Here is a 140,558-nt window from a genome sequence, read left to right as displayed (position 1 = left end):
CCTTCCTTCTTCCCTCCCTCCCTCCTTCCGTACTTCCTTCCTTCCTTCCTTCCTTTCTCTGTCCCTCCCTCCTTCCTTCCTTTTTCCTTCCCTCCCTCCTTCCTTCCTTCCTTCTTCCCTCCCTCCTTCCCTACTTCCTTCCTTCCTTTCTTTCTCTGTCCCTCCCTCCTTCCTTCCTTCCCTCCCTCCTTCCTTTCTCTGTCCCTTCCTTCTTCCCTCTTCCCTCCTTCCTTCCTTTCTCTCTCCCTTCCTTCTTTCCTTTCTAATCACTATTTATTTGAGTCTTTGGTTTCTTCTGTTTTATTTTAAAACAGGGTTTCTCTGTGTAGCTGGAACTTGCTCTGTAGACCAGGCTGGCCTTGAACTCACAGAGATCCTCCTGCCTTTGTCTTCGCTGCCTTCTTTTGATAAACATGTCAAACCACTGACTTTCTTGAAACTCAGTCATTCCCGTCTCAAGGATTGTCTCATCTCCTGGGTGCCTCAATGTCTCACACTTTTTCTTCCCCCTTAAATATTCATCTATTTAAAAAAATTCAAGTGTGTGTGTGTGTGTGTGTGTGTGTGTGTGTGTGAGTGGTGTGTGTATGTGAGTGGTGTGTGTGTGAGTGGTGTGTGTGAGTGGTGTGTGTGTGTGTGGTGTGTGTGTATGTGAGTGGTGTGCGTGTGTGTGTGTGAGTGGTGTGTGTGTGTATGTGAGTGGTGTGTGTGTGAGTGGGGTGTGTGTGAGTGGTGTGTGTGTGTGGTGTGTGAGTGTGGTGTGTGTGTATGTGAGTGTGTGTGAGTGTGAGTGGTGTGTGTGTGTGTGTGAGTGGTGTGTGTGTGTGAGTGTGTGAGTGTGAGTGGTGTGTGTGTGTGAGTGGTGTGTGTGAGTGGTGTGTGTGAGTGGTGTGTGTGTGAGTGGTGTGTGTGTGAGTGTGAGTGTGTATGAGTGTGTGTGAGTGGTGTGTGTGGTGTGTGTGTGTGAGTGGTGTGTGTGTGGTGTGTGTGTGTGAGAGTGGGGTGTGAGTGGTATGTGTGTGTGTGTGTGTGTGAGTGGTGTGTGTGTGTGAGTGGTGTGTGTGTGTATGTGAGTGTGTGTGTGTGAGTGGTGTGTGTGTGTGTGTGTGTGTGTGTGTGTGTGTGTGTGTGTGTATGTGTTGAAGTGGGTATTTGTTCTCCTGGAGCTGGAGTTAAGACAGTAGTCTGCTGCTCAGTGTGGATGCTGGGAACTGAACTCTGGTCCCTCCAAGTCCTCTTACCACCATCTCTCCAGTCTCCCTTCCTGCAAATGGATGCCAGCTTGTACTATGCTTGGAATCATCTTCATTGTTTGTTTTGAGACAGGGTCTCACGTAGCTGAGGTTGACCTTGAACTGCAGGCCTAAAGCATTGGCTGTGGTTAATGTCTCGACAGAGTTAAGGGCTTGCTCCCCAGAACAGCTCTATTGGAAGTAGCAGAAGCTCGAAGGGGCGGAGAGTTGTCGGGTCATCGGGGTGTACCTTTAAAGGGGACAATGTGACCAGACCACCTCGTTCTCTCTTTTGCTCCAGCATGTGGTCCTGTCATGGTGTGCTGTCTTACCAAAGCAATGTCATCTCTAATTCTAATTCTTTCTCTCTTTAAGTTGATTGCCTTGGGGTGTTCATTACAGAAAGGAAATCTGATTATTTTACCATGTCAGGCGACGCCTGTGGTCCGTTTATCCCTCTTCCAATGATGCTACAGTAGACTGTGACTCGAAGGGTGTCAGCCTGATTCCTCCATGGTGACAGTCCTTGCTTAGTGTTCGATCTCCAGTATTGACCTCCCAGTATTGATTCCTACCATCCTGGGTTTCAGAATTACAAGGGAAACAAATCTCTGCGCATGTCTGTTAGGGATTCTCTGATTGGGCTGATTGAGGCTTGGGGCTTGGACTGAAGGGAGCACAGCACCAGCATTCACTGCTCTACATAGATGCACTGTGACCGGACACATCCTCCTCCTGTTGCCCTGGCTTCCCACCTGAAGGACCTGGAACTGCAAGCCAAAACAAACTCACCGTTCCTTCAGCTGTTTCTGTCAGGGTTTTGCTCCAGCAGTGACACAGATGCCCTGCCCTGACTGTTATTTGGAGGACTGGAATGTGATGGAAGGACCCTGTGACCTTGGTTGTTAGAAGCTTGTGGCTCCCCCTCAGGCTTTCAGAACTTTTATAGCGACTACCACCAGCAACACGGTGACTATTCTGAGATTGCCATGTTGTGAGGAAGCCCAGACCAGCCGTTCAGAGGGGGCGTGGTGTGTGTTGGGGGCTGCCCGGGACACAGTTGGACTCAATGGGAAAAGTGTTGGCCACACAAGCAGGAGAACCTGAGTTTACTAACAAGACACTGGAGGCAGAAATAGGAGGAAACAGGAGAATCCCTAGAAGCTTTTGGACCAGCTAGTCTGGTGTGCCCAGCAGTGAGCAAGAGAGTAAGGCAAATTTGAGAACTGGTGCCTGAGTGTGTGTGCTTCCTAGGCAAGTGCTCTACCACTGAGCTAAATCCCCAACCCCACATGCACACAATTTTTAAAAATTTCGGAAGTGGAGAGGTGGGGGTGGGGGCTTGCCAGTCTCTGCTGATGTCTTGAAGGAGGTGAAGGCTTGAGGATGACATCATCAGGACTGACCAGCACATGAGGCTCTAGATGGAACAGATCTGCCTGGCTGAGGCCAGGGGCCTTTAATCTGGCCCCAAATACAAGTGTTTAGTCGACACATGTAGGGGTAGCTTGATTAATTCAGAGTTTCCTCTGATGTTTCAACCTTGCCAGCACAATTGTTTTCTCAGAGGCCAAAAATGAGTTTCTCTCTCCCTCTCTCCCTCTCTCTCTCTCACCCCCGCTTCCCATGCATGTGGGCTCTCTCTCTCTCTCTCTCTCTCTCTCTTTCTGTAGGTGTTTTAGTCAAGGTCTCATGTAGCAGCAACTGTCTAGAAGTCAGTATGTAGCAGAGGTTGACCTTGAATGTCTGACTCCTGTGTCTCTATGGTACTGGGGTTGCTGGCACACACCGCTACTCCTAGCTCATGCGGTAGTGGAATGGCACCCAAGGCTTCAGACTCCTAGCACACGCACCCTGCCGACTGACCTACACCCCAACCCTGGTTCTGTTTTGTTTCTCAATTATGTTTTGGATTTGTTTTATCTTATGTGTATTTGAGCTCTGTGTGTGTGCAGGTGTACCCCCTACATGCTTGGTACTTAGGGAGGTCAGTAGAGGGTGTCAGACCTCCTGGAACTGGAATTATGATTGGCTGTAAGCCACCATGTAGGTACTGAGAACTGAATTATGGCCTAACTGCCAAGCTGTGTCTCTAGCCTCCTGTTTGCCGTTGTTGTTTTTTTTAATTTAAGGTTAATTTATTATTATTATTATTATTATTATTATTATTATGACGATGATGATGATGGAGGTGACAATGGTGTGTGTGTGTGTGTGTGTGTGTGTGTGTGTGTGTGTGTGTTTGCTTATGAAGACACAATGTCTCAAGTGTCACAGACAAGTTGCAGAAGTCTGTTCTTGCTTTGCATTGTAGGACCCAGGAATTGAACTGGGATTGTCAGGCTTGGGTGACAAATGCCTTTACCTGCTAAGCCATCCCACCAGCCCTGCCTTTAACTGTTATATTCTCTCTTTCATTGTTCTGCAGAAATTTCCCTCACCTAGGGCTTCGTAAAAGACAGGGCAACTGCGGGATTCTTTCTTTCCAGTGGTGCCCCACCCCATCCTCTGCCTTACAGGGATGTGCTGCCCTTCTCCGATTCTTGGCTTGGATCAAGGCTGGAGAAAAAGACTGAGACAGGTGGGCAGAAAGATGCCTAGAGAAGCTGAACAGGGAATTTGGTTTCCAAGGCAACCGAGAGCTAGTCTTCAACTCCTCTGAGGATCATTCTTTGTCCTGCTAATAGCCAGGTGCAGTTACCTCCGTCACCTCAGCCTCTGGGGCGGGGCCAGGATCGGTTCCTCTGGGAAGGTGCAGCCATTCCTTTCATCTGCAGACCCCCAGTCTTCCTCAAAAAAACCACACCCTTGCCCCAAATCTCTCCCACCCCCATGTTATGGTGTGAGGGCTACACCCAGAGCTGTGTCCCCTTGTGGTCTGTGTCCCTGTGCTCCATGTGTAGAGTCCCCTGCTGCAGTTCCCGCCAAAACTCAGGTTCAGCGAGAACTGCAATTCTATCAATGTGAGGAGGTGCGGCTGCCAAGGGCCTGCCATCCCAGCACTCGGGAGGGTGAAGCAAGAGGGAAGATCTCGAGCTTGAGGCCAGCCTGGGCTACACAGTGAGACGTCCATCTCAGAAGTCAGATAAAGGGCCCTGGGTGAAGCCCCAGCTGCTCAGGGCACCCGGATGGCCTCATAGACACCCTGAAACTCCAGTTCTAGGGACCCTATACCCTTCTCTGTCTTCTGTGGCTCCAGGCACAGCTGCAGTGCACTAACATACATACATGCACTAACATACATACATGCACTAACATACATACATGCACTAACATACATGCATGCACTAACATACATGCATGCACTAACATACACACATGCACTAACATACATGCATGCACTAACATACATGCATGCACTAACATACATGCAGGCAAAACACGTGGAAAGTGAGAAGATAAGGGTGCGGGACTTTTAACAGGCGACCGACCCGGCAGGCAAAGGGCTCTGCCTTCCAGGCGGGATTAAGGACTCGACTGAAGATTGATTATTGATTGATGGGGTGATTTGTTGTTACAGGAGTGGGCTTCCCAGGAAAATGATTCCGTCTGATTTCCTTTCTTCTGCCCAGTGCTTGCCTCTCAGCCATGATGACTTGGCCAGTCTGCCTCAGAAGATAAGGTCCCTTGTTCTTGGACTTCCAGCATCCTGAACTACAAAGCAAACAACTTCTGTTCTTTAAAACTTACCCGCTGTGGCTTTGTGTTACAGCTACAAGAAGACAGTATCTTTTTTTGCTTTTTAAGAGTTCTTTTTGCTTATACATATGTATGTGGGTGTCTGGGGCTAGAAGAGGCTATTGGATCTCTTGGAATTGGGGCTAGCAATGTGCGTGCTGGGTAGGAACCAAACTTGGATCCTCTGGAAGGGCAGCAAGCACTCTTACCCTCTGAGTCGCCACTCCTCAGAGCACCTCCAGGCCTGCCTGTGAAATTACAGAGCCTGGGGTTCTGATGTGCCTGTGCCACAGGGACAAAGCCTGAGTCTGACCCCCAGGAAGAAAGTGCACATTCATGGTATGCATGTCTTGGAGCCCGTAGGCGACTCTCCTGTGTCCCAGGATGCTGTGTGAGGTCTGTCGGGGGCAAAGGAGAACCAGCAGGCACTGGACCCACACTATGTGGCAGGGTGATGTTGTGGGTGCCCAGCACTGCAGAACCCCTGACTGCAGCTTGATGGGCACTTGCATCTCATAGAGGAGGGCATGAGGCCTGGAAAGGTAGGTCTTCTCCACAGCAACCCAAAATGCTTCCTTGTGCTGACTTGTAGATGGGATTTAGACTCGAGTCTGTACCGGAGCCGGAGGAGGCCAGAGAGTGATGTCAGGTGTCTTGCTCCATTATGCTCCTCCCCTTTATTTAATTCATTGCTTATTTTTTACACGTGTATATGTGTGAGGTGTATGTATTCATAAGAGTGTGTATGTGTAGGGGGCTGGAGAGATGGCTCAGTGGTTAAGAGCACTGACTGCTCTTCCAAAGGTCCTGAGTTCAATCCCAGCAACCACATGGTGGCTCACAACCATCTGTAATGGGATCCGATGCCTTCTCCCTGAACAGTTTAGTCATATAACTAAAATGAATAAATCTTTCTCTAAAAAAAAGAAGAGTGTGTAAGTGTGTGTGGTGTGTGTGTTCATATGCGTGAGTCTGTGTGTGGTGTGTTCATATGAGTGTGCATGTGTGGTGTATGTGTGTGTTCACATGAGCATGTATATGTATTCACATGAATGTGCATATGTGTGGTGTGTTTCTGTGTTCATATGTGTGTGTGTTTGAAGCTGAGATAAAGGGTCTCCCTTGATCACTTTCAGCCTTGCTCATTGGAACAAGGCCTCTCACATGAACTCAGAGCTTGCTGACTGGGCTAGTGTAGCTAGCTCTGGGCATCCCCAGCCTCTCTGCCCTCTGAGTTCTGCAGTTACAGATGGACTCCCATGCTCACCTGGTATTTTCATGAATGCTGGGGATCTGAACTTGGATCCTGTGCTTGTGGTAGGCCCTTCAGTCACTCTCTATCCCATGTACCTATAATTTACTGTTAGGCCCTTCAGCTGCTTTCTAGTCCCAGGTTCCTATAATTTACTGTTATTTTGCTTTGTTTTGACAGGCTCTCAATGTAGTCCTGGCTAGCCTGTAACTCGTTATATAGACCAGGTTAGTCTCGAACTCAGAGAGATCCAAGTGCCTCGGCCTCCCCAGTGCTGGACTGAAGACATTAATCACCATGTCTGCCTTCTGCTTTCTGTATCTGACAATCTCACTGAACTCAGAGTTCGACAGTTTGTCTAGGGCGATCATTTAGGAAGCACCCTGGATCCCTGGGATCCTCTCTCACCCCAATGCTTGGGTCGCCGTTGTGTTTGCTGTGCCTGGCTTTTGCATGGACTCAGGGGATCCAAACTCAGGTTCTCACACTGTGGTTCGGGAAACATTTTTCCTGCTAAGCTGCCTTCCCAGGACCTTTGTGTTTGAGCTGCTGTTGCTCAGATTTACCTTTAACTGGGTGTGGCTTTTCCAGCTGACCCGCCGTGAATATAAGGGATTGATTTGAGTCTCGCTCTGACTGGTGCCTGAGTTCCTGTGTGACTCAGACAGACAACAGTTGGCAGACTATGCTCTTTCAAAGGACCAGGGTCCAAGTCCCAGCACCCACATCATAGCTCACAGCCTTCTGTAACTCCAGTCTTAGGAGATTTGATGCTCTCTTCTGGCCTCTGCAGGCTGCAGCCACAAACATGGTGTGCAAAAACAAAACAAAACAAAACAAACAAGAAGAAGAGGAGGAGGAAGAGAAGGAGAAAAAACAACCAACCAACCGAAGAAACAAACAAAACAAAACCATGCAGACAAAACACTTATACACACAAAAACAAGCAAACAAGAGCCAAAGGAATGACTCGGGAGGTAAAGGTATTTGCCCCCGATGACCCAAGATGGATCCTGGGAGCTCATCTAGTGTAAGGAGAACAAAGCAAACAACAACAACAACAACAACAACAAAACAACAACAAAACAACAACAACTCTCACAAGTTCTCTGCTGACTTCTACATGTCTTACAGCAAGCGGGCACACGGACGCACATGCACACACACATACACACACGCACACACACACATGCACGCACACATGCACACACACATGCACACACACACATACACACACACACACGCTCACACACAGACACACGTACGCACACACTGGCACTATTGGGCCTTATGCATTTTCCTCTAGTGCAGGATGGAGCTCACTTGTTCCCTGTAGTATTTGATAGCATTGGTTCAATGGTTCAATGGAAGGAACATGCTAAACACATAGCATGCCCCACCACAATGAAGGGCCCCACAAGCCAGCCCTGCCAACCTTGGGGACAAGCGTCATGACCCACTGAAGGATCTCACAAGTCACTTCTCCAAATCCACGAGTCATGGTTGCCTATGAAGTCCTAGACTATGTGTCATTTGTTTGGGTCACAGTAGGGAGGACAAGAGGACCCTGAATCTGCCGAGCACCATCTTCCTTTAACCTGGCTACCTCGGCTTTCCAGTTGGTTCTGAGACTTCCCAATACTTTCTCCCCAAATCACTGGCTAAGCAAATGTCCCAAACTGTACAACCCCTCTTCAGTCCTTTGGGGGAGGCACTTTGGAGCCCTCTGCACTTTCTTGGGGTCTCTTCTATGTGAATCTTTTCTGGTCCAGGCTTGGCACATGGGAACTGGGGTATGAAGTATTGCCTCAGGTGGAGCTGCCTTCAGCCTGGAGGCTACCTAGCCTCGAGAGTGGGCAAGGGCAAGGTCCCTGCCAGGCCAGCCCTCAGGGTTCAGAGATGCCCTCTCCCATGTCCCTTATACTATTGTCTGTTGGGGCCACAATGAGAATTCAGAGTACCACTGGAGTATACCCTTTAATAGGATGGGCCAACCGAAAAAACCACACACAATTAAAAGTAAATAATGAAATAAGGCAGGAATCCCACCTCACTGACAGCGAGTTCCCTTCTCACTTCTAAAAGGGTGACAGTAATTCCTATCTCACAGGGTGGGATCCATGTGCCAACAGGGACAGCTTCCTTTCCAAAATTTAAATTGCGTTTAGCTCTGCCAGCCTTTCCTATCCAACTCAGTCTGACTCCAGGCAGGAGGCAATCAGTCTCAGCCATCAATGGGTGATCCTCCCCAAAGCCCGCCTTCCCAAAGCCTTGCATAGCTCACAGCTTTGAAGACTGGATTACTTTTGTGTCACTGTGACCAAGATAGCGGATAGAAACTGCTTAAGTCCATCACGGTAGGGAAAGTATGGCAGTGGGAGGGGGAAGAGCTGGCTGGGGTTTGCGGGGATAAAAGGTAGGAAAAGAAGAACCCACAAAGTAGCAAAGATCAGCTACAATGTTACACCATGAATTGAGTATTTTTGTATTTTTCCACATTTTAGTAATGTGTGTGTGTGTGTGTGTGTGTGTGTGTGTGTGTGTGTGTGTGTGTGCCTGCTTGCTATAAGGTATGTAGAAGTCAGAGGACAACTTGTGAGAGTTGCTGCTGTTTTTGCTGTTTTTTTCGTTTTTCTTACACCAGGTGAGGTCTCAGGATCCATCTTGAATCATCAGGCTTGGAGGCAAGTACCTTTACCTCCTGGGTCATCTCTTTGGTTCTTGTTTGTTTGTTTGTTTATATGTGTATGAGGAATGAGTGTTTTTTCTGTGTCGAGTGTACACACACACACACACACACACACACACACACACACACACACACACCTGGTCCTTACAGGGGCCAGAAGAGGGCATCAGATCTCCTAGAACTAAAGTTACAGAAGGCTGTGAGCTACTATGTGGGTGCTGGGACTTGAACCCTGGTCCTTTGAAAGAGCAGTGCTCTTAACCACTAAGGCATCTCTCCAGACCCTTCTTTTTTTATTTTTATTTTTTTGAGACAGGTTGACAGGTACTTGAGGCTGGCCTTGGACTCCTGTCCCTCTTGCCTCCATCTCCTTTGAACTGGGATTCCAGGCATGTGATAACACACCCAGCTATGAATACAGTTTCATGGCTGCTCTTTTTCACCTGGTGTCACACTGCTAGTCATCGAAACAATGAGCTCTGTTGGCAGCAGGGAGAAGCAGATTTTCTGCACAGACTGTGTGGGAAGTGACGCTTGGAGTGTGACTCTAGTCCAGGCACAATCCTCTGCACAATCCTCTGGAGGAGCAGACTCCAGAGCAGGTGAGGCAAGGGCTGCAGTGCCCTGAGTCTTGCTTAGATGAGCCCCTACCCACCATGGAGAGGTGATGGGGATGCAAATTGCTCCCTGGACCCTGCACTTCCTTCTTCCGGTCACTGACTCCGGGTTCAATCATGAGACCCAGAGCTAGTACAGAGTGAAGAGGGAGTGGCCCGGAGAGGGGGACAAGCTTGTCCAGGACTTTTATCACCAGCGCTCTGTCAACTAGCGTCCTTCTTTGCAGCTGTAGCAAAGCTGCTTCCCTCATGCTTTTGGGAGACATTGGCTTCTGCTGCCCCCATTTCCTCTGATGTGCTTCTGTCTTCCTCATGGCTTGTCACCTGAGCCAGCAATCAGCCATTGTTACCAACATCCCTGAGTGGAATCTATTCTTGGGCCTGCTGAAGTTGGGATTGCTTCTGGAAGTTGCAAGGATTCCAGGAAGGCCTCAACAGCGGTCCCCCCACAATTCAGGAAGGCCCCCACAGCGGTCCCCCCACAATTCAGGAAGGCCTCCACAGCGGTCCCCCCAAGAAGGCCTCCACATCAGTCTTCTTCACCTCCCCCACTTCCCAGGAAGGACTCCACAGCAGTTCCCTTCAGCATCCACCTCTCTATCCTTCCTTCTTGGCCGCTCAGTCACCAAAGGGTTTGGATGGGAGTCCCTGGCTCCAGAGAGGCCCAGGTTGGCCTAGACCACTGGTTCTCAACTTGTACGTTGCTACCCCAAGAGGCTTCGTTGAAGGAGCCTTTTACAAGGGTTGTCTAAGACCATGGGAAAACACAGATATTTATGTCAGAATTCATAACAGTAGCAAACTCACAGTTATGGAGTAGTAACAAGAAAAATTTTATGGTTAGGGGGCCACCACAGCACAGGGAGCTATTGTATTAAAGTGTCACAGCCTTAGGAAGGTTGAGAGCCACTGGCCTCGCCTGAGTGTGCTTTCTGATCTCTATCTTTCAGGATGCTGTTTAGCAGACAAGTAAGCGTCTCTACTGCTGTGTGCTGTAGCAGGTTAAATCACCCCTGGGATGGTGGCACACAGCTTTCTTGAATGGTGTCCTGCTGGGAGCCAGAAACCAGCCATTTGGGAGCATTCAAACCACTTGTGCCTGTGCTGCACCATGGGCTTCCTCCCCTCCTAGAACAGCACAAAGCACAGCCCTGGCCCCTCCCACTGACCGAGAAGCCACCCCATGATGAACACAGGGGACAGAGGAGCAAATGAAGCTGGTGCCTGGGAGACAGAATGGACAAGGGAAAGAATGTGGCACTGGTGTGGTGGCTCACACCTGCAATCCCAGAGCTCTGGAGCTGGAGGCAGGAGGAGTGGAGTTTTAATGTCATCCTCAATTACATAGCAAAACTGGGCTAGTTTGGTTATGTGAAAGAGTGTGTGTGTGTGTGTGTGTGTGTGTGTGTGCATGTGTGTGTGTATGTATGTGTGTGTGCATGTGTGAGTGCATGTGTGTGTATGTATGTGTTTGTATGTATTTGTGTATGCGCATGTGTGCATATGTGTGTATGTATGTGCGTGTGTGCATGTGTGTGCATGTGTGTTTGTATGTATGTGTGTATGCGTATGTGTGCATATGTGTGTGTATGTATGTGCGTGTGTGTGCGTGCGTGTGTGTGTGTTCATTTTTTTGCAGGCTTGGTTTTGAGGTTAGTTTAGGCTTGTGACAATTCTCCAGCTTTAGCCTCCTGATGTTGGCGTTAGTGGCTAAGAGCTAAAAATGCAGCCTTGGTCAGCAACTGCTTAGGCCTAACCTCCCTGCTTTTGGTTATATCTTCCCATTTTCTGGGGAGCATCCTAAAGGGTACAGCTCAGCAGAAGGCGGAGTATCAGAAGCATTCACAGTTCAAGTGAGGACTGTCCATCCCCTGCTGCTGCGGACTGTGAGGACTTGCCATCTGTCACGGAGCAAAGCTCTCTAGTTGGTGAGTGTTACTGGTAAGTCCTTCCTCCCCTTCCTTCCTTCCATGGAACCAGCTTGCAAGAGAGCTGCTATTTCTGGCTCAGTCAGGAAGCTGAGGGCTCAGCCACCACCACCCCAGATGCTGGCCCCGGACTAACCCTGCTACACGCAGGTGTGATGGCAGCCGTTTTCTCACATGCTCTACATCGACACCACGTCCACCATGATGCACTCCTGCAGATTCTTAGCACTGCACCATAACCTTGTTTAAACTTCCAATTCCTTCTTGTCAGGATGAATATATGAAAACATATTAGCATATTTAGGAGGAATATGCTAAGACAGACTCGTATTTAGCTTGTGTGTGTGCACCATGGGGTTGGAAGACCACTTTGGGAGTCAGTTCTCTCCTTCCAACATGGAGGTCTTGGGGTTCGAACTCAGGTTGTGAAGCTTGGTTGCAAGTCCCTTAACCCACTAAGCCATAATGCTGCTCCCAGGATAAACATTATCCACACTCTCAGATGTATTTCTCAGCAACTCTGTCTACACTACCCTTGGAGAAAAAACTCGGGGATCCGTTCATCTCCCCTTTCTCATCTCCTTGCCCCTTGACATCATTGTCATCTACTGCACCCTCCGTCCCCAGGGCTGAAGGGCCTCTGGGTTTTGAGCATCTCCTGTACCACCTCAGGGACGTTACTCTCCCTGCAAGGTAACTGTGCCCCTGCTTTGTCACCACACTGTGGCTGGCTCTTGCTCCCCCACCTTAACCTCTTTTCAGTCTTCCACTTGGGTCTGATCTTGAACTTGTAAATGTTTTCTGCTCTGTTTCCCTTCTGGATCTGCTGCTCTCTCTCCCTCCCTACTCCCTTCCAAGGTAGCAAATAAACAAAGGAGAGGCATCTCCAGGGCCAGGGCTTCCGCCCCCAGCTCTGCAGACTGGTCTCACCGGTCTCCACTGCCCAGCCAGCCCGTATGCTTTCTTTCTATCCTTCCATCCTTGCCTGAGGCCTTTTAAGATCCCCAGACTCCCGCTGTTCTTCTGAGCTAGTATTTCTTTTGTGTGCATACTCCTGGGTTTACACTGAGCATGTCCACTCCCTACTTTTCTATGTGAGTTCTAGGGATTTGAACTCACGCTTGTGAGACAAGCAAGCACTTACCCACTGATCCATGTTCTAAACCCTTACTCTAGGGTTTCTTAAGTTACTGTATCTCTCCTCACTCCCTCATCCCTCCTTTTAGAAACTGGCCCACTCCCAAGGTTGGTCCTGGCAGAGCTAGCCTTGAGTCTCTGTTCGCCCTTCTCTCTAGTCTTGTTCTCCACCCCATTTCCTCTTTCCAAATGCAGATTTCAGAGTAGCCACCATCTCTTCACTTCCCCTATTGAGTTTGAAATTCTGGAGTGTGTGCTTTGAGTTCCCCAAAGCCTTTCTGTGGGCTGTGTGTGTCCTCCATCAGAGGCCTCTGTCCGTACCCTGGTCCCCTGGATTGTTGCTTTTCCTTCCCTGAGCAGTGGCAAGAATCTTATGGTTAGTTCACTCTATAGCTATCAGAAGGGCTGGTGGCATCCTGTCTGGCTAGACTGGGGACCCTTCACAGAGATGCCCTGGGAGGGCAGTTCATACTCTTAGGTTTGACAGTGGGAGCAGCCGGCTTCTGGCCAAAGCTATACAAACTCCAGAAAGAGGCTGACCCGCCAGTACCCATGCCATCTGTGGAGACATTGGTACAAAAGAACACACTGGGGACAGCAATGAAAATCCTTACTCTCAGAGAGTGAGAGTTGGGTGAGTCCTCTGTATGAAAGGAGGGACTGATGGGGCCTTGTGGCTAGGCAGTGCTCAGTACTTGCTTTAATTACACTCGTTTCCTTCCCTATGGCATGGCTGAAAGACATTTCCTAGCTTCCTTTGCAGCTGAGAGGGTCATGTGACCACAGGACCTGATCTGACCAATCAGATATGAGCAGAGACACAGGGGCCACTCCCACTGCTTTTCTGGTTGTAGTAATTCAGGCCTCATTTGAATGTGGCAAAGCTCCGGGATGGAAGGAGCTGGGCCTGCTGGAATACCTCAGGCTGTACACCAACCAGAATGTCTGTGTTGGATTTGCTTAAGCAAAGGATAACCTTGTGCTAGGCTGTAGAGATCTGGGGTGTGTTTGTTACAGCAGCTGACTCATGCTGACTAGCACAGACATGTTTCCTGGAACTGCCTTCTCCCACCCTCACCTTTCCCTTCTCTTCCCATTCCCCCTTCCCCCAATTGGCTGGATTGCAGTCTGTGCCAAGTGTGTTCAAGTGGAATTAATATCTAAACAGTGTCAAGATTCCGTTAGCAACTAAGAAGGTGGGCATTGATTTGGGGAGGCATCCACCAACAGCTGCTTGTGTTAGTGAGGTTCACAGTTTTTTTGTTGTTGTGGTTTTGTCGTGTGTGTGTGTGTGTGGTTTTTTTAAGTGTTCATTGCCACCTTTACACACTTTGACCTGCTGACCCATCTTGCTGGCCCTGATCTTAGACTCTTACAATGAATGGAGCACCATTTCATTGATTGGTCTTTTCAGATATGTTTAGAGCGTCTATGTACACAGTTATGAAAACAATCACAGGCGGGCAAGATGGCTGCTTTACAGGCAGCTGTGAGCTGCTCGGCATGGGTGTCAGGAACTGAACTCAGGTCTCCTGAAAGAGCAGTGCGTGCTCTTAACTGCTGAGCCATCTCTCCAGTCCCAGGTTGGTCTGGTATTCAATATGGAGGCCGGGCTGACCTTGATATCCTGGCCATCCTGTCTCAGTCTTCCATGAGTGTTAGGACTGCAGGTGTGTGCTGCCGTGTTCACCCTTCATGTACCTTAAAAACTTTAAAGCTATTGTTTGATTTAAATATTCTCTCTCTCTCTCTCTCTCTCTCTCTCTCTCTCTCTGAAACAGGACCCATGGCTTAACCCTGGCCTGGAACTTGATGTGTAGACCAGGCTGATCTTGAACTCACAGACATCTGCTTGCCTCAGCCTGGAGGCTGGGATTAAGGGAGTGCTCAGCACACCTTCTCCTTGAGTACTTTTAACACACAAAGCTGTCCTTCAGTATCTGCAGAGGAGTGCCCTCCCCACAACCGAGACCAGAGTCTGCAGATGCTTATTTGCATAAAATGGCATGATATTTGCATATAACCTAGGTGCATCCTCTCTTATAGTTTAAAATGGCTCTAGATTTCTGCAAAGACCCAATACAATGCAAATGCTATGTAAATAGGAAATAACTGCACAAAGAAGTCTGTTCATATTTAGTACAAATGCTGTTTTGTTTTTTTTTTAAATAGTTTAGATCAAACGTTCGTCAAATCCATGGATTCGGAGCTCGCGGATACTAACTAAGGGTTGCCCGAGTCACTGCTGGTGACACCTACAACTCCAGCATCTTAGACGGGGAGGTAGGAGGCTGAAGAACTTGGGGCCAGCCTTGGTTACAGGAAGGCTTGACTGGAAAACAAACAAACCCCCAAACAAACAATTTAAACATGACTCCCATGATTAAAATGAAAATAAATCAGAGTTCTGCTCATGTCTCAGGCTGCAGCTTTGCTTTTGTTTTTTAAAAAATTCATTGATTTATTATATATAAGTACACTGTAGCTGTCTTCACACACCAGAAGAGAACATCAGATCTCTTTACAGGTGGTTGTGAGCCACCATGTGGTTGCTGGGACTTCAACTCAGGACCTCTGGAAGAGCAGTCAGTGCTCTTAACCACTAAGCCATCTCTCTAGCCCCAGTTGTGTGCGTGTGTGTGTGTGTACGTGTGTGTGTGTGTGTACACATGTACACGCATGTGCACATGTGGAGGTCAGAGGAAAGATTGGAGGAGCTGATTCTCTTTTTAACGTGTCAGTCCTGAGAACCAAACCGCAGTCGTTAGGCTCCAGGCCTTTACCCCTGAGGCCCCCCACTATGTTTCCAGCTTTTTTTGTCTTTCTAGCTTTTATTTGTGAAGGCTGTGGTGCCTGTTCTGGTGCTGTGCCATGTTCAGTTTCAGCTGGGCCTCCACTCCTGCTACCCTGGGGAAGGAGGCTTGGTCTCCACCACCCGCGAGGCTGTTGGTCCGCTTGGCACCTGCAGGTACCTCCGCCTCCTCCTAGGGTTGTCGTTGCAGTGTTTCATTGAGGGAACAGCGGCCTTCTCTCCTTCTCCGGAGCCTGGGTGCCCCTGGCTGGGACCCTCATGTCACAGACCTCAAGTCACTGTTTCTCACGTTTCGTGTAACTTTGGACTTGTAACTTTTAAGGTGTCACCAGCCTTTTCCTTCCCCCTTTCACCCTTTATTTATTTTGTTTGTGTTCGTGTTTGTGTCGCACGTTCCGCAGCGCGTGTGCAGTGTTCAGAGGTTCTCCCTCCCTACCAGGTGGGGCCCTGGAACCAAACTCAGGTCATCAGGCTTCCAGCCATCCTATTGGCCCAGTGACCGACTTTTTCTCTGGAGGGCCAGACAGACAGAACCTACTTTAGGATTTGTCAGTTATGACTGTCTCTGTGGCATTTCCTCAGCTGAGCTGTGGAAGTGAGAAAGGCACGGATGACAAAACACTTGGGGATCAGTGGAGCCCACGTGACACTGTGCAGACCCGAGTGCAGGCTTGATCAATCTTGCTCTCCACAGGGGATGACACCATCTTCTGTTCCAAGGCACGCAATGCCTGGCATTCCCGACTGCATTTTAACTTGAAAAATACAAAAAATCCGAGATCAACCCCCCAAACCCTGCTAGCTCTAGATACCACCATGCTTTTGGAGAAGTATATAAATTGAGAAGTGAAAGTCTTGGTGGTCACTTTGTATGCCTTTAACAGGCGCCCCCGAGCAGATTGGAGTGGCTTCCTCCCACCTTCTCAGAACCGGAGGGCAAGAGTCCAGGGCTTGTGTCATCTCCAGCCATGTAGGTGTGTCTGCACAGGGAAAGGTCGAGGCTCTGACTTCCATCCTCTAGTCGGCTCAGCAGACTCTGGGATCCCTAAAGAATTGAGAGATTATGACACCCTGGAAACTGGTATCGTCCAAATAGGAAAGATGCTCACGATGACCTCCTTACCTGTTTCCTTGTCAATAGCAGACAGAATTAAAAAGAAATAAGCATTTATCTGGTGTGAGTGTGTGTATCTGTACATGGGCCTGCTCATGCCACAGTGCCTATGTATGGTGGTGGTCAGAGGACAGCTTGCAGTGGCCCCAGGATTGAATTCATTGGTTGTCATTCTCTGTGGCCCTTTGAGTCATCTTATGGGCCCCCAAGTGGATTTTTACGTGACCCTCTAGCCATGCATGATGGCACGTGCTTGTGATCCCAGAACTTGGGGGGTAGGGGTGGGTCAGGAGGACCAGGAGTTCAAGGCCAGCCATGGCTAAGTAAGACCTTGCCTCAGAACAAGTCAACCAATCAACCAACCAGTCAACCAAAACCGGATTTAAATGATCCAGAAGAGAGAGAAGGGGCAGAAACTGACATTGTGTCTTGAGTGATCTAGCAGTCCCTCTAGTGACAGGTAGAGGCATCTGGAGCAGGCCTCCAGGCATCCCCAGGGAAGCACCTTGGTCCTTTCCCCATCTTTTTTCTTTAATTCTGTTGCAGTCCAGCACCTTACCTAGCCTGTGATATGCCATAGGGGCGGATGGATCACAGTCCTGGTCTGGCTCTTCTAGTAACACCCACTAGATGGCGCTCTCGGCCACTTGGTTCCTGGCTCCGGCTCCCAGTGTAGCACCACTGTTTGGGGGTGGGGGCAGGAGCAGTACTTGGAGGATAAATGTGGGCGGGAGGGAGAGACGCAGCTCAGGGCTCAAATGCAGCTCATGCTGGGGTCGCAAGGGAACCTCGTATTTGAGTCTTTTTAGTGGAGGCTTTAAGGAAACACTGGCTTCGAACCCAATTGGCCATCGGGAGGGGGGCTCCTAGATGACCCCCTCACTCCATCAGGGTGGCATCCCAGAGGTAGACTGGGATGGAGAAGGTTTTTGTTTCTTTGTTTTTCCCCCAGGAAGCCGGGAGGGTGTCAGCACAGTGAGGCATCTCTCAGAACTTGATTTGTGTCCCTTGTTACTTGGGGACATGTTGGACGGGTGACTGACACGCACCAGAGACAGTGGAATGGTGATTGATCAGTGGGTAAGCCTGAGGCAGTAGAGGAGACGGCTGAGCTCTGGGACGTACGTGCTCTGTCTGGTAGTTTCTCCTGGCATCCCAACCAGATCTCTCTTGTGTGGTGAGGGCCCCTCCATGGAGGGAGCCACCAGGTCTGGCAGGCTCTGGATACAGCCTACAGTCAATGGCTAACTAATGCAATGGCCAGGAAGCTGTACTGTCCGTCAGATCTTGATAAATGTAGTGTACAGCTGATGTCCCCAAGCCTCTGTGAATATGTCCAGGGCTGGACTTAACTCTAAGACCAAATCCCTTGTCTTTGTCTTTTTCTGCTGCAGATAACGCAATCCCACAGGCTGGGGAAGCAATCAAGAAAGGAGGTTAATTTTGGTTCATGATTCTGGTCCAAGGTCAAGGGGCTGCATCTATGATATTCTTGTTGGCAGAATCCCGAGGCAGCACAGGGCATCACATGGCAAGAGGCAGGGTTCTCATGAGATCTAGCCAGCTGGCTTCTGTAACAGAGCCACTTCAGAGATAACCCATTAACTCATCAATCCATTTATCACGGGAGTGGATTAATCCACTTGGGAGGGCAGAGCCCTGTATCTTCTTAATCTCTCATAATGGGGATTAAACTTCAACACTCATTCTGAGAGAGATAATCCATAGTGTTTATTGAGCCCCTCCCTTCCCTGTCCTTTGCCCTTACCCTCTGGGGACTTGTCCCAACCGGTATCCTCTAGATCTCAGGCTCCTCTCCCAAGCATTGGGAGGTAGGGATCCATTCTGTGTAGCGCTTGGTGTGTAGCCGATTGTGCTGTGCATTCCTGCATAGAGGGGCATCTGTGCTCATGGGACCCTTCTCAGGTGATGGGCCTTGGGAAGTGAACTAGATTGAGGTGGTCTGCAGATGGACACCTCTCCAGTGATGGGTGATGAGGAGTTCATTGGTGGTGGTCCGTGCCGCAGGATGGCAGAATAGCTGCTCACACTACTACTTGTAATGGCCAGGGACAAAATCCAGGATAAAATGTAAGTCAATTTCCTGGTATTTGAGAGCTACAGGAGGTGGTGCTGGGAATGGGGGTTTGCAGAGGATGCATAGAAGGGAGGAAGGGCTGATTAACACTGACAGGACCTAAGAAAACCTTCCCTTTCCACAACAGAGGACAGGTAGAGTACTTGGTGCAGGACCTCAGGACCGAGAACAGGGTTGAGTTCCCAGCCTGCTGCAGTCTCCTGTATCAGTCCACTTGCTGTTATGGTAATGGAACACCCAAGGCAGGCTAACATTTATTTATTGGGAGGAGTCTCAAAGGCTGAAAGTCCAAAGATCATAGCACAGTCTTGGGTGAGTGCTCCTCCTGGCCGTGTACCACCTCGAGGTGGAAGGCAGCAGAGGAAACACAGTGTTGAGTGATCACATCTCCCATAGGACCAAGGTCAAGCTTTTACTGTTCTCTTAAGAGTTACCAATGGACTTCAGGCAGTTATCTTAATCATTGGTAAGAACAGCTTCTCAGGGGTCTAAGGTGTGTGTGTGTGTGTGTGTGTGTGTGTGTGTGTGTGTGTGTGTGTGTGTGACATCTGTGAATGGTTAAGGGAGGAGGGTGCAGGAGTGGCTGTGGACACTTTCAGGCACAAGAGGGCGAGAGGAAGGTGGGAGGAGAGCGGGGTTGGGTGGGAACGCCTTGCTTTGTTGTTCTGAAATAGGTCTCAGATGCTCACACAGGGTGGGAGAACAAAGATTCTGTGTGACTTGATGACTTTTTTATGACTGTGAAGAGACACCACAACCAAGACAACTTATAGAAGAAAGCATTTACTATGAGGGCTCAGGGTTCCAGAGGGTTAGCGTTCACAACCATCATGGCAGGGAGCATGACAGCAGGCAGGCAGGAATGGCGCTGGAGCAGTAACTGAGTTTACATTCTGGTCCATAAACACAAGGCAGAGAGAGAAAGCTCTAACTGGGAATGGTATGGGCCTTTTAAATCTCGAAGCCCAGTGACACACCTCCTCCAACAGGGCCACACCTCCTAATCCTTCCCAAATAGTTTCACCACCTGGGGAATCATGCATGCAAATACAGGAGCCTACAAGGGTCATTTTCATTCAAACCACCACACTGTTTCCAAAGTCCCACCATAGAAGAGAATGTCAGTCACCCTGGCTACACTGTGTGCTATCTTCCCCTGTGGAGGGCATGGCCTCGGACCAGGTGCTGTGATTTCACCGCAGAGACTGTCAACTGGCTCTCCTGGACCAGAGGACTTGTGGAGCTTCAGGGTTCCCACAGTGGGTTATCCAGATCTTCTGGGAACTGTTTGGATGTAGAGTCCACATTGAACCTGATCCCCAGTTGTTGGGACATGGTCTTCCAGGTGGTCCTAACAGCCCATGGGCAGAGTGCCAGGAGGAACCTGCTGATCTACGTCACCGTTGCTGCTAGTGAAGACAGAGGCAGGTGAGGGTGCTTGGGGGCTTAGGGGCTTATCAGGATAGACATGTGTCTAGAGAGCACACTATAAGAAGTTTGGAGAAAATGAAGACTGGATACGGGGTCGGCCAGTGGAGGGGCCTGAAGCAAGAAGATGAGTACACAGTGTGGCAGAGGTTATTAATGTTTTGGGGTTGGACTGAGCAGTCAGCCTTATCTCCAGCCACTGTAGCGATGATGGCTTCCTACAGGCTCAGGAGTGTCTACTGTCACCTCTGCACGTCTGACCTGTCAGTCATTTGGGACCAACCCCAAGGCACTGAACTGGGCATACAGCCACTTGTGTAGAGCCCGTTCCATTTCACCCCTTCCACCTTGGAGAGGGCGGTGAACTGTCTCACCTAGCCCAGTTGCTACCAGGGCTGGGACTTTCTTCTGGCCTTTAGGATCTCAAGTCAAACCTCTCTCTAGGTTCGAGTCAAGTAGACAAAAACCTAAGCAGTATCCACGTAAGAAACGTTTGTACAGATCTCGATTGGGTTCTCCTGCTTTCTGCCTGTCTTTAGAAGTTGGCTTTTCATCTCTAAAACTTCAGTACATTGTGTGTGTGTGTGTGTGTGTGTGTGTGTGTGTGTGCGTGTGTGTGTGTGCACATGCACGTCTGAGTGTGTGTATATGTTCTCATGCACACCTGAGTGTGTGTGTGTGTACGTACATGCACGCCTGAGTGTGTGTGTGTATACATGCACGCCTGAGTGTGTGTGTGTGTGCATGTGTGTGTGCATGTATGTGTGTGTATGCACATGCACATCTGAGTGTGTGTGTATATGTGCTCATGCACGCCTGAGTGTGTGTGTGCATGTGTGTGTGAGTGTGTGTGTGTGTGCTGTTATCTTGGCATGGCTCATCAGGAGCAGTTCCTGAGAGTAGATTTAGTTGTTAAGTAGTAATAGAGGAAGTCATGGGAAGGGCAGGCCGATGGACCGGTACGTAGGTGGGTAACTGGGCCTCAGCCACAAGAATGGTATGGGATACATATGTCCTTCCTCCAGAGGGGTCATGCTCATCCTGCCCATTACTTCTGGGATACTAGCTCCCGGGTTCTGGGAGCTGCTGTTTTACTGAGATGAGTGGAACCCTCAGGCCTCAGGGTGCTCAGGCAAACACAGCAGATAGATTACATGTGCTAGGTGCAGGACATAAACAGGGGTGGTCTAGGCACCCCGTGTCCACACCACAGAAAGCTGAAACCTGAGATGGGAGCAGCCTAGACATCTACCAGGGCATGAATGGATAATGAAAATGTGGTACACAGACACAAAGTACATCATTCGGTTGCAAGAGAAATCAAAACCAGAAATTCACAGGAAAATAGATGTATCCGGAATGGACAATATTAAATGAGATGGCCCAAATTTAGAAAAGTGAAAACCACATGTTTTTCCTCAAGTTAGGATCCTGGGTTGTAATGTATGTATGTATGTGTGTATGTATGTATGTATGTATGTATGTATGTATGTATGTATGTATTTTAACAGGTATCAGGATGGGTAAACCCTGCTGAACCTCAAAACTCCAGAAAGGAGAACAAGAAAAGCCAATATTAGGTGATCAGGAAGGATGAGGGTGGGCAAAAGAATACATTGGAAGTGAGAGACGAAAAGAACCTGAAGTGGGGGAGGAGAGAAGAGGGAAGATGGCAGGAGAGCCACAAAACACACGGCATCTCACACATTACACACTTATTTTAAAAAAGAAAAAAAAAGCTCATTGGGTGTGGGGCTACATGCTTTTAATCCCAGCCCTCAGGAGGCAGAAGCAGGTGGAGCTCTGTGAGTTTGAGGCTAGCCTCATCTACATAGTGATTTTCAGGCCAGCCAAGACTATGTAGTGAGACCCTGTCTACAAAACAGGGAAAAGGGAACATTTTGTCTGTCTGTCTGTCTGTCTGTCTGTCTGTCTGTCTGTCTGTCTATCATGTATGCATGTTTGTATGTATCATGTATACACCATGTATGTGTGTATGTGTGTATGTATGCATGTATGTGTCATGAATGTAGTATTTATGTATGTGCATACGTACCTACCTGCCTATTTCCTTCCTTCCTGCATTCCTTTCTTTCTTTCCAAATGGGCACCCTTGTGACCTAGCACAATTTATTTCCTGTGCCCATTTCAACTTTGATTTTTATTAAATCAAGTAATTGGATTCTGTATTCTGGGTCTGTTCGTCTGTCTTTGTAACACTGCCTGTTTTTCTGTCAGCAAGAGGCTGGCAGGATTCCTGGTAGGAAAGCCCTGCCTCCCCTTGTGACTCTTGGAGATGGCCTTGGCTTCTCTTAGCTTTGCTTTCCCATTTGTGTTTTAGGATTCTTTTCTCCAGGCTTCAGTTGGAATTCGACTGCAATTGCATTAACTTTATGGGTTAATTTAGACAGGATTGATGTGTTTACGGCACTGAGCCTTTCCAGCCTGGAGCTGCTGTATATCTCTGTTTATTTAGGCATCTGCATTCTGCAGTTGCATTCTTAAATGTTCTTCATAAAGGTCTTGCACAGCTAGTTTTACTGCCACTGTGAAACTTTCTTTGTTTGTGTTTCCTAATTGGCTGTTGCCAGGCAGAGAACGCTGTGGACTGTTTCCTATGTGTGTTTGTCTTGGATCCAGGAGCCCGGCTGAACTTTTATATTAATTTTTAAGGTTTCTAGAAACTCTTGGACTTTCTATACCAGTGACCATACCATCGGCAAGGGATCAGGATGTGCTGGTTCCCTGCACCCATGAGGAAATGGAGCTTTTTTTTTTCTTGTCTTATTGAATTGGCAATAACCTCAAGCCAAACACTGGATAAAGGGATGATTTCTGACTTTTTCCCATTAGCTGTAATGGCAATACTTTACATATTTTAATACTGGATATAATATCTGGAGGCTGGAGATGTGGGGAAGTGGTTGAGAGCATATGTTGCTCTTGCGGGGAACCCAGGTTTGATTCCCAGCAGCCATGTGGCAGCTCACAAGTGTCTGTGACTCCAGTGTCAGGGGATCCGATGCCCTGTTCTGGCCTCTGAGGACACCTGCGTTCACACATGAACCTAATTATACCTAATTAAAGATAAATATTTAAAAATTACTTTATCTCCTATGATGTTTCTGTTTTATGTTTTTATTTGTTCTTAGGCAATAGGTACTGGGCTCACAACCTTGCATAAGTGCTTTACCACTAAGCCGCGCTCCCAGTCCTGTGATGGGTTTTTAATAGAGATCTTTACTAAATTCAAGGAATTGTGTTCTATTTTCAGTTCAGAAACAAACATTACATTTAAAACTTTTAAATACTTTTATTTTATGTGTGAGTATATCACGTGTACACCTGGTACCCTCAGAGGCCAGAAGAGGGCATCAGATTTCCAGGACCTGGAGTTACAGTTGGTTGTGAGCCGCCATGACGGTGCTGGGAACCTAACCCAGGTCCCCGGGAAGAGCAGCCAGTGTTTTTGGCTGCCGGGTATCTCTTCCGTCCCACAAACGTTACACCTTACTGCATATTTTCTTCACCTACTGCGATATTTCTATGTCCCCCTCTCTCTCCCACTCCCACTGTGTATCTCAGGCTGGCCTCACACTCAAGATCCTCCTGCCTCAGTCCCCCAAGTGCATCTCTAACTCTGCTTAAATACGTTTCTAAATCAGTGCTTGCAGGCCTGGGCTAATCTCAGCCTAGTTCTGATGTATGTATTTTGAAAGTGCAGCACACTGAATTTATTCCGTTCATATTTTACTTAAGATCCTGAATCTATGTTTAAAAGTAGAATTGTTTGTAATTTTATTTTCATGTGCAGGCCCCATCCAGCTGGCAAGCCAGTGATGCCTCCCTCCTAAAATAAGCGAGTCTGCCTTTTGTGTTATTTTAAAACCTGTGCAGTTCTAAGGTTTAACCTTCACCACCAGAAGCTTCTACACCATCTTGTCTGATGGATTTTGTAAGACTGTGGGCCTGCTCTCCCGTTCCCACTGTTTATGCCTTTGCAACCAACAGCCACTGGTATCGTTTGGAGACAGTGCCATTATACTCAGTTTACTTTGTACTGGAGAACAACAAAGGGCACCCTCTTGAGTGGGACCAGAAAAAAACAGCCAGGGAGGGGATGGGCAGTCAGTGGGACTGTAACCTTGGCTCCTCTGTCAACCTGGGGAACCAGTCCTGTCCCTGAAGGTCATCGGATGCTCCCATGTGGAAGAGAACCTCAGGGAGAGCAGTCCACGTCATACCAGATACCCCCTTACTTAAAAATTTTTTATTAACACTTCTTTTTAAAGTATTCATTTTTTTTATGTGTGTGTATGTGTGTGTCTGCAACATGTGTCTGTGACTGCGGAGGCCAGAGGAGGGCAGTGGATCCACTGGACCCCTGGGTTACAGCTGGTTGTGAGCCACCCAACACGGGTGCCCTGAAATCTAATTCAGGCCCTGAAAGTGCAGCCAGCGTGTGTGACCATTGAGCCATCTCTCCAGTTGCTAATTGTTCTTGTTAGAAGGATTTCCTTTAATATTATTTCTTTGTCTTTAATATTTTCCCAGGTTCTCAGGTTGAACACTACAGCCTGTTTCCAGCCTCCTTTGGTTTCTTTCTTTCTTTTTCTTAATATAATAGAGTTAAGGGTGTAAATTTAGAACTACATCCCCATGCACTTGAACTGCATCCCACCGGTTTTGGAAAGTGATGCTTAGGTAGACGGTAGACGTGTGGCTCTAAATATTTTGTCACTTATTTGCAGGTTCCTTTATGATGGCAAGCTATTTAAGGTAGACTTCTTGTCTCCAAATGAGTAGGGTTAAAATGAAAATAAAAACCAATGTGACATGCTAGTCTCACTGCCATGCCACACCCACACAGCTCCAAGGCAGGGTCCTTCTCTGTTTCTAGGCCATTCTCTGATCACCCAAACTGTCCGTTCATATATTCCCATAGGCTTGAAAATAGCACGTCTTGTCTACACTGGCCAACAGTTCCACATGGCATAAATCGAGCTTGTGAACTGTGTCAACTGTTGGAGATTTTCTAAGAGCTCTGACCTTGCTCCTCAGACCAGGTGTGTGGGACACTCTGGTCATCCCAGTACTGGGGAAACTGAGGCAGGAGGAGAATCAAGAGTCTGAAGTCATCTTGGGCTATGTAGGGAAAGCTTTTCTCTACCTCCAGTCTAGGCTGAGTGCAAAAACATTTGCCTAGCCTTCCTGAGGCTTCATGTTCAATCCTTAGTGGGAAATTCATAGATAAATCTCTCTCTCTCTCCATATATATATATATACATATGTGTACATATGTATATATATTGCTATATACTCATATACATATTCACACACATGCACACATTTACACATATGATGTTCATACACATCACATATATGCATATGCAAAACATACGCACAAAGTATTTATATCTGCCCATCTGTGAATGTGCACACACATGCTGTGTTTTAGACACAAGCAGACGCACGCCATGAGGGTAGTATATGCTCTTATCTTGCCTGTATTCATGTCTAATGCTTTCTGCCAAAGGTTCTCATTTCTCTATCGCCAGCCCAGTCGTGGACTGGTGTCTAGCGGATGTGTCACGTATGGGGCTGTATCCACGACTCAGTTTCTCCTTTCTTAGTAACAGGCCCTAAGTGTCTTCCCACTGAGAACACACCTTACACAGCTGCCCTGGAACACAGTTGAGTCCCAGGACTAGTGTTAGCCTCTGGTAAGTGAAGAAGGTGTTGGGTTGCAGAATGGTGCACTGTTCTCTTTTTCCCTTTGTTACCTAGAATGCAGACTGGGATGCTGGGATACCAGCAGTCATTTTTGGGCGTGAACTGCTTTGTGTGTGATACAGAATCCTGGGATAAAACTGTCTCTTCTGGATGCCAGTTGCCCACCATGGCTGTCACCCATGTGTTTTTATGTAGGATAGCTTTGAACTCTTGACCCTCCTGCCTCTGCCTCCCTAGTGCTGGGGTTGAAGGTGTGCAACACAACGGCAGGAGACTGGCTTCTATGGATCGGGAACCTGATCCTCTGGCTCTCAATGCGCAGCCAGCCAGGGCTCCCTGGCCCCTATCGTGTAAGCCAGTCTAATACATTCCCTTTTACTGCGCACACACACTCTCTCTGTTCTATTCCCTCTACAGAATCCTGCCTACCACAGTGTCTGTTTCCTTGCAAAGGCTTGTCTACCTGCACTCCTTTTCATGTTTTTTTTATTGGATATTTTCTTTACTTACATTTCAAATGTTATCCCTTTTCTCGGTTTCCCCTCTGGAAATCCCCTATCCTATCCTTCCTGACCCTCCTTCTATGAGGGTGTTCCCCCACCCACCCACCGACTCCCACCTCCCTGCCCTGGCATTCCCCTACACTGGGGCATCAAGCCTTCCCAGGACCAAGGGCCTTTCATCCCATTGATGTCTGACAAGGTCATCCTCTGCTACATATGAGGCTGGAGCCATGGGTAATTCCATGGGTACTCTTGGGTTGGTGGTTTAATCCCTGGGAGCTCTGGGGGATCTGGTTGGTTGCCATTGTTGTTCTTCCTATGGGTTGCAAACCCCTTCAGCTCCTTCAGTCGTTTCTCTAACTCCTCCATTGGGGACCCCATGCTCAGTCCAATGGTTGGCTGCCTCTGTATTTGTCAGACTCTGGCAGAGCCTCTCAGGAGACGACTATAGCAGGTTCCTGTCAGCAAGCACTTCTTGGCATCGCAATAGTATCTGAGTTTGTTGACTGTATGTGCGATGGATCCCTAAGTGGGGCAGTCTTTGGATGGCCTTTCCTTCAGTCTCTGCTCTATACTTTGTCTTTGTATTTCCTCCTGTGAGTATTTTGTTCCCCCTTCTAAGAAGGACTGAAGCATCCACATTTTGGTTGTCTTTCTTCTTGAGCTTCATGTGGTCTGTGGATTGTATTTTGGGTAATCTGAGCTTTTGGGTTAATATCCACTTATCAGTGAGGGCATATCATGTGTGTTTTTCTGTGATTGGGTTATCTCACTCGATCCATTTGCCTACGAATTTCATGAAGTTATTGTTTTGATAGCTGAGTAGTACTCCATTGTGTAGATATACCATATTTCTGTAGCCATTCCTCCGTTGAAGAACATTTAGGTTCTTTCCAGCTTCTGGCTATTATAAATAAGGCTGCTATGAACATAGAACATGTGTCCTTGTTATATGTTGGAGCATCTTTTGGGTATATGCCCTGGAGTGGTATAGTTGGGTCCTCAGGTAGTACTATGTTTAATTTTCTGAGGAACCTCCAGATTGATTTCCACAGTGGTTGTACCAGCTTGCAATCCCACCAACAATGGAAGAGTGTTCAACCATCTGTTGTCACCTGAGATTTTGATCTTAGCCATTCTGACTGGTGTGAGGTGGAATTTCAGAGTTGTTTTGGTTTGCATTTTCCTGATGACTAAGGATGTTGAACATTTCTTTAGGTGCTTCTCAGCTATTCCATATCCCTCAGTTGAGAATTCTTTTTTAGCTCTGTACCCCATTTTTTAACAGGGTTATTTGGCTCTCTGGAGCCTAACTTCTTGAATTCTTTGTATATACTAGATATTAGCCTTCTCTTGGATGTGGGATTGGTAAAGATCTTTTCCCAATCTGTTGGTTGCTGTTTTGTCCTATTGACAGTCCTTTGCCTTACAGAAGCTTTGCAATTTTATGAGGTACCGTTTGTGGATTATTGTTCTTAGAGCATAAGCCACTGGTGTTCTGTTCAAGAAAATTTCCCCTGTGCCATGTGTTTAAGGCTCTTCCCCACTTTCCCTTCTGTTAGTTTCAGTGTATCTGGTTTTATGTAGAGGTCCTTGATCCACTTGGACTTGAGCTTTGTACAAGGAGATAAGAATGGACTGATTTCTACATGCTGACCACTAGTTGAACCAGTACCACTTGTTAAAAAAACTGTCTTTTCCCACTGGATAGTTTTAGCCTCTTTGTCAAAGATCAAGGGACTATAGGTGTATGGGTTCATTTCTGGGTCTTTGATTCTATTCCATTGACCTACCTGCCTGTCTCTGTACCAATACCAGGCAGTTTTGTTTTTTTTTAAAATCACTATTGCTCTGTAATACAGCTTGAGGTCAGGGGTGGTGTTTGCACTAGAATTTCTTTTATCATTGAGAATAGTTTTCACTATCTTGGGTTTTTTGTTATTCCAAATGAATTTGCAAATTGCTCTTTCTAATTTTATGAAGAATTGAGTTGGAATTTTGATGGGGATTGCATTGAATCTGTAGATTGCTTTTGGCAAGATGGCCATTTTACTATATTAATCCTGCCAATCCATGAGCATGGGAGATCTTTCCATTTTCTGAGATCTTCTTCAGTTTCTTTCTTCAGAGGCTTGAAGTTCTTGTCATACAGATCTTTCACTTGCTTGGTTAAGTCACACTAAGGTACTTTATATTGTTTGTGACTATCGTGAAGGGTGTCATTTCCCTAACTTCTTTCTCAGTCTGTTTATCCTTTGAGTAGAGGAAGGCTTCTGATTTGTTTGAGTTAATTTTATATCCAGCCACTTTGTGAAGTTGTTTATCAGGTTTAGTTCTGTGGTGGAATTTTTGGGGTCACTTCATATATCTGTATATGTCGGGAGCCATAACGGGACAAGGTAATAACTAGCAGGTGATCATCCTGAGATGGCCATCCTTGGATTATTATATAATCTGCGACCGATTCGCCTTTATTAAGCAAGGCTGTAAGGGATTCATTTTAGGAAAGATTCCTGCTATTAAAATGCTTTTTCTGTTGTTATTTTTAAACATATATAACAATCATTAAGTAATAGCACACCATTTTGGAGCAGATCTTTGCAGATCTACAAAGGTGCACTGTCTCACAGTGATGCTATATAGACAAAGATGACTTCTTAAGTCTTAATGATGATCCTATAAGAACTCCTAAAATTATATCACTGATTATTAAGCTCTTTTATAGTGGGACTGCTATTAAGTCTTTTTCCGATAGTCAAAACTGCAGTGAGAACTCTGCCAGTCTCCCAGGTGTCACCAGTTAACTGCTCTTAGATACTAACCAGACTCTCTCCTACTCAGAGCACATTCCAAGAGGCTATAAAACAGTTAACCAAAGGTCATAAAAAGGGAACTAATGATTTATTATAGGTGCTAGGACAGAGGATAAAATATTGATTGGGTTTACCTATACAAAATTTCACTAATAACTTAGTTATGGTTTTAAACCTTCAGTGAACCTGTGGAGCTGTGACAGGTGATGGACGTTTAGCCAGATAATTACTCCTGATGGATATTCATGTAAACATTCTCTGTTGTAAACTTCTATTCAGTTTATGCATTGATTTTTCAAATGAACTTGTGATGAACTTTGTAACATGTGATCATGTATTCTGAAAGATGTTTAGGTGCTGAGGACAAAGAGAAGAGTCAGAACTGAGCTGGAAGAGACTGAGCTGAAGAGTCTGTACTGAGTGAAGGAGAACTGAGCTGAATTGAGCTAAGGAGAACTGAGCTAAAAAGATCTGGGCTGAGAAGAAATGCAGAGTGGAATAAGTTAGAGACTATAAGTAACTAAGAGAGCAATGTGCAGCATGCAGAGGAAAAGAGGAAAAAAGAAGAAGCTGGAGAGAGCAGAAGGAGCAGGTAGGCTTCTCCTTACCATGGGACAGAACAGGTCCCATCTTAATAGCAAGGCAGGCTTAGTCTTATTAAAAGGAACAAGGCTTTTTCTTACAAACTTGAGTTTAATTCATTTAGCATTAAAAGGTAGAAGCTTTTTCTTTCTCTATGCAATAAAGATTGGAGCCCATTTTTCTTCCAGAATGAGTGAGTTCTTTCTGCACTGGTGCTTGGTCTTTTGCTCCATATGCATATGTAAGTATGGATGTGTGTGTAAGTATGTAATTGTGAGAATGTATGCATATGTGTGTGTAAGAATGTAATTGTGAGAATGCATGTAAGTTGGACCCAACTAGGTTGAGTGGAAATGTAGAAATGTGCATATATGAATCTAAATATGAAATAATATAAGTTTATGCATATTTGCCAATGTAAAAGTTTTCCTTCTGCAAGCGCTATTCACTTCTCTTGGCTCAATAGAAGTTTATTGCTCCAAACTTCCCCCTAGCCTGACAAGCAAGAGGCATAGGGACAAAAGGGAAAAGACTCCAGCAAGTACTTTATCTCCTGCTGTTTTAGAATGAGGTGCCAAGTGCCAGAGATGCAGTTTCTGGCCTCAGAGGAACACAGAAGGTGGGTCAATTACAGTAGCAGAGCATAGTGACTTAGACATAGATAAGTAAATCAGCTACAGTAACATAGTAACAGACTTAGATAAGTAAACTTATTATTATACAGCAACCCTAAATATCTCTTAAGACAAAGTCTTACCCTCCACTGACACTCTTCCCCCTCTGCTACCTCAAGAAGAACACGAGAAGGAAGACTAATGCTGGGGCTGGCCCCCAGCATGCATGCTATCATATCATCTGAAAATAGTGATATTTTGACTTCTTTCTTCCCAAATCATATCCCTTTGAACTCTTTTTGTTGTCTAATTACTCTGGCTAGGACTTCAAGAACTATATTGTATAGGTAGGGAGAGAGTGGGCAGCCTTGTCTAGTCCCTGATTTTAGTAGGACTGCTTCAAGTTACTCTCCATTTCATTTGATGTTGGCTACTGGTTTGCTGTACATTGCTTTTACTATGGTTAGGTATGGGCCTTGAATTCCCGATCTTTCTAAGACTTTTATCATGAAGGGGTGTTGAATTTTGTCAAATGCTTTCTCAGCATTGAATGTGATGATCATGTGGTTTTTATCTTTGAGTTTGTTTATATAGTGGATTACATTGATGGATTTCTGTATATTGAACCATTCCTACATCCGTGGGATGAAGCCTACTTGATCATGATGGATGATCATTTTGATGTGTTCTTGGATTCGGTTTGCAAGAATTTTATTGAGTAATTTTGTATCGATATTCAAATTGGTCTGAAGTTCTCTTTCTTTATTGGGTCTTTGTGTGGTTTAGGAATGAGCATAATTGTGACTTCATAAAACGAATTGGGTAGTGTTCCTTCTCTTTCTATTTTGTAGAATAGTTTGAAGAGTATTGGTATTAGGTCTTCTTTGAAGGTCTGATAGAATTCTGCACTAAACCCCTCTGTTCCTGGGTGTTTTTGGTTGGAAAACTTTTAAAGACTGCTTCTGTTTCTTTAGGGGTTAAGGGATTGTTTAGATGGTTTATTTTATCCTGATTTAATTTGGGCACCTAGTATCTGTCTAGATAATTGTCATTTCATCCAGATTTTCCAGTTTTGTTGAGTATAGTTTTTTGTAGTAGGATCTGATGTTTTTTGTTTTTTTTGTTTTGTTTTGTTTTGCATCTCCTCAGTTTATGTTATGTCTCCCTTTTCATTTCTGATTTTGTTAATTTGGATACTGTCTCTGTGCCCTCTGGGTAGTCTGGCTAAGGGTATATTTATCTTGTTGATTTTTTTTCTAAGAACGAGCTCCTAGTTTTGTTGATTCTTTGTATAGCTTTTTTCCCCCTTCTTGGTTGATTTCAACCCTGCGTTTGATTATTTCCTGCCATCTACTCCTCTTGGGTGTATTTGCTTCCTTTTGTTGTAGAACTTTCAGATGTGCTATCAAGTTGATAGTGTATGTATGCTCTCTCCAGTTTCTTTTTGGAGGCACTCAGAGCTATGAGTTTTCCTCTTAGCACTGCTTTCACTCTGTCCCATATGTTTGGGTATATTGTGCCTTCATTTTCATTAAATTCTAAAAAGTCCTTAATTTTTTCTTTATTTCTTCCTTGATCAAGTTATCATCGAGTAGAGCATTGTTCAGCTTCCATGTGTATGTGGCCTTTCTGTTGTTTTTGTTGTTATTGAAGACCAGCCTTAGTCCATGGTGATCTGATAGGATGCATGGGATTATTTTGATCTTCTTGTATCTGTTGAGGCCTGTTTTGTGACCGATTATATGGTCAGTTTTGGAGAAGGTACCATGAGGTGCTGAGAAGAAGGCACATTTTTTGCTTTTAGGATGAAATGTTCTCTAGGTATCTGTTAAATCCATTTGGTTCATAACTTCTGTTAATTTTACTGTGTCTCTGTTTAGTTTCTATTTCCATGATCAGAACATTGATGAGAGTGGGGTGTTGAAGTCTCCCACTATTATTGTGTGAGGTGCAATGTGTGCTTTGGCTGTAGTAAGGTTTCTTTTATGAATATGGGTGCCCTTGCATGTGGAGAATAGATGTTCAGAATTGAGAGTTCATCTTGGTAGATTTTTCTTTTGATGAGTAGGAAGTGTCCTTCCTTATCTTTTTTTTTAAAATAACTTTTGGCTGGAAGTTGATTTTATTTGCTATTAGAATGGCTACTCCAGCTTGTTTCTTGAGACCATTTGCTTGGAAAATTTTTTCCAGCCTTTTATTCTGAGGTAGTATCTGTCTTTGTCACTGAAGTGCATTTCCTGTATGCAACAAAAAACTGGGTTTATGTAGCCAGTTTGTTAATCTATGTCTTTTTATTGGGGAATTGAATCCATTGATGTTGAGATATTAAGGAAAAGTGATTGTTGCTTCCTGTTATTTTTGTTGTTAGAGGTAGAATTATGTTTGTGTGGCTCTCTTCATTTGGGTTTGTTGCAAGAAGATTACTTTCTTGCTTTTTCTAGGGAGTGTCCCATCTATTATCCTTTGTAGGGCTGGATTTGTGTAAAGATAGTGTGTAAATTTGTTTTTTTCTTGGAATATTTTGGTTTCTCTCTCTATGTTAATTGAGAGTTTTGCTGGATATGGTAGCATGGGCTGGCATTTGTGTTCTCTTAGGGTCTCTTAGGATCTTCTGGCTTTCATAGTCTCTGATGAGAAGTCTGGTGTAATTCTGATAGGTCTGCCTTTATATGTTACTTGACCTTTTTCCTTTACTGCTTTTAATATTCTTTCTTTAATATTCTTTTGTTTTGTGCATTTGGTGTTTTGATTATTATGTGATAGGAGTTTCTTTTCTGGTCCAATATATTTGGAGTTCTTTAGGCTTCTTGAATGTTCCTGGGAATCTCTTTCTTTAGGTTAGGGAAGTTTTCTTCTATAATTTTGTTAAATCTTTGCTCTCTTCTATACCCATTATCCTTAGGTTTGATTGTCTCATTGTGTCCTGGATTTCCTGGATGTTTTGGGTTAGGAGCTTTTTGCATTTTTCATTTTCTTTGATGGTCGTGTCAATATTTTCTATGGTATCTTCTGCCCCTGAGATTTTCTCTTCTATCTCTTGTATTCTGTTGGTGATGCTTGTGTCTATGACTTCTGATCTCTTCTCTAGGTTTTCTAACACCAGGGTTGTCTCCCTTTGTGATTTATTGTTTCTATTTCCATGTTTACATCCTGGATGGTTTTGTTCAATTCTTTCACCTGTTTGGTTGTGTTTTCCTGTATTTCTTTAAGAGATTTTTGTGTTTCCTCTTTAAGGGCTTCTACCTGTTTACCTGTGTTGTCCTGTATTTCTTTAAGGAATTATTTATGTCCTTCTTAAAGTCTTATATCATCATCATGAGATGTGACTTTCAATCAGAATCTTGATTTTCTGGTGTGATGGGGTATCTGGGACTTGCTGTGGTGGAAGAACTGGATTCTGAGGATGCCAAGTGGCCTTGGTTTCTGTAGCTGATGCTCTTTCAGTTGCCTCTTGCCATCTGCTTATCTCTAGTGTGACCTGCCCTTGCTGTCTCTGACTGGAGCCTGTCCCTCTTGTGAGCCTGTGAGCCTGTGATATTAGGTGTGTCAGCACTCCTTGGAGACCAGCTCTCTCTGGGTGGGATTTGGGTCCAGAGAACTGTGCCACACAGTTAACTCCGGGGCAAAGACCTATGTTGTGTTTTATTACGTTTATTTATTCTCTCAGTGTATGCATGCACATTGTTAGAAATAAGATAATAACAAATTTAAGAGGCTTGAGAAAACAAAATAGATTTAAGATTTTATTTTACTATTTTACTTTGTATGTATGGGTATTTTGCCCACATGTATCTGTGTACCACATTCATGCAGTACCCCCAGAGGCCAGAAGAGGGCATCAGATCCCTCTGGAGTTACTGAGGGTTGTGAGGAAGCCATGTGGGTGCTTGCAATAGAACCTGGGTCTTCTACAAGAGCAGCAAGTGCTCTTAACTCCTGAGCCATCTCGCCAGCCTTTTTAATATACACTTCTGCAGAAAGAGATGCTAGCACAGAAAAGAGGCAGAACTGGTTGGCTGTTGTGGTTTTACAAGTCCCCAGCAGTGAGACATCCCTGTCACAAAGTCTGGCACTTACCCCTTTCCCAAGTCTCCATCTCATTGGTTTAGAGCACAGAGCCTTTTCTAGTAAATAATCTGGGGCTTAGGCTTTTCCTTTTTTTCTTGATTGTGAGCTCAGTCATGGAGCCAAAGGCCTGTAACTTTTTACCTTTCAGGGTTCTAAGACAAGCTGGAGCTGGGGGAGGGGGGAGGCCCAGCACCTCCTGTTCTTCTGTAACTCTGATGAATCCTTACTGCGCTTATACTGAAAATGGCCATGACAATCTATTTCTTACCACATGTGGGGTCAGAGGACAACTTGTGATGGCCAGTTCCCTCCTTCTACCATGTGGGGCCTGGGGAATCAAACTCAGGTTGGCAGGTTTGGTGGCAAGCACTTTTACCTGCTGAGCCATCTCACTGGCCCACACCGACCTTCTTACTGAATCTTGCCGGCACCAAGTGGAAGTGAGAAACTGTCTGTCCTTAGCTCTTGCTTCACTCCATCAGCTTTCTGGGGCCTTGCAACTGACTTTACCATGGTGACTGTTTGTGAGCGTCATTGCTGGGTCAGAAGCCTGTGCTACCTTCCTCCCCACCTCGCTGTCCCCAACCCCATGCTTCCTGCTAATGTCTGCCAGGAATAGCCTCTGTCCTGGGTCAAACTCCCTCCACTGTAGCCATCCTTTGAATGATTGGCTCAATGGGTACCAGAAGATGAGGATGCTCAACTTTCTTATGGAAAATGGAATAATAATTGCTTCGGGGAAGTCTTTGGTTGATAGACTCTGGTGAGTTTTCCAAGGTGATCTTAGGGAGGGACTCTAGATCTGTCCCTGTAGCAACTGATTCATGAGCTTCCATGAGGACCACAGAGGGCACAAAGTGGTTATCTAGAACTGCCTGGAAGTCAGGACTCTCCCTCAGTGCATGCATGAGTCCATCTGTGAAATCAGGCTGGCTGAGTTGTCTGGGCTGGGGTGCAGCTTAGTGGGAAGAAAGTCTTCCCAGCATGCATGGGGTCCTGGGTTAGATCTCTGTTAACACACACACACACACACACACACACACACACGCACGCACGCACATGCACACATACATCCCACATACACACACATCCTACACATCATACATACACATACCACACACTACACACACAAAACACACATACTACATATACACATACTATACACCAAACACATATACTCCCCCACACATATCCTACACATCATACACATACCACATACTACAAACACCAAACATACATACCACATATACTCATATCCTACACACCATACACACACACAGCATATATATCATACATCACATACATACATACAAACACACACATACCACAAACACACATATCCTACATACCACGAACTACACACATACATATCCTGCCTACCACATACACATATATCACATAAACACACACATCATACACACCACACACATCACATACATCTCTCTCTCTCTCTCTCTCTCTCACACACACACACACACTATGCACACCACACACATCACACACATCACATACATCACACACACACACACACACACGCACACACACACACGGTCACTATCAGCTTTCAGAATGAAAACAAAACAAGAAAGAAGTAGACATTGATTCTGAGTCACAGATATCACTAAAGGAAACAGTCAATACAGATTTAAAAAGGAAAATCGGAGCCTCTAATTTGACTGGGAAATTTGGATTTGTTTCTGTTTTCTCTGGGCACTAATAATTTGATTGAAAGACAGACTTCAGACCTGGAGTTTGGGCCTAACCCAGAGCCCAGCTGCTGCCAGGGCTCTAATGAGCAGGCTGCCTGTGATGTCTGCTTGCTGCAGGGCTGGCTTCAGTGGTTCAGGGGGAGACCTTGGCACAGAGCTGTAGTTGCAAGCGGCTCCCAACCGGCTGATCGGATAGCCTCAGGTGGAGGAGACCTGGAGCTCACATGACTACACAGCACCCCTGAAGGGGAAGAAGCTGAGCCTCATTGACCATTGTGCCTGGGGAGGAGGGCTCAGGCTTAGAAATGCTGAGGGGGACATCTCCCAGGAGGACACTAGCTTTGTGGCTGGCGAGATTTTAATTAGATTCCAAGGGCTCTCGTTTAAGCCTGGAGATCTTAGGTTTGAACAATCAATGAACTCAATCCGAGCATGAAGAGGACTGTGGGAGAGGAGAGAGCCTGGCAGCCCTGGGTCACCATCCAGCACACACGGGGCTGACTGCAGCCTGGGGATGCTAGGCTGTGTAGAGAAGCCTTGCTGAGGGCTGGTTCTACGCTTGCGACATCATGCGGGGCTTAAGCTAAGCAGACACAGAAGAACCAGGGTCTCTGTGGGGTCTCTGCAGGGTCTCTGCAGGGTCTCTGCGGGGGTCTCTGTGGGGTGGGGACAGTGGCACTTGGGTGGTTGAAAAGGAGAGCTCAGCAAGCCAACTGGAGGCAGACAAAAGTGTCCTTTGGCACCTCCCATATGTTTATTTATTTTTGGTATTATCAATGTCTTTTGTTTTTTAACTTTAAAGAATTTTTGGGAATATAATACAATTACATTTCTTCTTTTCCTCCCCTGCATCCTCTTTGCTGTTTTCGGATTCACAGCCTCTTTTTTCTTCATCAATTGTTAACTGCATGCATGGATACACACACACATACGCACCCACACGCATGCACACACACACACGGGTGCGGGCGCGTGCACACACTTCTAACTATGGTGTTACTTATATGTACATTTTCGGGGCTGATGGTTTGGTATCAAGTAACCAATGCGCTCATCTTTGGAGCCCTCATTTGCCTATAGTACGTTAATGAGGGTGTGGCCTCACGGTCTTTCCTCCGTCTACTTCCGGCATGTCTGTTGGTATCGTCCTTGTTCAGTTCATGGTTGGGCAGACATGTTGGTGAGACTTTATGGATAAGGTCAGTACCTTCTGAGGATTACACCAAACCTAAGCCCATCTTTGGTAGCATAGTTAGGGAGTCTGTGCATGAGCCTGGTATATTGCTGTTTAAGCTTCCTTTCTTTTTTTTTTATTTTTTTTTAAATTTATTTTTTAAGATTTTATTTTATTGTATGAGTACACTGTGCCTTCAGACACACCAGAAGAGGGCATCAGATCTCATTACAGATGGTTGTGAGCCACCATGTGGTTGCTGGGATTTGAACTCAGGACCTCAGGAAGAGCAGTCGGTGCTCTTAACCACTGAGCCATCTCTCCAGTCCCCAAGCTTCCTTTCTTTTAGGGGTCACAGTGGTCATCTTGATGCATTTCATTAGCTTTATCCTAAGTACTTCACATTCTTTTTTTCTTTTGCTAGGCATGGTGGCACATACATGCCTTTAGACTCAGTGCTCCGGAGGCAGAGGCAGGTGGATCTCTGTGAGTTAGAGGGCAGCCTGGTCTAGAAGGATTTTCCAGGACAGCTAGACCTACACAGAGAAATCCTGTCTCAAAAAACAAAGAAAAAATTTTAAATTTTATTTTTATGTCATGTGTATGTGTGTGTATCTGGGTGTAGGCAGTGCCAACAAAGGCCAGAAGAGGATGTCAGAGCCCCTGGAGCTGGAGTTAGGATTTGCTATGTGTGTGTATGAAAGAACAATGTATAAAATCATCTTTGGATTCTCAGTCTTAGGAAACAGTGAACCCAGACTGGGACCCTGGGACCTCCTCTGTGGGTCTCCCTGGTGCTGCATCACAGGATAGGAGACTGTGAGTTCACAGAGGTGAGGCTGTGTCCTCAGGGCCTTATGAGAATTGTGGCTCCTCTATCTGCCAGTCAGGAGTTTCAGGGTGAACTCAACTCCCTGTAGCTCTATGCTCTCACCTGGGAAATGCAGAAAGAACTGGAGCAGTAGCTCCACATCAGCACAAGAAACCAGTTACCACCTGTTACACTGCTACAACCTTAAGGGGTTTTTGTTTGGTTGGTTTTTGTGTGTTTTTGCCTTTAGCTCTGATCCCCTCTCCAATGAGTGAATGTGTTTGTGTATTAAGAGGCCCATGTATGTGTGCACATGTGTGTGGACGCCAAAAGCCCGCACTGGGTGCTTTTCCTTAAGAGCTATCTACTTTGGTTTTTGAGACAGGGTCTGTCACTGGCCTGCAGGTCACCAAGTAGGCTAAACCAGCCAACCAGCTCTTCAGGACCCTGGCATTGGCATTACAGCTGTCTCCATCACACCCAGTTGTTTTATATGTTTTTTGGGATTCAAATCCGGGTCCTTGACATTGCAAGGCAAGCACTCTACTGACTGACTCATCTCAGCCACCATAACGCTGATTATTTCCATAATCATGTATTCCTCAGAGGAAATACAGAGAACAGAGAGGAGCAAAAAGATGAGGAAATTCACTCAAAATCACCTCATCCAAAAGATCATGGTCACATATCAGCTGTGGGAGCCCTTTTGTTCTCCCTGGATGGGAACTGTGGGGAAGGTAGACACATATTTGAGTGTTAAAGAACAGATCCTCATGCAAATGAAGGACTACATTTACACCAATCACAATTCAGTTCCTCATGCAAATGAAGGACTACATTTACACCAATCACAATTCAGCTCCTCATGCAAATGAAGGACTACATTTACACCAATCACAATTCAGTTCCTCATGCAAATGAAGGATTGTGTCCTGCACCAATCACAAGCCTTCATCAGACTCTTGCCAGATGAAAATGGCAGCAAGGTCAATCAGAGTTCACTTGTCTGGGGAGGCGGGGGTAGGGCAGACCAGCTGGAGAGTGTCTTCAGCTGCCAATGTGGTGATTCTATATAGTTGCTGAAGTGGCCTCAGAGTCCAAAACAGCCGGCAGCACAGCCGTATCTACCAGGTGCCAATATAAGTGTGTCTAGGCTCACAGTTCCTACATGAGGACTGCCAGGCATCAGTGAGGGCCTGTCACATAGACCACTCTCTAGAGTTTAGTCCTTCAAAATGGGTGCTTAGAGTAAGGATGTTACTGAAACCCCATATAGAGTTAACAGTTCCTGGGTTGGAGAGATGGCTCAGACAGGTTAACTGGCTGCACCCAGGTTCAATTCCCAGCATTTATATAAAGGCTCACAACCACCAGTTTCAGGGATTCGATGCCCTCTTCTGGGCTGGACAGGAACTGTATATTCATGGTGCACAGATATACCTGCAGGCACACCATCAATACATATACAATAAAATTAAAACAAAACAAAAGAATTAACAGCACTTGATAATCTTTTTATGACACTTGGCAGTGTTTTACCTCTATCCCCCAGGGGAGGAGAGTTTCCCCTCTGTCTTAGCAGTACCTGATGCTGGCTTGATGTTGTCGTTCTATTTCAGCTAAAAGTGACTTTTAAATTACGTTTAAAATGTTTTTATTCCATGTGCACGTGTGTGTGTGTGTGTGTGTGTGTGTGTGTGCACATGGTTCACACCAGGCCTGTGGAGGTCAGAGGTCATTTTCAGGAGTAGGTTTTTCTCCTTCCTCTTTGCTGAGGAAGCTGTCTTTGACAAGCTGCTACGACTGGCTACTGTGTACTCCAGGACAGCACCTGCCCCCACCTCCCATCTCCCCTCAGAGCTCTGGGATTACAGATGAGAGGGGCTGGGCTCTGCTTTGTGTGGGTTCTGGGGGTTGAATTCTTGTCAGGTTTATGTGGTAATAATTTTGCATGTGGATTTCTCTCACTGGCTTCTTTGAAATGATTTAAATTTAACTTGGTTTTTGTGTAGTCCACCAGGTTTAATCACAGGAGCAAGGGTGGGAGGTTACTTACTGAACCATGGACAACCCACGGGCGGCTAAAACACTAGAGAAAATGACCCCTCTCCCAACCACTAACCACCAATGGGTCCTCAGGGAGGGGAGGGGCCTCATGAGTCCTTTGTGCTATTTGGTTTTGGATTCGGCCTGGCTGTAACAGAGAAGATTCTAGTTACCAAAATTCTCCACAGTAGTTCTTCATGAAAAAGCTACTACGAAGGGTTAAGGGCCTCGTGGACAAACAGCTGTGGCAGTGAGGTTCTCTTTAGGCTAGGCTCACAAAAAGACACTTTGGAGAAGGGGTTCTGTGCCTCCATTTTGCAATGACTTTGTATTTAGTCTGACTTTGAGGAATTGGCAAAGAAGGAGGAAGGGACTGGGAGCCGTGTAGACAAAGCTCTGTATTCATCCACCCTCCCCCTTCGAAGGCAGTGAAGGTTGGGTGAAGGCCCAGGTGGCGGGCCCTCCCTGCCCTGCACTAGGGTGTGGTGACCCCTGAGCGCCTGGGGGCTGGCACCCATGCCTTTGCTCTTGAACGTGGATGAGCACAGGTGCCGGGGTGAACTTTGGTCTACTTCTTATTGCTTTTCTCATTAGAGGGAAAATCGAAGCGTGAGACCTGGGATCGAAGGTCACCTGTCTGAAGGAAAGCTTTGCCCAGAGAAAAGAATTGAGCCAGTACTGTCTCAGCCCAGCTTTGCCCAAGATGAGGTGAGCCTGCTCCTGAGTGAGCATAGGCCTGGATATGCACACACGCACAGCAGCTCGCTCTCTCTTTCTGTCTCTCTGTGTATTTGTGATATGTGCATACGTGAATATGTGAAGACAAGAAGTCACAGTCAGGAGTCATTACAGGGTCTTTCAGTGAACTCTGAGATCACTAATTCTAGCTCACCAGCTTGCTTCAGTGATTCCCTGTCTCTGCCTGGGGATTCAATTTCCAGTGTTTATGAATTCAAAGCAAGAACCTTACCCACTGAGCCGTCTCCTGAATCCCCTCGTGTGTGTGTGTGTGTGTGTGTGTGTACACGTGCATGTGTGCATGAGTGTGTGAGTATGTGTGAGAGTGTGTGACTGTGCGTATGTGTGAGTATGTGTGTATGAATGTGTGTGTGAGTATGTATATGTGTGAGTATGTGAATGTGAGTGTGTGTACAAGTGTGTATATGTATGTGTGTGAGTATGTGTATGTGTGTGTGTATGTGTGCATGAATATATGTACGTGAGTGTGTATGTATGTGCATTAGTATGTGAGCATGTGTGTATGGGTATGTAAGTGAGTGTGTGAGCCTGTGTGTGAGTGTGTATGTGAGTGTGTGAGCCTCTGTGTGTGTGTGTGTGTGTGTGTGTGTGTCTGTGTCTGTGTCTGTGTCTGTGTCTGTGTCTTGGTGACTTTACTGTTTAATGTGATCCCCACTGAACTCAGCTCCAGCCTGCTGTGTAGTCAGTCCCCCAGGAATCCAATGCCCTGCCTCTGGCTTCACCCAGACATGAATAACATGGCTGTTGTCTGAAGTTCGGTGTCAATGAGTCAATATAAATTTCAAATGTGGAGCTTTAAAACAGAAGCTACATAAAAGATGTCTGTTGACGGGCTGATCTTAGGTCCCCAACTGTGGCTCAGTGTTGGGGGTAACCTTATAGTATGTCACCTCTGCAAGTTGTAACAACAATTTAAAAAATCTGTGTTTTCTTTTCCCAGGCTCAGAATGATGACTCTGAGACTAATTATTTATTATTACATGCATTGGCCACAAGCGTTGGCTCATTCCCCGACAAGCTCGTAACTTATTTAACCCAATCGGACTATTTTATGCCTACCACTTGGTTAGTTACCTCTCCTCAGCCCTGGTCTTCTGCTTTCTTTGTCTCCTCAGTTTCTTCCTCAGCGTCTCCCTGAGTTCACATACCTGCTGGTTTTACATCCGTCTTCCTGAGACTCCTCTTCTTGGTCCTCTCTCCCAGTTCTCTCTCTCTTATCTCTCACTATTTCTCAGAATCCTTTCTCTTCTTGCCAATGTCCCATCTCCTATTTCCTGCCTCAGCTCATTGGCTAGCGGCCTTTTATTGACAGGCAATGCTTATAAGAGATTCTTTCTGCAGCAAGTGGTGTAAAATGGTGTTGACTTAAGTCCTGAGACTTCTCTCCTATTCAAGTAGTTTGGGAATGCCTGCCAGGTTTCTTTGCTTTGTACACACAAAGTCTCCATGCCACAGAAAGAAATTGTGCAGTATCTGTTTCCCTCTTAATTTATGTGTCAAAGCCCTTGGGGAGCCCTGGGTCCCAATGAGAGCCCTTATCTCCCAAAATAAGGTGAACAACCCCTGAGGAAGGACACATGAGGTTAACCTCTGATCTTCACACACATGTACTTGCATACAAACGTGCACCCATAAGTGTGCTCACATATTCTCTGTGTGTGTCTCTCTGTCTCTGTCTCTGTCTCTCTCTCTTTCACACACACACACACACACACACACACACACACACACACACACACACACACAGCAGGAATGGCAGCACAACCTGTAATCCATTTACAAGGGAAGCTAAGACAGGAGGATCGCCACAAGTCTGAGTTCAGATAGGTAGTCACTGGTTTGCTTTATGGTCAAATATGAAACCATATTCTGTGAATACTCAAAGACTTCTTCTACTCTAGTTCTGGCCAGGGAGCTGGGTCAGTGGGTAAATCGCTCGTCATTCAGGGGTGAAGTAGTGCTTAGACCCCACCTCCTGACCCAGCTAAATGCTGAGCAGTTGAGTGGCCTTGACTGCTCCCAACACTCAGGAGGAAACGGAGTCCCAGAGCAAAGGATCTAGACGACTTGAATCAGTAGCTCTCAGTTCAATAGATCTTGTCTCAATGTGAAGTAGAGTTTGATGAAGGAAGACATCAGACATGAACTTGGGCTCCCACAGGCAATCATACACATATGCATGTGTACACACACATTTGCTCCCTCGGACATGAGCGTGCATACACACAACACATGTATCTCAGGGTTACTATTGCTGTGATAAAACACATGACCAAAGCAACTTGAGAGGAATGGGTTTATTCAGCTTACACTTTCATATCACTGCTCATCATTGAAGGAAGCCAGGACAGGAACTCGAACAAGGAAGGAGCCTGGAGGCAGGAACTGATGAGAGACCATGGAGGGTGCTGCTTACTGGCTTGCTCTCATGACTCGCTCAGCCTGCTTTCTTGTGGAATCCAGGGCCACCTACCTAGGAATAGGACCACCCACCAAGGGTTGAGTCTTCCCCATCAATAGTAATCAAGTATTTAATAGTAATTAAGTATAAGAAATTGCCTTATAGTTGGATTTTATGGAGGCGTTTTCTCAGTTTAGGTTCCCTCCTTTCACATAACTCTAGTTGGTGTCAAGTTGACATAAGACTGGCTAGAACAGCATGTGTACATGCAGAAAAATGAAATCTTGATTTATAGTACTGACTATAAAGATTTTAATTGCATTTTGTTGTACACATAGGTACAACAGAATCAGAAATGCCTGGACAAGAAGTGGCTTGGATTTTGCACTTATGGCATGTTTGTATATAACAATGGGGTATTTTGGGAATGAACAGAACCCAAGTCTAAATGGGGGAATTTACGTGTGTGTCAGCGTGAGTCATAGACACACAAGCCGAAGGTGATTTTCTAGAATATTTCATACAGTTTTGGGGTCTTTTAGTTTTGGGGTCTTTTATTTATTCTTTGACAATTTTGTACATGTATATAATGTATCTTGATCTTACCCATCCCCCAAACCTTTCCACCCTGGAGATCCCCCTCCACCATTCCACCCTGGAGATCCCCCTCAACGCGCTCCCTTCCCACCCTTATGTCCTCTTCCTTCCCCCACTAAGTCACGCGACATCTGGTTGGTGCTGCCTGCCAGTGTGCAGGCCGAGCGTCGAGGTTTGATCACGTGTGCAGGTAAGCACGGCCTCGGCGAGTTCCTGAGTGGACGGCCGAGTCTGTCCAGAGGAAAGCCCTTCACAGCAGCACTCCACCCACCGGCTTTTACTTTCCCCCCACTCCCTGCAGTGTTCTTTGGAGGGGAGACGGCTACTGCTATTTTTTTTTTTTTTATGCTGTCTTACTCTCTGCAGTCACTTACTCTCCGCTCTCTGACTAGTTACGTCTCTGCAGTAACTGCTGCCCACTGCCGAGAGAAGCTCTCCCTGAGCAATGCTAAACATAAATATTGAAAAGACAGTTTGGCACATGCACTTAGCAGAAGTGGAGCAGACTCTTCCCCAGTGCCCGTGGCCTCCCGAGCCATGGGCTTTTAACCAGACCCATAGTATCCGACACAAATTGCCCCGTGTGGAGAAGGCAGAAAGCACTGGTTGCTCCTGTAACTTTCATGCCAGCGTTGCACTGGTGGGCACTTCTTTCCTGGCATTGTAGCATGCAGGTCCAGTGTCCGATGATACCAGTAGTGGGTTTTCTTTGCTAAGTCATTTTCTTTTGCATGGAACAGTTTTATGTGTAAGTTTCCACTTATGGCCATCCTATATGTGCTGAAAAATTCGGATTTTAGAGTATTTTGGGTTTCAGATTAGGAATGGTCAAGGTGTGTTGTTTTAGGTACAGCTGTGTGGTAGAGCACAAGTATGGTACCCCATACCTGTTTAGATATGTATATGAATATGTGTATATATTGATTTATGTATATAAGTACACACTTTTTTTTGAGACGGACTTTCTCTGTGTTATAGCCCTTGGCTATCCAAGAACTCACTTTGTAGACCAGGCTGATCTTGAAATCACAGAGAACCACCTGCCTCTGCTTCCCGAGAGCGGGGATTAAAAGTGTGCACCACTATGCCTGGCATAAATACACGCTTTTATATGAACACATCTATCTGTCTATCTATCTATCTATCTATCTATCTATCTATCTATCTATCATCTATCTATCTATCTATCTATCTATCTATCTATCTATCTATGTATCTATCATCCATTATCTATCTATCTGAGCTATGTATGGTCTAAAAGTTATCCCAGTTGGCCTGAACTCATTAGTGGACCAGGTTGACCTTAAACTCACAGACATCCACCTGCCTCTACTCTTGCATGCTGGGCTATAAAGGCAGGCACCCCCCATCTTCCTCTTTATTCTGCAGCTAAGGAGGCTCCACTCTGTAACCATGGGGTCCTTGGATGCTCATTCTGTTCATGAGCTATCTAGCTGTGCACTGTTGTCTGGCCCTTTAACCTTTGCTTTCCACACCCAGTACTGGGTATGGGCTCAGACCATGCTAGGCCCGTGCTTTACCACTCAGCTGTACCCCAAATCTCTATTGTATTTGACCTTTAAAATTAAACACTAATAGGGGCTGGGAAAGGGTGAAATGCTTGCTGTTAAGGACACGTGTGAGGACCTGAGTTTGGATCCGTAGCGCCCAGGTAAAATGTCTGAGATAATAGCATGTGCCTGTAAAGGCAGCGCTGGGGGTGGGGTGGAGATAGTAAGACCTAGAGTCTTCCCTGATCATCCTGCTGGTTGAAATGATGGTGAGGGTCAGCTGCAAATAAAGGTGGAGAATAACCAAAGATATCCAGGTATCTACTGCTGCTGGACTCCGCTCACTCTCACATAGATGAGTGCACTAGTGCTCACACCTCACACCACACACACCACACACACACACATACATATCATACACTACACACCACACATAACACACATACCATACACACCACCTCACATACATACCACACACACATCACACATACACACCACACATACCATACACTACATACCACACACACCACACATATCATACATTACATACCACACATAACATACATATACACACCACATACCATACACCACTCACACCACACATATTATACACTACACACCACATACACTATATATGCCACACACACACCACACTACACAGCACATACACATATCATACACTACACACCACATACACTACATACACCACATACACACCACACCACACACCACACATACCATACACCACACACCACACACTACACACACAACACAACACAACACATACCATACACACTACATACTACACATAGCATATATACATCACACACATACCACACACACACACAATACACATACCATATACCAAAACCACACACACTACACATGCCACACACACTACATAACCACACACAACACACATACCACACAAACCTCATACACATCATACACACACCACACACACATACACACCACACCCACCACATACACCACACACATCACACTACACATCATACACATGCACATCACACACACACCACATACAGCACACAATACACACACCACACATACACATATGCACAAGCACACTGCACACACATACCACACACCATGCACACAGATACATCACATACATAAACACATCACACACACACACACACACACACACACACGTGTGCGCATGAGCCCCGACATTACTACTATCCAAGTGTAATAGTTACATGTCTCACTATTGTGATAAAATATCTGACAGAAGAAGCTTAAGGAAGGAAGGGTTTGCTTTGACTCAGGTCTCAGAAAACGAGGTCCATTCAATGGGAAGGTGTGGAGGCAGGAGCAAGGGGCAGCTGGTCATGTGGAATTCACTGTCAGGAAGCAGAAGTGAACACAGAAGTGCTCAGCTCTCTTTCCTTAATATTCAGCCCTGCAGTCTGGGGAGCGCTGCTTCCTCATCTGGAGTGGGTCTCCCTCCCCTTAGACCTAATCAGAAAGCTCACTGACAGCCTGCGTTGGTTTCTATGGTGATTCAAATCCTATCAAGTCGACAGTCAAGAGTAACATCACCTGGGCATGGGGACACACTCCTGTCATCCTGGCCTGCAGGAGCGAGAGCTGGGAGGATCAGGAGTTCAGGTCTACCCTCTGCTACACACCAAGTTAAAGGCCAGCCTGGGCTGAAGTCCCTGTCTCAAAACCAAACCAAACCAAACCAAACCAAACCAAACCAAACCAAACCAAACCCAACCAAACCAAACCAAACCAAGAGACAATTACAGATTAGACAGTTACTGTTTCATAGTCAATCTTTAGACTTGCCAACATGTTTTACTAACTTGTCCCCTTGTTTAGTTTTTCTCAAACTTGCAATCCTCCTGCCTCAGCCTTTCAGGTGCACTGCTGTGAACGGCCTTTAGGAACACATTTCTAGTTGGATGGCTCATTATCTCAGATAATTTAGAGTATATTTCTCATCAACAAGGGTGTCTTGTATGAATGCAAGGCAAGTTCAGAGTCAGAAACGCCATGCCTGTCTCTCGCACACTGCAGCTGTGTTATCACAGAATTCCCAGTCAGGCCTCGGTATTTCTCAGTAGCATTACTTAATTAGGTTGTTTTGTTTTGTTTTGGAGACAAGAGTTTCTCTGTATGTCCTTGGCTGTCCCGGAATTCTCTCTGTGGACCAGGCTGGCCTTGAACTCAGAGATCCACCTGCCTTTGCCTCCGGAGTTGTGGGTGTGCACCACTGCCCAGCAGTTGTCCTGTCTTTGTAGTCTGCCCCTGTCTCTGACGGTTTGTCAGTCTTTCCTCGACTTTCATGCCCTTGAGTCTCTCGGCGTAGTGAGTGGTTTTGTTCAGTCTCTGTGTTTCCTTAGATCGGCTCAAGGAGATGTGTGGGGCAGCAGCACCACAGCAGCTCTGCTGGATGTCCTCCGATGGGGACACCGTGGGGACTTGGCGATCCTGGCAATGTGGCACAGTGCTTTGACTGGGACTTCGCTAGTGCGTCTCACGTGCCTCTGTCAGGCTTCCTGTGCTCAGGACTTCTTCCTTTCTGTGGCTGTTGAGTGTTAGAAGTGGAAGACTAGGAGACCACGTGAGTAGCCTTCCTGGGTGCAGTATCTGCTGAAATCTAGGCTTAGTTTATAATAACTGATGGTTGACGATTTTGTTTTGATTTGAGATAGTGGCTCATGTAGACCAAGGTGGCCTTGGTCCACCTGCCTCTGCATCCCAAGTCCTGGAATTAAAGTTGAGCTTTGCCATGCCAGACTCAGATGATAGCTTTCTTTTCTTTTTAAAGATTTACTTATTTTTACCTTCTGTGTATGGTTGTTTGGCCTGCATGTGCATTCCTGTGCCTGTAGTGCCCACATGTGCCAGAAGAGGGCGTCAGATCACTCTGAAACTCGAAGCATCACAGATAGCAGACAGTTGTGAGCGGTTGCCTCTGAGGACTAGGAACTGAACCTGGGTCCTTTTCAAGAGCAGCAGGTGTTGTAACCACTGAGCCATCTCTTCAGTACCATCAAATGCTAATTTATTCATTCATTTATATCTCTGGATTTTTTTCCCCAAGTGTATGCTGATGACTAGACTCTGCTGGCTGGCTGGCCACCCCCAGGATCTGCCTGGGGACACGGAACAGCAAGCCTGCACCACAAAGCTTGGGTTCTAACTCTGGGCCTCATGCTAGTGTGGCAAGCACTTAACTGACTAAACTGTCCACCCTGCCTAATTTGTTTATTTTGTTTTTATGAGATCAGGTTTCATTGAGTATCCTAAAACTCTCCAAGTAGCCCAGGTTGGCCTTGAACTCCTGGCAATCTTCCTGTCGTAGCCTCCCCTGTGCTGGAATTAGAGGTGTGAGCTCTGAGATACATTTTGAAATCTCACTGTAACTACGTAACAATGAGCACGTTTTGGGTGAGTGCTGGGGACACAGCACGGGACCTCATGCATGCTAAGGTTACAGTTGAGCTGTACCCTACACCAATAAAGACAATTTAAATAAACTCACCTCCACTAAAGAGTGGCCTTTCAATTGGGCTCAGTTAAAATCAGAACAAACTATGACCTTTCATCCCATAAAGGAATTATTTACTATAAACTGATGCTGTTTTTAGGTGTTTTGTGATTATAAACTGGATTGTTTACTAAGATTTATTTTGGAATTATTAGTCTTGAACTTTCTTTCCTTTTGGGAGAAGTTCTTACCATTGTGATCTGGCTAGCCTAGAGCTCGTTATGTAGACCAGGCTGGACTTATACTTGTAATTCTCCTATCTCTTCCTTCTGAGTAGCTGGCACCATTGTGTGTGACTAGGTGTTAACATTTAAAATAATCATAATTTCTAATGAATTTAATTATATTTATTTATTATGTACATTGTGTGGTTGGGAACAATGTGCATGTAGAGGTCAGAGGACAACTCTGGGGAGTAAGTTCTTTCCTTTCCCCATGTGGGTCCTGGAGAATGGAGCTCAGGCCTCAGGCTTGGTGGAGCCATCTTGCCAGCCCTGTGAGGATTTTAAATTCTGCTGTTGAGCTGACTTGGTGGCTTATATCTGTAATCCCAGTACTTGGCAGCCTGAGACAGGAGAATTGCTTTGAGTTCTAGGCCAGCTTGGGCTATAGAGTGAGACAATGCTTCAAAATTCTAAAATTGCACACACACGCACACACAGATGGGTAGATAGACAGGTAAGTAACTATAGGTGGACAGACAGACACACCTAGCTGCTGTGTGGCTTCCCCCTGGGAGATATGAACAAGTGTCTGTCCGTCTCAGAGAGGTGGCCACAGGCTGAAGTGATCACAGCCACATCAGCCTGAACACATGAATTTACTGGCTTCACCAGTGTGACATAAGTGAGGATTACACAAACACAGATGACTCGAAAGCAGCTGTGCCACCAAGAAACCCACCCCAGCCTACATAACAACTCCTGAAGAAGCTGCGTCCTGGAGCCCGTGCAGGACTCCCCGGAGCTTCCCGAGGAGGCACCACCATGGTCTCTTGTAAGTTCCCAAGCCTTCTGAACCCAGTGGAGTTTCTTTTACCTCTTGTGTCTTATAAACCTCCTCCTCCCTCCTCCAGAAGGAGTGGTCCAGCCTTCATACAGCATTAGAGACTCCTGGGTTGTGTGGGACACCCTGCCTAATGTGGGAGATATGTCACATGTCCCCACCGGCTCTGCAGACACAAACGGCAAGCTGTCCAGGTGTGGCCACATATGCACACATGAAGTATGCAAACCTGTTTCTGGCATAGGCTCTGGGCTGATCTGCAATGGTGAAGGCAGAGCCTTGCTACCTCTGTGGGTTGTTGTTTTGTTTTTTGTTTGTTTGTTTTGACAAAGTCAGGGCTCCATTCGAAGGAGGTCACTGCCTTGGACCAAATGTCTTCACTGGGGTTTTCCTCAAAGGAGACACTGGTGAAGGCTCCCGCAGCTCTCTGAGTCTCCTCAGCTCACTGAAGAAGAGAGTGCAGAGGAAGCCAAGAAGGTCCTGATGAAAGGCAGGAGAAGCTGCCTCCTCACCTTTCCCTGGGGGACAAGACATACTCTGTAAAGTTTTCTTTTTAAGCTTCAGAATAATTGTATTAGAGCTTAAAAGAAAACCCTAGAACCTCAGGGCAAGCAAGCTGTAGATCTTGGCAGCTGCCCATAAGACATGCTTTTTCCCTGTTCACAGTGAGTGTCTGGGCCTAAGTGTCCCGTAGAGGTCAGATGGCACAAGGTGGTCCTGTGAGACTAGAGGCTGGGGATAGGAGGATGGACGGGGGCAGACAGGGAACAAGGACAAAAATAGAAATGCATCTGCGGACGATGGCAGTAAAGAACAGGTGTCTGCTGGGAGGATATGCCACAGGGGTTCTAGTGATGGAAGCTGGTTAAGGAAGTCTGGGGCTGGGGACACCTGGGAGGCTCCCACCCTCCCTTCACTCAGCATGAGTTCTGAGGAGCACAGGATGAGGATTCTACTCTCAAGAGCATAGGGTGAGAGCTCTGGGATGCAAGTGTCTTTGCCAGAGGCTGGCAAAACACAAGCTTCCAGAAGTCAGAACCTAAGGTTCCAGGCTCAGAAAGAAAAAATTGAGATCACGAGGAGAAGCAGGGTCTGGAGCTGGAGCTGAAGTGGCTGGGTGCTGGGAGGATGTGAATGAAACCCTGGGTTCAGCCCCACATACACCTGCACAGCACCACTTACACCTGCACAGCACCACATACACCTGCACAGCACCACATACACCTGCACAGCACCACATACACCTGCACAGCACCACATACACCTGCACAGCACCACATACACCTGCACAGCACCACATACACCTGCACAGCACCACATACACCTGCACAGCACCACATACACCTGCACAGCACCACTTACACCTGCACAGCACCACTTACACCTGCACAGCCCCACATACACCTGCACAGCACCACTTACACCTGCACAGCCCCACATACACCTGCACAGCCCCACATACACCTCCACAGCACCACTTACACCTGCACAGCACCACATACACCTGCACAGCACCACTTACACCTGCACAGCACCACTTACACCTGCACAGCACCACTTACACCTGCACAGCACCACATACACCTCCACAGCACCACTTACACCTGCACAGCACCACTTACACCTGCACAGCACCACTTACACCTGCACAGCACCACATACACCTGCACAGCACCACATACACCTGCACAGCACCACTTACACCTGCACAGCACCACATACACCTGCACAGCACCACATACACCTGCACAGCACCACATACACCTGCACAGCACCACATACACCTGCACAGCACCACATACACCTGCACAGCCCCATATATACCTGCACAGCACCACTTACACCTGCACAGCACCACTTACACCTGCACAGCCCCACATACACCTGCACAGCACCACTTACACCTGCACAGCACCACTTACACCTGCACAGCCCCACATACACCTGCACAGCCCCACATACACCTCCACAGCACCACTTACACCTGCACAGCACCACATACACCTGCACAGCACCACTTACACCTGCACAGCACCACTTACACCTGCACAGCACCACTTACACCTGCACAGCACCACATACACCTCCACAGCACCACTTACACCTGCACAGCACCACTTACACCTGCACAGCACCACTTACACCTGCACAGCACCACATACACCTGCACAGCACCACATACACCTGCACAGCACCACATACACCTGCACAGCACCACATACACCTGCACAGCCCCACATACACCTGCACAGCCCCATATATACCTGCACAGCACCACTTACACCTGCACAGCACCACTTACACCTGCACAGCCCCACATACACCTGCACAGCACCACTTACACCTGCACAGCACCACTTACACCTGCACAGCCCCACATACACCTGCACAGCCCCACATACACCTCCACAGCACCACTTACACCTGCACAGCACCACATACACCTGCACAGCACCACTTACACCTGCACAGCACCACTTACACCTGCACAGCACCACTTACACCTGCACAGCACCACATACACCTCCACAGCACCACTTACACCTGCACAGCACCACTTACACCTGCACAGCACCACTTACACCAGGCTGCACACACTCCACACACACACACCTGCCATCTCCTGTGCTCCCAGCACCTGAGAGGCGGAGGCTGGAGATCGGGAGTGCATGTGCTGTTGGTGCTGCCTGCAGTTTCAGGGGCGCATGGATCCTCCTGTACTAGCCAGGCTTCCCCTGAGGAGTCAGACCAAGGGAGTCTGTGGAGAGATGCAGAGGTGTGTGTGTGTGTGTGTGTGTGTGTGTGTGTGTGTGTGTGTGTGTGATGAGGGGGTTACATGACTGTAGAGGCCAAGAAGCTCTGCAATCTGCCATTTGCAACATAGAACCAGGAAAACTGGTGGCTCTCAGTCAGGAGCAAGGGGGTGGCTGGCGCCAGCCCCAGAGAATCTGGAACTCCGGTGTTTCTTTGTTCTGTCTGGCCCTTGGTCAACTGGATGGGGCTGCCCATGTTGGATGAAGGAGAATTTCTCTACTGTCCCCCTGAGCCAAGGGCTGAGCCCACCTGGAAACGCTGTTACAGACGTTGAAAGAAACAAAGCTGTGTCAGCTATTTGCCTGTGCCCTGGTCCAGTCACAGGGACACCTGCAAGTAACCACTGTAGTGTGCAGGTCTGTCTACTATCTGTCCATTAGTCGTCCATTTATTTATCAATTCATCTGTAAGTTTCCTTCCACTCGTCTATGATCAATCAATGGTCTATAAATCAATCAACTGTATATCTATCTTCTATCCACTCAGTTATCTTATCTATTTTATTTCCGTGTTTATCTATCTGTCCATGACCGTTCTGGCATCTACCTACAACTGCCTCTTTGTTCCCCGTTTTTATTTACACTCTGACAGTTTCTCTTCAGCTCTCGTCTGTTGGTCATACATGTTTATCATCTGTCTATCATCTGTGTACCTACCTATTTCTATTTGTCTATATAAAGAGACAATATCTTAAAGATAAGGTATTGTCTTGTGTCATTATGGAACATGGTCTTGGTCTTCTGAGGACGAAGGGAAGCCAGTGGGATGTGTCAAAGCCATCTGCCTGCACTTGACAGGCTGCAGTCATCTGGGTCTGAGGTTTAAGCTCCAAAGCATGGAGAGTAGACCCGGGTCCCAGTTCACCCGCTCAGATGGAATGAATATGTGAGCAGATGCCTCAGAAAGGCCTTGGCTTACTTGCCTGGTAATTCCCTGGGCATCGTTGTCCCTGTTAAGCTGATATGTGACTCCAGGCAGTGTCCCTTGCAAGAGACAGGTGCTTTCTGGAGTCACAGACCCCAAGTTAAATGGACCTAGTAGCTGGACTATTCTGCATTGTGCTTCCCCGGGCTCCTACCCAACTTTAGAGAGACTTAGAGGCCCAGAGACTCAGAGACATACAAGTCAAATCATTCATAGCAGACACCAGGCAGGGGGCACTGCGGCGATAGTTGAGGTCGTCCCTGTTGAACAGAGGGGCCATCTGAGAAGCCTGGAAGACCCGCTGTAAGAATGGATGCCCATGGTGGATGATGATGTTCTAGTGGAAAAGGGAAAGGACTAGGGGAGAGGGCCTAGGAGGCCATGTGCTGTAGCTAGGGTTTCGATGACTATGAAGAGACACCAAGACCAAGGCACTCTCATAAAGGAAGATGCTTGATTGGGGCTGGCTTACAGTTTCAGAGGTGTAGTCTAGGATCATCATGGCGGGAAGCATGGCAGTGTGCAGGCATACACGGTTCTGTAGGAGTCGAGAGTTCTACATCTTGATCCACAGACAGCAGCAGGTCTGTCTTCCCACTGGGAGGAGCCTGAGCACGGGAGACCGCCATGTCTGCCTTCACAGTGACGCACTTCCTCCGACAAGGTCACACCTCCTAATAGCGCCACTCCCTATGAGCTGAGCACTCAAACACATGAGTCTATGGGAGCCATTACTGTTCAGACCACCGCATTGCATTCCTTCACCCCCATATACTTATAATGCAAGATGGATTAGTCCAACTTCAAAAGTCCCCATAGTCTCTCACAGTTTTAACAATGCTTAAAAGTCCAAACTTCAAAGTCTTTTCTGAGTTTCATGCAATAACTGTAATCCCCTACTAAATCAAAATAAAAAAAATCACATACTTCCAACAAACAATGGTATAGGATATACATTAGCATTCCGAATCACAGGGAATGGAGCATAGTGAGGGAATACTGGACCAAATCAAGACCAAAACCCACCCGAGAAAGCTGTGAGCTCTGCATCTCCATGTCTGATGTCAAAACGCTCTTCAGATCTCTAACTCCTCTCAGCTGTATTGACTGTAACCCACTTACATTTCTTCCTCTTGGGCTGGTTCCACTCTGTTAGCAGATTTCCTTGATAGGAATCTCTATCAAGCACCTTCAACATCTTGGGATCTTCAAGCAACTTCAACTTCACAGCCTCATGCAATGGCTTCTCTGGGCCGCCATGCAGGGACACCTCTACCACATGCCTGGTCACAGCCACTTCCTTAGTCACGGAGAAAGATTCTACATCCCTTTTCTTTCTAGGTCTCCTTGCAGGGACACCCCTGCCACCCGCCTAGCCTCATCTACTTTCCTACGTTGCAGAGGGAGATTCCATAATCCCTTTCTTCTATCCTTGACTCTAAAGCCAGAATCACATGGCTGGAGCTTCCAAGTTCTGCTGGCTGCTGAGGCAGGAACATGGCCCCCTTGTTCAATTACATCTTAACCAGCTTTCTATTTTCAATGCCTAGTTTCCTTCACTGCCTAAGCTTGGCAGTTCTGGAACTTGCTCTGTAGATCAGGCTGGCCTAGAACTCAGAAATCTGCATACCTTTGTCTCCTGAATGCTGGGATTAAAAGTGTGTACCACCACACCATAGTGCAGTACCTGGACCTAATTTTCTTTCACAAGATAGAAGATTAGCTGCATGGGATCTTGCCTTCCCGGTGCCCCTTTAATCCTTGAACCATGTGGCAGAGTCTATGCCAGGCTGTTTTGAGATGTTCTTTGCCAATGCAATTAGTCTATATCTCTTCATCTTAACCTTAGGCAGACTCTTTAGGCAAAGGCAAAAACCAGCCACATTCTTCACCAAAACATCACAAGGATGATCTCTAGGCAACATACTAAAATCTTCTACTCTGAAACCTCTTGAGCCAGGCCCCCACAGTTCAAGTCACCCTCAACATCACCATTTCCATGCTTTTACTAGTATGGCTAATTAAGACCCACTTAAAGCATTTCACTGCTTTCCTAATACAAAGTCCCCGAATCCACATTCTTCCAAACAAAAGCATGGTCAAGCCTATCACAGTAATACCCTACTCCTGGTACCAACTTCTGTCTTAGGGTTTCCATTGCTGTGAACCAAGACCAAGGCAACTCTTATAAAGGAAAACATTTGATCGGGACTGGCTTATAGTTTCAGAGACTGAGTTCATCATCATCATGGTGGGAAGTATGGCAGCATGCAGACAGACATGGTTCTGGAGGAGCTGAGAATTCTACATTTGATCCACAGGCAGCAAAAGGAGATTGTCTTTCATACTAAGCAGAGCTTGAGCATGGGAAACCTTAAAGTCTGCCTCCACGGTGACACACTTTGCCCCAACAGAGCCACACCTACTCCAACAAGTCCACACCCTCTTATGAGGGCTACTCCTTATGAGCCAAGCATTCAAACACATGATCTATGGGGGTGGAGTCATACCTATTCAAATCATCACGCCATGCATGGCTATACAGTTGCTCACTAACTGGTTCTGGCTCCTTGCACTGTAGGACGCCCAAGATAACATTGCTCAAATAATTGATACTTGAGTCTGACTCTCGAGACATAGCAGATTAGAAGTATAGCAGCCTTGGTGGCACAGCTCAACCATTCTTTACTCTGAGTTTTAGAGTAACCATGGGACACATTGGGACTGAGATGAAGGATTTGTCATGTGAAGCTTCAGTTGTCAGCTTGAAGAGCAACCTCAGTTGAGGAATTGCCTAGATCAGATTGGCCTGGGGACATGTCTTTGAGGCATTTTCTTAATTGCTAATTGATGTGGGAGAGCCCAGCACAGTGTGTGAGCACCATCCCAGCCAAGGCAGGTGGGCCTTGGCTGTATAAAAAGCTAGCTGAGCAAGACAGCAAGTACCGCTCTCCCATGGTTTCTGCCGTGAATTCTTACTGTGACTTCCTTCAATGATCATCTACACTGCACACCAAATAAACCCTTTCCTCCATACGTTGCTTTTGGCCAGTGTTTTATCACAGCAACAGAAACGCAAACTAGGACAGAAATCTTGACACCAGCATTGGAATGTTGCTGTGATGGATGTGGCCATGTTTTCTAGGCTTGTGGGAGGATTTGGAGCTCTGGTCTAAAAAGCTATTGAATGCTCAGAGCTTAACGAACTGTTAACCTTCTGAGGAAGGTTGGAAAAATGTCGAGAGCGATGTAGTTGATGGAGGCCTGGCTTATAAAGTTCCAAAGAGAAGTTTGACAGGACTATCAAGATCGTGTGTGTATTTTGAATCTGTAGAATCTGTGGAAGTGAACCCTTTGCTTGGCTGGAACAGTCAGTGATGGTTGGCTGGGTCTGTAGATTAGCAATGGTGACTAAGAAGCCAGCATCACCAAAGTGAGATCTTCTGGAGAGGTATTTCCTCAGGGTCAGCACACAGAAGCTATGGTCCAGAAGGAACCAAGGCTGTATCCCAAGCTGACTGCAGAACTTGGTAACATGTAAGAATTCCTACTTGTGCTGGTTTGGGTGGCATGAATGCTACAGAATTGGGGGGAGCATGGAGAGAAGCTGAGGCTTGGCCCCGTGTGTAAAAGTCTGTGTTTCTAAGAGAGGCCAGGAGAGGTGCAGTGGAGACCTGTGGATATCTGAGATGCTAGGTCTGCAGAATGACTACTATGGACAGTGGCGGTGCCGTGTGGGGTCAACCTTAGCCTATCAAGGCAAGCAATGTGTGCTATGCCATGGATGCAGAGCTGGAGTGAGGATGGTCACCCAAGACCCTTGGAGCCCAGACTGTGAATGATCCCAGGCTGCCTGACACAGGTGCATTTACATTGTTGGGTTTTGGTCTTGGTTTGATCTGTTGGAACTGCCCTGGTCCTTCCCTCTTGGAATGAGGACATATACAACTTGTTTCGGGTTTTGCAGGCAACCGCAGTTAAGAGACTGGTTATTTGGTTTCCTGGTCTTATCTCTGCCACATGTTTGCTCAATGACACATTTCCCTGGGTGCAAACCCAGAGAGGAGCACTTTGCAGGGTCCCTGGACAGCCATAGTCCCTGTGATGTGGGCGTACAGACACCATCGCCTGGATCAACTTTCTAGAGCCCTAGGAGACCTGCTACAGGGCCGTAGGGTACGATGTCTCACTGTGAGTCAAAACTCTGCACTACTTAACGTGCAATGGGTGCGAGGCGAGGGGTCACAGATACACAGTGTGAGCCCCGACTGATTCATCACCTAAACTGGGTTTCAGAGTTCATAGCGAGATGGTGGTAACAAGGGAGTCATAAAACCCTTCTGAAACAAAAGCATATTTGCCGTTCCCCTGGACAGACAGTACAGCGCTTTTGTACTGTACTGCTACTTGTAGTCACGATTGCAGGTGGAGTATGCCCCAATCCTTGAGAAACAGATTTAATCATAGACAGGAACGAGACAGATTTGCCTTTACTGTAAGATAGCTGTCAAGCCTACGACGGAGGCAGGGTGGTTCATCGGTCACATGGTTTTGTTTTGTTTTTGTTTTCTGAGACAGTGTCTCTCTGTGTTGCCCTGGCTGTCCTGGAATTGGCCGTGGGGATGAGGCTGCCCTCGAACTCACAGAGATCCACCTGCGTCTTCCTCTTGAGTGCTGAAATTAAAGGAATGTACCACCAGTGTTTATCTGACAGCTGCCTCTGAATGGCCCCATGGCTTTAGATATGCGCCATACCTCAGGACTCCAAGATTTAACCCTCCAGCCCCACCCCCTCAACTGCAGACTCCAGACACACACCAAGGGATTATATGAGATTCCCAATGAAGCTTGTGTCTAATCTGCCTCGTGCTTCTCCTGGAGACAGTGACCAGACATTTAGATCAAAGTGTGTGATTGTGTGGGGTTTGTTGCCAGGCCCCAACCTCACTGCTTTGGGGTCTGGCAGAGAATGGAGAGCTATGTGACATCTGAACCCATCTTCCCATCAGAGCATACATTCCACACCTTTGGTCTAGCCTGGCCTCAGCCTTCCTTCAGGAGATCCAGCTGCTCCAGTGCTCCCACACTTGCTCCCTCCCTCCTTCTCTGTCTCTGGTGCCCCCCACACGTTCCCCCCAGCATTAGCACAGAAGTCACATGACCCAGTGCCGATTGCTGGCCTCTGTCCCTCTGTCCTTCACACATTCACTGCCCCCTCACCCCACCTCCCCACCCCTGCTCTGTACACAGGGCGCAGCTGAGGTCAGTCCCCTCCCACTGTGATCCTCAGAGTAGTGCAACCTCCACCAAGTGTATGTGCATGTCTGTCTGTCTGTCTGTCTGTCTGTCTGTCTGCCTGTCTGATTGACATTGCCAGAATAGGAAGGAACAGCATTTGTTATATGGGCCTGAACTCCTCAGAGTAAAGAACAAGTATAAAAACCTCTGTCTGGCTCTTCTGGGTCACCTCGACCTGAGGAGTAACTCCTGCAAGCCTCTGGGTCATTTTTTGTGTGTGTATTGTTATTTTCTATCAGTGTTTTATCTAATATATTTGGAAATTTTAGTAATTCTAGAAATACTTCAAGAACATGTAAAAGAGTCAACTTCACACAGCCATTACCCACGTTTGTGCCTTTTGACATTCAGGTTTGTTCTTGCGACTGAGATGGCGGAAGATCGAATGGACAGGCGAACCCACTTATGTGAACAGGTAAATCTCAGCATTAGCACGTCTAGGGGGCTGTGCAGCCATCGCCACCACACAGGAACTCCACCGGAGCTGTCCCAGTGAAGTAGCCCAGGTGTCCCTTCTCTTTAGAACCTAGAAAATGCCTTTTCTCTCCCTCCTTCCCTCCTTCCCTCCCTCCCTCCCTCTGCCCCTTCCCTTTCATTTCTCTTCAACAATCATTCCTTTGTTGTTTCACAACTTTACATGTCTAGTCTGCAATGCATGCTGGTCACTTTGCTTCTGCTCTCCGTCCCCTCAGCCCTGCCTGTCCTGCTGAGCACTTCTTCCCACCAAGATCCCATGTTTTGTGCCTTCCGTTCAGTGACTCACTGACTCAACAGAGGCTGCTGCCATGGGCACTGATGGGCACAGGTCACTTAGTGGCCACTCCACTGAAGAAAGTGGCTCCTGCCCCCTATTGTGTGGTAGCAGGCAAGTGCCTCTATGCCTGGCATTTTCTGCAGGACTCAGGATTGAACTCAGGTCCTTGTGCTCATGAGACAAGCACTTTACCCACTGAGCTGTCTCCCAGTCCCCTGGATTCTGTTTTTGAATGAAACATTTTTCTTTATTTTTTTCTATTGTTATTTTATTTTACGTGTATGCACTTTTCACTTTCATGTAGGACTGTGCATCGAATGCCTTTAGTACCAGTGGAAGCCAGAAAAGGATGTTGGATCCCCTGGAACTGGAATTACACTTGTGAGCCACCATTTGGTGTGCGTTCCCTCTGTGTCCACTCTCCATTCCCCACTCCCCACCCCGATTTCAACTTTCTTCTCCCCGCTTCGCTCTCTCTCTGCCCAGAAGTCCCACCCTGGTACTTCCTGCCTTAGATATTGGCTGTCAGATCTTTATTACAACCAATCAGTAGCAAGATCACCTCTGATGCAATTCTAGGTCACCTTTAGGCAGGTGAGGAAGGACGGATATTTACAAAGTAGAAAACCTGGTGTGGGCCACAGTCAAAACCAGAATCCTGCCAGGACATAGCTCTCTGCTGGTACAGGATTAACAGTTGAAAATACATTTAAAAAGGTTACCCAAGTGTGTGTGTGTGTGTGTGTGTGTGTGTGTGTGTGTGTGTGTGTGTGTGTGTGTGTGTGTGTGAATGTGTGTGTGTGTATGAGTGTGTGAGTGTGTGTAGGTTTGTGTCCATTCATTTATAGAAGATAGACAGAGATAAAGCCAAGGAACTGCGAGATGAGATTCTGTGTATTTCTGTTTTGCCATACATAGCCAAACTGTACTTCCTTAGTCCATGGGAGTTGAGTGGCTGGCGTGAGGTTCTTCTCAGGCAAAGACAGCAGTTCCAGCTGACATTCATTCCCAGCGTTGGATCTTAGCAGTGAGACCCATGAAGTGACACCTGCAGCAGGTGTCATGTGGGGGTTTACTCAGGGAAAGCGGATGGGCTGGGGATACAAAGGCTGTCTCTGGGTGGAGAAAGAAAAAAAGGAAGAGGGGAGCGGAAGTGGGAACTACGTCCGGGTTCTTTGGAAAGTCAGTTGTACTGGATGGTGTTTTGCTGGGGCAGACACGTGAAGGAGGGTTTTTCTGACATAGATACTGAAGTGAAAAGATGTTCTGTTAAAGGACACGTGATGAAGGACTCTTCACTAACGACACACATGTATTGGTCCGCCTTACCTTGCATAGTTGAGCTGCATTCGTTGGGACTCCATAGAGAGAAAGTCACCAGAAAACCCTCTGGTGCCGTACTTCAGTTTCTTGTCGCTTCTGTGGACTCACGCTGATTGGCAGAGTGATGTCAGCTGAGACAGACACATGTGCTGAGGCAAGGCCTTGGAGGACACATGATGTTTAGAGAGAGTAAAAAAACGGACTCGACAGACAATGATGAAGACAGAGCTAGCTGTGCGCTGCCTGTGCGTTTCCGGTCCTTCTTGAGCTTCCCTTTGATGAGAGAGGCACAGCTGGGAAATTTTCCTGAGTTCCTGTTGGCCTTGGTTGCTCCTGGTCCCTCCTGCTGACTTGTGCAGAGGCTGGGGCCTGGCTGTCTCTGCTGGGTAGTGCCACTGCTGCTGATTCGTGTTTGCTGACAGACTCTCCCGAGCAGGACGGCTGGTGTGTCGGTGAAGTGTTTGTGAGTGGATCAAGCTGCCGCTGCTGACTCTGAGCTGAACCACTGATTTTCTGACAACACAGATAGGATTTGCTCCAAAGAACCCTTTCTAAACATGTCCACTTCCCCTGTATCCTTTCTTTTCCATTCTCTCTGGTGGGTGGTGGGCTAGAAAGGGAGTTAAAGCATTTAAGAACCATCGTTAAAATCTCAGCCTTTTATTAGGGATGTGGCACGTGTGCAGGAGGAGGGAATAGTGGAAATGTGTCACCTCTTGGCAGCTGGTGACAACATGTACTGCTGTGGCCGGGTCCCTCAGGCTGGCCATGGAGCCTGCACTGAGGCCTGATGTCCTTGTGCTCTCTGGAAGGCACGGGCAGCCTTGGCATTCCGAGGAGTTGGAAGTCCTGCGTGCACCTCTGGCTGCTGCTCAGGTTTCTGTCTCTCACTTTTGTACACTGGGCTGCAGAAGGGAGCTGAGCTACCGATCTCAGCCATCTGCTTTCTCAAAGGCCTTGGACCAGTGGGGTTTCTTGGGCATTCCTTACTTTGTGTCTTGTCTGTACTGTAAATCACAGAGGTTTCCCCCCACCCAAGCCCCACCCCCACTCCATGCTCAGCGTCTCTGAGCAGGCCCCCCCCACCCCCGTTACCCTGTGTGTTTCCATGGTGGGAACTGCAGGCCAGGGCCTGGGAAGGGCTGCCACATAGTTTTACTCCAGGCTGCCTCTTCTCAGTCCCAGCTGACATAACAACCTCTACCCCAGAGGCAAATTTCTTTGAAATTAGGATATTCAGAGTAATTACTCATCCCAGGCCTTACAGTAGCATCTTAAGGGAGAAAGAGTGTTTGGAATCAAGGTTTTAGGGCACTTAGTCTATGTGTCTGGGAGGACAAGATGGAGGGAGGCAGTGGCTGATAGCAACATATGGATCAGGAAGTAGAGAGAATGATCTGGAACCAGGAACTGGGTTTTTACCTTCAAAGATCTCCCACAAGTTCCCTCTTTGTCTAAAGGTTTCACAGTCCCCAAATACCATCAAGTGCCCAAAATGTGAGCCTGTATGTGGTCGGGTGCAATTCACATTCAAATCAAAACATCCCAGCTGCCTATATGCACATATATGCCTATATGGTCTCCTCTCATCCATGAGAAGTGAGGCTCCACCAAGTGTTTCTGGGTTGCTCTCCCTGACCTGGAGTTTTGGCTTCTTGCTCCTCCCAGACTAGACTACCCCATGCGTCTGTTGCTATTGGGCTCCGCAGACTTATAGACATCAAATGGAAAAAAAAAATATTTGCCTAATAGCATGAAGTGTTTTTGTGCCTGTGTGTTCCGACAGCACAAAGTGTTTCGGAGAAAAGGAGGCAAATTTCTTTGAAATTAGGATATTCAAAGTAACTACTCATCTCAGGCCTTTGATAACGCTTTAAGGAAACTATTTTGCCCATAAAAATCGCATCCCGGCTGCACACGCCACTCTGTTGACATTTATTCCCGTCGTCAGATGGCAGCTTCGCTCGCTTTGCTTTCTGTAATTCAAACATCAGAATGGTGAAGTCCCTGGGAAATTGCTCTTATAATGTTGTAAAGTGAACGTCCTTGCCAACGCGTGCTTTTTAGAACAAGTGTAAATTTTCAATTTTGGGTGGAAGCAACCTTTTCCCTGCGATCTTGTCTGCACTGTAAATCACAGAGGTTTTCCCCCCACCCAAGCCCCACCTCCATTCCATGCTCAGCGTCTCTGAGCAGGCCTCCGTTACCCTGTGTTTTTCCATGGTGGGAAACTGCAGGCCTGGGAAGGACTGCCACACAGTTTTACTCCAGGCTGCCTCTGCTCAGTCCCAGCTGACATAACAACTGCTACCCCAGACCTCTGTAATACATTATGTACGTGTACATGTGTATGCACACGCATATAGAGGCCAGAGGTCAACCTCAAGCATCCTTCCTCAGGAGCTGTATGAGTCTCATACCAAGTCTGAAGTTTGCAAAGTAGGCTAGGCAGAGAGCCGAGGAATCCTTCTGTCTGTCCTTGGCTCTGCAGTACTTGTATTACAAGAACTCGTCACCACAAAACCAAGGGAGCTAACTCATACATCAACACAGAAATCTCACCTCTCACTTGTAGTTTAACTAGTCCCTAATCATGTCCCTTCCAGAAGATTCTATGTCTGTACCTAAAATGCTTCCTGTCTTCTGCAACATGTGTTATTTGTTGCTGTGGTAAAACACAAAGTGGCTTGAGGGAGGATGGTGTATTTTGGCTTCACTCCACCATGGTGTGCAGGATGCAGTAGCTGGTAATGCTGGGTCTGTGCTCAGGAGGGAGGGGGATGGGAAGGGAGGGAATGGGGCAGAGGACGGTGCTCAGCTCACTTCCTCAATCCACATTCAGAGTCTTGGATTGTCAAATCGCTCCTAGGTGGTTCTGTTGGGGTCACGGGGTGTGCAAATAATGGGGTTTCAAACAAATAACTGGTTAGGGTTTGGTCAGGCTCAGCGCTAACACAACCCTTCAAGGTCACTAGCAGTCTCCCTTTGAAGCATAAACCCGCGAGCAGATGTTCAGAGGATAACAAAGAGGGAATTCGTAGGTTGAGAGTTAGTTCTCCAGCCCAGGGTGTGGCGGAGAGCAGGATGGCGGACCAGGCTCAAGGCTATGTTAAGGCAGCCATCTTAGCTCGATCTTGATGGGGTTCACGTGGGCCAGGCGGTTTTACTGTAACTGAGAAGAACGTAGGGCTTGAGGACATGCAGGAAGATGGGGGTGCAGACCAATGCCTGGAATGCTCTGGCCTCTTCGGTTCTTTATCTAGCCAAGCTGAGAATGAAGATGGCCTCCACACAGCTACACTCTGCCTGAAGGCTCAACCCAGTCCCCTTTCACTGGATATTTTGCTGTTTACGGTTTTTAAATTTTACAAACAGTATGGTAAGAAACACTTCCTTGTGGGTAGTTCCACAGGTGGGCGAGCACAGCAAACCTGGGCTACTGAGTTAAGAGTGTGTGTGTTTGAATTTTCACAGTGACCCAAAGCTTCCCACCCAGGCTGTCACAACTGACGTGTGTGTGTGTGTGTGTGTGCGCGCGCGCGCGTGTGTGTGTATGAATGGAAATGTCTGATTTGTTTGGAAAGTCAGTTTTGTTTTTCTGGGCTCGCAGGTGAAAGGATGTTTGGATATATCAGACACGTGAAAGGACGCATGAGAGTATAACTATGACCTCAGACAGTGGAGAAGAGCACTGAGCCTTGGTTTAACTTGCTCTGCCTTGCTATTCTTCACCAACGACGCGCATGTATTGCATAGCGTTGTTGAGCTCCACTTGTGGTAACGCCACCATTGAGAGAAACTCGACAAAGACTGCTCCTGAGGTTCCTGCAAAGCCTGCCCCTTGCTTCAGCGACCTCACCTCAGGCTGGTTGGCAAACCTGGTGGTTTCTTCAGGAGTGAACTGCAGCTGCTGGTTCATGTGTGGTGTCTGCCTGACGAGAGGACTGATTGTAGCTACTGATTCACACTTGGTGTTTGTTACGGACTGAACTCCTGACGAAGAAGACTGAACTCTGCCCCAAAGAACTGTTGCTGAGCAGGTCCACTCCCCATATCCTAGTAGTTTTTCTCTTCTGCTACCTTTGGTAGGTGGTGGGCCAGAGGAGAGGTTAAACATTTATTAAATAGGCTGCAAAAAATGTATGCCTATACATATATATTGGTTTTCTGGGTTACCTGGAATGATTGGTCAAATAGAGACACTGAAGGGTGAATTTAGGTTCTCAAGCAGTAGGAGAATCAGCCTCTCAAGAACTGAACATCTGTCGGGGATGTTTTTGCTGATTTCTGTACCCAAAACTCTCGTTAGAGTGTGGATTTTGTCATGGTCATTATTATAAAGCACTTCTTGACTCAGTATTTTGTAAAACATTGTTCCTCACCATCTTCTCATTAATCAATAAAGAGATCTTCAGCCTAGCACTGGGCAGGAGAGAAAAAGGTGGGACTTCCGCACCCAGAGAGCCCAAGAGAGGGTCTCTGGTGAGACCCAGGTCATGGATTGAAGATGGAGGCCAGGGTGAGACCTAGAAGGCAGGTAATAGGCCAGTGACTGGGAAGTAGCTGGGTTATAGCAGCTGAGTATCTGCCTGCTGTAGTATAAGGAGCTTATTAATAGGGAGGTCCCCAGGTCATTATTTGGGAACAAAGGCAGGCACAGAAGGGCCCTTACTTTACAAACCCCAACCCCTTTTTGCAGAGCCTCTTTATTGCTGCACAAAAACCTTTTGCAAGTCAATTTCTGCATAACAAAACTTTTCGTCTGATCTAGGGGTTGTCTTGAAAGAACCACGCAATTCTCACCCCTAAGAGACTTCCTGTTTTGCCAAGCACGTCTGAGACTAAGTTATGCAAAAGACTCTGAGAACCCGCCAAAATCTCAGAGAACAGTCACTATCAAAGGCTACTTCGCCTGGCCGGCGTGCGCCTGGCCACGTGCCCCCCACCCCCACCCCCAGGCTCTTCACCCTGATGCTGCACTGGTGCTGAGCCTGCCCGGGTTGGGAAGATGGTGAGGTATTTCCTGGGCCAGAGCGTGCTCTGAAGTTCCTGGGACCAAGTGTTCACAGCCTTCTGGCAACGGTACCTGAATCCCTATAGCAAACATGTCTTAACCGAAGACATAGTGCACTGGGAGGTGACCCCTGACCAGAAGCTTCTGTCCCGGAGACTCCTGACCAAGACCAAGAGGATGCCACGTTGGGCAGAGCGACTGTTTCCCGCCAACGTTGCTCACTTGGTGTACATCCTGGAGGACTCGATTGTGGACCCACAGAATCAGACCATGACCACCTTCACTTGGAACATCAACCACGCCCGGCTGATGGCGGTGGAGGAACGTTGTGTTTACTGTGTGAACTCTGACAATAGCGGCTGGACCGAAATCCGTTGGGAAGCCTGGGTCTTTTCTAGCTTATTTGGCGTCTCCAGAGCTGTCCAGGAATTTGGTCTTGCCCGGTTCAAAAGCAATTTGACCAAGACAATGAAGGGCTTTGAATACATCCTGGCCAAGTTACAAGGTGAGGCCCCTTCAAAAACACTTGTTGAGACAGCTAAGGAGGCCAAAGAGAAAGCAAAGGAGACCGCACTGGCAGCTACAGAGAAGGCCAAGGACCTGGCCAACAAGGCCGCCACCAAGCAGCAGCAGCAGCAGCTCGTATAGCCTCCTTCCTCTCTCTCCTCCCCCATGTACTTGATTATTAAAGATGAACCTGCAGCCCTCTCTGCTGTCTGGGGTGGTGGGTCAGGGTGTTGTCCTGGTCAGCATCTACACCACGCCCAGCTCTGTCTGCTGGGCCGATCGAGGGGTGCAGTGACTTGCCCAAGGTCACAGCAGTGCAATAGACTGTATGCTCCACGAGGGCAGGGCTCCCCGTGTCCTCTGCTGGGTCCCACGTCCCCTGAACAATATTTAGCACATAACAGGCACTCAATTAACACATGATTTGACTGCCCCCTCCCCAAATAAAGGCTACTTCGATTGTTCTGGAATTCATGCCTTCATGCCAGATACAGTGGTTCTACTAAAATCCTGCTATACACACACACACACACACACACACACACACACATACACACACATACACACACACACTCACACACACACTGTTATTTATACAGCATATGGGGTGTTCTTTAAAATTATTTTAAAAGTACATCTATATGTATGTGTCTATGTTTAAGTACGTGCTGGTGAGTGCAAGTGCTGGCAGAGGCCAGAAGGGGCGCTAGATCCCCTGGAGCTGGAGTTAAAGGTAGTTGCAAGCCACCCAACATGGACGCTGTGAACTGAATTTAGTCCCTCTACAAGAGCAGTACATGCTCATAACCACGGAGCCATCAGATTTGAGTTTTTAAGTGACATTCTGCAATGAAAGGACATAGCATTCCTTTGAGAAATGGAGTCTGAGTCCACAGCAGGGAGAGGAGAAGGGCTTGGAGCATCTTATAGCATCAGAAGTAAGGACAAAGCAGACACACAGTGGAGCATGTCACAGGGTCACAGGGTCACGGGAACATTCCCCCTGGCCTAAAGTAGAACATTCTGAGCAGGAAAATAAATAATGTAGTGTTGAATTATAGCCCAGAGGATAAAATACATATACATGAGTTCACGAAGGTATAAATAAATCATCTCGAGTGTGAATAAATGGGGCAGAGGGACTAATCTTTCCCATAGAATTGCAAAAACCTATGCATTTTCCTTTGCAGAAAGGAGAATTTTGTTTCAAAAGATCTGTTTGTTTTTGTTTGAGATGGGCTCTCTCTGTGTAGCCCTGGATGGCCTGGCACTCACTATATAGACCAGGGTGGCCTCAAACTCAGAGATCTGCTTGCCTCAGCCTTCCAAGTGATGGGAAAGGTGTGCACTAAGACTTATTTTATTTCAAATTGTCTGTATGTGTGTGTGCGCGTGTGCATGCGTGTGTGCGTGTGTGTGTGTGTGTGTGTGTGTGTGTGTGTACGCATGCGCATGCCATAGCACGTGTGTAGAGGTCAGAAGACAACTTGCCAGAGTTGTTTTGGTTTGGTTTTACCCCCTTATTCCACATGGGCCCCAGGTTCTGAGCTCCAGGCATCCTGCTTGCTGGTCACCTCACAGGCCCCCTACCCTGAGTCTTAAATGATGCTGTTGCTTTCATTTTTGGAAATTTTATGAAGCCCTTTTTTAGGTGAGTATATGAATATGTTTGTGGTATATGAGTGTTTTTGTAGGTGTGTTGATGTACACACACACGTGAGCAGAACGTATGGCAGTCAGAAGTGTCTTCCACAACCACTTTCTTTGTTCTTGAGAATCTCACTGCACCTGGAGCTCATCCAGACCAGACTGGCTTGTTGGGGCTTTCTCCCCGGTGCTGAGGCTCCCGACTCAGGTCCTCAGGCTTTTGAGGCAGGCACTTTACAAATGGAGCTGTCTTCCCTGCCCGTTACTGGATTTTTTTAAAAAGCTTTTTTGGTTATATTTGATGTCTATTTCTTGCTCATTGATCTAATTTCCTCTTTGTTCTTTAAGCAGTATGAACAGTTTCCTTAAAATGCTACACACACAGGGCCTCAGCGGAGTATCTGAGGCAGCTCAGATCTCCTGCCGTGGGATGGAATCGTGTCCCAGAGATGCTCCTTATCCACAAATGGCCTCGCTTAGATCCAGTCTTCTATCAGCCTGGCCCAGAGCACTCCAAACACTGCATGTTCCCAGTTGCTGTTGCCATTAATGAACCAGCAAGTGGACGCTTACCTGGAGTCTCTCTGCTTGAGAGGCAATAGTCGTCCTGACTTCCAGTGCTGAGACTTGGTCACAGTCTATGGTCCCTTTTGGAACTTGAAGGTAGGATGTCTCCTCCCTCTCACCCCCACCCCCACTGCCTGCTCGAGCCCTTGGTCCTCAGCTGCTCAGCTGGTGGTGCTGGTTTGAGAGGCAGTGAAACCTTTGAGTGTATGACCTAGCTGGTCGTAGTGCTGTAGAGATGGGTCTTAAGGCTATCGCAAAGCTGTGCTTCTAGATGCCAGGCTGGCTCTCTCTGATTTCTGAGTGAGAAATCTGGCTACCTCAAGCCCCAGCCAGGGAAGTGCTCGGATCCCAAAACTAGGCCTGCCATCGTGTCCCCATTCCATCTGTCCGTCTGTCTCCCACACCACCCCCGGCTACAATGGACTATAGCTCCTGAACTCTGAGACCAAACGAATCCTTCCCACCAAGGTTTTTCCACAAACAATGAGCCTCTTCAGGGTCCTAGGCTCAAGGAAGCAGGGGCCCTGGCCCTACTCCCCACAGGTTGGGCTTTGTCTCCATTGCCACCATGGTACCAAACCGTGGACGTCTGATTCCACAAGCCCCTACGCTCATGCTCGCTGCTCGTATTTCCGCCTCGGTGATGGTTGTCTCAGGCACTTCTACTTTCCTTTGTGCAAGATGGTTTTTTTCTTCCTCTGGAATAGAATCTCACTGTACGTTTCTGTGTAGAACAGGCTGGCCTTGAACTCGAGGAGATCCATCTGTCTCTGCCTCCTGAGTGCTGGGATACCCGGCTCTGCTGGTGGAATCTTTTCTAGAATATTTGATGTTTCAGAATTTTTGTTTAAGTAGTTATTATTTTCAGACTGTGGAGTTCTCTCCTGGGCTGGTCCCTGAAACCTTCATGTTTTTGTTTGTTTGTTTGTTTCTTGCAGAGCTGGGCTAGCCTGCTTCCAACAGTTTGATGTCTTTCCCCTCTCCTTACCCTCAGAGCCTTAGAGGACTATCTTGTGATCTGGGAGTTTGGGGGGTATGAATGCGTTCAGGGAGTGGAGGAGCATTCACTGGGTGAGGGAGCGTCCATCTGATTTGGAAGGGGAGCTTCTGTGCCAACCATCAAATGATCTATGTACTTTGTGTTTTCTCCTGTTTATTTCTTCAATTTATAAATATTTAGCTCTCCTCTAGTCTTTTGTTATTTTCCCCCTTAATACATTTTCAAAAGATTTCCCCTTTCACATATTTTCCACTTTATGCTCCGTGTGGTTTGAGGCAGGACTCTAACCTTCCTAGTTCACGTAGCCAATGAATTTTCCTGGTTTGCCTGTCCTTGCCCCATTGTGTGTGATGTGTCCATTACTTCTGGCTGTGTGGCTCCATTCCACCTGCCTGCTGTTTGTACTTTGAATCAGGTGTGCATTCTGCTGCAGTAGCAGGAAAAATCCAGTTGGCAACACTTAAGGCACATTAGAGATTCTTTGTCATTGGGCTATAAGTCCATATGGACCACTTCCAACACTGGCTGTTGTCTAATGAGGTTAAATATGAAATGTCCTCCTAGACTCAGGTGTTTGAACACTTGGACCCTAGCTGGTGGTGCTGTCTGGGAAATTATGGAACCTTTAGGAGGTGGAGACTTGCAGGGGGACAGGAGTCCCTGGGGCTGAGCTTTGAGACTTCCTAGGTATGGGTGCAATGTGACCTGAGTAGAATCCCTGAGTGCAACGTGACCAACCAGCCTCCCACTCCTGCCTTCATGTCTTTCCTGCCATGATGGACTGCGTCCCTCTGGAACCATAAGCCAAAATTAGCCCTTTAGTTAATTTTGTCAGAGTATTTTATCACAGCAGTGAGAAAGTAACCAAGACACTAATGACATCGGGGCCAGATTCTGTTCACATTCCTCTCACCACCTTCATCATGCCTGTCACTCCTTGGGTGCATAGTGGCCACCACAGAATCAGGCTTCATCTCTCTTCTTGGAGAGGGAAGGTAGAACTGATCTGCTGGAGACGGCTATCGGTATCTGCTTCTTTCATTCCAGAAGCACTTGGTTTCCCAGGACTCCAAAGACTCCTGCTCCTGCCTTGTTGGGCAGCACTGAGTCAAGTTCTGCCCTTGCAAGCAAAGGAAGCTGGGAAAGCAGGAACCCAGTGCTCTAGGTGACAGGGAACAATCTTGGTAGTTTGGCTGGGTATAAAAGTGGGCACTTCACCTGGCCATGCAGACTAGCCTCTGGTGACTTGACCTTGACTACTATATCACTGAAGTCCTCTGAGAATATGGTCAGGGACATGTGTTCAGGGAAAAGAGAAGTAGACATAGCTATGCCTTCTCAGGGTGACCCAGCATCTTAGGGTGGAAATTCTTAATTGGTTGTGGGAAGTATAACACACCCAGACTTCTCTAACAAGGTTGAGTGATAGGTTTAAGCCACTCCTCACACCCAATCCCATGAGGGACACAGCTGAGCAGGTGGGTGTGACAGTGGCATGGGCCGGAAAGCAGAGTCCTCGGCAGCTGACAGTAAATAGAAGCCTCATTTATTTGATGTATTTGTCTCCCATTGCTGTGATACAAGTGGCCATAAATGTGCCTTAAATGCAGCACAAATGTGTGCTTCAGCTCTGGAGGTCTAGGTCTGGAGTGGCTCCCACTGAATGAAAACCAAGGTAGCAACAAGGCTGGCTCTTCCTGGAAGTGGCTAGAGAGCTTGCCTCTTACTGTCCCTCTCAACTCCAAAGTAAACAAGTGACACCTCCCAAGCCCCTGGTTTGTATGTAGTGTCTCCAATAAGGACGCAGTGGTTACGATGTCAGCCTCACCTCAAAAAGCCAGGCTAATCTCCCAGGGTAAGATTTTGTGCTACAAAGTATAAAGAAAGATCCTGTGTGTCTGCCAAGTCCTTTTGTGTGTGCATGAGTTCATGTATGTGCAGGTGTATGTGCCTATGGAGGTCAGGGCAACCTCAGGTGTCTCAGGAACTGTCCACCTTGTCTTTTGAGGTGTGCTCTCTCGCTGATCTGGAGTTCACCAACTTAGCAAATCTGGCTGGCCAGTAAGCCCTGAGGACCTGCCTGTCTCTGACTCCCAGAGCTAGGATTAAAAGCTTTTTCTGTGGGTTCTGGGGATTGCACTGAGCATTGTGTTTGCATGACAAGCAGGTTACAAACAGAACCATTTCTCTAGCCCCTAAGAAGTTCCTTCTGCATATGCACAGGTATTTCTCTTGACCCAAGTTAGGGGTAGCAGCTTCTCCTCCTCCTCTTCCTTGTCCTCCTCGTCCTCTTTGTCCTCCTCCTCCCTTCCTCCTCCCCCTCCTTCTTCAAAAAGTGTTTTGCCTGGGTATATCTATGAATGCCGTGTTTATACCTAGTACTGCCAGAGACCAGAAGAAGGCGTTGATTTCCCCTGAAACTGGAGTTACAGATGGTTGTAGGCTATCACGTGGGTACTAGGAACTGAACACTGGTCCTCCGTTGGAACAAAAAATGCTCTAAACCACAGAGCCATCTCTCTAGCCTCCAGCAGGGCAGGGGTTCTTTAGGACAGGAGAAGGGTTTTGAGGATGAGACAGAACTGAGCCTCTTCTGGAAAGTTCTTAGAAGCAGGATCAGCTGCACATTAACTCTGCTAAAGGCTGGATCTGGGGTTCCAGTGAGTTCCTGTCTGAAATCGGCCCAAGGGCCCTATCAGCGTGCAGTTGCTCTCCCCTCCTTGTCTGATCCACAGTTCTGACTTGGAAGGGCTCAGTGCCCTGGGTCCTCCCCTCCCCTCTTCTCTGACCTATGCAACAGACCATAGTGCACCTATGGTGCCAAGAGAATCCAGATCTAGGAACTCAGGCCAATGACACCAGATCTATGGAGTACAGAGGGCAGCCATAACTGACCTGGGTGAGAGAAATCCAAATGGGGGATCCTAAGGATGAGGAGAAGGCAGAAACTGAGGAAACTGGGGAACCCCAAAATGCTATACAGGTTCCTGACCTTAGCCTTGGGGTGCAAACATGTAAAACTCAAAACACCAAACACCCACCTTTCGAACACTTTATCATGTGCATTTCAATAGACGAGGGGGGTGTCCCACAGTTTATGCTTTCCAGAGCACATTTCTCAAGTCGTTAAGAAAAATACTGAAACTTTAAACATTTTGTTCATCCCTCCCTGCTCCCCATGCACATCTCCTACCTCTCCTCCCTCATCAGGCAGAATCTGGGGCTGGAACACTGCCTGTGATGGCTGTGGGTGGGGAAGAAGCCGGCTAGAGGCTTCGAGGCTGGGCGTGGGGTCTGTGGTGGATAGAAGGACGGAAACACAGGAGAGGCTGGGACCACTAGGCTTCCAGCCTGGCTCTAACTGCCATTGGCTTACAGCAGCAGCCGCCACACCTCCCCTAGTGATGGGCTCCATCTCTTTAACCTAAACCAAGACAAATCCTTCCTCCCTAAGCCACTTCTTTCAGAGATTTTATTACAGTAGGAAAGCAACGAACACAATGGGAGTGGCTGTGAGTTCTAAGATGTCTGCCTCCCTCTCCTAGCTCTGATGCAATCACGTTAGGGTCTTTTTATTAGAAGCACCCCTGAGGCTCACTGTCAGCCCTGACACAGCAGGATGGGAAGGTAGAACCCTCAGCCCATTTTTGGGCAAACATTTATAGGGGAAAGAAGTGGGTATCTAACCTGGTACACAACTGATTGGGGAGGGCCATAATGGCCTTTAATATAATTGGCTGGTGCTGGAAGCCAAACCATAAACTTTCCTCCTGATTGGTGGTTGTTAGGCAGGGTGGGCTTGTAACCTGGAGGAACAGATTTGTTGGAGAATAGCCTGGAAACTGGTGCTAGGTACTGGCCTGTTAACTTGAGTTCAACCTTAGGTCGGGTTTTCTAAGATGAAGTCTGAACTCAGAGATCTGGTCTCTCAGTGGTTCAGCCCCAGCACACACCTGTGTAATCCAAGGGCTTTCTGTTTACTGTGAACAGGATTAGCCACAGGTCAGAGGTGGAGCAGGCAACCAGCTGACTGGAGTGAACATAGGAAAATAAAACGCGATTACGAGAAATCAGGAGGATGGACAGAGAGATACAGGAAGTAAAGAGGAGGGACATCGAGTTTGATGGGTTTTTGAGACAACACAGAGAAGGAGACCTGTTTTGGGGGGTGGACATTGGCTGAGGAGGAAGGTCAGCTGGGTGTGTTCTCTGCCTCTCTGAGCAAGCAGACTTTCACCCCAGCATCTGGCTCCCAAGTCTTTATTGGGAAAATTGAACGTTTGAGATTTTGTTAAAAACAACAGTCAAACTGCAGTAAGTTGGCCAAGTCCCGACTGCTCACCAATAAAAGTCAGCACTTGGAGGTGAGAGTTGAGATCTTTGCACCTCACATGATATGAGAGGTGTTGTCACAGGGATCTTGGAGGGCTCAGGAAACAAAGGGTGTGCGTTCAAGCACTCGTGTTCAACAGCGTGCCCAAGCGTGCCGTAGTGTATCTGAACACCTTGCAGGAATTGGCTATCTTGTCTTGTTCCACCATCTGTTATTAAACTTGGAAGTGACAGCGGGTGTTCCAAGTCAAGTTTGACCACTCATCCTCGGACTAATAGTGAAAAGAAGAAAAGAATGTATTCAATGTGGCCACAGAGAGAAGAGGGACAAAGATCCAGGGACTGCCCCAAACCCACTGGGGTTCTGAGTGAGATTAAAGTTTAAACTGAAACAAGGACTTGTACCATTGACCCAGCAATGGCTTCATCCCCATCCTGCGAAGTGGCTGCTGAACTGTTGGAACTGTGGGAAGTCTCTTTCCTCTGGTACCCTTTCCTTCTCCCAGCATGAGGCTCCTTGGGAAATGCCTGCTTCTTGGGGTGCACTGATTCAGTGGTCTGATCTGTGGAGAGAGCATCTTCATATCTGCCAGGTCACTCACAGGCTGAGGGGCACAGCTGAAGTCATGAGGCTTGTTGATAAGAGGGTTTACCTGCTGGGCCCATCTTGCCACTCCACAAAGGGCTTCCAAAGGAAGGGAGAGAAACAGAGCTGTGTGCTGGGCAGGGTGCTCAACATCAGAGCTTGTTTTTCCTCCCCTCCTTTTCTCAAACATCACAATGGATTTCCCACAGCCTGGGGCTGACTCCTGGAGTTCTTTTTAGACAGGCAGATTATTTTTCCTGAAGTTAGAGCTCACAGCAATTTTCCTGCTTTGTGTTAGGAGATACACAGGACTTAGACCGAGGAGGGGCGCTCCACAGCCCCTCAGCTGCTCTGGACTGGGCTGTAGCGGTTCACATTTGAATCTTTTAGAGCTCGTGCTCTTTGGATGCCAGGCCAGACATTAAGAGGACACAAAAGGATGGGGGAAGGATCCATACCCTTGAGGAAGGATAAAGGGAGGTACACCTGGTCACCATGACGCTGGCCCAGGGTCAGATACAGCCTGGAGACAGCATGGCTGAGCTGCAGAAAGATGGCTTAGCACCTCAGTTCCGAAGGATCGCAGAGTCCAGGAGAGCCTTGAAACCAGTCAGCCCCCACCACATTAGTGTCATTGTTGTAAATGGGAGTCCAGAGACACCTCCGTTCTTGTGTCCCAGAACAAAGAATTGGACTGGGAGTACATGAACAGTGAGAGAAAAAGAGGTGGCTTATTATTAGGAACAAGAAGAACACCCCTGAGCACAGAAGCCAGCTAGAACCGGGAAAGGTGGAAAGGAGTCACAGACAGGCCTCAGGACCAGACAGACAGACAGAAAGGAAGGAAGGAAGGAAGGAAGGAAGGAAGGAAGGAAGAAAGAAAGAAAGAAAGAAAGAAAGAAAGAAAGAAAGAAAGAAAGAAAGGAAGGAAGGAAGGAAGAGAGAAAGGAAGAAAGAAAGAAAGAAAGAAAGAAAGAAAAAAAGGAAGAGAGAAAGGAAGGAAGAAAGGAAGGAAGGAAGGAAGGAAATAAGAGAAGAGAAAAGAGAAGAAAAGAAAAAAAAAGAAAGAGAAGGTGGGGCTTCAAGGCTCTGAAGGGGAGAGGCTAGAGCCAAGTTCATTCCAGTCAATCAAGTCTGCACCAGGAAACCTCAACAAGCACTTCCGTGGCTCAGAGAAGCTGCTCCTGTAGAACACTGGTTTGCGCTAGGAAGGCGAGGTGTTCCCCTGCGGTTAGAGTCGTTGGGGTCAGAGCCTGGGCCCTGCAGCTCTATCAAGGGACTTTTGAGAACTGTCCTCAATAGGTCAGTTGAAGAGATGAGTCAGTGACATAATGGGAAAGATGTCCTCAGCATGGCCACGCTAGGAAGAGTGACAAACAGAGGTACACAACCTTCTCCCAAGGCTTTCCGTCTTCAGGGTCCTTTATAATAAGGCTGTAATCATAAATATAGTACCATGGAAGTTGTCAGGGGTTACAGATGTCTAACTTAATTTCATTACGTCACAGAGCCATGAAGGCAGGTCCTCAAGCATGCTGGTCTGCTAAGACTCTCCTCAAAGACTCCAGATCACAGCCTAGTTGACAGCAAAGCCACCATGCAGACAGAAATGCTCTGGGAAGACCGTCACTCAGCCCCTGCCCATCTGACCCTTGTAGGCAAGAATAGCTGCTTCAAAATTACTTACATGGCCTCTTCTTTTTACCTTTAGATTTTCTTCCTTATGTATGTATGTATGTGTGTATGTATGTATGTATGTATGTATGTATGTATGTATGTATGTATTGACATTAGAGACCAGAGTTTTCAAATTCCCTGGAGCTGAAGCTATGAACTGTCCAAAGCAGACACTGGGAAATGGATTTGGGTTCTCTGCAAAAGCAGCAAGTGCCCATAACCACTGAATCATCCCTCCAGTCCCCTTTTGCCTTTAAAAAGTTGTCTTTGTGCTGAGGAGGGAGCTTGGGAAGTAAGGCACGTCAAGCACAAGGATCTGGGTTTGATTCCCAGCACCCATGTAAAAAGGCAGGCAGTAGCCCCAAAGTTGGAAAGGTGGAGTGAGGGGCGTCCCTGCGGCTTGTTGGCCGCTAGCCTAGATGAACTGGCAAGCTATAGATTCAGTGTGAGACCCTGTCTTAAAAAAATAAGTGGGGGGTTGGGGATTTAGCTCAGTGGTAAAGCACTTGCCTAGCAAGCGCAAGGCCCTGGGTTCAGTCCTCAGCTCCGAAAAAAAAAAAAAAAAAAAAAAGAAAAGAAAAAAAAGTGGGGAAAACAAAGCAGGGCTTTTGAATAAGACATCTAATGTTGATTTGTGTCCTAATGTCACCTGTGCACACACACTTGAGCACACACACATGCATTTATTTGCACATACATGCACTTGCACACACAAAGATGATCTTTTCCTTCTCCGAATGCAAGCATCACCATTACATACCCATCCCAGCTTTGTTCGCCTGTAGTCAGTAATGTGGATTAAAGCCCTCACCAGCACAGCCGTGTATGAAAGCTGAGCTGGGTCGGAGCAGCCAGCCAGACACTCGGAAGCTCAGATAGCCTGGGGATGCTCTGAGCCTGTGGTTGGCATCTAAAGTCACAACAACCTACTGAAAACTGTGTTACTTTGTCATGGCTGTAGCCAGGTACCTGTCAGGAAACGGGGAGAAACGGTTTATTTTGGTCCTAGGCTTGGAAGGATGCAATCCACCATGGTGGCAGGAGCTTCAGGGTCTGTGCATACCTCAGTGAACCAGACTAAAACCAAGGCTAGGCTGTGCTATGCCTGTCCACTCAGGTATCCACTTCCTTCAGCAAGACCTTACCTCCGGAAGTTTCCAGAAGCAGCACCAGCAGCCAGGAACCAAGTGCTCAAACGCATGAACCTGTGGATGGGGCATGGGGACATGGTGGGGTCTGACACTCACTGTAGGCTGCTCACAACTCCCTGGCCATATGCCACATGGTGGGTAGTGAGGCAGAAGCCTCTCTCAACTGGACAGAAAAGCAGAGAAAGAAACCTAAGGGCCAAAGAGAGGGCCCAGCAGGGAAAGGGACTTGCTGCCAAACCCAGTGACCTGGGGATCAATCCCCAGGGGCCACAAGGTAGGAGAAAAAACAATCTGATCCCAGAAAAAAGTTATCCTCTGACCTCCACGTGCTTGCTGTGGCATCTGCATGTGCATGCACATGTGTGTGTGTGTGTGTGTGTGTGTGTGTGTGTGTGTGTGTGTGCTACAACATACTGTGCATTTACTAAGAGAGAGGCATCTTGGGACTAGGGAAACGACTCAGTGGTTGAGAGAACCTGCTGCTCTTATAGAGAACCTGAGTTCAGTTCCCAGAACCCAGGTCAGGCAGCTCACGACTGCCTGTAACCCCAGCGACAGGGGACCCAGTGCCCTCTTCTGGTCTCTGCCAGCAGCTGCACCACACATGCACAAATCTCCCTCACACACATACTTTTAAAAAGTCTATTAAATCAAAACTAAACAAAAATAAAACGAAGAGATCACAGATGTATTTGGGAACAGTTATAATCTTTGGAAACTTAGAATTGAGTACAGCAATATACAACAGAACAAGAACAATGTCTGTTTTTGTGCAAAGTTCAGAAGCATGGGTCCCTGGTTATTTGAGGAACTTTTGGAGTCTCCAAGAGTTTGGTGACTCTGAGAGTTAATACCACATTCATTCTCCTGATTTCAAATAAGCCCTTAAGTCACTGATTTCGATCTGTGATTGCAAGTTGAAATTTCACTAAGTTGGTAAACAGCTCTTGAATATTTAAAAATCACCGTAATTGTACATTTAATGTATCTGAATTATCAGAATCAGGTAAGGACCAGGGAAGATTCGTTAGTCAGATAATTGAAAATCTTAGAAAATGGAATATAATAAATTTTGATTGCAGCTTAAAATGTTTAAAGGAGTTTAATTAACTAAGTAACTAAATGGTACAAACATTAATCAGCATTCCCCTTAAACAAGATTGTTAAAATTGGCTACGTCTATTCATAGATTATGGTTTCTAAGTTCTATCTGCAAGCTCAAAAGACAGGAGGGCGATGAAGGGCTGCGGTTAATAGGATAAAGTTTCCGTTACGCAGAGACTTAAGGTCTAGAGATTTACTGCTCAAAAATCAGACCTATAGTTAAAATGCTGAAGTGCACAAAGATTGGGGGTGCAGCTCAGTGGTGGCTGCGGGCCCAGAACCATGAAACCAAGAAAGAAACCAACTGTTTCTGTTCCTGAGAGGGAAGCTCTTCTGTTAAGAGGGCAGAGCTTATGTGAACAGTTCTTAAAAGAATAAAAAGTGGGAGGAAAAAAAATCAAGGAGAACCGAGTCTTTAAAAGCAATTTTAGAAAATTCCTCCATGTTTTCTGGAAAGCCTTTCTCCTTGAAAGCTCTCCTCGAGCCTCAAGAGTCCTCAGATCCTGGAAGCCAGATCAGGATAAGGCTGGGCTGGGGCAGACTCTCCCACACGCTTAGCTTCAGGTTTCTACCACAGTGGCAAGGGCTTCTCTGGCTTTCCCTGAGAGCCCCCATCCCCCAAGGACTTGCCACAGGCTGAGCTCTCAGCTAGGTTCCTAGGGAAACTAGCCAGCAGCCAGCATCTCAGAAGGAAGTATCCTTTGCCCCCTGGTGGGGATGTCACACGGATCTGCTGTCCCCAGGAACAGTCCTTTTCCATTGCTACCCACCCTTAGAGGCTCCCTTGCAAGGGGAGAATGCTTTGCAACCTGGATCACGCCAGCACCGTGTCTACTGGCAACCTGGTTGGCTGCATAGTGGTACCTCTACTTGCCTCTCCCCCTCAGGCTGTGCCCTTGGCACGGTTGGGATTTGCCATGAAGCTCTGTGGTATGTTCAGTGAGCTAGTAGAGGGAGGCAGACATCTTTGACCTCAGCCACACCCCTTGTGTTCGTTGCTTTTCTATTGTAATGAAATCTCTGAAAGAAGTGGCTTAGGGAGGAAGGATTTGTCTTGGTTTAGGTTAAAGAGACGGAGCCCATCACAGCAGGGAAGGTGTGGCGGCAGCTGCAGCAAGTCAATGGCAGTTAGAGCCAGGCTGGAACCCTGAAGGTTGGTCAGTCCCCCGTAACCCACTTCTTCTAGCTAAGCCCGGCACCCAAAGGTTCCACAGCCAATTCACATTTGGCAATTTCCCAAAAGGAGAGTCTGTGGTGAGATTTCACATTCAAAGCACCACATCATAGATTCATAGTCCATCGGGCATGTCTGCAGACTGCTTTCCATGGAGAGGTCTCCCAGAATGCAGTGGGAAATGATCTGGAGGAACATGGGAAAGGGTATCAGGAATGAGCATTTATATATTTTAAAATTCATTCTTTTAAAGTCTTCCGTTTCTCTCTCTCTCTCTCTCTCTCTCTCTCTCTCTCTCTCTCTCTCTCTGTATGTGTGGTGGGGTATGTATGTGGGGTGCATGCACGTGACCGTGCAGGGTGTGCTGCATGTATGTGACCTTGCAGACAGACACACATGCAAAGCCCAGAGCAGGACATTGGGTATCGCCTCTACCACACTCCACCTTAGTGCTTTGAGACAGGGTTTCTTGCTGGCCTGGATACTCACTAATTTGGCTAGGATGCCAGGCCAACGAGTTCCCAGTATCCTTCTGTCTCTGCCCACCCCCAACGCTGTAGGCAAGCACAGATGCAGCATTCCAGACCTGTTACATGACGTTGGAGACCCGGGTCCTCACTCCTGCACAGGAAACCCTCTTACCCATGAGCCATCTCTCCAACACTGTGACCCTTTGATATTTAAGGATTTAGTTCCAGAAACCCCATACATACTCAAATCCACAGCTGCCCCAGTGACTCGTTCGAAATGACATGGTCTTTGCAAGTGACCTAGTTGTGACACCAAGTACCGTGTTCCTCTGCTTACATAGAGGTCATATTAGGAAACCAGACGGGGGCTGGGAAGGTGACTCCGTGTTAGGAGTGCACAGAGCTATAGCGAAGGACCTGAGTTCATCCCAGCACCAGCTTCACTGGCTCACCTCAGACTATAGCTGCAGCTCCAGGGGGAGTCTGAGGCCCTCTTCTGGGGGTTCACTGACACTGCACTCACGTGCACAACCCCACACGCATATAATTTAAAATCTTTAAATTGATAAGAAAAGTAGTCCGTGTGTGTTCAAGACAATTTTTCTTCTGAATCTTTTCAACCTGTAGTTTGGTTGGAATCAAGAAGCCTGTGGGTACTGTGAGCTGACGGTACTTGACATGCTAGAGTAGGAAGAGGGGTTTGGTAAGGACAAATGGGATGATGATAGACGTGCTTTGAAATCATCACAAATAAAGACATCCAGTAAAGAAGGTTTCACACCATTCATTGAGGGACAGGCGTTTATTGATTATCCACTATTGCACGGGCAGTGTTAGACGCTTTGGGATGTGAAAGAGAACATAATGTAGACTGGAACAGAGGTCAGAAGTGTCCACAGTGAGTGGTAGCAGAGAGAATACCTGTAGTTCACATCACAGCCACATACAGGGCTCCATAAGCAAGCAGCCTGCAACCTAGCCAGGGAAAACAGGCAGAAGCAGACACGAATGGGAGCCACAAATGACTGCCAAGCACGGAGGCAGATGCCCACTCATGACAAGGGCTTCGTGGTCACAGCACATAGAGATCCAGCCTTCACCCTGGGGTTGGTTAGATGCTCTGCTGAGGAGGGCCAGGGCCAGCAAGAGGCATCTGCTCACACCCTCAGGGTGGGCACTTGCCTTCTGAATTGTAAGCACACTCACCTGTGGGAACCTCGGGTGCAGTGTGGGTTTAAAGGCCCAGTGAGTCTATTCATCCTCACCGTCAATACACCTGGGATGTTGGAAGAAATGGCCAAATGGAAACTTAAGGGTTCTTTGGAAAGTGGGTTGGACGGCGTTTTGCTGGGGCAAACACGTGAAGGAACGTTTAACTGAAGTGGACACAGGCGAGAGGCCAAGGCAGACTCGTGAAGGAAGGTTTAGCTGAAGCAGACACAGGAGGGAGGATGTTCTGCTAAAGCAAGCACGGGAAAGGACACACGATGAAGGATTCTTTGCTATCGACAGGCCTGTATCGGTGCACCTTATACTGCATACTTGAGCTGCATTTGCCGGAACTCCATAGAGAGAGATGCACCAAAAAACTTATTATGGTGGTGTGCTGCGGATTCTTGCCACTTCTGCATATTCAGGCTGATTGGCAGAGTGCCAGAGTGCTGTCAGCTGAGACAGACACACGCCCAAGGCAAGACCCATGGAGGACACGTGAAGTTTAGAGGGAATAAATAGGACTGGATGGACAGTGGCGGAGGCTGAGCTAGGCTTGCTTATAGGGCTAGTCGTGCACTGCCTGTGGGTCTCGTGTCTTTGCTGATCTTCACTTGGCTGAGAGAGGGGCAGCCAAGAACTTCTCCTGGTGTTCCTCCTGGTCTCTCCTGCTGACTCCAGCCGAGGCTGAGGCCTGGCTGTCTCTGCTGATTCGTGTTTGCTATCCCGACTCCTGAACTGGACTGCTGGTGTGTCTGTGAAGTGTTCACAAGCAGATGGAGCTGCCGCTGCTGCTGACCTGTGAACTGAACTATTTCCAGACAACACAGACTGGAGTTGCTCCAAAGAACCATTTCTAAACAGGTCCTCTTTCCCACTACTGCTGGTGGGTGGTGGGCTACAAGGGAGGTTAAAGTATTTAAAGCTACCGCCATTACACTGATTTGAGGAAGGAGAGGAGGCTGGAAATGGAGCTCAGCTGGCAGAGTGCATCTCTTGCCAGCACGAAGCCCCGGGAAATATCTCCAGCACTACGTAAATCAGACTTGGTGGCAAATGCCTGAGACCCCAGCACTGAGGTGGTGGAAGCAGAAGGGTCAGACGATCAGGTTCTTTGCTAGCTCATAGCACATCCAGGACCAGCCTGGGCTACATGAGATCAACCTAAAACAACCACCCCCAGCATCTCTGATCTGCAATGAATCCTGGGAAACACTGTTAGCGGAAATGGACAGGGGTCAACAAGACGGCTCAGCAGATAAAGGCATCTACTGTCAAATGTCACGGTCACAGCTCAATCCCCGGGACTCTAAAGAACCAACTCTCACAGGTTGCCCTCTGACCTCTACATGGTCACTGTAGCATATGCTCAGAAACAAATATAAATAAATGAATTATATCGTATATGCTATTTATTATGTTATATATACATTATATGCTATATATAAATTACACACAAAAATAAATAAATGTATCTTTAAAATAAGAGAAATGATTAGGGGCTAGGGATGATTTAATTGAAGAAAGTAGGCCAGAGATACAACTCAGCTGGGGAGCGCTTATTCAGCAGGCTGGGGCCCTAGATTCCAGGTCCAGAGGGAGAGAGGAAGAGGAAAAGGCTGAGGAAATGGTTCTTGGTGTTTGTTTGTTTGTTTTTTGAGACAAGGTCTCAGTTTGCATCTCTAGCTGGCCTGAGCCTCTCTTTGTAGACCAGGCTGGCTTTAAACTCATAGAGGTCCACCTACCTTTGTTGGATTAAAGGTTGTGCCACCACACTGGGCTTCAGATGTACCTTCAAATTTGCACTTTTAGACACATCTTGGAAAGGCTGGGTGCAGGCTGGGACAGTCTTCTCTGGGACAGTGATCTGGCAGGGATCTGAGAAAAGCCCCCTGACGACCGTGAGAGTCCACCCCACGTCTTCAGTGAGCCCCTCTAAGTTGTCCAGACACTGTTTCTCGATGTCCCTTCTTGGGGTTTTCAGGGTCCGGGCTCCTTTCTCTGAACTTCCCACGTGTCCTCTACAAAGAACCCAGGGAAGGACTTTCATTTCCAGGTGCTGAAGCCATGGGTTAGAGAAGTCAATTTATGGGCTTTGGGTCCCACAGTGACAAGAGAGCTTTCACTTGGGCTGCCCTTGCCACAGCTCTGATAGCTTATGTTTTGCAAAGAGTAAATAGCTAACATCAGGGCAGTGGGGGCTCAGGCCTTGATTCTACCTCAGGGGTCCCCATAGCACTGGGCTCTCTCTGGAGCTGTGGCCTCTGTGCTCTCTGCCCTGGTGGGCTGCTGCGGGACTGCCCTTCATCTGCCCTCATGGCTCAGGAGGCTCTGCAGGAACTCCAGACCTCAGCATGGAGCTGGACAGGGCTGAGGAGGGAGCTCCTGGACCTGAGGGGAGGACAGAGGTGGTTGCAGCTTCAGAGGAGGCCTCTTCGGTTCCCCCTGAGTCACGCCCACAATCTCAAACACTGGAGTCTCCCACTTAGCTACTGGCCTCTCCACAGAGAGCCTGGAACTTGACAAGCCAGGCACATCCACAGAGAACTCTGAGCCTCTGTCATTAGTGATTCCCTCTTAACTGTGTCTCTTCTCAGTGGAGCTGCTGGCCCCAGAGAGAGGAAGGAAGACTGAGGTAGGTCCAGGGACGGAAGTCTGGCACTCGCCCCTGGGACCCAGGAGGTTGAGGAAGGGAGTCTGGGGGAGGCAGGCTAGAGGGAGGCTACTTCATAAATGGACCACTCAGCAGTACAGATGGCCCCATGCAGGGCCTCGGGGACAGGCTTTGGCTCTCAGCTGGAAACCATTGCTCCAAGAGCCTCCTCAGGGAGGGAGAGCTGAGCGAACCCTGGACAAAGACCCAAGTTTGTAACTCACTTGCTCTCTCTGGCTTCTTGGTCATGTGAGCTCTGGGCTGTGGCCAAAGTGAGGGAGGAAATGTCAAAGAGGCTGTGAGGGGGACTCGCAAGGGCACACTGCTGCATCTGTATCTCCATGACTTATCTCTCCAGTGACTCATTCATTTGTTCATGCATGCATTCATTCACAAATGCTTGTTGATCCTTTACAAAGATGTGTCTGGTACACTCAGCCCCAATTCAAAGTCTAATGACCATACCCTGCTCTACCTATCCCCAGCGCACGCTCTCTCTCTCTCTCTCTCTCTCTCTCTCTCTCTCTCTCTCTCTCTCACACACACACACACACACACACACACACACACCTACACACACACACACCTACACACACACATGAACACACACATATATACATAAACAGGCACACACATACACATCTATGTACAAATACACATGTGTGTACATGACCACATACATACAACTACACATGTATACATACATGTACACACAGACATGTGTATATATGCCTATATACATATCCAAAAGGAACATACATGTACAGTATGTATGCACACACATATATATACAAACATATGCACATGCACATGCACCCATGTATACATATATACATGAAAATGGACAAACAAACATATATAAATACATACATGTAGTGAGAATTCTGGAATTTTGGCTCCTTTTAAAAAACACAGAAATATTATAAGAATATGTTTTCATTTCATCCCAGGTGTGGGATATGGGTCTGCTTCAGACTGCCCACATCAGCTGACTATGATTTGCTCTGTGCTCTAGCAGGGGTGTGATTTTGTCACCAGCAGATGGTTTCTCTGTGTATACTCTTCGGAGGACATATAAATGCTAGGGCCCTGAGAGGCAGGGTGGGTGGGTGGGTGGTGGATTGTTGCTTGGTTGCTGTTGGTTGTGGTTTGATATGTACTCATGTGCAAAGAGGAAATAATAATAAGAAATTAGATATTCCGATGGTGAAGGTCAAACTTGCCCAAGCAATCAATGTCCCTAATCAGCAGGGAGCAGTCTAATGATAATGTTGTCCCTTTCCCCTCTGTCCTTTTCTCTCTCCTATGTAATGTTCAGGGGTTGAAAGGATGGAAGAAGGAAGAACCCAGCAAGTAGCCAAAGTCCTGCTACATATACATGCATGAACACATATATGTATGTGTGTGTGCATATGCATAACACAGGTACACATGCACTGAAATAATCACACATAAATGTGTACAAACATACATGTGTGCATATGCACAAATATATAACTGCATACACACAAACAGGCACAGACACATACACAAGGCAACTATAGATATATGTGCACATATACACACGTACATACAACACTTGTACACACACACTTGTACACACACAAGGTACACACTTACATAATGTATAGACATATGCATAGCTTACACAGGTCCACAGATGAGCAGATACATTTTTTTTGCTAAAACGAACCAAAATACCAAAATATTCTTGAAACTTAAAAAGCTAAAGAAAAACAGGAAAATGTAGTTCAAAGGTGCAAACAGTGCAGCCAACGTCTTATAATTTCTGCAGTTACACTTTTTTGAGAAGCTATTTTGAGCACTTTGCTGAGCAGGGTCAAGAATGCTGACTGTGCTGTCTGGGATCACAAGGCTGGGAAGACCGACCATGGGTCAAAGGTCTGTGTCTTGAGGTTCATGTGCAGAGCCCTTGGGACTAGGGCTCACCAGGTGGACATAGAGCAGCCCAGCACAGTGCAAGGCCTAGCCCCCATGGATGCTGGAGTACCCTAGCCTCCATGGATGCTGGAGTACTCTAGCCCCCATGGATGCTGGAGTACCCTAGCCCCCATGGATGCTGGAGTACCCTAGCCCCCATGGAAGCTGGAGTACCCTAGCCCCCATGGATGCTGGAGTACCCTAGCCCCTGTGGATGCTGGAGTACTCTAGCCCCTGTGGATGCTGGAGTACCCTAGCCCCTGTGGATGCTGGAGTACCCTAGCCCCCGTGGATGCTGGAGTACCCTAGCCCCCGTGGATGCTGGAGTACCCTGGCCCCTGTGGATGCCGGAGTACCCTAGCCCCCGTGGATGCTGGAGTACCCTAACACCTGTGGATGCCAGAGTACCCTAGCCCCTGTGGATGCTGGAGTACCCTAGCCCCCGTGGATGCTAAAGTACCCTAGCCCCCATGGATGCTGGAGTACCCTAGCACCTGTGGATGCCAGAGTACCCTAGCCCCCATGGATGCTGGAGTACCCTAGCCCCCATGGATGCTGGAGTACCCTAGCCCCCGTGGATGCTGGAGTACCCTAGCCCCCGTGGATGCTGGAGTACCCTAGCCCCTGTGGATGCCGGAGTACCCTAGCACCCGTGGATGCCGGAGTACCCTAGCCCCCATGGAAGCCGGAGTACCCTAGCCCCCGTGGATGCCGGAGTACCCTAGCACCTGTGGATGCCGGAGTACCCTAGCCCCCGTGGATGCTAGAGTACCCTAGCCCCTGTGGATGCTGGAGTACCCTAGCCCCCGTGGATGCTGGAGTACCCTAGCCCCCATGGATGCTGGAGTACCCTGGCCCCCATGGATGCTGGAGTACCCTAGCCCCTGTGGATGCCAGAGTACCCGTTGGGAGAACAGAAAAAGACTATGCTGTAAAACATCAGCACAGCTCCTGAAGGACAGGACAGTCTTTGCTACCTCAGGGCCTTTCGTTTGTTTCCTCCTCAGCTGAATGAATGTATGGATGACGACAGACTTTGGGGCTAAGGAGATGGCTCAGTGGCTAAGAACTCTGGCTGCTCTTCCAGAAGAGCCAGGTTCAATTCCCAGCACCTATACAGCAGCTCACAACTGTCTATGTGTAACTCAAGTCCCACGGGATCCTGCCCCCTCACAGAGGCAAGCATGCAGACAAAACACCAGTGCATATGAAATAAAAATAAATCATTTTTTAAAAAAGTACAGACTTCAGCACAAGCCCCCCGCTCACTTCTAGGGAGGAGGATGGGCAAGGACTTCATGCACCAGGATGGCTGCTACTCCAGGCTAACCCCCAAGTCTCCTAAGTCCTGGGTCCAACTGTTGTAGGCTGAGTGACCTTGGTGAGTTTCTTTCCCTTTCTGAACCCGAGTGTGTGAGATAAAAACTAGTCTGGTATTGCAGCCAGAGTGCTCCCCATGTAAAAGGCCCAGTGGAGATTAGCTTTATCCAAAATCCTTACACCACACACAGGAAGTTTGTTGACACTTTCACTATTGAGAAAATAGGCAAAGACCAAGCAGATGGAAGCCAGTTGAGTCTGTTTATTCATGATCTGCTGCAGCCACAGAGTGGCCTCCCTGGATCATACACACCGGGCAGAGACTCAAAGTGGGCAGGGGTGGAGAAATCTCTGTGGCAGGAAGGGAAGGCCAGGGACAGCACGTAGGGAGCTTGCTGGTTTTCAGCGGCGGTGGAAGTGTCCTGATGTGGTTGGTCAGGTCAGATGTGCTTTGTCTAGCTGGTCTAGACAAACTTGGGGATGAGGGGAATTAGGTCAGCTGGCAATCACTAGTCTAATCCTGGTCAAGTGCACAGGATGGACCCAGAGGGTGTGGTTTGTCCTGGATGCTCGCTGTGCCAAGTCCCTTTGTCCCATCCAGCCCGGCCTTTGTTGTATCTTTGCATTCACTATCCAGGGTTGTGGATGCTTGCCTCAAGTGTGTGCACACTTTCTTCTCTGCTCGGGTAGGCGTCCCTGTGGCATTGGGAGAGTGTCTCCCAGGCGAGCCCACTGCTGTCTCCTGTCCCTATGGCCTGCTGCTGTTTGGACATTAACCTGCAGGTGGCAGGTTTCATGGAGACCTGGCACTGGGCCTGCTGCCTCTACAACATGGTGGACAGAGCCTGCAAGCCAAGTGCCATCTCTTTGGCAGGCCCCCATACTTCCCTGCATGACAAGCATTTGTTGCTGTATTCTGTTGGGATCTAATCCTGGATGGACTTTAAAAAATTATTGTGTTATTTTTTTAAGCTTTGTATGTGTCTGCATCACCTGTGTATGTCTGTATGTGTCCCTGTGTGTTACAGTGCCACAGAGGCTAGAGGGTCAGTTCTGGAGCTGGAACTACAGGTCGTTGTGAACCACTGGATGTGGATACTGGGAGGGGAATTTGGCTTCTCTGCAAGGGCAGCAGCATCTCTCCAGCCTGTGCCTGGGATGTTTGCTGCTGTGCTCAGGGTAGGTCAGTGAGGCCCTCCCACCAGGAGGGTCTGGACAGAGAATGAGGGTAGTGAGCTCCATCAGTGAGGGGGTTCTAGGATGTCACAGGGATCTGGGCTCACACGGGTCCTCTACTGTGGTGAAGGGCAGATGGGAGCAGCCTGCCACACCTGAAGCCATGTAGTGATTGTTTCTTCAGGACCCTACCGCTCCAGCCCCATGGTTTCAGGAGCCTGGGCTTCAGCCAAAGGCAGCAGGATTCCTATAGTTCCCAGGGGACCCCAGGCTATCATCCAGCCTGGAACAGGAGGCTCCTTCCTTTCCCGACCTCTCCCCGCCAGGAGGCCTGGACCTCATACACTGCAGAGGGCACTCCTCCCTGGTGCTCGCCGAGGTCCCCAGGTCACAGTGAAGATGAAACTGGGACGTGTCACAGAGAGTCACACGCACCTTCAAGTGGCAGGGAGCTTAGTACCTTTCAGTACTTTTGTCCCTAGAATTCACCAGCAGGAGAGCATCTTGGCCTTTGATAACTACCTTCCTTCCTTTATCTCCTTCTTCCGTCCCTCCCTGTACCACTCCACCCCCATCCCTCACTTCCACAGGGTCTCATAGGCTGGCCTCAAAACGTGTAGCCAAGCATGACCTCGAACTTCTCTCCTAGAGTTGGGATCACCAGCTTGCATCTCAGACACCACACCCAGACTCTTAATGACTCTTAGTTGCTTTTTAAAGATTCTTTGTTAAAATTAGCATATATGGGTTGTACACAATGGGTTTCATTATGACATGCTTACAAATGTACACAATGTATTTTGGTCATGTTCACCCCACCACTCTCTTTTGTCCTGCTCCGAGCCCTTTCCTCTCAGCAGCTTGTCTCCTTCTACTTCCCTGTGTGTGTGTGTGTGTGTGTGTGTGTGTGTGTGTGTGTGTGTCTGTGTCTGTGTCTGTGTCTGTGTCTGTGTGTCTGTGTGTGAGAGTGCACGAGTGCTCCAGTGGATTAACCTGGGGTTGCTTATGGTTTTATTCCCGAAAGGAAAGGAGCTAGTAGACTGGTGGGGTGGCCTGCTGACCTGTGATTTCATCCCAGTGCCACAACCAGCCAAAACCCACCATCAGGCAAAAGTAAGGACCCTGGTGAGTAGAGCTGTTCAGACTATTTTGATGCTGTGGTTTTCAGGCCTGGCTATGGATAGCAATGTTCTGTGCAAGAATTTTTTTAAGATTTACATTTTTAAATTAGCATATATGTATGCATGAGTGTGTATACCCTGTGTATGCAGAGTCTCCTGGAGCTGGAGTTACAGGCAATTGCAAACTGTCTTTGTGGGTGCTGGGAAACAAACTCAGGTCCTCTGGGAAAGCAACTAATGCTCTTAACCTCTGAGCCATCTCTGTGCCCCAGTGTGAGACATTTGATTGACAAGTCAGTCGACTGAAAGAAACTATGAACTAAGCCATAGCACGGTGGCCTGAAGCTAGAAGGAAGTCAGAGAGGCTGTGGGGATCAGACACCAGCCCAGCAAGACTCTGAGGCAGGGCCAGTCCCCTCTGTGTCTTCAGTATGTTATCTTTGTTCCTGGCCTAGCCGAAACCTTTTCTGTTGCTCAGATAATTTGGGAAAACTGAACATGTATCCATCCACAGGCTGTGAGGTCAGCCCAATGCCCCCCCTTTACAGATGGGGAAACTGAGGCACATTGTGGCTAACTTTAAGTGGCAGATCCAGGGATTGCGTCCGGGTCGATTGGCCCTGTTTGTGCTGTGAGGTCCCATCAGAACCCTAGATCACGGTCCATCTGTCATCATAGTTGGCCAGCCTTCACCTGCCTAGTGCTGTCACAGAGGGAATGATAGGATTTTGTCCCCTGAGTCCCAGGGACAGTGGGAGCCACATCATCAAGGAAAACCCCTGATATCTGACAAGATAAACTCACAGCTCTGGGGGGCAGAGATCCCCTCCTCAGACTAGGGCAGCTAGTCCTTGGCTGCCATCAAGGGTTCAGGGGGAGTGGCAGCATGAAATGTGGCTGTCACTGTCCTCCCAGTCTGAGTTAGGGGAGTTCTGGTCACTGATGCAGGAAATAGGCATGGCCAGCCTCCCCTTCAGGATGAGGTCTTCTAGAATTTCCTATTCTCTTTTTGGAACAGTAGTGGGCGGGGGGAGGTGAGGCAGACACAGATGCTCAGAGCAAAGTCAGAAGCACCAAGGGGCTCAGAAACAATTTCTCTTTCCAGCACTGCCAACCTGGGGCTTACTTCCCTCCTGGATTCCATCACCTTCCCCTGCCCACCTTGAACACGGAAGGACAGACAGCCAAGTCCCAGGGAGAAAGGATGCTGAGAGGGGACCACAGGACAAAGTTCTTGTGTCAAACCTCGGGGATAGGGATCCCCGATGGCCACAGGGGGACCTGGGAGGCACTGGAGATCGTGCGGATTCCTGGCACCAGATTCCAGAGAGCTCTGGCCACTCAGAGCCTTGGCTGCAGGTCTGAGCTCTAGAGAGGAGTGTGTGCTTTCTGTGTCTGTTCTCCCAGCAGCAAGAGGACGTTACACCCTGCAAGGGCTGAGGGGCATCAAGTGAACCTGGTGGTTTTCCTTTTCAGGAACCTCAGAGAGCCCCAAATTCAAATCCTAGCCACAGACGCTAGGGAGATGGCTCAGTCATAAAGCACGTCCAGTGTAAGACCAGTGACCTGAGTTTGATCCAAAAGAAAAAAAACCATACTTGGGGGCCCGCTGGGGAGGAGGAGCCAGGAGGGTTCTTGCTAGCCAGCCAGCCGAATCTGTGTGTGTGTGTGTGTGTGTGTGTGTGTGTGTGTGTGTGTGTGTGTGTGTGCTCGTGCGTGCGTGTGTGTGCATGTGTGTGTTGTTTTCTAAAGGTGGGGCTTGGGAGACAAGGAAGGTGGGTAAAATGCTCGCCACAAAAGTGCTAGGAGCTGAGCTCAAATCCCCAGGGCGCACGTAAAGCTGTGTGTCACAGTACACATCTCTAACCCATGTGCTCCTGTGCTGAGATGGGGGGCAGAGACAAGAAAACCCCCAGAAGCTCATGACTTTGTCTTGGTTTACACAGCAGTGACCACAGACAAAGTGGTAAGAGCTGACACCTGCTTTCTTCTGACGTCCTCTTGCATGCTGTGGTACACACATGTCCCCATGCATTCACATACTACACACACACACACACACACACACACACACACACACACACACACACACTACAGCAAAAGGCAATGAGATGGCTCAGTGGGTAAAGGAGCGTAAGGTCAGCCTGAGTTTAATCCCTGGGACTCACATGGTAGGAGAGAATTGGCTCTCTCTTATTGTCATTTGACCTCCCCACATGAGCTGTGCCATGCATGCAACTCCCTCCATACCCCATTTACACACAAGACCAAACAGAACCAAAGTAGATAGTGACTGAAGAGTGACACTTGAAGTTGACCTCAGGCTGCGTAGTGGATATTCCTGGTTGTCAACTTGACTGTCTCTGGAATGAACTATAATCCAGAATTGGAAGGCTCACCTGTGATCCTGATCTTGAGGCTGGGAGATACAAGTTTCTGACCTGGACCTTGGCATGGAGATCTTGAGGCAAACTGGCAATGAATCCCGGGAGACCAAGGCAAGGAGATCTCTGAGTTCAAGGTCATCTGGGACAAAGAAAGTCCCAGATCCAGGTGTAGTGGTACACACCTTTAATCTGGGCCACACCTTCTGCAGGAGACCTACATAAGGACATTGGAAGAAGGAAGGTTCTCTCTTCTTTACCTGCCCGTCTTGTGGGACTGAACCTCCGATAGACCCTTGGACATCCATTCACAGCTACTGCTGATCATTGTCAGGGAGTTGGACTACAGACTGTAAGTCATCAATCAATTCCCTTACTATATAGAGACTCCCCATAAGTTCTGTGACTCTAGAGAACCCTGACTAATACAGGCTGCTGCATACATGTGCATCCATGAATATGCACCGATGTAAACATACACATACACATGCACTTATGCACAGGGACAAATCCTACCCTAAGGCCCCTTGTACCCTGTGTCTCTGAGGACAGTCCTGAAGGAGAAGCGTGGCCTCAGCCCCCAGCATGTTTCCCTGGTCACCTCCATGTCTCTGCCTGTGCCTCATGACTGGATCTTCCTGCCCACATGTTGGCCCTGGTCCTCAGCCTTGGGAGCTAAGGAAGCATGATGTACTGACAAGAAATCAGGTTAGGGATGCACAAGACTGTCTGATAAAACATGAAATATCTAGTGTGTCAGGAAGCTTCCTGCAGGCCCTGGTGACAGAGTTGTCCTCGTCAGTGTCACCCAGACAGGGTGTGACAAGACCAGGGCCTGAGGCAGCATCCAGATGCACCTCACAGAGACCAAACAAACACAGAGGCCCAGGCCCAAGGAGGCAGTGCTGGTGCAGTTCCATGTCGACCCAAATCTGAAAGCTTCATCCCCCCAGGTCACAGTCAGGCTTGGCTGGGCAGCCCCTAGTCTGCAGGTCCACAGACCCCAGAGGAGGGTTCCCACTGATGCTCCCCGACCTTCCACTCACTGCTGTCTTCCTGGAGTCGTCCAGTGTGTTTCTGCAGCGTGGTTCGTTGTATTTCTTATGCTCTGTGAGCACCCTTTCTGTAGTAAGCAAATTTAGTAGTCGGGTGGTCATCCTGCATCAAGCCAGTTTGTGGGCACCGTCATTTCTCCAGCAGCTCAAATGAGCGTTTGCAATTTTTAGCCATATATTATCTTTAACTAAGTTATGTCTGGTCTTACTTGAGATAGGGTTTTGTGTAGATGAAGTTGGCCTCGAACACGCTGTGTAGCTGAGGGTAAGAGTGAAGAAAGCTAGCGAGTGAGCAGGTAGGCTGGGCGTGTTCACTTCGCCCTGCTCTCATCTGTGGATGGGATGCCACCAGCTACTCAAGTTCCTGCCTTGCCATCTCCCCAACAACAGAATGTAAGGTGGAATTGTGGCAAAACAAACCTTCCTCCTATAAGCTGTTGCTTCTTGTTAGAGTGTATTTGTCACAGGAAAAAAAAAGAAACAGGGACAGACGTGTGTACATCCATACACTTGTATACTCATACATTCATATACACACATTCATACATGCACACATTCAAACATGCATGCACTCGTAGGTACACATGTTGGTACACAGTGTGTTCTGTCCCCACGTGCTGTCCTGCTCCTTGCTGTACTGCCTGAGTACAGGGAATATCACGGATTTTGCTTCCAACCATGTGGCTTTTGACACAATGTCCTCTCCTTCCAGCTGGGGAGGCAGCTCAGTGCATAATCGGGCTCAGGTGGACGGAGATCAGGAGAAATTTTCCCTAGGTTATTGTTTTGTTTTCCTTCAGAGCTGGAAACCACAGCAAACCTGGGGCCTCGGGCGTTCAGGAGGCCTTTCAGAATAGGCAGAGGTGTGGGGCAGCTGTGGCTCTGCAGAATGTTCTAGGCCAGCACCTCTCACTAGGCACAGGGACTCCTCAGGGTCTTGGTAAGGGCAGGTGCTAACCAGGACTCTGCTTTTCCCCAGCTGATAGGACCTGGATTGTCCTGGACCAAGACTTAGAGTTGGGTCAGAATTGTCCACTCCCTCCTTCGGGGGGACCCAGAGGAGCCCATAGCAGCGCCACTGTCCTGGAGAATCTGACAGACGCCTTGTCCAGACTAGCTTGCAGGTGTCACCAAGACCAAGGCTAACGGCCCATTCAGGGAAAAGGTCTGGAGTGGCTTTGCCTAGTCAGGACACCACTCGACAGCATGTGACTGGGACAGGAAGAGAACTCTCTAGAATTTCAGGCTGGCTCTGTTCCCACATGGCTACGTGGGTTGAATGAGGTCCTGGTGTGATGAATCCATGTACCTACCCCCTCGCATTTTTCTTTTCTTTTTATCACACCTCACCCCTGATTGCATGTGCATGCACACACAATATGGTGTGGTGTGTGTATGCCAGTGTGTGTGCACGTGATGATGTGTGTACACGTGGAGGCCAGAGGTGGAGAGATGGTCGGTGTGTTTCTGGATTCCTCCTCACTTATTTTTGAAGCAGGGTCTCTCGTGGAACTGAGACTCCCCCGTTCAGTCAGATGTGGTTGGGCAGCAAGGCCCATGAATCCATCTGTCCAGGCTTTAGCACTTGGGTATCAGAGGTCCACAGCCTTGCCCATCTTAACATCTGTGTTAGCTCAGACGCAGGTGCCCAGGCCTGAATGGCAAGCACTTGACACAGAGCCACCTCTCCAGTACAGGCCTCGGATTTTGGAGTATGTGCTAGGTTCCTCATAAGCCCCACGTGAGACTGTCACATGCAGTGCAGGCATGTGGCCAGTGCCAGGGACTCTTAGCTGTCTCCAGGACTGATGGGTGAGCAGGGTTCACGTTGCATGACTACTCCCTCAAGGTCATTCTGGGTCAAAGCAAAAGTTCCTAGGATGCTAGGGTCACACTTGGCTGCCTGAGATGCTGGTAAGGGGTGAAGGTGGATGTGGGCGCCCACCAAGCTGTGGTACTGTAGCCTGCACGTTGCTCTGAGGGTCCCATCGAGAACCAGGAGGTGCTGACTGTGGTCAGTGCTCTTACTGGTGAATCCCACTTGCTCTGCCTTGCTAGACGCCAAGGGAACAAGAGAGGAGCTTGTTCTGGCTGGACACTATGAAACCTATTCTGAAGTCTTTGATGAGGTCACTTGTCACTCTGCTGATGTTTCTGTCCCTTCATCTCATTGTATGTCAGCTTTGCATCCATTACCTAATCTTCACTGTGCTCAGCCAGGCCCACACTGGGCCCTCTTCAAATCCCTAAACTGTTTTCCTCTTTCTTACGTAAACCCATCCCTACAGCCCTTCATCTCCCATGTCACATCCCCTTTCTCCTGTCCCACGGTCACAGGACTCTTGCACATACTCTTGCCTTGCTGGAACAATCGTGTTCTATCCCTCCCTCCTTCTCAAACCTGAACCTCTTGCTTTTACCTCAAGTCCCCAGTACTGTCCTCCACCTTGGCCCACAGCAGGTTGGGCTCAGCTAACGCCGTGTAACCGGAGCATACTGTAACATCATACACCATTTTCCCCACAGGGCGTACCTCAGGGTTCTCGATTCCCTTCGGGACCCAGCATGGCACCTGACATCTGAGAGTTGTTTAATATGGACCGTGGGGCTCAAGTGACAATGAGTTTCATCACAGCCATTGGGAAACAGTGAGAAATTTACTAGAAAATAATTTCAAGGGAAAAAAAAAACTGGACTAAGAATGAGCAATGGGCTCAGGCCTTGCACAGACTTTATCCTTCCAGAAAAATCTTTTCAGACATACACATAAAAATGTGTATGAACATGGCTGAGTTTGGTGGCACACACCATTAATCCCAGCACTCAGGAGGCAGAGGCAGGTAGATGCCTGAGTTTGAAGCCAGCCTGGTCTATACAGTGAGTTCTAGGCCAGGCAGGACTACATAGTGAAATTCTGCTGAAAAAAGAAAAGAAAAAAGGAAAAGGAAAAGTTAAAGGGACAGTAAGTTCACGTGTCGAAAACCAGAAAATGAGACTGTACAGCGAAAAGGCTCGCCCCTGTCCCACCCTCCACCTCCCCCAGCCCACAGGCGACTGTTTCTGCCTCTCATCTATCTCTCCAGATTTCTTCTGAAAATGCAAGCCAGGTTAAATACACAGCCTATTTCACTCCTTTTGACCTTGCTATTCACCACACGTACCTCGGATGCCTTTCACCATTGACCTGAGACCACCCGTCCGTGCCTCACAGATGCATCACATTCTATTGAACAGACCCAGGCAACTGGTTCCCCTCTTCCAGACTCCTGGATTGTGTTAGACTTCGATGTGCAAGCCTGAGACAAACAGCTTTGCATACATCCTCTGGGGTGAGCGCTGCCACCTGTGTCAGATGAAGTCCCAGGAGGGAGCGCTCTCCGGTGGGAAGGGACAGTGGTGATGGCTTGAGAGGCAGCCACTCCTCTCCCCAAAGACTTGTCACAGAAAAGGGTCGTCTCACATGTGGGCCTTCCCCTCCCTTGTCTTGTGAGCTCACGGCACCTGTGCTTAGCTTTTATTCTGCATTTCTCTGGAGGGAGACTGAAGATGAGCTCATGGTCTTTCCTGTGACTGGCTTGTTCCTGTTTTCACCTTGATCAGATCCTGCTTCTTACTCCTACAAGCTCTTCACAGACTAGGGATGTGGCCTCTGCCTATGACATGAGTTGTCGTGTAGTCTGATTGTTACACCAGGCTCTTGTTGATTTCTATTCTTGGTATGTAGAATTATTTCATACTTTGAATTTCTCAGTTGTGTTCTTTGTTGGTTTGGGGATTTTTGAATTATAACTAAAAAGAGGAGCAAGGAATTCTTGTGGCTTTCCTCAAGCCAATGGCTGTTGGTTGGATGTAGTTAATGCCTCCATAACCCTGGAGAGGGACAGTGTGGCCTTTCTTCAGTTGTATGACTCTATTTTGAGGTAGATCTGAGCAAACATCTACTCACCCCAGACAGGACACCAATGGCACACCAAAGCATACATGCCACCAAATCCCAAATGATGAGCCAATTGGTTTTATTTGGGGTCACTTACAGGAATGTGGGTGAGGGGTTACTTACAGGAACAAAAATGACTCAAAGACAGATGCATCATCAAAGCCCACCCCAGCATGGGTGATGGCTCACGAGAGCTGGGGACCTGAAGCTTACTGCACAATTTACAGGAAGTGCCAGAGTTTGGAGAGAGTCTCATTCAGACAGCTCTACTCGCCTGAGACTCTTCTAGGTAATTTGTCTGGTCTCCATTTCTTCCAGGTAGCTTGGCTGTTCTGAGTGTCTCTCACTAGTCCTTACTGTTTATATAGTCTTGGGAAGGAAAGTACCCAGTGAATCTGATCAGTTTTAGGGACTTCCTGAAGGCTTTGAGTTGCTTACTTCTGAACTTAATGCATTTCTCTCCAAGATGGTAATTGCTACACAGCTACCTGTGAAGATGCTGAGCTATGCTAGTGGTTTGGATTTTGTTATTATTTTTGTTGTTTTGGTTTCACTGTTAGGAGTATCACAAGAAGACAAGGGTACACAACCATAACATATATGCAAAGGGCCTAGGTCAGATCCATGCAGATTCCCCGATTGTTAGCTCAGTCTCTGGGAGCCCCAATGAACCTAGGTTGGTTGATTGGGGGAGGGGTGTTGTTGTTTTGTTGTTTTGTTTTTCGTGGTTGTTTTGACATACTTGATCCCTCTGGTTCCTATAATCCTCCCCCTCTTCCACAGTATTCCCCAAGCTCTGTCTACTGTTTGGCTGTGGTCTCTGCATCTGTTTCCATCAGTTGCTGGATGAAGCCTCTCTGATGATGATTATGCTAAGCTGCTGAAGTGGAAACTTCTGGTTTCTTTGGAATGATGTTTTGCTGGGGCACAAAGGTGAAAGGATGTTTTCCTGAAGCAGACATATGAAAGAATGTTTTCCTAAAGCAGACACAGGTGAGAGGATGTTTTGTTATAGCAAACATGTGAAAGAATGCATGATGTTCGGATACACAGATGGTAGGAGCTTGAGCACTGATTTGGTTTGCTCTGCCTCTCTATTCTTGGCTAAAGACATACATGTATTGGTTCGCCTTACATTGCTGAGCTCCACTTGTGGTGATGCCATAAAGAAAAGCTCGCTGAAGAACTTCTTGAGAGGTTCCTGTGGCTTCTGGCTGCTTCCACAGACTGGGCTGGTTGGCAAGTCTTGTAGTTTCTTCTGGATTGAACTGCCATTGCTGGTTCATGTGTGGTGACTGCTAAGTGGGCTGGTCTGCAGCTGCTGATTCATATTTGGTGTTTGCTACTGGACTGAACTGCTGATATCCTAACAATAAAGACTGTACTTGCCCCCAAAGAACTATTTCTAAACAGGTCTACTTCCCCTGCATCCTAATAACTTTTCCACTACCTCTAGTGATAGGCTAGAGGGGAGGCTGAATGCTTATTTAAGTAGTTGAGAAAATATATGCCTACAGCTACTGTCTAGGAGGACAGTAGAATATCATTGGGAATAATTTCATTTCCTTTTTTTTTCATTGCCAGTCCTGTTTAATTCTATCCTGAGCCTCTGGGCTATCCAGATGCTGGTTCCTGACCCTCTAGGTGTTATCAGGAGTGAACTCCCTCTTGTGGCATGGGTCTCAAGCTGGACCAGTCATTGGTTGACAACTCCCATAATTTCAACATTTACCCCAGCATGCCTTGTAGGCAGGACAAATTGTGTGTCAACGGATTTGTGACTAGGTTGGTGTCCCAATCCCCCCACTGGAAGTCTTGCCTGGTTACAGGAGATGGTTGGTTCAGGTTCTATATGCACCATTACTAGGAGTTTTAGGATCACCTGTAACTTTTTCAATGTCTATTTTAGATGATGGTTCTTAAACACTTTAACCTCCCTTCTAGCCCACCACCCACCAGAGGGAGTGGGAAAGAAAGGATGCAAGGGGTGGGAAGATTGGGGGGAGTGGACCTGTTTAGAAAGGTTCTTTGGAGCAACTCCTATCTGTGTTGTCTGGAAATCTGCAATTCAGTTCACAGGTCAGCAGAGGCAGTTCCATCCACTCAAAAACACTTCACAAATACACCAGCAGTTCAGTTTGGTAGAGTCAGGATAGCAAACACAAATCAGCGATGGTGACACAGCAGGAGAACCCAGGGTCAACAGGAACTCCAGGAGAAGTTCTCTGCTGTGCCTCTCCCTCAGTGAAGCAAAGATCAGTGAAGACTCAAGACCAACAAGCATTGCACAGCTAGCTCTATAAGCAAGCCTAGCTCAGCCTCTGCCACTGTCCACTGAGTCCTTTTATACTCCCTCCAAACATCACGTCTCCTCCACAGGTCTTGCCTCAGCACAAGTGTCTGTTTTAGTTGACATCACTCTGTCAATCGGTCCAAGTTCATGGAAGTGGCAAGAAACTGCAGCACACCACCAGAAGTTTTCTGGTGCGTTTCTCTCTATGGAGTCCCAACAAATGTAGCTCAACTGTGCAATGTAAGGTGGACCAATACATGTGTGTTGTCAGCAAAGAATTCTTCATCATGTGTCCTTTCACATGCTTGCTTTAGCAGAACATCCTCTTTCTGCTTCAGCTAAACGTTCCTTCACATGTTTGCCCCAGCAAAACACCATCCAACCGCTTTCCAAAGAAGCCTTATCTTCCACTCCAGTCACCCTTGTAGATCCCTGGGAATTCCCATTTCACTAGGTTTCTAGCTCAACTCCAAGATGCCCGTGATTCCAGTTGTCTCCCCCAGGACTCTATTGCTGGGCTTTCTTGGACCCACCAGGTGCTGAATAATGACATAGAGACATTAGTTTTTTGTAAAAGCTTAGGCACTATAGCAAAGCTACCTCTCAGCTAACTCATCTAACTTAATTAGATCTAGTCCACATCTGCCACGTGGCCTCTTACCTCTCTCTCACCCTGTGTGCATCCACCCTCCTCTATGTCGGGCTAGCAAATCCTTTTGCTCCCAATTCTTCTCCCAGAGCCCCTATCTCAACAGGAAGCTCAGCTCTCTTTCCTGCTTCAGCTGTTGGATGTCAGATCTCTATTAAGGCAATCAAAAGGTAAGGATGAAGAGTATTTACAAAATATGATACCGGTGATGAACCATAAGACAAACATCAAGGTCCAACTGGTACTCAGCTCTCTTCCAGTACAGAATTAATAACGGAATAATACAAAGGCAACCTTCACAGAAATGCTCCCCCCATCTCTCTCCCTCTCTCTCTCTCTCTCTCTCTCTCTCTCTCTCTCTCTCTCTCTCGCTCTCTCTCGCTCTCTCTCGCTCTCACTCTCTCGCGCGCTCTCTCTCTCTGGGTCTGTGGATGTAGCATGGCTGTCTTTTACTTTACAGCTAATATTCACTTGAAGTGGGTACATACTATATTTGTCTTTCTGGGTCTGGGTTACCTCACTCAAGATAATTTTTTTCTAGTTCCATCCACTTGCCTGCAAATGTTTTGTATTATTTTTTTAACAGCTGAGTAATACTCCTATGCGTAAATGTACCATATTTTCTTTATCTATTCTTCGGTTGAGGAACATCTAGGTTCGGTTACTGGCTGTTATGAATAAAGCTGCCGTGAACATAGTTGAGCGCATGTCCTTGTGGTAGGGTGGAGCCTCCTCTGGGTATATATGCCCAGGAATGGTATAGCTGGGTCTTGAGGCAGATCAATTCTCAATTTTCTGAGAAACTGCCATATTGATTTCCAAAGTGGCTGTACAGGTTTGCACTACCACCATGGAGGGAGTGTTCCCTGCTCCACATTCTCGCCAGAGTGATCTTGGTTACTCCAACAGGTGTAAGACAGACTCTCAGAATGGCCTTGATTTGTACTTATCTTATAGCTAAGGATATTGAATATTTCTTTAAGTGCCTCTCGGCCACTTGAGATTCCTGTCAAGAACTCTCTGTTCAGATCTGCACTCCCTATTCTAACTGGACCATTTGGTTTATTGATGTCTACTTTCTTGAGTTCTTTATGTATTTTGGAAATTAGCTCTCTGTCAGATGTGGAGTTGACGAAATCTCTTTTCCCATTCTGTAGGGTGTTGTTTTGTCCTATTGACAGTGTCCTTTGTTGTACAGAAGCTTTCCCATTTCATGAGGTCCCACTAATTAATTGTTGATCTTAGTGCCTGCACTGCTGGTGATCTCTTCAGCAAGTTGCCTCTGTGCCAATGCGTTCGAGGCTGTTCCCCACTGTCCCTTCTATCAGGTTCAGTGTATCTGGTTTTATGTTGAGGTCTTTGATCCACTTGGACCTGAGTTTTGTGCAGGGCAATAAGAATGTATCTATTTACATTCTTTTACATGCTGACCTCCAAGTAGACCAGCACCATTTGTTAACGATGCTTTCTTTTTCTCTACTGCATAATTTTGACTTCTTTGTAAGAAAAAAAATCAGGTGTCCATAGGTACACAGATTCTGGGTCTTGATTTGATTTTATTGCTCAACCTGTTTTTATTCCAAAACCATGTGGCCTTTATCACTATATCTCTGTAGTACAGCTTGAGTTCAATGATGGTGATTGCTCCAGAAGTTCTTTTATTGTACAGGATTGTTTTCACTATCCTGGTTTGTTTTTCCTGTCTCAGGTTTATTTGTGAAAACAGCATAGGACACTGGTCATCTTCAAATAGTGTGTAGGTAGCTCTGTCGCAGCAGTCCATCTGTCTTCACACTGGCAGGAGACTTTTCTATGGAGCCTTCACAGGGCCTGGGCACCTTTGGGAGCCTGAGCTGGGGCTGAAGCCTGGGCCTTAGCTGGAGCTTTGGCCCTGGTTTGAATCTTAGGCTTTGGTTGGCAAAGCCTATGACCCTTGGCTGTGTAGCTTCTTCCCAAGCTTGGGGTGAGTGATGAAAGTCAGATGACTGAGTTTGTTGCTGGGGCCCTTTGGCATCTTGGGCTTGATGACCTGAGGCTTCACGAGGGCCATGGTGGCTTCTGTGTGTGCACTCATTGCCTCTGCACTGTTGGCCTGCATCCTCTTCAGGCCTTTCTTGTGCTTCTTGGCAAAGCGCATGCTCCTCAGGAACTTGGGGTCGACCCCCTTAAGAGATTTGTATCTTTGTGACCAGGGTTTCTTGATGCCATTTCTGTGCCATTTGCAGGACTGGTTGTGTGTGGTGTGGTTCTTGGACTTGGCCATGTGTACACGGTAAGCCGAGGCTCCTGCAGCGCCTGGGACCTGAAGAGAAAAACTATCCTGGGTTTTTGGTTTTGTTTTTTCCACATGAACTTGAGAATTTTTCTTTCAAGGTCTGTAAAGAATTGTGTTGGAATTTTGATGGGGGTTACATTTAATCTTAGGCCATTTTTACATGCTAATCCTATCAATCCCTGAGCATGGAGGAACTTTCCATCTTCTGATATCCTCTTCGATTTCTTTCTTCATGGACTTGAAGTTCTTGCCGTGCAGATCTTTCACTTCCTTGGATAGTTGTATCATTTGTAGCTGTTGCGAAGGCTGTCGCTTCCCTAATTTCTTTCTTGGCCTGTTTATCATTTGTATAAAGGAGGACTGATTTTTTTTTAGTTAAGTTTGTATTCAGCCATTTTACTAAACATGTTTATCAGCTGTAGGACTAATGGGGGGTCCCTTATGTATGCTATCAAATCATCTACAATAGTGACGCTTTAACTTCTCGTTTTTCTATTTGTATCTCCCAATCTATTTAGTTGTCTTATTGCTCTGAGTATTAGATTGAATAAATACAGAAAGAGTGGGCAGCCTTGTCTTGTCTCTGATTTTAGTGGAATTGCTTTGAGTTTCCCTTCACTTAATTTGATGTTGGCTCTCTGATTGTTATCACTTGCCTTTATTATGTCGAGGTATGTCTCTTGTATCTCTGATCTCTCCAAGACTTATCATAAAAGGTGCTGGATTTTGTCAGAAACTTTTCAGCATCTAATGAGATGGTCATGTGTTTTTTCCCCCTTTCCATTTCTTTATATGGTAGATTACATTGACAGATTTTCGTGTTGGAACATCTCTGGAATGAAGCCTACTTGATCATGGCAAATGATCTTTTTGATGTATCTGTGGATTTGGTTTGTAAGTATTTGAGTGTTTTTGCATCATTGTTTATGAGGTAAATTCGTCTATTAGTTCTCTTTATTGAGTCTTTGTGTGGTTTAGGTATCAGGGTGACTGTAGCCTCATGAAGTGAATTTGGCAGCATTTCTTCTGTTCTATTTTGTGGGATAATTTGAGGAGTATTGGTATTAGCTCTTCTTTGAAAGTATGGTTGTTTTTGTTCTGTTTTGTTTTTTTGCTTGTTTGGGAGATTTTGATGACTGCTTCTATTTTCTTAGAGGTTATCGGTCTGTTTAAATCATTTATCTGATCTTGACTTAACTTTGGTAAATGGTATCTATCAAGAAAATTGCCCATTTCCCTTATATTTTCCAATTCTGGGGAGCACAAGTTTTTTTGCAAGATATCTATCTGTCCATGCCCTTCTTGCTTTTAGAGCCTTCATTCAGAAGTCAAGCACAATTCTAATATGTTTGCCTTTATATGTAACCTGGCCTTTTTCCCTTGCAGCTTTTAATATTCTTTGCTCTGTATATTTAGTGGTGCTCTGTATGATTATTGTGTGGTGCAGGGTGGGGAATTCTTTTCTGGTTCAATCTATTTGGTTTTCTGTATGCTTCATGTACCTTTAAAGGCATGTCCTCCTTAAGGTTAGGAAGTTTTTCTTCTATGATTTTGTTAACAGTATTTTCTGAGTTTTGAGCTGGGAATTTCTCCTTCATCTATTCCTAGTATTCCTCGGTTCAATCTTTTCATTGTGTCCAAGATTTCCTGGATGTTTTATGTCTGGAATTTTTTTTTTAGATTTAACATTGACCAATGTATTAATTTCCTCTATTGTTTCTTCTATGTCTGAGCTTCTGTCTTCCATCTCTTGTATTCTGTTGGTGATGTTTGTGTCTGTAGATCCTGCTTGTTTCCCTGCTTGTTTTCCATCTCCAGGATTCCATGTTTGTGATTTCTTTATTGGTTCTATTTCCATTTTTAGGTTTTGAATAGTTTTATTCATGTCCTTCACCTGTTTGGTTTTTCTTGGCTTTCTAAAGGGGATTTATTCATTTCCTCCTTACGGACTTCTATCATTTTCATATAGTTGGCTTTAAGTCCATGTTTTGTGCTTCCACTGTGTTGTAATATTCAGGGGTTGCTGTAGTAGGATAGTTGGCCAAGATAGTCATATAGATGTCTTAGAGACCACAGATGCCAGCCTAGACTATTATAACCAGCAAAAGTTTCAATCATCATAGGTGGAGAAAACAAGATATTCCATGACAAAGTCAAATTTAAACACTATCCACAAATCCATCCCAACAAAGTACTAGAAGGAAATATGGACAGTGCCACATTGTCCTGCCGCTGTTGACTACTCTTACACTGCTGTCTAGGCATCTCACCTTGGGGTATTTATAGGCTTAGGTGCGAATTTATGAACTTACTTTTGTTGGCTAGATTTTTTTCCCTTGGTTTGTTTCCTTGCTGGTGTTCTGAACTGAGTGGCCATATTTCCAGTGACCTATAAGTCCTCAGGTCCAGTGTATTGTCTCTGTTGGGGTTTTTCTGTGTGGCATGGCTTCTGGAGTTCTAAATACTAGCGTGCCTTCCACTAGAGCAGGGAACTTCTGCTGGAGTGTGGGTTGGGGTATGGAGATGCTGAGGTGCTGTTGAGGGAGCTGGGCAGGCTCTGAGGAATCTTTGGGTGTCTGCAGGCGGGGCCTCCTCTGGTAGAGCAGCAGGCCTCTGCTGGAGTTGTGAGCCGAGATATAGAGCCAGACTAGCGGTGACTCATGGGACCTGATGTTCATCTCTGAGGGGACTGTTCACTCCTGCATGTCCATTTCATGCGGAAGGTTCCCTCTGTCTAAGCTAGGGCTCTGTGCCATTTGTGCCTCTCCTTCTAGACAGTCCTTGTCAGGTTTGTTATAAAAGTTGTGGTCATGTCACGGAGAAAGAGTTTCTTATACTTTGCCTCAGTTTACCTAAGGGAGGGCTTGCCTTCCTTCTGCCCATCTGAACTAGATCAAACAGCCCCTGGGCTTGCTCTGGTTTGATCAGCCATCCTCGATGCTGAAGTAGGCTGAAAAACAATTCTGCCAGTGGATGTGGAACCAAGGTGGGAGAGAGCGAGTCCACGGTTCCAGTGGGCACATTCCAGCCAGAGCATCCCACACCCAACACACACACACACACACACACACACACACACACACACACACACCCCTGAGTTTCATCCCTTCTGATAGACACAGATGTCCAAGGGCTCCTGTGATGGGTGGTCCAGGTACCCTTTGTCCTGTGTGCCCCTTTGAGCCCTGGCAGATGGATGAATCGTAGCATCTGAACATAGTAGATTGGGCAGTAGCTCTCCCGCTGCTCCCAGCACAGGGTCAGCTGCCCTTCTCAGGGCAACAGTCAAGGCTGAGTCTCAGTTTCTATTGCTGCTACAGAACACTAGGACCAAAATCCAAATCCCACATCACTGTCTTTAAAGGAAGTCAAGACAGGAACTCAATCAGAGCAGGATTCTGGAGACAGGAGCTGACGCAGAGGCCCTGGAGCTCACTGGCTTGCTTCCCCTGCCTTGCTCAGCCTGCTTTCTTATAGAACCCAGGACCACCAGCCCAGGGGTGGCACCACCCACAATGTGCTGGGCCCTCCCCCATCAACCACTAATTAAGAAAATGCCTTACAACTCCATCTCACAGAGGCATCTTCTTTTTCCAGTTGAGGTTCTCTCCTTTCAGATATCACCAACGTGTGTCAAGTCGACGTAAAACTTCCCAGCACCTGCTGGCTTCCCCTCAGCCCTCCTACAAGGCTCACACCTGGCTGACTGGCTTCCATTCAGACTTTGCCCTGGGAGGAAAAAGACCCAGGTCTCAGTGTCACAGACTTTGCTGCTCGATTTCCACCCCCTTACCCCCACCCCGCCACCCCCAATCCCTTATCTGTGCCCCTTGGATCACTTTGGGAATAAAAAGTTTATCCAATCCTCTCACATGGGCTGGGACGGAATCCTGATCTAAGACATGGCTTTCTGTTGTCTTTGTGAAGTGTGACAACTGACTCATTGCAGCCCTCTGATGCCGCGCTGACCCTAGATGGTCAGGACTGCATCCTGCTCAGGTTAACATCCAGGAGAAATGTCCACGGAACAGCAAAGCTCAGAGGAATCCAATGCCTTGTCAAGCCCAACAGCTGGTGCCATGGAGAGGTCAGCCACCCCAAGCCTTCTGAGCATACGCTCACTGCACTAAGAGCTGCCTTCCCCAGCAGCTCCTGTTTGTGGCTGGTTCCTCTCTGTACAGCCATAGATAAATAGAACAGACGTCGGGGTGGAGTTGCGGAGAAATAGCGCTCTGAACCACACTTTATCTTGCCTTTAACTTGCTGCAGAGGCAGGGACCTGAGTCCACACCCAGAACACTTTGAAAATGTCAGGTGTGGTAGAGCAGCACTTGTGATCTCAGCACTGGGGAGGCAGAGACAGGAGGATTCCTGACTTGGTGGCTGACAGCCTTGTTCCAGGTTCAGAGAGACACTGTATCAAGGGAACACAGTGGAGAATGATTGACACCCAGCATCCTCCCCCACATACACACGCACACGCACGCGCGCGCACACACACACACAGAGGGACAGGGGCTGAGGTATGGCTCAATGGTAGAGCACCAGGCTTCCACCCTGCATCGCCCCCCAAAAAGAAAGAGGACTAAGGATTGAGTATGAAACTTCCTTCCTCCATCTTTCTTTTTTTTATTTAAAAAAAAAAAAAGCTTCTATGTGAATGAATTCTGGAAGGTTTGAAAAGATGAAGTTTTGTGACACAAGATCCACCTGAAGTGCTGCTGGCCAAGAGTGAAGAGGATTTGAAGAGAGTACAGCAGTGGGCTCCTGACGCTCCAGGGGTCTCTGAAGTGATGCCCTCAAGGAGGGGGAAAGCGAAGAACCAGCATGGATGCCCTACCCATGGCCCATCAGTACCTCCTGCCCAGCGGTCTGACTGGGAAGCTGGTGGCCTTCGTGGTGACTGTTGCTGTCTTTCTGCCAGGTCTGCTCACAAGGATGGGCTGGGAACGGATCAGAGTGGACGCCAGAGTGAGAGACGCTGCAGTGTCCTGTCCCTGCCTTCTGAGGAGCAGGACTGGGTCTGCCTGGTTACAGCCTCAGCTGGCAAAGACAAAGAGAAGCAGTGGGGGTCCCCGGGATGACGGTGATGGTATTAGTAGCCACCATGGTGATGGTAGTGAGAGAGCAGTAACAGAGGTGACGGTGATGTGTCGATGGTGCTGAAGATGGTGATACTCACAGGAATGATGGCAGCAGTGGAGGTAGTGCTGGGTGATGGTGACAGTGGTGGTTGTGGTAAAGATTGTGATGGGTGGTGATGGTGATGGTGGTGGTGGTGGTGGTGGTGGTGATGGTGGTGGTGGTGGTGATGATAATGGTAATGATGGTGATAATGGTAATGATGGTGGTGATGATGATGATGGTGGTAGTGGTGATGGTGGTGGTAGTGATGGTGATGATGGTGGTGATGGTGGTGGTGGTGATGACAGATTATGGTGGTTGACATGACATGGTTATAACTGTGATAATGACGGTGATGGTGGAGGTGGTGGTGGGTAGTAGTGGGGGGGGTGGAAGTAAGTGTTTATTGGTTCATTATCTCATTTACCCTCACCACTTTAAGTAGGAGACCTTGTCTTTGAGGGCAGGAACTAGTAAGTTCATCTGAAAGCCTTTGGTTTCCTTGAGGGGAGCCCTTAAGTGAGCCTGGTTCTGTGAAGAACAGGTGTTCACCTCATCCCAACGAGTTTACTGAGACCCCAGAGAGGTGAGAGCCACAACCTCACAGCGGGCCCAGGGCGTGCTCGGCGCCCTCCCCCCACCCCCAACCCCCCCCCCCCCCCCCGCACTCAGAAATGTTGCAGTTCCGGATGTGACCACCAGGTGGCGAGGCAGCAGCACAGAGGCCCTGCCCCCAGCAGCCCTAGAAAAGCAGAAAATACAAATTAAAAATTCCTTGGCTTGGACAGGGAAGTCAGTTGGAGATTCCGGGAGCCTTCTGGCAAATCCTGGAGGTTTGACCTTCTGCTAGCCAAGCCTGGAGGAGTCCGTGACAGGCAAAGGGCAGGAAGGGAGTTGGAAGGGAAATAAATTCCTCCCCACATGCTTTGGATTTCAGCCTCCTGGAGCCAAGAGACTCTCAGCACAGCAGAAGCTCCAGAGGCTCAGGGGCAGGGCAGTGCTGTGCATGCGAACCCAGCCTGTTTTGCAAACACTGCTCTGTTTCACAAACTAAAAACCAGAGGGCCAGGAATTTGAGGCCATGCCTCAAGATTAACTCCAGGTACCAGGCCCTGTGGCTGGTCTAACCCTCTCCCACCACCTCCCATGCGCTCCTCTGGCCTGGTTACTCCATCTCTCTGGATCTGCTAGGCAGCACAGTGAGCCCCTGCTGAGGCTCTACATTGATCCCCAAATGCACAAGGGAGGCTCCTGGAAGTTCAGGGTCCTCACCCATGCACAATTTTCTCCAGAACCTACTCAGACACCCAGGGCTGTGACTTGGCTGAGATTCCGACCCATATCCTGTATGGGACCAACTGGGGGCCACTCAGCCACTGCCCTCGGGGCATCTGGGAAAGTTTAGGCTTTGGTGTCTGGTTTGAATTTGAGCTTGGCAGTGTGGCCTTGGCCAAGTTGCCTGCCCTCTCTGAGCCTCATTTTCTTGTAGGAGGGGGTGAACTCCTGTTTGTCTCTTAGGCGGCTATGAGAGGAGAAAGAGGACACACAGGGACAGCTGCCACCAAGGGGCACAGCTCAGACTTACACTAGGGTCAGGCTGGCTACATCCTTTCAGGAATCGTGGGAGATGAGTTGACTTCAGGTGACCAAAGAGTTGGGGAAGTTCCACAGGTACGCATCCACTCCGGCCCTTGGGTGACTTCGGAGAGAGGCTGATAAATGGCAGCTGGGTTTCACCCTGAAGATTTCAGTCAGATAAAGACAACCTCAGACAGCCATCTGGGTAGGTGGCTAGGTGTGTGAAAGACTGAGGACCTGAGTTTAATACCTGGGTTCCATAGAATGGCGGGAGAGCACCAACCCTGCAGGTTATCTTCTGAACTACACACGCCTACACGCACATGAAAATACTCACACACATACACATACCCCCAAATAACCAAGTGAGTAAACAAGCCGTGACTGCCAGCAGCAGCCACTGAACTCACTGGGTCTGGCGAGGCCCATGGTTTCCGGCTGGGTCAGCCCCACCCCACTCTGGGGTGAGAAGAGTCAGGGATAGCAGCCCAGGATGAGGTTGAACTTTAACTGATCCCACGTAAGGAGCGGCCACAGCCAATCTCTCTGTTGCCAGAACTCAGTAACAACACAGCCTACACTGGGGGTTGGAAATGTCTGTTTGGCTTTTCTCTCTTGGTTCCAGAGAAGCCAGAGAGGGTTCAAGCCTCTCCATCCTAACCTGGTACGGGCTTTACCATCCCACACCCAGTCCAGTGAGCCCTCTCTCCCTCCACACTGCTGGGACATCCCAAAGAGGCTCCTGGAAACAGGACAAGGAAATGTTTATTCCTCACTGGTCCGCACCAACAGAGCAAGAAGAGCCTGGGGCATGTGGCATCAGAGGACTGACAAGGACTAGCAGGTCTCATTGCTCACCTTTTTTGCCCAATGGCTACCAGCAACTCCATAATATTCAAGGAGCTTCTGGCCAGGGCTGGGAGTGTGGGGCTCTCCTGGGTCCTGCCGGTCTGCACCTTCCTTCTCCTCACCCCCATGACACCTTCTTACCTGCTTCTGGAGAACTTCTCAGCTGCCATCCTGGATGGCCTCTGCTGGGTCTGTGCTGGACCACAGCTCTGAGGAGCCTTCCAAGCTGACCCTGGAGGCCTCCGGGCCATCTCCATCCCACCTGGCCCCACACCGCAGCTGCCACCTCACAGCCACCACCTCCACCATCCACACTGGCAGTCCCTGGAACCCAGTGCCACAGACACAGAGCCACATGTGGATGGTGGGGTCTCTGACCACAGTACTTTCACATCCATGACTGTAACCAGGGTACAGGTCCCCAGACCTGTCCTGCATAGCTCCCCTCCTCCCCAGCCTTGCATGACTAACTGAGGTGGCTCAGTTGGGACGATGCTACTCAAGACCAGGGTGCAAATTCTCAGAGCCCATATAAAAAGGGATGCATGTGGACAGTGTTAAGGGGCAGGGACGGGAGGGTCGCTGGGACTCATTGACTAGCTTGTCCAACTGGATCAGTGAACTCCAGCTTCAGTAAGAGACCCTGTCTCAAACTATAAACCGATTGAGAAAGATGCCTAATGTCAGCTTACAGCTTCAGCAGGGACACACACATGTACCCACACACACACATGCACCCACACACATGTACCCACACACACATGCACCTGCACACACATGCACCTGCACATGTGCACCCATAAACACATATACCCACACATGTGTACTTGCACACACATGCACCTACACACACACTTACACACATGCACCCACACACACATGCACCTGCACACACATTCACCTGCACATGTGCACCCATAAACACATATACCCACACATGTGTACTTGCACACACATGCACCTACACACACGTGCACCCTCATATGGGCACCCCCACATGTGCACCTACACACACACACACTCATGCACACATGCACCCGCACACACATGCACCACACAGCAACACACAAAACAATTATACGGTTGCCCAGTCGCTATGGGAAGGCAGGTTTGGCCTCTCCACATGTGAAGGAGCACTGAGATGTGATCTCTTCATGGGGGAAAGACTGAAGACAAAATGCAGTCACAGCCAGAAACCTGGGAGGGTCAGGGGTGGAAAGTGACAGGGATGAGGAGGTTGGCTAACTAACCTAAGAGGAATTCCTGAGACAGAGGGGGATGTGTGCAGAACACTCTCAGCAGAGTTCCTTAACCAAACTGGAGTGCATGGGAACACAGATGCACCCAAGGAATAGTCTGCTCAAATGGAGAGAGAGAGACATGAAGGTTTACATATATTTGCATGAGAAAGTCAGGGGCCAACCTTGGATCATTTGTCAGGAGCAATGAACCTTTAAGAAAAAGTGTGTGTGTGTGTGTGTGTGTGTGTGTGTGTGTGTGTGTGTGTGTGAGAGAGAGAGAGAGAGAGAGAATGTGAGTGTGTGTGTATGTGTGTGAGTGTGTGTATGTGTGTGTGAGAGAGAGAATGTGAGTGTGTGTGTATGTGAGTGTGTGTATATGTGTGTGTGAGTGTGTTGCGTGTGTGTGTGTATGTGTGTGTGCATGAGAGAGAGAGAAAGAGAGAGAGAATGTGAGTGTGGTGTGAGTGTGTGTATGAGTGTGTGTGTATGTGTGTGTGAGTGTGTGAATGTGTGTGTGAGTGTGTGTGTATGTGTGTGTGTGTGTGTGTGATGTATGTGTGTGGTCATCAGAGGACAACATTTAGGAATCTATGTGCGTATAGGTGCGAGTGCCTACACATGCCTGCAGAGTCCAGAGAGGGTATCAGGTGTCGTCTATGGCTCCTGCCTATTCCTCTGAGGCAGATCCTCTCCCTAACTCTGGCCTCACATTTTCTCAGCAAAGCCAGCAAACCCTGACCCTTCTGTCCCTGTTCCCCTCAGAGCTGGGGTTACAGGCATGATTCAGATGCCTGGCTTATTGTGAGGGTGCTGGTACCCCAACTGTGGTCCTCACAGTTGCATAGCAGGGGCTCTTAAGTCTCTGAGCCCCACTTTGTGACACAGGGTCTCCCACTGTGATAGCTGATCCCAAGGAGTCCTGTCCACCTCCCCTGTATTGGGATTACTGGTGTGCACCATTGTACCCCTCTTTTTATGTGGGTTCTAGAGACTGAACTTACACATTTATGCTTCTGCAGCAAGCATATTCCTACTGAACTCTCTCCAGACCCCTTCCTCAAGTAGAGAGTTCAGTCATTTGGCTTGTACTCTGAGTGCTTCTGGTGATTCAGGTTCAGATGTGAGCTTGGGGGCTGACCCATCCGTGCAATAGCAAGGCCGGCTTAACCGACTGTCTCCTGTCCTGTCACCTTTTGGTGACATGAGCTGTTCCACAGGCTGGCCTTCTAGACACGCCCTCACGTAATCCTGTCACTGTTTCTGTTGAACAAATCAAGCTATCAAATGCAAGGTGGATTGTTTCCCATGGGGCACGCAAACCCTACCTCCCTTAGTCTGCCACTGGGATCTTTGTGGGGAGTGTTCCCTGAGGGCACAGGCTGATAAGGCTCTTGGGAGAGACACTCAACTCACCCTTCCACCAGCCACCCCTTTCCTTCCATGTAACACGGAAACTGTCAGGCTTCTCACTCTTCCAGCGGGACCCGGTGTGTAGCCCCCAAAGCCTGAAGCACCAGGCCAGTCCGTCCTCAAGGCTGGGACCCTGGCAGGAGCCTTTGTTTGGGGCCTTTTCTCCCACCTATGAGTATTTCTTCTCCTCCTAGCTCCTCAGAACAGAATAACTATCTGGGAGCAGAAGGCATTAAGGTGTTAGGCAAGCTCCAGTGTTCCCAACCAGAAGGGGTTCCCTCTCAGGACACCCATGCATTGCCACTGAGGGAGCCCCAGGGGACTCAGACCTAGGTGCCCCATACCAAAGCCATATTTTTTTAAGACTTATTTATTTATGTCTATATGAATACACTGTAGCTGTCTTCAGACACACCAGAAGAGGGCATCAGATCCCATTACAGATGGTTGTGAGCCACCATGTGGTTGCTGGGATTTGAACTCAGGACCTCTGGAAGAGCAGTCAGTGCTCTTAGCTGCTGAGCCATCTCTCCAGCCCCAGAGCCATATTCTTGACTACAAGTTTGCCCTGACCCTGAGAACAAGACACTACCATTTCAATTCAATACCAGCTCAAAAGCCTTCCATGTTTCTAGAAGCTCTGAGAAGGCTACCCTGTGTGGGGTCCCCAGGGCCATCCCCATGCCCCATGTGTTCATCTTCACAGGCTGGGCACACGCCGATGATGCTGGGCTGGTGCTGTGGCTGTGGCTGTGGCTGTGGCTGTGGCTGGTGCCACCTTGGCTCCCAACTGCTGTGGCCCTGTGGCCTTCAGTTCTTTGTGCCTTTGGACTGCCAGCATCATTCTGCACAGCCACGCTAAGGAGGTACCCTGGAAACCTTTGCTCTTTCTCCTGCCCTGGAGCAGGAGGAGCCTGAACCTCACTCTACCACTTTCCGAGCTGGGCTGAGTGGACCACAACCCGCAGGAAGGCTGTTACCATGACAGTCATGGCTGCATGTACACACAGACCAGATGGCCTTGGTTGGCCCGGCCTTTGCCCTGTAGGACTGGCGAGACTCCAGCTGACATGTTCACCCCCTTCTTGGCCACTGTCCTGGTCAGTGCAGGGTGAGGCCTCTTTTCGTGGGAGACCTGTTGGGGTCTCTTTGTCTCACTGTCCAGCCGGACACATCCCACTGGGAACCATAGGAAGACATTACATTCACCATTTGTGAATGTTTCGGCCAGAAGCCTATGGTTCCTGCCAAATGGGGACCGAAGTGGAAACTTAAGGTCCTTTGGAAAGTCAGTTGTTTTCCTGCTGGTCCCTCCTGCTGACTCCAGCTGAGGCTGAGCCCTGCCTGTCTCTGCTAGGTCGAGCCACCACTGCTCACTGACGTTCGATATCCCGAACCAAACTGCTGTGTTTCCATGAAGTGTTCATGAGTGGATCAAGCTGCCGCTGCCTGCTGACCTGTGACCTGCACTGCCGATTTCCAGACAACACAGACGGGAGCTGCTCCAAAGAACCTTTCTAAACAGGTCCGCTTTCCCCATCCTTCTCTCCTACTACCTCTGGTGGGTGATGGGCTACAAGGGAGGTTAAAGCCTTTAAGAACCAGCATTAAAAACACTTAAAACCAGGGGTTAGTTAAAAACAGAAACAAGCAATATTCTCACCTTTTATGGGAAAATGAGAAGGTTCTGGGTCCCACCATGTCCTCTACCACAGTAGATTTCTTCCTCACCACATCCACACTACCATAACATCACCATCAGAATCTCTACAAAACCACCATCACCAATCACATGCACTGCCTATATCCGCATCCCCACCGTCATCATCATCACCATCCTCAGTCATCACCATCATCCCCATCCCCACTGTCATCATCATCATCACCGTCATCCCCATCCCCACTGTCATCATCATCACCATCATCCCCATCCCCACCACCATCATCACCATCATCACCATCATCCCCATCCCCACCACCATCATCACCATCATCCCCATCATCACCACCATCACCACCATCATCACCATCATCATCACCATCACCATCCCCATCATCACCACCATCATCACCATCATCACCATCCCCACCATCTCAGCCACTGTTGCCATGCCCACTGTTCCCACCATCACTGCCAATCACAATACCACTGTTACCACTGTCTCGCCCGGGATCGCAACCCGTGTGGCTCACATGTGCCTCATGGAACTCCTCAATGTCTCCAGGGAAATGAGTTTGTTATTTGACACTAGCCATTTTAAGAAAACATGCGGCAGATATTCTGCAGAGGACAGAGGCCACAGAGCCCTGTGGAGGTACCAGGAGCAGCTACCAGAAGCAGGCCAGCTGGTTCATGGCACGCTAGAAGGGCCCAAGGTGCAAGAGGACTGAACGAGCCCCTGGAGAACAGTAAGGGGCCAGCTTGGCCAGGGTGAGCAGCCATGGTGCCAGTCATCAGGGTTGAGAAGGAAAGTCAGGGCTTTGTGCAGTGCCTGACAAGCGACTCGTGGCTGTTCTTCCATCCAGTTCCGGAAGCCAGGCCTGCAGAAGAGGCCGCAGAAGTCAGAGGGAACTTGGGCTGCCCTTCTCATTCATGCGCTGAGGCCTAGGCCAGACTGAGCCCTTGCTCCGTCCACTTGAGTACCACGACCTGGCCCAGAGGCAGGCAGGCCCATCCCTCTCACAGTCGCACCTGCTTCCCTCCCTCCTGGAGGTCACAGTCAGCAAGGATCTGTGCTGGATCTGCTCCATGATCCTGTGCTCTCCAGAGAACCTGTGCCGTGCTGCCACTGATCTGTCACCCATGCCCTGCACAGAGAGGCCCTGCCTTGAGAGGCGTTGGTGTTTAGCACAGGCCCCTGTGAGCAAGCAGAGTGAGCGATGACATCCGAAGGAACCTCTGATTCGCCTGGAACCTGGTCTCCATTAACACCAAAACCGAGGCCAGGCTGGAGTGTGTGTGGCGCAGTGGGTAGAGTTTGAGCCTTTCAGGCGGAAGCCCCAGGTCTGATGCCCAGCACCATAAAAACAACGGGATGTGGTAGGCTAGCCTGGGCTACGTGAGCCCGTCTCAAAACCAAAAGCCAAAAAAGCTCCAAGGTCTAAGGATGGAAGGGCTTGTCTGGCGCTATGGTTGACGCTTATGGCTGTAACCACAAATAAAACATCTCTGAACGAAAGGAACGGGATCAAATGCCTTTTCTGCAATCTTTCACTTCAGGTTCTTTTTCCTCCCTCTTCTTGATAAATTAGAAGGAAGCCAACATCCAAAGCCCACCTCCCCCCCTCACCCCCTTCAAGGCTTCCTGGCTCCCCCAGGGGCCCGCACAGAGTCTTTTGTTATTCAAATCAGAAGCTTTGAAGTTCTAACCCTGCTGGTACCCACAACTCTCTGTTGTTCCCTCCTAAGGCTCCAGTTTCTTTCCAGTCCTCCGTGGTCAGTGCTCACACTAGTCGGAAACACTGCAGACTGTCACACGAGGTTCGCCTCTACTGCCCTAGCCCGGGCTGTATCCACCTGGCAAAGCCATCGGTGTCTTTGATGGGGATGGGGAGATGGACTTTTACAATGGTGCATGTGGAATAACTTCCCCTATCGGTCAATGCTGAATCCAAGCACTGTGGAGCTGGGGTGTGTGGCCACTCTGTCCTTGAGAAGGATTGAGTCAGGGGGCTTGGGAGGTCCTCCAGGCCCCTGTGGATCTGCCCTGGGGTGCTATCCCCAGCTGGGGGACATGCTCCCAGAAGCAGGGGCATAAAACCTCTGAGGTCCCTCTGCTCTTACCTTCCCTGGAACAAGCCTGACTCTGGGAGAGGTGTCCTGCATTCACCTCAAATCACTCTCTACCTCTGACAGGCAGGACACTGAGCTGCCCATGGGCTCCAGGCAGCCAGTGTAGGATGATGCTATGTGCTGGAGTCACCTCTCCGTGACACTCACCTCACTCTGGCTCTGCCCACAGCATCTCCTTAGCGTTGTTCTGCAATGGCCTGGGCCTAGAACTGCTAAATGTAGGCAGAGACATCTTCCTCTTGCAGACCCTCTGTGGTGCAGTGGACTCACAAGGCCAAGCCACAGCCACCCCACTGCTCAGGTGCTTGGGCCACCACATGACCCTGGTGGACTCCCAGGCGCTGGCAGGGTTTTGCATCTTAGCCAATGTCCTGGTGCCACAGGTGAGACAAGAGGCTGCACAGGGAGGCCAGGGCAGAGTCCTGCTGCCCAGCCACACCACCTCCTTGCAGGACTCCTCTCCCTCTCCTTGCACTGGAGCTACAGCCACAGTACTTCAGTTCTGCCTGGGCTGTGGCAAAGCCCTGAGCATTTTCCTGAGGAGGAAACTAGAGTTCAGAGAAGTGAAGCAGTTGTCCAGAGTACAGAGTAACACAGCCAGGGCTTGGACCTGAGTGAGCAGGAAGGGTGGTGTGTTTGTGTGTCTGTGTGTGTGTGTGTGTGTATACGCGTGCACACACACGAAGGTTTATGTGTTTCTTCTTGTGATTTTTCGGCTTCAGTTCTTTTGAGAAGGGTTTCAAGTAGCCCAGACTGGTCTCAGATTCCCTACGCTGCCTTAGATGGCTTTGAATTCCTGGTCTTCCTGCCTTACCTCCCTGCTGCTAGGGTCACAGGTGAGTGCCATCATGTCAGGCAGCAGCAGTACAGCTGCGTTTCCTCCTCTCCCTCCTCTCCCTCCTCCTCCTCCTCCTCTTATTCCTCTTCCTCCTCCTCTTCTTCCTTCCCCTCTTCCCCTCCTTCTCCTCTTCCTCCTCCTCCTCTTCCTTCCCCTCCTCCTCCTCTTCCTCTTCCTTCTCCTCTTCCTCCTCCTCCTCTTCCTTCCCCTCCTCCTCCTCTTCCTCCTCCTCTTCTTCCTTCTCCTCCTCCCTCTCCTCCTCTTCTTCCTCCTTCTCTTCCTCCTTTTCCTCCTCTTCCTCCTTCTCTTCTCCTCTTCCTCCTCCTCCTCTTCCTTTTCCTCCTTCCCCTCCTTCTCCTCCTCCTCTTCCTGCTTCTCCTTCTCCTCTTCCTTGTCATCTTCCTCCTTCTCCTTCTCTTCCTCCTTCTCCTCCTTTTCCTCTTTCCCCTCCTTCTCTTCCTCCTTCTCCTCCTCCTCTCCTTTCTCTTTTCATCTTACCTAATGTGCTCCTCCTTTTTCTTCCTTTGAGACAGTCTCACTAGGTAGCCTCTGAACTGCCTGAAACTTGCTGTGTAGACTATGCTAACCCCTAGAGTTCCACCCGCCACTGCCTCCTAGGTGCCACCACACCTGCCATGCCAGCGTCTTCTTGCTTGTTAATGCAGCTGACTTCTACGTACTGAGCTAGAGTGGCCCTGTGTCTCTCACTACAGCGATAGCCAGGAGGAAGGCAGAGAGATGGCCCCCTACTGGCAGCCAATGAGGTCTGAGTGGGGAGCAGGTTGAACCGTGCCTGACACTGGGCCACGGAACCTCCTCCCACCCAAGGGCAGTATGTGGAGCACTGAGAAGGTTTTCAGAGACAGAGTCTTTCCAATGCAGCTACAGTTGCCATGGTAAAACGTCATAACCAAGACAGCTGCAAGAAGGAAAGGTTAATGGCTTATGGTGCAGAGGGTCACGGTCCTGGGTGGCGGAACCCAGGCAGCTGAAAGCCAAGTGCCGAGAGCTCACATGGCAACCACACACAGGAAGCAGAGGAGGCACATTAGAATGGTGGTGGGAATCTTCTGCAACCTCCCAGCCCACCCCAGGGACGTATTCCTTCAGCAAGGCCCACCTAATCCTCCACAGACAGCCACTCAAACTTATGGGGACATCACACTGAAACTGCCAGTTCATGGGTCCCTTACCTGTGCAGGTGTATGTGCACACGTGTAAACATGTACAGAGATCAAAGGTCAACCTCAGGTGTTATCCTCAGAACTGGTTTCTATGTAGCCCAGGCTGGCCTTGAACTCACAGACATCTACCTGCCTCTGCTTCCTGGATGCTTAGGTTAAAGGTGTGTGCCACCATGCACACCAGTCCCTGTCTTCCCACCCTGTCTTACCCTGTCTTACAGGGGCTGGAGGTGTGCCCCAGTGTGTGTCTCGGTGGCACTTCATTTACACAGCCATCCTCAATCCCAGTGATTAAAAGAAAGTCATAGCTGTAGAGAGGGCACAGCTTGGTACAGTGCAAGGCCTGGCTGACCCCACGTGTGTTAAAGGCTGCTATGGTGGCACCCTATACTGTCTTAGTGCTGGGAAGTAGAGACCTGTGGGTGGCAGGGGATGGCTGGCCAGGAAGTCTAACTTAAAAAGCAAACTCCAGTCGAGTCACTTTTGAGACATCTGACATGATCTCCTGAGAGCAGGGAAGGGAGAGAGGGAATTCCCAGCTGTGCTTCATAACCAACGTCTCCTTCGCTTCTGCTTTCCTCAGATGATAAGTGGGGGCTAGAGGAAAAAGAAAACATGGCCGGGGAAGGCAGTGGGTGAAGGGCTCACCTTGCAAGCCAGAGGATCTAAGTTCAGTCCCCAGAACCTGTCGGGGGAAAGCGGGTATGGTGACATGCCCTGCTAATCCCAGCACGGAGGAGCCAGACACAAGCAGAAGCCCAAGGCTCGCCCGCCAGCCAGTCTGGCCTATTGGCAAGCTCCAGGCCAGTGAGAGATCCTGTCTCAAAAAACAAGCTAGATGGCATGGTGACACATGACACATGCCTTTGATCCCAGAGGCCAGTAGATTTCTGGGATCCAGACCAGCCAGGGATACATAGGGAGACAGGAAACAAAAACAAAAAACTAAGATGAACATCCCCTGAGTAATGACACTCAGGGATGAACTCTGACCTCCACACTCATGCTTACAACGTGCACGCACACAAACACACACACACACGCACATGCACACATGCAGGCGGGCAGAGGAGTCATCTTCGGGATTAGACGGATTTAGGAATGAGGAAGCACATGGATGACCAGAGGGGCTCACCCTGACAGGGCGGTCAGCGTGGATGCCTCCTGTAGCTAGAAGCAGCTCTCACTCCAGTTCTTTCTTTCCTAAACACGGGATTAGTCTAGAGTCCCAGTGCATGGCTCTCACTAGTCTCACTGGATGCACTGTCCCTACAGCTGCTGTATCCCTGGGCCTATAGGGACCTCTGCTGTTGGGCAGGAAGCAAGGTCACAGCTGTAATCACCACAGTAATTGGTACTTTGGTACTTAGTCAGCCCCTCCCCATTTTTATTCAGTGCTGGGCCTGCATGCTAGACCAGAACTCCATCTCTAAGCCATATACTGTCTTAATATAGCCCCGTATCAAAGCGACAGTGTATTGCTGACCAATTTCCCTGTTAAGGGCACGGCGGCTCAGACAGGTAAACTTTGCTCATCTAAGGACCCCAGCGGGAAGGCAGGGAAACATACTTAAAATGATTTCTGTTGGGGTTAGGGATTTAGTTCAGTGGTAGAGCGCTTGCCTAGCAAGCGCAAGGCCCTGGGTTCGGTCCCCAGCTCCAAAAAAAAAGAAAAAAGAAAAAAATGATTTCTGTATTCTTTTATTTTACTTGCATGAGTGTTCTGATTGCATGCGTGTATGTGTATGGTGTGTAGGCCTGGTATCTGAGGAGACCAGAAAGAGGCATTGGACTCCCTGGGAACTTGAGTTACAGAGGATTGTGAACCACCACATGAGTGCTGGGAACCAAACCCAGGTCCTCAGCAAGAGCAGCCAGAGTTCTCAACAGCTGAGCCTCCCCCTGCCCGCTGCTTTGGATTTTGTGAGTCAGAGTCTCACAGTGCAGCCTCCCTGGGTTGGAGCTCACTGTTTACATCAAGCTGATCCTGAACTCCAGGCAATCCTCCTACCTCAGTGTCTGGGATCACAGACTTTCATCACCATGACGTTAACTTATTATGTCACTTAACTCATTTCTGTTGTGTACCCACTGTGTTTCAGGCACAGTTCTGGGCACAGGGCTTTCAGGGCAGGGGGATTGGGTATCAGAATGTTCACACTCCTGTCAGTCCTGGTGTTTCCCACGCGTCAGTGTTTTCTCTCTGGATCATTCAAGATCATCCACAGCCAGAAAGAGGTAGCTAGCAAGAGGTGGTCATTATGGAAAACACCTGGTTCTAAAAATGTCACCAGTGGCTGGCTGAAACCTCTAGGGAAGGAGGTGGTCTCTTCTCGGAATCCAAATGAGGAAGCACATGGATGACCAGAGGGGCTCACCCTGACAGGGCGGTCAGCGTGGATGCCTCCTGTAGCTAGAAGCAGCTCTCACTCCAGTTCTTTCTTTCCTAAACACAGTCTCCACCCTATCAACCTGGCTGCCCACACCACACCTCCACTCAGCACCCCAACTTGAGATTAGCCCTTCAGACTCCCCATCATGTCCTCACTGTGAAATGGAAGGAAGGCACCTGTCCCCCAGGGTTGGGTATGGGGCCAACTGCTCTTAGCTCAGGCGAGAGTTCAGTGACCAGTATGCTAACAGCTGCCAGGTGTGGGTGCAGGGGTTGTGCACTATCTCCAGGCACTCCCCAGAGGAAGCCTGAGGGAGCTGGGATCCAGCCCAGGGCTGCCCTGGCCTGCCACCGGTACTACAGGGGCAGTGACTATTACAATAAAGGGACTGCTTTAATCGCTTCCTGTCGCTCACTGGTGAGGGAGAGATTCTTGTCTCTTCTGAGTTTACATATGGCCCAAACACTAGACAGACAAGATCGATGGCAGTTTAATTCATCATAGTCCTAGCCCAGAGAGGACAGCCCTACCACCACACAGGGCTACAAGGGACCTGCACCCAGGGACAAAATAAATATCCAGAAGCTGGGGGAGACAAGCCCTGAAGTACTAAGTGACTTCTGGCTTCTGTGGAAGATGTGACCAGCTTGCTTGCCGATGGGCAAGGAACTGAAATCTACTAGGTTAAAGACACCAGAAGCTACATGTGGTCCTTCAGTCCTGAGGGGACCCGCTCACACACTAGACTGTTTTATTTCTTTGAAACTTCCAAGTCCATCTATGCCTCCTTAGCTCTGGATGCTGCTCAGGGCATGACCTGGCCCCTGAAATTCACATCGTGCCCCCCCCCCCACACAACCACCCTATCCCACCCCATCCCTGCACACACAGCCCCCCTCCCCACCATCACCACACCACTGCCACAACACTTAAGAAGCCCAGCTGAAGAGAAGCATGGGGGCACACATTTGTAACTAGGAGACTGAGGCAGGAGGATTATTGCAAGTTAGACACCAATCTCTGAGATACATAGTGAGTTCCAGGCTGGCCTACAATGAGACCTAGGGGTAAAGAAAATGGGGAAGAGAGAGAAGGAAGAAGAGGAGGAGGAGGAGGAGGAGGAGGAAGAGGAGGAGGAGGAGGAGGAGGAGGAGGAGGAGGAGGAGGAGGAGAATTCAAACCCTTTGCTTAAACCTTCTCATGGTTCATGAAAAGATCGTACACTAAGCCAGCAAGATGGCTCGGAAGATGATTACCAAACTTGATGACCTGAGTTTGATCTTTAGAACCACATGGTGGGAAGTTGTTTTCCGACCTACACACACACACACACACACACACACACACACACACACACACACACATACATGCACACACACACATATGCACACACACACACACACACATACACACCACCATCACCAGACCACATCGTGCATGCCTACACACACACATACACAAAGACCCCCATTTGTTTATGCCCCTAGAGGTCCCCAGCCTTAGTTATTGGAATACATGTTAAAGGATTGAAATCTTCTAAGCAATGTTTGAGAATCGTCCTGGAATTAAACTAAATTAGAAATCAGTAACAGGAATCAGAATGCCTGCTGCATGATCACGAGGACCAGAGTTCAGATCACACATAATAAGTCAGGCATCCTATGCACACCAGTAACCCCAACCCCAGGAGAGGCTGAGTGAGGAGGATGGCTGGGCTTGCTGGCTTCAGGCTTGGTCAAGAAGGCATGCTCTCAGGTTCAGGGTAGCTGCCTGGCTGCAAGGAATAGGCAGAGAGTGACAGAGGAAGACACCTGAAAGCCCTTTCTGGTCTACACACACACACACACACACACACACACACACACACACACACACAGACATACACATCTGCACACACACACACACACACACATACACATCTGCATACATACACACAGAAGTAAATCTTACTTTTAAGAAAAACTAAAAAAGAAAAATCTAGACTCTGGATATAGAGACACACACCCTTAATTCCAGCACCCAGAAGACTGAGGTAGGCAGATACCTGTGAGTTCAAGTCCAGCCTCATCTACAGAGCAAGTTATAAGCTAGCCAGTGCTACACAATGAGACCCTGTCGGGGGGGGGGGGATGAATTTTTTCAAAGAGTGACCTAAAGCAGCCAAAATGAAGGAAATGACAAATAGAAGAGACCCAAAAAACCAGAAAAACAATAAAGAAAATCTGTAAAAGCTTAAGCTGATTCTTTAGAATAATCAATAAAATTCTAAACCTCTAGCTGGTGGCAACAGGCACTAGAACCATTTCATTTTCAGACTCCACTTAATCATAGGGGAAAACTAAATTCACGGTCCTAGGCCATAGGGGAGCTGGGGACTTCCCAATGTCTGAACAGCTTCTGCAGTAAGGAGACAGTTGTCTGAGTCCACACATCTCAGGGACAGCTTCTCCATCTTGCTGGCAGGGTCAAGCTAAGATCACGTTCCCCGGCTCAGAAACCTATTTTTATCCTGACTGATGGAGATTCCCTTGCTCAACTTCTTATGTAAAACACGATTGGACAGTGTGATAGCCCACCCCACTCTCCCTTGCTCTGTGGTCTCAGCCTTTAAATATGCTGTGCAATTTCTCTTCATGGTCGTAGTTCGGCTCCCGAGTCTGTTCTGTGGCCTTGATCAATCAGTATTTGCTTGATTACAATACATTTTTGTCATCTGCATTGACCTGGTATTTGAGTAATGTTGGATTTATGTTGGACTATGGGGACCCCACAACGCAGCTATGCAAATGATGAGGAGCATTGCCAGCCAATGTGGCAAATAAGAGATGAAGCAATAGTACAAACCCCACAGTCAGCAAGGAAGCCACCAAGATAGTTACAAGCAATCCTGAATCAATAAACTTGATTCCCAAATGAAACTAACGAGTTTCTTAAAGGACAGAAGAGTCACTAGAGGTGCTAAGACTAGGGGTATGGCATAATGGTGGAGTGCTTGACCAGTATGTACTAGGCCCGGGACTCTCTCTTCAGCATAGAGAAGGAAGAAGGGGAGAGGGGGAGAGGAAGGAGGCTGGAGAGATGGTTCAGTGGCTAAGAGCACTGGCTGCTTTTCCAGAGGACTCAGGTTCAATCCCCAGTACCCACATGGCAGCTCACAGTCATTCTCACCTAACTCCAGTTCCAGTGCCCTCTTCTGACCCCATAGGCACCAAGTACAGTCACACTACACACACATACATGCAGGCAAAACCCTTATAAAAATAAACAATTTTAAACGAAGGAGCTGGAGAGATGACTCAGTGGTTAAGAGCACTGACTGCTTTTGGAGAGCACCTGGGTTTGGGTCTCAACACCCGCATGGCAACTCCTGTACCTGGAGGGAGATCTAATGTCCTTTTTTGGCCTCCAAAAGGCATCAAGCACACACAGGATGCACACACATATGTGCAGGCAGATCCTCATACACAAACAAGTAAAAATAAATAAAAAGAGTGTTGTGTGACAAAACATCTCCTAAGGACACAACACACCCCAGAAAGGGACGCTACAACACCAAATTACAAATGGTACCAAAGTTCAACTTGGTGAACCGATGAGTTTTAGTGGGGTTACTGATAGGGACATGGGTCAGGAGTTATAGGAGCAGAAATGACTCAAAGACAGCTGCATCATCAAGGCATGGGTGACAGCTCACAAAAGCTGGGAACCTGGAGCCCACTGCACAGCCTACAGGCAGCCCAATAGGCTGGAGAGTTGCTAAACCTCTTCTAAGCAGTTCAGCTGGCTTCTGCTGCTTCCCGGCAGTTGATCTGGTCTGAGTCTCAGCTTTTTCTTCTCCTAAGAGTCTTCTTGGTGGTTTAAATTCACTCCTCTGAGAGTTTATTTTGATAGGGAGGATTTTGGTGAATCTGGTCAGTTTCAGGAACTTCCTGACTTTAAGTGGTTTACTTTCTTGCTTAAGGAGCTTCCCTGCAGGAGAAAATGTTTCAATCTAGGAGAAACTGTTACACAATAGAGATAGAAAAGGGAGAAATGGAGAAAGAGAGAGAGAGAGAAAGAGAGAGAGAGAGAGACTGATTCTAATTAGTCTTGAGTCTATTAAAGAAGTTTACAATGATTTTCACAGAGAAAACTCCAGGTTCAGACACCTTTGCTAGCAAATTTTTGCTAAATGCTTCATCAAGAAACAGCAGCAGTTTAAACAACCTCTTCCAGAATGCTGAATAAAGGAAATATTTCCCCTCGTTATTCTACGAGGCCAGCATTACCCCCATTAACAAACCCAGTGAAGGAAAACTGTGAATCAGAACCAGAATCGGTATCCCTGGTGAACACAGACATCCATCCTCTTATTTATGGTGTGGAAGATAAGGGGCCTCACAGGTGCCAGGCACCAGGCAAGCGGTTCACCCTGAGCGACTTCTGTAGCCTGTGACCAAACCACGAAACAGAACAACTTAACAGTTAACAGCTGGGCCTATTGCTAAAACCATGCTGTAAAAAGGGAGCTGCAGCCAAATGAGCTGTGTTCCAGGAATGCAAAGTTGGTTGATGATTAAAACTCAGGTTAAAAAGATTAAGTTACTAACCATCTTAAATGAATGGAGCTTGCCTGGTAGTGTGTACCCCTGACCTCAATACTTGTGAGGCTGACGGGGAATTACAAGAAGCCTGGGTTACAAAGTTAAATCTTGTCTCAACATATACACACCCCAAAATTTTAAAATAGATAAATAAAATGTTCCTCTCAATAGATGTGCAAACAACCTGTGCAAAAGTTCAACATCCATTCCCAGTCAGCAGCAGGGGTAAAGTGGGACCCTCGGGGGCCGCCTCCTGTGATAAAGGACACTGCTGCTAACATGGGCAGCTGTCCTGCTGTCCTAAGAGTGATACACAGACACTTCCTGCTGACATGGGCAGTGAGGGGCCACTCTTGAAGCTTCTACTCAGACTTACTCCTCAGCAGAGCAACAAAGCAATAGGAAGCCGTGTGTGGTGACACCCGCCCGTAATCCCAGCAACCCAGAGGGCTGAGGCGAGAAAATGGCCACAGGTTTGGAAATAGCCTGGGTGCTCTGGTTGTATTTCTGCAGCCGTGATCAGACACTTAGAGGAGAGAGGGCTTCCCTGGCCTTTCAATTCCAGGTCACAGGGAAAGGACCTCGAAGCTGGGTCAAGATGCCCCCACACAAAGGAGATTTATCTGCCCCAGGGAGGCAAAGGGCACAAAATAAAAGACAAAGACAGGAGATGAGGGAGAAGGGAAGAGGACAAAGGACTGCCTCTGGACAGAGAGGAGACAGACTTGGCACATAGGCAAAAAACAACTTATAAAGGAAGAAAGGGGAAACCCCTGTGTTAGGACGAGTTGTATAATTTTGATTGGGTATGTTAATTAGGTGAGCCAAAGCGGCTGATAATTGTTGGACTTCAGTACTTTGAGAGTCGGACCTTGGTGGTCAGCCTCAGGAAGAGGAAGGTGGCCAAATAAAGGAGTAACCCTTTGGGGCTAACTTTAGGAGTATAATGGTTTCCAACAAGGGAGAGAAAGGGTGGTAAAAGGGGAGAACCTGTTTGCCATGTTTGCCATGCCTGGGCCTGTCTTAGCCACGCTCAGACTATGTTAGCCACACTCAGACTGTTAGCCATGCTCAGACTGTGTTAGCCACGCTCTGACTGTGTTAGCCACGCTCAGACTATGTTAGCCACACTCAGACTGTGTTAGCCACACTCTGACTGTTTTAGCCACACTCAGACTGTGTTAGCCACATTCAGCCTATGTTAGCCATGCTCAGACTGTGTTAGCCACGCTCAGAATGTGTTAGCCACGCTCAGACTGTGTTAGCCACGCTCAGACTGAGTTAGCCACGCTCAGATTGTGTTAGCCATGCTCAGACTGTGTTTACCCTGCTCAGGCCTGCTAGAGCCCTTCACAGAGTCCATTATTGAGGGGAAGTCATGGCAGGAACTCAAGCTGCTAGTCATACTACATCTACAGTCAAGAGAAGAGTGAGAAAAAAACGATCCTTGCTTCCCATATCCTTGCTTCCTGCTTTCCGCTTCCTGCTTCTGCTCAGCTAGCTTTCTTTGCTCTTGTATAGTTCATGTTTAGCCCCTGAACATCCTGAAAGGGTGTCCCCACATTCAGGATAGGTCTTCCTACATCAATCCAAAACCAAGGCAATGCCCCACAGTCATGCCCACAGGCCAAGCTGATGTAGACAGTGCCTCAGTAAGACCCTCAGGAGATTCTAGGTTGCGTGGAGCTGAGAGTCAAACTAACCAGTTCACCAGGCAGCAGTGAGGCACTGTAATCCTGGCTCTCAGGAGGCAGAGGCAGGGCAATCTTTATAAGTTCAAAGCTATCCTGTTCTACAGTTCCAGGACATCCAGGGCTATACAGAGAAACATTCTCAAAAACAACAAAACAACAAAGTAACCCTCTCACTGGGCTACACATAAAACAGTATCCCAAAAGTTACTAAAATAATCTAGATTGGCAGGTTAAAGAATGTGAGTTGATGATACATGAGATCCAACTATAGTTCTGGGAACCAGTAACTTAAGGAAAGTCAATATGTTAATACAAAAACCCACCTAATGGGCTGGAGAGATGGCTCAGCGGTTAAGAGCACTGGCTACTCTTCCAGAGGACTTGAGTTCAATTCCCAGCAACCACATAGCAGCTCATAACTGTCTTTAAGTCTACTTCGAGGGGATCTGACATCCTCACAAACATACAAGCAGGAAGAATGCCAATATACATAAAATAAAAATAAGTCATTTTTTTAAAAAAACACTTAACACCTGCAAGGGGGAGACATAATACCCCGAGATAAGTCAACAAGGACAAGGTAATGACGGATGCTGTGCGGAGGGACCAGTGCATGAGCTCATGAAGAAACAAAGCCCAGATGACGTGCCTTAGCCTGCACTCAGGGTTAGGAAGCTCCACATTACTAAAATGCCAACTCTTTACAGTTCATTTCAAGGATTCAGTGCAACCTCCATGTCAACATTCTCCTTGGTAGGAAAGGACAAGTGTGGTCAGGAGAGACAGGCCTATAATTTCAGGATGTGGGAGAGGGGTGTGAAGATGAGGGGTGCAAAGTTCTTGTTGGCTACACAACAATTTCCAGGGTAAGCCTGGGCTACATGAGACCCTGTCTCAAACATACCAACAAAACACAACAAGCACATGCTAACGTTCACATGAAAGCACAAAGGACTGAATTAGCTCAAACAGTGCTGCGAAAAGGAAAGCGGAGGATTAGCCTGTGGCTCGGCAGTGGACGTCGTGTGCTGGTGCTCTAGCGCTCCATCCCCAATACTGAAAACATCTGTCCTGCAGAGTCAGAAAGAGGGACATGCCAATGTAAAGGTGGAAGGAGAGAGCAGACCACATGGAGCTGTCCCCTGGCCACATATGCATATGACACACGTGCCTCCCCCATAATCATTTAGTCTTTAAAAAAAGAGTATTTAATCCACTCTCCATACCCATCCAGCTCCTGGTTCCAAAACACCTGGGCTATTCTTAGCCTTGGTTGGAGCAGCTTCTCTTCACAGTGGGTTCAATGGAAAGATGCATAATTGGTTAAAGTTCAGAGAACAGGAGACTGAACGACCGGCCCCAGATAGACACCCGTATTAACCCCATCACCACCAAGGCTCAGGGCAGATGGAGGAAGAGGAGGCAGAAAGAATGTAACAGCCTGAGGATGGGGAGGGACATTGTGACCTGCTGACCTCTGGACACAGTACAGCTCCCAGATGCATGATCTCACAGCTGAGGTCACCCACGAACAGTTAGGCACAGACAGAGGGGAGAGATGGGGGAGACTCTGTCAGCCCAACTCCTTCCTGAGGAATTATTGACAATGGATAGTTGGGAGAGGGAAAAACATTCTTTATGGAATATGTGGCTACTGACCCTATACCCATGCAAGTAAGGGCAGCAGTAACTGGACTTACTGGGAGATAGATAGATAGATAGATAGATAGATAGATAGATAGAGATAGAGATAGATAGATAGATAGATAGATAGATAGATAGATAGATAGATAGATAGATATTGAGGTTAAGGGAAAGGAGTCATGTTGGGGGGAGACCTGATGAAGTTGGAGGTCAGAAATCAGAAGTACATATGACCATATTTTATTGTATGCACATATGCAATTCTCAGAACTAGTACAAAAGACATACTTCAGAAAGTTTGCTATTGCTTGTTTTGTTTTTAACACATACACACACACACACACACACACACACACACACACACACACACACGCACGCACGCACGCACGCAGTTTTTTGAGACAGAATCTCACAATGTAGCCTAACTATCCTGGAACTCACTGTGTAGACCGGGCTGGCCTCAACCCCACAGAGGTCCGCCTGCCTCCGGCTCCAGGGTGTTGTGGTTAAAGGCGTGTACACTCAACCCCAGCTTGCTTTTCTTTAAAAAAAAAAAACTTATTCTAACTAATCTCTGTCCCTTGCATTTTCAGGCACACATCAGGGCATCTTATGCTTATCCGGGACAAGTCCTCTCCGGAAAGGACGACACTGACCCAGGGAGAACTGCAAACACAAAACTTGCCTGTCATCTTGGCCCCAAGAGGCTGAGGAAGAGGTCACAAGGTTGAGACTGTCCGGACGACCTGCAAAGCCCAGTGCCAAAGAACACCGCTACCGTAGCAAAGGCCACAAGACCATGGCACGGCTGGAATGGGGGACTATAGCATCTACCCACCATGGGGCCTGCCATTCTCTCCTGGGTACTCAGCAGGAGGAAAGGGAACACGGGACACCGTGACAGTTAATACATAAACGTCCACAGAAACTTTCAATTACCAAGAGCCGGAAGCAACCAAAACACCAATCATCAGATGGATAGATGCCCATGTGCCTGCAAGATGGCTGGGTCAAAGGTGCTCGCTGTGCCAGAGTGGCAACTGGAACAGTGGAAAGAGAAAACCAGTAATAAAGCTGTCCGCTGACATCCACGTAAGCAAAAACACATGCATGTGCACACATGCAAGTACACATACACACAGAGGTGTACTCACTCACATACACACACACATACACCCATGCACATACATGCACACATGTACACTCACACACATCCACATATGCACTTGTACACACACGCATGCGAACACACACATGCAGATGCATGCACACATGTGCACTCATACACATCCACACATGCACATGTACATACACACAAATAAATATATATAAATATTAATAAGGCAGATCTAAGTTCTAGGCCAGCCAGGACTATATAGTGAGTCTCTTCTCCTTGACTCATCTCTGAATTATTTTAACTCTAATTATTAAATTATTAAATTACAGACTGAGCATGTGGGTCAGTGGAAGAGACTCTATCTGCCTGGTGTACATGAGGTCCAAGCCCCCTGCCCTCAATACTGAAAAAAAAATCAGTTATAATGAAATAAACCTTCACATATCCGCACTGAGTTGTAGAAAGAGAACCCTTCCAGCACTGCCAGCTCCATGTCCCCAGGCATGAGCCTCTGCCGAAAATGGCCAACGCTCCTGAACCCCGTCTCTGTGGTTCGCACACCTTGGTCTGTAGCCTTCAACAACGTGCACCTTAGCGGTACTCATGTGGGAGTCTGTGGTCTTTATGGTTTACGTCTCACAGATGAATTCTAGTGTGTGGAGCTGTCCTCACGTGGGTATGACAGGGAGGACGTGGAGGGGAGATGGGGAAGGGCTGTGTGCACATGGAGGAGAAGGGGGGAGTACAGGACATGGGGACGGAAGGGCTGGGCAGTACAGTTCTCTCCCGAGACTCCAAGGGTGGAGTGACAGCAAAGAACAAGAGAGGAGGGGCTGAGGGGACAAAAGTGTGGAGAGGGCACAGATGGGGAAACGGAGAAAGGCTGCAGGGCCTGAGGAGGGTTGGTTTGGGTCTGGCCGTGAGCGTGCAGTGGCTTTCTCAGCTGAGCTGTGTCCGTATTTTCTGGGTGCATGTGCGTGCATGTGTGTGTGCGTGAGTGTGTGTGTGTGTGCATGCGTGTGTGTGTATGTGTGTGTTGCTAGGGATGGAATCACACGCTAAGCAAGTGTCGATGAGCTTAACTCTGCTTGTTCTCCACACATCTGGCTACTTGGCACAGGATTCAGAGAACTAGACATACTGAGCAACGACTGTGCTAAAAGGGAGGTGAGCTCTGGGAGGAACTGACAAATAGGCTCTCAAAACAGGACATTGGGAATAGTAAGCAGTGGTGATCTCTCTGACTGTGACAGCTCAGGGTCCTCAAACAGGATGTAGCGATAGCAGGAGTTGGTGAGACAGGAAGTAAAGAAGGGAGATCAGAACATCCACCAGTGGTGTCAACGTCTTCCGGGAGTTTCTGCCTGGGCAATCTGTGCAGTGGGCTGCTTTCCTTTCATCAGTGAACCTGAACCCCTGTGTGTCTTCTTTTTTAAAAAAGAATTATTTATTTCTCATTTACGTGTTTGGGTGTCTGTGCACCACATGCATGCAGCACCCACAGAGACCCAAAGACAGCATCGGAGTCTCTGGAACTGGACTTACAGATAGTTGTAAGTTACGGGTGGCTGCTGAGAATCAGCCCAACTCTGGTCCTCTCGAAGAGCAGGCAGTGCTCTTAGCCAGCGAACATCTCTCAGGCTCCCTGTTATGCATGTGCTTGCACCTTTTATGTTCTGGGTGAAAAGAATGGGCCCCTTTCTCAGGAGTGCCCACCCTGGAGAACAACCAGCGAGACGATACCAGAGAGAGGAGAGATGTAGCCATGTCTGCTAAGATCAGGGTCCTTGCCACCCACGTGGCCTGTTCTCCTTCAAAGGTGCATATTCTCACTTTCTTGCTTGCTCTGATCAAACCTAACATCTCGGCCTGCTGCTGTGTCCTATGTGAACAGGTCTCCTTTTGAGAACACAAGAACATAGACTACTGCTGCCACCAAGACCAGACAAAACTGGAAACCACTTCATAACAACCTAGTAAAGGTCCCTAAGACACGAGGCAGACACCACCTTGCCGCACGTTCTTGATGATCCTCAGTGCGTATCTGCCCACTGTTCGCATTCACAGGAAGGACATACGGAGAATGCCTGATCTTCCGGGAGACACATGTCCTGCCTGATCACAAGAGAGACATCAGGGAAACCCAAATGGAGGGCCCCTCTACAAAATGCCTGTGTGTTACTCTCCAAAACTGTCAAGGTCATGATAAACGAGAAAGAAGACGAAGAGAAACTGGGACTGGAGAAATGGCTCAGGGGATAAGAGTGTGCACTGCTCTTCCAGAGGACCAGAGTTCAATTCCCAGCATCACATCAGGGAACTCACATCCACCTGTAACTCCAGCTCCAGGGAACCCAACACTTCTAGCCCCAGTGGGCTCCTGCACTTACACTCTCTCTCTCTCTCTCTCTCTCTCTCTCTCTCTCTCTCTCTCTCTCTCTCTCTCACACACACACACACACACACACACACACACACAGAAGGAAAGAGGTAGGGAGGGAGGGAGCGAGGGAGGGGAAGGGAAGGGAAGGAAGAAAAGAAGGACAGAAGTCATCACAGCCCCGATAGTGAGAATGAGGAACACATTGGCGGGTAGACAGGCAGTCTGAATAAAGGATAACTTTTAATAACTGCTTGGGCCTACAGAGAACAGAGCAGGGCTCACTTGCAGTGGGGCAATTCAGGGGTTGACCTGAAGGGGGCAGTACACGGCTTGCCTGAGTGAACCTTTCACAGCCCAGCCTGCAAGGGGCTGGGCAGGACTCACCTGCAGAAGGTAGTATTGAGCTTGGCAGGAGAAGGGACAGTACTGGGCTCACCTGCAGACGGCAGTGCAGAACCTGGCCCACAGAGGGCAGTGCAGAACTCACGGGTACAATTGAGGGCATTAGCAACTCAGGTCCATCCAGTCGTTGCCACGGAGCTCATGAGCCCAGGGGGGTTTTGTTGTTGTTGTTTTGTTTTGTTTTAACTTAGAAAAGGCAATTTTTTATGAGAAATCTCCCTGTGTTCAACATTGGCTGGGTTGTTTCAATCATGGCCTGTGGACCACATCAAACAGGTGTCCAGGCCAAGCCACACAGCTCAATCTGCCAGCTCAGCCACGTGACCAGCTCTGGCCAGAGCATCAGGCCAGACAGCAGGCAGTTGCTTCCCAAGCCCTTCTCACCAGGCTTCTAGAGTCAGGGCACGGTCACAGCAGCGGGACCCTGCCAACATCAGCTGTGCCCTGACAGACCTTCACGACTTCACTTGCCTCTCAGAAGGGCCTCACTGAACTTCCAACCTTCCCCAGACCTCAGGCTGTCCTGTCTGGGTCAAGGGCAATGAGTTCCACTCAGCCATGGATGCTGGACGCCTACAGGTTATTGTCAGGCCCCCTTCCCTCACACCAAACCCTAATCTGTAACTGGAGTTACAGCTGACTTCAGCCACCTGCCAAAGCCCACTCTAACTTCTGCCACCGGCCTCAAATGCTATTTAAAAGACATAGAATGGGGGCTTGGGGATTTAGCTTAGTGGTAGAGCGCTTACCTAGGAAGTGCAAGGCCCTGGGTTCGGTCCCCAGCTCCGAAAAAAAAAAAAAAAAAAAGAACCAAAAAATAAATAAATAAAAGACATAGAATGGTAAAAGCAGAAAGGGGGACATAATTACTGCCCAGCAGGAAGATAAGTAGGTAAAGGGGTGTAGTGACCCCTAACTTCACCACAAGATGATGATGTAAACTTTAGCTTTGAGAAAAGGAAGAATTGGGGCAGGGGAGAGAGGCCTGCATCATTAAGCTATCCTGGTCAGGATACTGCCCCATCATTAATACAACCCGTCCTGCAAAGTGGTCCTTAAGTTGTTACAGGGACAGAGTCAGCAGCTGAGGTTTCAGACTGCACCTGCAGAAGACCCACGTTCAGTTCAGCACACAAGTCATGCGGATCACAGCTTCCTGCTACTCCAGCTCCTTGGGATCCAGTGTGTCCTATGGCCTCTCCAGGTACACACACACACACACACACACACACACACACACACACACACACACACACTTACACACACACTCACACACTCACACACTCACACACACTCACACACTCACACACACACTCACACACTCACACACAGAGAGAGACAGACAGAGACAGAGACAGACAAAGAGACAGACAAAGACTAAAATAAACTATTGTTTTAAAAATCTTTAAATGAGTTTTTGGTTTGGTATTTTTAAAGATATTGTTATACATATTGATCATCTCAGGGTACCAAACTGGGTTGCTACAAGTCAATCAGCTCTAGGATGCAGCTTCCCCATGGCAGATAGCTGTTCTTGTCCTGGGTGTGGTCTCTCCTGCCTTTAGTCCTTGTTGAGCCAAGTGAAGAGTTGATGTTGTTTAGCCAAGACAGTTTCTAGATGCCTGTCGCGATCCCATTCAGTGTTTAGTCCTGAAACCTATGAGATACTCCCACTGCCCACCCCAGGGCTCTATATGGACCGACCTGAGTCTACACAGGCTCCCTACCCCTCCCCTGCAGGCTCCCTATCTCTCCCCTGCAGGCTCCCTACCCCTCCCCTGCCACCCTGCTTGTTTTGCACACAGTGCTATGAATTGGCAGATCCAACCTCACACAACAGTTTGCTGAACAGACCTTCCCAGCCAAGCGTGTGCATGTATCCTTTCCCTGAGGAGGCCAGGCTGCCCACAGGCTAGCCCACACTCCCTCTATCCCATCACTTACACTGATAGACTTTGTCTTCACGTAAGAAGCAGGTGGATGGCTCCACACTTGAGGCCCTCTACCCTGTCTTCACAGGACACACAGCGGGGACCTTCATCCCCCAGTGTGTGCCCAGAGCTCTGTGCCAAGGCCCAAGAAAAACTATCCTGTGTGTGTGTGTGTGTGTGTGTGTGTGTGTGTGTGTGTGTGTGTGTGTGTGTGTATGACATAGCCCCTTGTATTCCAAGCTGGTTCTGAGCTCTCTATGGCCACAGATGATCTTGAGCTGCTGATCTTCCTTTCTTCACCCCCATGCTGCTGGGGTTACAGGCATGCACCACCATAGGTCAAACCCAGGGATTCATGCTAAGCAAGAACTCACCAACTGGGCCATATCCCCAGCCCCTCAAGATGTCTTTTCAGGAACCAAAAGGCAAATGAAAGGATGGATGGATGGATGGATGCATGGATGGATGGATGGATGGATGCATGGATGCATGAATGGATGGATGCAAGGATGTGTGGATACATGCATGCATGGGTAGATGGATGCATGAATGGATGGATGCAAGGATGTGTGGATACATGCATGCATGCATGGGTAGATGGATGCATGGATGCATGGATGGATGAATGGGAGAACGAGAGAAAAAAGAATGAAGAGGTCAAAGGTCCACCTGACCATGTGGTCACAGCCTCACCATCTCTGACTCCATCTGCTCGAAACTCTGCCCCTCTGTGTCCTTCCAATATGAGGTGAGTAGTGTAGACATGTGTCTCCTCACATGTGTCTATGTTATACACCTATGTGTACACACGTATGAACGTACACATGTGTGGGTGTGGCTGCATAAAAAGGCTACTTGCAGGATGAAGGCCCCTCCAGGATCGACACAAAGGAAGCGGCCCAGAGCGTTGGCTGAGATGTCCCTGCAGGGGACAGGACACGGAAGCTTCTAGCTCATCCCAAACCCTCTTTTAAATCCTGCCAAAACGGCAGACCTGGGAGTGAGCCAATTGTGTTTAGTTCTCTGGAGCCCAGTTCCCACAGCATCTGCCTCACAGGTGTCCTCAATAGACAAAAACAGAGCTCTCCGTTAGAGCCACCAAGCACACATTAGCCATATGTGAAAAGATGAGTCACACAACCTAGATTGTCACCTGCCTCGCTCTGTGGCAAACTGTGCAGCTCTGCTCAGCTTCCAAAGCCTGATCTGACTCTAAGCCAATCAGAGCTCGCAGGAGCTCTTCTCAAGCTCAGCCTCAGAGGCTCCCACAAGTTACCTACAAGCTGCCTTCTCAAAACAATCAAAAATAACGACGGCAATAATCACCCTTATAATCCCAACAACGGCACAAGCAGTGCGCTCGCTGCATGCCGGGGATGGATGGGAGTAAGCTCTGCCCTCTCAAGAACTTCACGAGAGCAGAACTATTATCGGTGCTGCAAAGGGGGCAACTGACTGCTCCGAGGGACGAGTAAAACAGGCACTGAGGCCACCACACAGGCTGGCACCTGTGTGCACAACCACCAGACTTCACTGGCTCAGGAGAACCTGAGGGCTCTGTTGAAACCATGGCCAGCTCTGGGCGCTCTGAACTTGGTCAATGTGGATTCTTGGCTCACAAAATGCAAGAAAACCCAGTCTGTATTCGGGTTGGTGTCCTACCAACCCAATCCCAACACTCTGTTTTCTGGTGACATGAGCTTACCTGACAAAATCTACTTCTCAGAAGAGGTACCCCTAGCTCCCTAACCCTCCCAACAAACCCATATGCGCAACCTGCAGTAAAAGCAGAAGATCCTCCAGGACAGACTGAGAACCTAGAGAGAGCCACGAGGAGAGATAACACAGCCGATGGGGCAGTGTTCCCTCCTCGCCTTGTCCAAACACACCAGCTGGTCACAGTGTGGGCAGGACCCTTGTCAGAACACACAGCCAGTGTGAAGTTCAACCTGTTTGAGCAGCCCTTGTCTTGACAGCCTTGTTCCGACGGCTGGTTAACATCCTGCGTTGAATTTTAACATGGAATATCTTTTTGACATGGCAAGGAGAGCAAAGTCCCTTTGGAGCAGAGAGGCCAGACTTGCGGGAGCCGCTGGGCACATGAAAGAAAGAGCGTGGAGCCAGCCACTCAGAGCTCTCCTTGACCTACTTAGGGCAGATTTGTTCAGTGAGCCACAGGCGCCCGCCATGGTGGCAGGGAGCCAGGGAGTGGGGCAGAAAGGGCTGAAAGGGGCACTCCCATGAGAGGGGGTAGCTAAAGCCACAAGTACACTCGCCCCAACTCCCTACCCAGCTGATGTCAAGCTGTCCAAGTCTGGCCACCCCAGCCACTTTTCCCCAATATGCAACCTCCAGGTGGGCAGTAAGACACACAGGCAACTGGCTAGTGCCCGAGATTGGGGGAAATGCTCTGTAATGCTGCAATGTGCTACTAGGATCAGCAGACATGTCATGGGGCCCCTGTGTCTGTTGGGCACTAGCCAGGACCATAGCAGGCAGGGTTCAGGGAGAGCTGCTTTTAGGGTGGGTGACCCTGGAAGTCAACTTTGGGAAAGGGGCTACTTTTGCCTGAAAAAGCATGTTAGGGGTCCCTGGGCTACATGCACACAAATCTAGAATCTGGTCTAGGGGCTGAACAGGCCAAGTGGGTGGTCCACGGAAGAAAAGGTGGGCCTTTCCAGCCACCAAGGACACCATGGGGTTTCCTAGACCTTCCTGAGGAGGTGGGGATCGGGAGAGATGGACCCTGGAGCCTAAGGAAAGAAGACAGTAATGACCCCAGGGAGGCAGGCAGATGCTGGAACATACACACCCATGTATAGCTCCATGGCTCTCCATCCCGCTCCCTCCACAAGCATTCTTTCAGGCCAACTGGTGTCTGAGGGCTCGGACAGGAGGGCAGGACTCTGCCACAGGCCGCAGCTGACCTGGTCTCACTACTCTCAGCCTCAGGATCCGCCTCTATAAGCATGTGTACAGGAATGCTCGCTCGGTCTGCTCGGGAACGTCAGGATGACTAAATAGGTCAAGCATAAGAAAAAGGGACTCCAAATAGTGTCCAGTACATAGTAAAGAGTCAGCAGCCATTAGCTGCCACCACCACCACCATCACCACCACCACCATCACCACCATCACCACCATCACCACTATCACCACCACCACCACCATCACCACCATCACCACCATCACCACCAGCATCACCACCACCACCACCACCACCACCATCACCATCACCACCATCACCATCACCACTATTATCACCACCAACACCACCACCATCACCATCACCACCATCACCACTATTATCACCACCACCACTATCACCACCATCACCATCACCACTATTATCACCACCACCACCATCAGCACCATCACCATCACCACCACCACCACCACCACTATCACCATCACCACCATCACCATCACCACTATTATCACCACCACCACCACCACCACCATCACCATCACCACCATCACCACCACCACCACCATCTACCACTATCACAATCCTCTCCATCACTTTGATCACTGCCATCCTTCACTAACACCACCATCGTCCTCATCTGTGTCGTTACTATTGTAACCACATAGCTCATCACCACAGTCACCATCATGACACTATGACACCACCGCCATAACAGCCACCACCATCGTCATCCTCTCCACTGGGATTGCCACCACCATTATCACGATCATTAACACAGAGATGGCAGGTCTTGGGTGCTCTGTAGGTAATTTCAGGGTGATCCTGAGGTCATGCCCAGAACACATTCAGTAACCATCAAGAGTGGAGCCAGCAGTGTTTTACAGACGAGCCAGATTCCCAGAACATCCCAGAAGAGCCATTCACCGTAAGCACTACCAAGGAGTGTCATGCTTCAGAAGATCTGGAGGAACTGTCTGAGGCCTCATATTGCCTCATCTGGACACTGGACATCTGGAGGAGGGGAGAGAAGACCAGGCCTTCTCCTCTAGACACCCTGCCTTTTCAAAGGCAGACTGGCCTTTAGATCTACCTAGGGCACTGTTAGAAAAATAGTGGCTGGGACCTGACCCTCACGAGACTGGAAGCCTGTGACCTGACTGGGACACCGACCTGGCCACACACCAACAGGTGCTGCTCCCCTGCAGATAGATGTAGAGGAGGCAGCAGGGAATCTGTCTGGGAGGACAGGGCTGACTTTACTAAGAGTGACAGAAAGAAGCAGAGGTGTGGGGAATGTGTGCATACACGGGAAGGAGTCAATGCCCAGGGGGTCAAGGTCAGGCAGCAGAAGGAGGGAAAAAAGGCAGCCAAGAGCTATGCCCTTCTCTTGGAAGCACTGGACAGTCACAAAGAGCTCTGCTCAGGGCTGGGTTGCAAACTAGCTGGTAGAATGCTTGCCTAGCAGGCGTGACACCCTGGGTTCTCTTCCCAGTGTAGCATAAAACCAGGCATGGTGCTGTAGGCTTATAACCCAGAGCTCGGAAGGCAGAGGCAGGAGCTTGAGGAGCCTAATGTCATCCTAAGTTATACAGTGATTTCCAAAGCCATGGGCTACAGGAGACCCTGTCTCCAGGCACACACGACAAGGTCCACTCAAGGTAACAAGCAGCAGACTGGGAGGTCCCTTCTCAGAGACCATTCCAGGAGTACCGTTCCACTGTAGAACGAAGTGAGCAGAACAGAGGTTCGTATCCTACAGTGAGAACTCAGCTTCTCAGGGAACTCTGGCTAGCGCCCTGCTCAGCAGCCATCTCGGGCCGTTGCCTCCTCCAGCAGCCTCCCAGATTTACTAGTTGCCCTGGCCCGAGGGCTTTGCTGAGTCACCCACAGTCAGCTCTCCCAAGTGGCCTGCCCTTTCTCCTGCCTGGCTAGAGGCCAGAGGCAGCTGCCATCACCACAGGATATTAGGAGCCAAGAGGATGCACACACCAAAAACCCTGCTGCACGATCAGGCCAGAAAGCCAAGATGCCCATCACGCATCCCAGGTCCAAGAAGAGAATGATGATGAGAAGGAGCCAGAGCTGGTGTGTGGCTCCTGTGTGGCCTCCATGTCGCAGCCTAATGCTGCCCAAGGCAGTCTTCAGCATCTTGGTCCCCCCATCTCTTCTGGTCTAACCTGGTCTAACCTCCTCACTTATTCTCTCAGACCTTCCTTTCCCCGAAAGCCTTTCCCTGCATTCACACCTTTCCCTGCATTCACATCCTCATTAGAACCAGACCAACAACAGCTGCCTCAGCTTCTTTCTGACCTGTACCCTGAAACCCCTCTTCTCACTCCTGACATCTGTAGACTGCTCTACCCTCTTCAACAGACTCAACCCAAGGACCAGGGACAAAAGGGGCACCTTCTGGTTGCTGCTGGGTGCGCACACTTCCCGGCATTTTGGTCATGGGGCCAAACCCTCTAAGACAGTGCCAATCCAAGAGGTAGGCAGGCTGCAGAGACCAGGGGGCTTACTTACAAAATCTTATCACAGGCCTTGAGGGGACAGCAGCTGCATCCTTCAAGACACACATCTCTTCTGTACTCAGGCTTGCAATGTCCCCATTCGCCTGTCTTGCTTCTTATGTCACCAGCCTTCCTTGCCTTCCCAATACCACATGACAGAGGGAAATTCCTCAGGAACCCAGGAGCACCCATTTCTGTAGCCAGGCCGTGTCTTCCTGGACTCAAGGCCTGACCCCCTGGGGCTCAAGGACTTGCTCCAATCAATGTCCCCACTTCTACAAGTCATCAGGGTCCCAGTTTCTAACTAGGGACACTCATTGACCCAGGAGCTAGCTATACTGTCTTCTCTAAATTTTTTTTTAAAGATTTATTTATTTCATGTATATGAGTACACTGTTTCTGTCTTCAGATACACCAGAAGAGGGCATCGGATCCCATTACAGATGGTTGTGAGCCACCATGTGACTGCTGGGAATTGAACTCAGGACCTCTGGAAGAGCAGTCAGTGCTCTTAACCGCTGAGCCATCTCTCCATCCCTATACTGTCTTGTCTAAACCAAATGCTAATGACCCATTAACCCTGCAGTGATGTCTACAGATCCTCCTTTTGCTTCCCAGTGTAGAGCTGAGACCATGTCTCCACCCACCCTGACTGTCTAGGGGTGGCCTTGACTAGCTCCCACCACTGAACTGAGGACAGAATTCCAACATGTCACCTTCAGCTCAGACTGCAGGGGCCAAATCAGGTCGATTCACCATCCTCTC

General features: G+C 48.2%; 1 long non-coding RNA gene and 1 pseudogene across 4 annotated transcripts; both read left to right on the top strand.

Annotated features, from left to right (window-relative positions):
* The first annotated feature begins 18,878 nt into the window (after positions 1-18,878).
* On the top strand, positions 18,879-115,570 carry LOC147997037 (uncharacterized). 3 transcript variants are annotated; one of them, XR_015652848.1, is made up of 5 exons: positions 18,896-19,023; positions 19,903-19,985; positions 29,381-29,626; positions 59,222-59,285; positions 64,558-65,305. It is a non-coding gene; the product is annotated as an uncharacterized LOC147997037 (long non-coding RNA). The 3 variants fall into 3 exon arrangements; XR_015652847.1 differs by lacking the exon at positions 59,222-59,285 and having other exon boundaries at positions 18,879-19,023; positions 64,558-65,365; XR_015652849.1 differs by lacking the exons at positions 19,903-19,985; positions 29,381-29,626; positions 64,558-65,305 and adding exons at positions 40,633-40,746; positions 113,752-115,570 and having other exon boundaries at positions 18,893-19,023.
* On the top strand, positions 65,956-66,930 carry Prelid1-ps5 (PRELI domain containing 1, pseudogene 5; annotated as a pseudogene). Its single transcript, XR_015652846.1, has one exon. The product of XR_015652846.1 is annotated as a PRELI domain containing 1, pseudogene 5 (transcript).
* Positions 115,571-140,558: the final 24,988 nt, after the last annotated feature.

The sequence above is a fragment of the Rattus norvegicus genome, chromosome 1, assembly GCF_021556685.1.
Source record: "Rattus norvegicus strain SHRSP/BbbUtx chromosome 1, alternate assembly SHRSP_T2T, whole genome shotgun sequence".
NCBI lineage: Eukaryota > Metazoa > Chordata > Mammalia > Rodentia > Muridae > Rattus > Rattus norvegicus.
This window is presented reverse-complemented; position numbering and strand designations above follow the sequence as displayed.